The 136,705-nt window shown below is 50.7% G+C and overlaps 3 protein-coding genes, 1 long non-coding RNA gene and 1 pseudogene across 14 annotated transcripts; 2 read left to right on the top strand and 3 right to left on the bottom strand.

The window, feature by feature from the left end:
- Window positions 1-23,084: 23,084 nt before the first annotated feature.
- Window positions 23,085-24,109, bottom strand: LOC117087282 (annotated as a pseudogene).
- Window positions 24,110-47,398: 23,289 nt separating this feature from the next.
- On the bottom strand, window positions 47,399-61,774 carry MRPL14 (mitochondrial ribosomal protein L14). Of its 3 annotated transcripts, none has more exons than XM_033217306.1 (3): window positions 61,633-61,774; window positions 50,261-50,349; window positions 47,399-47,923 (listed from the first exon to the last, which is right to left on the bottom strand). In XM_033217306.1, the coding sequence occupies exons 2-3, from the start codon at window positions 50,329-50,331 to the stop codon at window positions 47,557-47,559; spliced, it is 438 nt and encodes a 145-aa protein (XP_033073197.1). In that variant the 5' UTR covers window positions 50,332-50,349; window positions 61,633-61,774; the 3' UTR covers window positions 47,399-47,556. The 3 variants fall into 3 exon arrangements, with proteins under 3 accessions (XP_033073197.1, XP_033073199.1, XP_033073198.1); XM_033217308.1 differs by having other exon boundaries at window positions 61,546-61,774; XM_033217307.1 differs by having other exon boundaries at window positions 61,672-61,730.
- Window positions 61,141-89,806, top strand: TMEM63B (transmembrane protein 63B). Of its 5 annotated transcripts, none has more exons than XM_033217302.1 (24): window positions 61,141-61,401; window positions 69,121-69,303; window positions 69,574-69,653; window positions 69,876-69,914; window positions 70,951-71,041; window positions 73,083-73,120; window positions 74,091-74,233; window positions 74,332-74,383; window positions 74,875-74,983; window positions 75,646-75,716; window positions 81,123-81,203; window positions 81,658-81,781; window positions 82,534-82,667; window positions 82,795-82,932; window positions 83,073-83,226; window positions 84,138-84,244; window positions 84,489-84,575; window positions 84,829-84,894; window positions 86,092-86,254; window positions 86,840-86,945; window positions 87,922-88,089; window positions 88,339-88,454; window positions 88,628-88,708; window positions 88,955-89,806. In XM_033217302.1, the coding sequence occupies exons 2-24, from the start codon at window positions 69,145-69,147 to the stop codon at window positions 89,144-89,146; spliced, it is 2,499 nt and encodes an 832-aa protein (XP_033073193.1). In that variant the 5' UTR covers window positions 61,141-61,401; window positions 69,121-69,144; the 3' UTR covers window positions 89,147-89,806. The 5 variants fall into 5 exon arrangements, with proteins under 5 accessions (XP_033073193.1, XP_033073195.1, XP_033073196.1 ...); XM_033217305.1 differs by lacking the exon at window positions 61,141-61,401 and adding an exon at window positions 61,830-62,154; XM_033217301.1 differs by lacking the exon at window positions 61,141-61,401 and adding an exon at window positions 61,830-61,965.
- Window positions 89,807-91,017: 1,211 nt separating this feature from the next.
- Window positions 91,018-114,463, bottom strand: LOC117087287. Its single transcript, XR_004438747.1, has 4 exons — window positions 114,346-114,463; window positions 104,675-104,802; window positions 93,040-93,160; window positions 91,018-91,819 (listed from the first exon to the last, which is right to left on the bottom strand). It is a non-coding gene; the product is annotated as an uncharacterized LOC117087287 (long non-coding RNA).
- Window positions 93,266-117,969, top strand: CAPN11 (calpain 11). Of its 5 annotated transcripts, none has more exons than XM_033217309.1 (23): window positions 93,266-93,319; window positions 100,797-100,868; window positions 103,232-103,482; window positions 103,851-103,920; window positions 106,571-106,689; window positions 107,208-107,341; window positions 107,486-107,654; window positions 110,295-110,378; window positions 110,480-110,565; window positions 110,808-110,882; window positions 111,068-111,228; window positions 111,473-111,651; window positions 114,030-114,041; window positions 114,363-114,574; window positions 114,872-114,911; window positions 115,009-115,074; window positions 115,160-115,217; window positions 115,346-115,410; window positions 115,666-115,734; window positions 116,523-116,601; window positions 116,697-116,813; window positions 117,275-117,333; window positions 117,476-117,969. In XM_033217309.1, exons 1-23 carry the CDS (start codon window positions 93,304-93,306, stop codon window positions 117,500-117,502), a joined length of 2,220 nt encoding a protein of 739 aa, XP_033073200.1. In that variant the 5' UTR covers window positions 93,266-93,303; the 3' UTR covers window positions 117,503-117,969. The 5 variants fall into 5 exon arrangements, with proteins under 5 accessions (XP_033073200.1, XP_033073202.1, XP_033073201.1 ...); XM_033217311.1 differs by having other exon boundaries at window positions 116,697-116,739; window positions 117,476-117,966; XM_033217310.1 differs by lacking the exon at window positions 117,275-117,333 and having other exon boundaries at window positions 117,476-117,966.
- The last annotated feature ends 18,736 nt before the right edge of the window (window positions 117,970-136,705 follow it).

A 136,705-nucleotide genomic window follows, 5' to 3' on the forward strand; every position in this document is an offset into this window, starting at 1 on the left:
GGATGGGGGAGACAGAAGTGCCACCACATCTAGGGTGGCTGGGCTCACTGTTCTGAACAGCTGAGCCGCATCTGCCTTCCTCACCTCCAACTCCTGATCCCTGATTCACCCCAGCCTCACATGTCCCCTGAGATGCAGTACATGGTGTCTCCCACATGCATGCGTGGCTCCAACACATGGAATAGGGTGGCTGGGGCTTGGAGCTAGAAGGAGACTCTACTTTTCCTCCCCCCGGCCCTCATGTTGCCCTTTCACGCAGCCACTCTGAGTGATGGGAGCGGAGCGACCAGTTCACCCAGAGTCACTATGACTCAGTCTTCCCACCTGGAACCCTCATACTCGGTTCACAGACTCCATGCAGGGACAGTGAGCAGGCAGGGAGTCAGCGGGAAGGAGGCCCACAACAAACTGGGAGCTCCAATTCACCCACTCAATTCCGTCCTAGGGCAGGAAAACTTCAGGAGAGCAGAGGATGGGGCTGGGAGGGAAAATAATATGCACGGGAGGAAGCAGGGAGCACAGGACATTTCCCCTCAAGTGGGAGTTCCCCAAGGGCAGGGCTGTGTCTCCCCTCAGACTGGGGCTCCCTGAGGACGGGGCTGTGTCTCCCTCAGACTGGGGCTCCCTGAGGATGAGGCCGTGCCTCCCCTCAGACTGCTTCTCCCCTCAGACTGGGGCTCCCTGAGGACGGGGCTGTGTCTCCCTCAGACTGGGGCTCCCTGAGGATGAGGCCGTGCCTCCCCTCAGACTGGGGCTCCCTGAGGACGGGGCTGTCTCTCCCCTCAGACTGGGGCTCCCTGAGGACACAGCTGTGTCTCCCTCAGACTGTGAATTCCATGAAGACAGGCACTGTGTCAATCCCATCAAACTAGGTCAGAACTAGATCTCCTTTAGCATCTAAAACAGGTGACTCTTCCACCATCCCCAACATCATTTGGGGGTTTTCAGACTGGGTGGGGTGGTGTGTATACTTCCCAACAGGCCACTCTCCTGAGGAAGGACAATCATGCCTGAGGAAGGCAGGGGCTTCCTCAGTGAGCAGCCTGTTCCCAGTTCACCCACTCACCCCTCTGGGTGGTCTCTCCCAGTCTAGCCCCAGTCTCTCACGTTAAATCACCATGGGTAGCTGGGCAGGCAAGACCCACAGGATGTGTGTGCAGGGCCTGCCTGGGCCTGGTGGGGGGTGTCTAGCTGAGAGCGCAGGCATTTTGTAGCATTACCTCATGCCCGCTGCCCTCAGCTAGGGGCTCTTCAGGACCATTTGAGCATGGGGAGTGGGCAGACAAGCCTGGGCAGCTATGCCCATGGCCTGAGGAAGCCAAGCTTGGCAGGTTCCTGCTTCCATGAGTCTAAATCAGCACAGGAAGTGGGTCCCAACACCACTAGCTTTCCCTTATCCTATGCTCTAGCCACCTGGATTAGAAGAGGGAGAGGCCTCCTACCCCAGTGTGTCCCTGTGAGGGGACAGCCCTACATTACAGTGTATACATTTTGGTAGTGAAGGAAGCAGGAAACAGCTGGACAGGCCTGGGAATCCCTCTCCACTCCCTAATCACCTTTCAATACGAGGAGCTGGGCTTTCCCAGCCCTCTATCCCCCACTCCTCCCTGCCTCCTCTTGACCTCCTGTACCTTTTTCAGGGAAATAAAACACAGAACCACGCAGAGATTAGGGCTGGACTTCTGTGCTCTCCTTTCTCCATTGACAACCCCATCTCCAGGCTGGCAGGATCAGAGTCGGTGCCTCTCACCTAACACTGAGAATTGGGCATTGCCATGGCTGAGGGCACCCTAAGATATCAACCCCATTACACAGATGGGCAGACTGAAGCCTGCGGGCTGTCACAGAATCAGGACAGATCATGCCTTGGGGGTGACGCAGCCAGGCTTGTGGTCAATACCCACTCTGCCTGAGTCGGGGTAGCTCCTCTCTCGGCCAGACTGTGAGCTCCCTGAGCTCAGGGACTGGTCTCCAGCTTCCTGAGAGGGGTTTGCTGGGTACAATTGAATGGGGGCATGCTAAGTATTGACCTGTGCTGGCCCTGGGGTGGGGTTCTGTGGCCTCATCAGCCTAGCCAGTTTAGCTGCAGGGCCTCCTCACCTCTGGACCCCTCCTTGGCCACAGGTCTCCCTAGTTGGTTCCTGGAACCCAGACTCTCGGTGCCCGGGGAGGGAGGGTCTAGGGTGGCATGGGCAGCTGTGTATCCAGACCAGAATGGGCCTGGAGAAATCCCCAGAGCCTGGTGCAGGAGCCCCCTCCCCCAGCTGGCAGAAGGGCAGGTGGAAGCCAACCTGCTGTCCCCTGCCTCTGGGTCCCAGTGAGTTGGCTGAGCCAGGCCCAGCTTGGGCAGGTTCTCCCACATCCAGTGCCCCCTCATCCTCACCCCACCCTGGCCTGATCCCTTTTTCAAGTACAGTCCTTGCTCCAGCCAGATGTCTTGAGCACAGGCTGATTCCCAAGAAACCCATGCCCTGCCCCACAATCTCTACTCATCCTGCCCTCTCTCCCTCCTGTCCCCACAGGAGCCATCTCCCCAGGGCCACTGGCTCACCACACTTCCTGCAGAGCTTTGACCCTCTAGGAGAGCAAGCCCCTCCCCAGGCCAGGGAAGGGTCTCAGCAGAGGCAGCAGGGAAGGGACAAGGATCCAGCTTCCCCAGTAACCTAGCATGCCTCTGTCTTCCAGCAAGTCACGAAACCACTCTCCTATCTGTCCCTATTGTCAGCCTATCCCGTCCCTCAAGGCAGCAAGTTCTTAGGTTGGCTTCCCATTGTGTGGGAGAACACGTGGCCTCACTCTTATCGGACTGACGCCAAGACTTGCTGCAATTGGGCTCAGCAACAGAGAGTTCGCAAGAAGCCCAACCCTCAAATACATACTCTATAATCCAGATGGAGGCGCTCACAGAACCTGCCAGCTGCCATCACTAACCCTGCTTTACATACCTAAAGGCAGCTTTTTTAAACTTTAAAAAAAAATTGTGATAAAATACACAGAACATAACATTTACCATTTTAACCATATTTAAGTGTCCATTTCAGTGGCATTAAATACATTCACATTACATAGGTTCATATTTCATCCATTCACGTTACATACGTTCACATTACATACATTCACACTGTTGTGCAATCATCACCACCATCCATCTCCAGAATTCTTTTCATCTTGCAAAACAGAAACTCTGCTCATTGAACACTAACTCCCCATCTCTCCAGCCCCTGGCAACCACCATTCTACTTTCTGTCTCTATAAATCTAACCACCTTAGTTACCTCATTAAAGTGGAATTATATAATATTTGTCCTTTTGTGATTTGCTGATTTCATTTAGCACAATGTCCTTAAAGTTCATCCCTCTTATAGCATAAGTCACAATCTTCTTCCTGTTTAAGGCTTAATAATATTCCATTGTATGTATGTACCACATTTTCTTTCTCCATTTGGGTGGCTTTTTAAATTGTTAACTGCTTTTTTTTTTTTTTTTGAGACGGAGTCTCACTCTGTCAGCCAGGCTGGAGTGCAGTGGCTTGCTTCCTCCATCACCCAGGTTCAAGCGATTCTCCTGCCTCAGCCTCCAGAGTTAACTACTTTTTATAAAACCAAAGTAATATATTCTCGTGGCAAACAGTCTGAACAGTTCAGAAACATATAAAGTGAAAAGTGGACTTTTCCATCCCTTCTCACTCTGGTCATGGAAAGCCCTTTTTGGTGACTCTGAAAGTTTAAGGCAGAAGGGCTGACTGGTTTTTATCAATTGTTTACACATATTGTGATATACTCCTCATCAGTACTTCTGAAACATGAGTATGCATCAGAATCATACACAGAACATGTTAAAACCACAGACTGCTGGGCCCCAGCCCTAGAGTTTCTGACCCTGTAGTTCTAGCTCAAGATTCCGGGTTTCTTTTTTGTTTGTTTTTTTGAGACAGGCTCTCTCTCTGTCACCTGGGCTGGAGTGCAGTGGCGTGATCTTGGCTCCCTGAAACCTGCACCTCCCAGGCTCAAGCGATCCTGCTGCCTCAGCATCCCTAGTAGCTGGGACTACAGGCTAATTTTTTGTAGAGAGGTTTTGCCATGCTGCCCAGGCTGGTCTTGAACTCCTGGGCTCAAGCAATCCTTCTGCCTTGGCCTCCCAAAGTGCTGGGATTACAGGCATGAGTCACTGCAACTGGCTGAAAATTCTGGACTTCTAACAGGCTCCATGCCCATGGTGGCAGAGGGCACACCCTTCATTGAGTAGCACCATCCAAGCAATGTCCTGCCACTTGCTTTTCTACTTAGTGAATATCAACACACAACCTCAACCTCACTCTTTTTAACCACTGCATACTAGTCTGGTCTTTGGATGCCTCATAACATATCCAATCAGTGCCCTATTAATGGACTTAATGTTGCTTCCAGTTTTTCAGGTTTGGAAGTGAAACTGCAATGAACACACTTGTATGTATACTTTGAACATTTGTGACATTTATAACAGTGCATCTGATAAATTCCTAGACATGGAACCCTCGAGTTAATGGTTTGTGAATTAATTCTCATGTGTATTGCCAATCCCCTTCACTGGTGCAATTGTCTTCCCCCCCGCGCTGAGGATGTCTGTGTCCATACAGTGAGGGGTTGTTATCAATCAAACTGGCGAAAAGATAATCTTCTCATGTCTTCATTTTGATTTCTTCTATTTTGACTGAGGGTGAGTATTTTCACCTGCTTGTTAACAGTTAGTATCCCCTTACCGGTTTATGTGCTTTGCCCATTTTTCTATTTGTTTTTATTTTCCTTATTGACTTGTAAGAACTCATCTGTCGTCTATGTTAAAAATATTTTTTTCCAGATGGTTGTCTTTAGAATTCAGGATATTACATTAAAAACCTTTTTTTTTTTTTTTCAGAGATGGGGTCTCACTGTGGTGCCCAGGCTGGCCTCAAATTCCTGGGCTCAAGTTATCCTCCCACCTCAGCCTCCCAAGTAGCTGGGACTACAGGCATGTACCACAATACCCTACATCATATTTTAATACAGCCAATTTTTTAAAATTCTTTCCCTTTGTGACTCCTAGGTTTTGTGTCAAACTTTCCCCAATCCAAGAACATACACTTTTAGACTTTCAGATGTTTTCTTCTAGTAATTTTATGGTTTCCTTTTTACATTTAAATCTTTGCTCCATCTGGGATTTATTTCAGAATAAGAGATGAAGTGGGGAGCTGGATTTCTTTTTCTCCCCCCTTAACAGCTAGCCAGTTGTCCAGTTTGATTGAATAATTCATCTTTTCTCCTCTGATCTAAAATGTCACTTTATCATATATTTAATTTCCATTTGTTCACGGGTGTGTATCTGGCCTCTACTCTGCTCCTTTGATCTGCCTGTCTGTTCTTGTGCCAGTACCCAACTATTTTATTACTGGAGCTTTCTACAACATTTTAGTAGCACTAGTCGTCCCTTATAATACTTCTTTTTCAGGGTTTTCCAAGCTCTTTTTGCATGTTTATTTCTCCAGATGAACTTTAATATAATTTGTCAAGTTCAAAAGATCTTGTTGTTTTTCACATCTTCCAACAGATGTGATTTTCGGACGTCTCAGCCCATAGCCAAACAGAAACAAGTTGAGAATAGGGTGGGTTTGGTGGTCTGCCCTGGAGGCAGACAAAGTAACGGTAACAGAAGTGATAGTTTATACGGAGAGAGTTGATGAAGTGATAAAGTACTATAAAAGTAGACACAAGAACTATGAAAATGTAGCCTTCATGGAATGAGCCTCTAGTGTGGGGCCAAAACAGGCCTTGGATTTTCACTGTATTACAACCAGGATAGTGATGGACCCTTGTAACCACAACCCTGAGTCATGAAGACTCACATGTTCTGTAACCTCTGATTAAAAGCCCGGAAAGTGTGTAATATCCACTGGTGATTCCTATCCAAAATATCTCTTTTTAAGGTTTCAGATATTAATGTCTGGAAAACTAGTATGAAATGGTTCATTCTTGGATGGTGACATAAACATGACATGTTACTGGCCTCTCTATAGTTTTCTCAAAGCCCACCTTCAAATTCCAAGGAGCTGCCAGTTCTGGGATTTGAATTCACTCTATTCATGGAAACAAAGCTAAGGGAAATGTCCCCAGACTTTCAGCCAGTTCAAACACAATAATAAAAAGAAGGTTTATCTCATACTGAGCATCTGCCTCCAACATATGAGGCATGTTACAGGCAGATTCGATTTTAATCCTCAACAGCCCCGCTAGGTGAATGCTGTACTCCCATTATACAGAAAAACTGAGGCTCAGAGGGGTCAAACAACTAGGGCAAGTTTAACTTAGTATGTGACAAAGAGCTCTCAGCTACCTTCACCTGCACATTCCACAGACCTGTCGCCTTCAGTTCACTCCCACAGGGAGGTTCGAAACACCACCAACCCTATTCTGACATCCCTTTGCAAGGCCCTGACACCTGCCTTCCCAGTGCCCACCTAGTCAGGAGAGCCAGGATGCACAGCAGGGAGGGTGGAGTGAGGTGCCAACCTGGCCCATCCAGGGAAGGAAGACAGCCCTCCAGCCACCTACTTGCCAGTGGCCCAGGTGGCAGGCCAGCCACCTGCCAGTCCCCTTCCCAATCAGGGATTCAGGAAGTGAAGAGAGCGCCCCTGGAAGTCAGGAGACACCTCCAAGATGAAGGCCCTGCCTGCCATAGCCCGACACAGCCTTCCTGTACTTCCTGTACAGGAGGCAGACTCTGTGCTTACCATAACACACCTTTGTCAGTGGTGTGGGCAGAGCCCAGCAGAGTCCTGGACACCCCAGGGAGTAGGAGCCCTGCAGGTGACATAGGAGGAGGTGAAAGGGAAATGAACTCCCTTGGGAGTTCCCCATCCCAGAGGAAATAAAAGTCAAAGCACTCCTTTGTTTTTCCTTCCCAAGGCCTTATAAGGGGCTTTATGGGGCTTGCCTGGGATTGAGGTACAGCAGAGGTGGGAGGGTGAGGGCCTCCAGGCTGAGAGATCCTGGGGCAAAGGTGGAACTATATGGTCATGAACATGGGCACGTTCTGAACTCTGTGAACCCCTAGCCCAGGACCTGGCTGACTGTACAATCCGTCACCCTGCACCCCGTAGCAGAAGAGCCTACTACGCGCAGAGGACAGTACTATTGGGGTGGCAACTGAAAAGGGGCCTGCGTAGAGGCGGGGTTTGCTGGAGGGGTAACAGAGTGTGCGCGGAGGGGAGAGGGTACGGGGGTCACAGCCCAGCATCCCCAACCCTGGCGCTCAGAGGAGCCGCGCGCTCCGGAGCTCGGCGCGCGCGATCAAAGCCGGCGCCGCACGCGCACGCGCGCCCGCAGCCGCTCCCCCGCCCGCGCGGCTCCGGCTCCCGCGCGCGCGCACTTGAGGCCTCCCTTGTGCTGCTCCTCCATTCGCTACGTGCAGAATGGTCCGTCGGCAGCAGCTGCAGCGCCGGGTGGGAGGGGGAGGAGGAGGGGAGGGGGAGGCGGCGCCCCGGTCTCGGGGAGAGGCCGTGGCGGCCCTGGCGAGAGAGGAGTGGGGGCGAGGGGCTGGGCCCCCGCAGCGGGGAGGACAGAGGGAGAGTCCGGGTGGGCTTGATGCTCAGCCTTCGCCCTCCCCCGCCTCCGATTCTTTCTGCAAGGCCATTACGGCCATCTCCCGGCCTGAGCGTCCTGGAACCAAGCCTACCAAGAGGGGTTTTCTCCGTGTTGTCTCCTCACCAAAACCCAGAATCCAGACCCAAGAAAGAACCACTCCTGCTGACCCCTCCTCCCGCTTCGCGTCCCAACCGCATTCCCAAGCTTTCGTGGAGGTGACCCAACAGCACACATTTCCCTACTCCGCCTTTCATGGGGTGGGGTCCCTAAGAGGTACTGCAGACTCACTCCCCTTTTCATCTCTTACCCCACCTGGAGGAAGAGGCATGGCCAGGATGGACACCAGAGCACATTTCCCAGCATTTCCAAGGGGAAAGGCCAGCATCTCAGCATGCAGACTCCAACACGGCCACAGAAAGGTCGAGTGGCGCTGAGGAGCAGACTGCTGCCCAGGCCCCTAGGGCCACTTCCAAAGGAGTATGATGAGGACTAGGTTGCTTTGGACTCACTCGTATTACGGGGCTGCGCCCTATACACCTGTTTGTAAAGGGTCTTCCTGGAATGTAATGGTGAGGGACCACCAAGCGGTGGACCAAGGATTCCAAACAGACCAGCTCCCTGCCCTGCCAGGAAACCAGATGTGGCCCAGATGTCCATAGCAGTTCCTCCCACAGGGTGGGACACCAGCTATTCTGTGCAACCCCTCCCAACCCTTCTTAGGGAGGAAAGCTGGCGACCTCCGTTGTCCCCTTCCCATTTGGGCTGCTAGAAGGGAGCAACTCACTCATCCTCCTCTTCCTTCCCAGAGCCTCCTGGGCTTATCTCTGCAGCAACCACCTAGGTTCAGCCTGTGGTCTAACCACAAGACCCCTGCTGACAGGTTAAGTCAAGATCGCCGGGAAGACATCCAGTTTCATTACACACACACACGTACACACACACCCGACACCGACCTATGCGCCTGGGCTCTGCACAGTGGCTAGACCCCAAAAAGCAGATTCTCCTGTTCCCTCCCTGGTGGCCTCAGTCTTTTGGCGGCGCCCTCTGCTGGCCACTATGAAGTGCAGGAAAAAACAGTCTGAAGATAGACGCTTGGTGGATCTGGGGAAGGGGACAAGAGGCACAGAAACAAGTGAAAACTGGGAACTGAGAGCAGCGCTGGGCTGGCCATAAACAAGTGAGGCATGATGACGCCTTCCTGGAGGTGGGGAGTTTTGAGTCAGCTTTGCATGGGCCTAGGGGGACAAGCCAAGCTGGCAGATAGGGGCTCAGGACACCATAGGGATGGCCCTTCTTGTGTGCTGAGCCCTACCCCTGTCCTGGATGGCTCACACACCCACCAACTCTGATGGCTGCTGTGCCCTGCTTGGGGGTCCTTCCTGTCAGCCTCTATTGGGATGGTGGATGGGGAGGAGCAGCCATGGAAACCCTGATCCTTCTAGTCATAGCCTGGCTCCTTGGGACCATGAGAGGTGTCCCCAAAGAAAAGCCTCCGATTGACAAATCTCTGCCCCACCCCACATACACACAGGATGGCCCAAGCCCAGGTCCCTGGCATGGTGGGGCAGGGGCCTGAGTCACAGCCTGGTGTGACCCTGCCCAGTCCCAGGAGTGGCCAGCTCGCCCAGAGGTGAGACCCAGGTCAACAATCCATCAGTCTGCCTCCTGCCGCCAGGTATCCTCCCCATCACGTCCTGCACGTGGGGTGGGCCAGGACAGTGCTGGGCAGAGCTAGTGTTGGGCCTGTGCCTGGGGGCCACCAAGGGGGCCTGGAGAAAAGAATGGAGGGGTTTTCACCTCCTGAGCAGCAGGAGGAGCCAGGTGGGGTTAAAGACAGGAGGTTCTGGTTGGACCCACAGGCATTTGGAGTCTCTCCCTGCCTGCTGGGTGAGGGAAGCAGCAGGTGCCAAGAACTGCTGGCTTCTAGGACTTGCCCCTCAACTTGCTTCTCCTGCGGAGGGGCTTCTAGGGTCACCCTCAGGGCCTTGACACCTGCACAGGCCCTTCACCAGGGACTTACCTCCAAAGGCAGCTCCTGCTCCCAGCCTTCACAGGCCCCACTAGGGCCCAAGTCCCCAGACCCAACCCCAGTACGCAAGCTGGCTAAGTCAGAGAGCCTGGCTGTCTGGACCACTCCCAACCAGTAAATGGCACTGTGGGCTTCCTCCATTCTGCCTTCCCTGCCCCACTTCATTGATTAACTGACTTCCAACTTACTGGTCAGGCCCCCTTCCAGACCCTGCCTGAGTAAAGAGGACTCCCAGAAGCAGTGACTGAAGGCCCAGGGGGGCTATAGAGAGCCAGGTGCTTTAATTGGAGGTAATTAGTTAATTTACTCTGAAAGCAATGGGGCAGGGCAGGGACAGGGGGAGGGGAGGGGAGGAGCTAGGGGGCTGTGACCTAACTGGGCTCAAACTCTCAAACTCTGGTCAGCCTCCTTCTGGACCAAAGCTACCCTGAGTGTACACACCCAATTAGGAGACCCTCTCCTGGGCCCCAGGTCAGAGCAAGACCCAAAGCGGACTAGGGTGGCTTTACAGAAAAAGCAGGTGCCCTGGGGTGGTGGGAACAGACCTTTTGAGGTTAGATAGGTGTGGACTGGCATGAGGGGATTGGAGAAGTGCAAGAAGCTCTGGGATGGGAACTGGTCCGTCTCCTGTCACCTATACTTCCATCCCTCCCAAGGTCATTGCTCCCACCAAAGTTAGTGGCCCAGCCCCCTCCTTTGGTCAGTGAAATCCCAGGGCAGCCCATTTTAAATACAATGGGGCCTGAAGGCTAACTTCTGTCATTCCTGCTTTGGGAAATCATTCCAATAACCGGGAAAAAAGGGGGCCCTAGGACAGAGCCCCTGCCGGGCCCCAGGGGGCGTGTCGTCGGCTCCTTTGCGTCGCCGGCCGGCGGCGTGGCGGGGACTCTGGCCGGCAGCCTCCCGCGCCGTCCGGAGCAGCTGACCCGCTGGCGGTGGGCCAGGTCGCGGCGGGGCCTGGAGGCAGCAACGTGCGGCGCGGCATGTCGCGGGCACCGCGGCAGGGAAATGTGGGGGCGGGCCGGCGCGCCCCTTCCCCCGCCCTACGCTGGCCCATTCATAAAACCTGCAGGCGCTGCCCGGCCTGGCAGCCTTGGTCTCCTAATTGCAAACTCATTAAGGAGTTTGCATCTCATTTGCATGGAAATCATTTCCTGGCCCTAAACAGAGAAACTTCCCGCCCCTCCACCAGCCGCTCTCTGCCCTGCTTTACCCATGCACAGTCTGGGAGAGGAGAGGGGGCATATCTCTGACCTGCACCCCTTCCCCGGCCTCACCACCACCCTTCCACTTTAGGAGTTGAGGAGGGGATTGGCAGAACGCCCACCCAGCCAGGAGCCCTGCCTGTGCCCCAGGTGAGCCGGCCCTGCCCTAGTGGGTCCAACTGAGGGGAGGCGCCTGCCAAGTCATTTGCCCCTCGGCCTGACTGTGCCCAGGGAAGGGAGGAGGCGGTCGGCAGTTGGCCCCAGCAGCTGGTTGTACCTGGCAGGAGGTGGGTGAGGCTTTTCGTGCCCAGCCTCACGTACATGCCCTGCCACAGGCCGTGCCCCCACCCCCACACCCCTCACCCCACAGAACAAGCGCCTAGTGACTGCAGAAACAGACACCCAGTCATGGCACACAAAGGCACCCACACCAGGCCAGCCATCATGGCTGCCACCCTGGCAGCCACCCTGGAGGGCAGACAGATGCCTTCACAAGCCATTTTGTCTTTCTCCAGCTTGGTGCCAGGACTGGGGGTGGGGGAAAGTGTTTCTCCTGAGAGTTCTCTGAGTAAGGGGGCCCATAGAGGAGTTTCCTTATGTACCCCAGCTGTGGCCTCTTGCCCCTTCTCTCCTGTAACCCATGTTTATAGAGGCCTCCAAGTGCTCTACCCTGCATGAGGACCTGCCCAGGCGAGGGGGTCTCAGGAGGGGAAGTGGGAGATAAAACCCCTAAGGAAGGGACACCTAAGTGCCTCCCCAACCAGGGTCTGTCCTTCCTGTCCCAAGGGTGTGTGGTGGAGGGAGTGCTCCCCAGTTTCCTGGGGGTTGGTGGGGGGTGGTATTCTAAACCTTTGGAAATGGAATAGAACTGCCTAAAGTATATGAAATTAGATACTACTTGGGACACTATGTCCTGGTTCTGTACGTCCTGGGACAGTGTAAAAAGTGATCACAAAATTTTCAACCTCACAGTCTAAAATAAAAACCTACCTTGTCTTCCTCCCCAGACATATCCCTGCTTACGCTTCCCATCTGCCCACACTCCCACCTGCTGTATCTGAAGTTTCTCCCTTCCGTCACTAGGGCATAAAGGGGTGGGCAAGGACGTTTTGAAACACTGACCACACATCCATCCTGAGCATGGCTGGACCGACCCTACCCTCCCAGCTCATGGAGCAGTTGGGTTTCAGGTGCCATATGTGTGCGTGGTTCAGGGGTGCTGAAAGAAAATTTTAGAATGCCTATTTGTTTTTCATCTAATCCTTTTTTTGTTTAGTGTGAGTGTGTTTTACAAGGTAAACTATATAAAAATACACTCGTATGACAGGTGTGTACTCAACAATCTTTTTTATTGCTAAGGGCACGTGATCAAAAAAACTTCGGAGGTCACTGGCCTAGACTTCAGGTGGGGCACCTGTGGGCAGGGGATGGCTTGTCTTGTCCATCTAAGTATCTAGCCTGACACATGACTAGTTCAGAGCCTGGCAGGGAGCAGAGGTCAGGGACACAGCATTGACTGAACAAAGTCCACCCCAGAACTGACAGATGAGGAAACTGAAATAATTCTGGGGTGGGGAGATTGCTCAGAGGAGGACGTGGGCAGGTTGAGAGAGTCTCCCCTCATTGCTGCTATGTCTGCAGCCTGCCCGTGTCCAACACCCAGCACCCACCCAAATCCTACTTCTACCCACCCCAGGGAGCACAGCTCCCTCCTCTGCCTGCGGGCAGAGTGGCCACCTGTCTTGAGCGTCTTACTGGATCCTGATTAGCAGAGCCAGACAGGGTTGTCACCTGCCACATCCCTCTACCTGGCAGAAATCTGTTGCCAGCTTTGTATCCTAGAACTCTCTGGAAGTCAATCTGGTGTAGGAGAAAGAATTTAGGCTCCAGACAATCCTCATCCAGCCTGGTGACCTTGGGCACAACACATAACTGGTATAAGCCTCAGTTTCCCAATCTGTATATTGGGACCAATGTTTGTACTTACTATACAGGGTTGTTGTGGATGTTGAGTAGCCCACTGTGTGTATAGGGTCTGGCATATACTAGGTTTTCAGTAATATTCCTCTCCCTCTGTGTGCAGCAGGTGCCCCATAAAGAATCTGTTGAATCGTGATTTGACATCAGCATGGGAAGGAGAACTCCAAAGGCAGACAAACGAGCCTTTGCTCCCTCCTCTGCCTGCTGGCACGGTGGCCACCTGAGCTCTGTCCTGTGCCTTCCTGCAGAAATGAAGCAGCCACTCTGGCAGCCTTGGGTCCTCTTCAGGTTCATCCACTCTGTGGTGGGGTGTCCTCTCCCTTTTCTTCCTTACAGCTCCTTTCCCTCTTTCGGGGCTGCTTTCACTTCAAGCATGAGCTGAGGGTGACTCCTGGTGGTCATTAGTATAACTGCAGAATCCTGACCATTGACACCTCCATCTGGAAGTGCATGAAGTCGAGTGTGCAAGGAAGTCATTCTTTACACTTTCCCTACACCTCCCAACTCCCTGTCAGGGCCCTGGGGAGCCTCAGGGGTGAGTACTCCCCAGGGACTCCACCCTCCAAAGTTCCACCTCTAAGGGCTTCACTTGCCTGATGAGTGGGGACAATTAAGGAGGCCTCTGCCCAGATCCTGCAGCACCAGGCCTGGCTCCAGGCAAAAAGCAGAACAGTAGCTACTCTTCCCTCAAGTGCTACTGAACACCTTGCAGGCATCATTTTGTCCAATTCTTACCACTAGAGCCCATTATCACAAAGAAGAAACCAAGGTACAGCAAGGTTAAGCAACTTGCCAAGGATCACACAGCTCCCCAGTGCCCAAATGGTGAAATGAATACAAGTAACACTCAATGGGACACCAGACCAGCCCCTGGGGGACAGAGGAGGCCTTGAGGAAGGAGCCTGCCATGGGGTTAGAAGCCTCAAGTTCTGACCCAGCCTTGCCCCAACTAGTGGGGTGGCCTCCATCAAGGGCCTCTGCTCACTGATCCTCGGTCTCCTCAACAGCACCATAGGATGGAGGACAGGGCAGGATTCTCAGATTGGCTATACATGGAAATCACTGAGAGGATTTTTCAAATACCCATGTTTGCCCAGCCCTGACTAAGGAAATCAAAATTGGTAGGGGTTGGCTAAGACATAGGTAATTTTAAGAAAATCTAGGTGATTCTATAGGCAGCCAGGGTTGAGAATGGGTCCTCTAGGAGTTCCCCATCTTCAGACTTCCCAGCCCTCTAGAGATTGGCTCCCCAGGGCTCGCCGCTGTCCTAAGGGCTCTCCAGAGAAACTATCTTTTTTTTTTTTTTTTTTTTTTTTTTTGAGACAGAGTCTCACTCTGTCACCCAGGCTGGAGTGCAGTGGAGCAATCTCAGCTCACTGCAAACTCTGCCTCCTGGGTTCACACCATTCTCCTGCCTCAGCCTCCCGAGCAGCTGGGACTACAGGTGCTCGCCACCACACCTAGCTAATTTTTTTGTATTTTTTTAGTAGAGATGGGGTTTCACCTTGTTAGCTAGGATAGTCTCGATCTCCTGACCTTGTGATCCACCCTCCTCGGCCTCCCAAAGTGCTGGGATTACAGGCGTGAGCCACCGCACCCGGCCCAGAGAAATTATCTTAATTTGTCTACCCAGACCCACAAGAAGCTGCCTCCCAACCACCCAAGGGGACTGGGCCCATCAACCCTTTCCAGAGGGGGCACAGTACGCTTGAGCCTCTTGAGTGTCTGACCCCAAGCCTGGCCTCTGGGGTGGTAGGAGAGAAAGTCATAGGGAGCTTAACCTCAACAGGATGAAGGCGCCATAATTAGGGTCAGGTGGTTGGCTCAGCCTGCGGAAATCCCCAGCTTAGTAGGGATGGGGAGTGGCACTGCAGCCTGCGGGAGGGGTCAGGGCAGAAGTGAGGGGGCAGGGGAGCCCAAGCACATGGAAACCCAGGACCTAGGCCCCAATTACCTCCTGAGAGGGCGCACTGGGGGCTTCTCAACACAGTTCACTCCCTCCCTGGGGTTGCTGAACCCCAGGGAGGGAAGGAAAGGCTGACCAGCCCCCCAGCCCCAGAGACCCTACTGCTCCCTCCGGCTGGGGTGCATCAAGATCATCCCCCTACCCCAGCCTTTGACCGGAGGAGGAGGGCACCGGTGGGAAAAGCCTACGTGAGTGTTCCCAGGGCAACCCAGGCTTCTCTCCTGATTGTAATCCTCAGTCCTTGAGCAAGGGATCGCTTTCCACTGTGGAATGTGACACCAAGGGGACAAAATGGGGCCGGGGAGGGGGGCAGAAGCCATGGAGGGAAGTTTGCAGGGTGGCACTTTTAGCCCCCAAAAGGCCCTCCAGGAGGCAGCTGCACAGGGAGAATCCCCTTGCCCCCATGACTCCCTGAGCCTGTCATCTGGCTCACCCCAGGGCACAGGGTCTCAGGCTGGACTGTCCAGGTGTCCCCCACCCGCAGACTCCTGTCATGAATCTCAGCGCAGGGGGATTTGGATGATCACCTTTGCCAACCACTCATTTTGCAGGGGAGGAAATGTTCCAAGAGATGAGAACTAGCCAAGACCACGCAGCATCAGAACCACTCCTAGAAGCCCCAGCTTCTCCAGAGACTGCTTCAGTGAGCCAGCAAAAACTGGAGCCTGCAGCCTCAGGAGCTGCCACACACACCTAGGCCAGAATCCCTCTGCCCTGCAGCAGGACACCCTCCCTCTTGCCCTCCAGGGTCATGGGCTGGACATGGCAAGGTAAGCAGAGGGCAGATGCATGCTAGTCCACACAAGCTTGTGACGCCTGGGACTAGGGGCCAACCTAGTGGCTCCCACATTGAGAATCAACGCCAATTCCAGGAAGCCTTTCCAGCTGACCCCCAAAAAGCTGGTAATACTTCCCTCCCACAACACAACCTTGGCCTCTCAAAGGCTGTCCTCTCCCCCAGCCTCACTCTGACTCATTATGTAGGTCCTGTGTGGGCCTCAGTTCTCCTGGCCATGGGCTCTCCCCATACCTTAACCTGGGAACCCTGTGGGCAGGATCATGTGGGACAAAAAGGTCCTGTGCCCAACCCAGCACCAATCACAGGGAGGCTTAGGACTAAGGAGGGGCTCCTGGAAAGAGGGCAGAACTCAGCTCAAGTCACAGAACCTGGGAGGGACCTTCAGTGGGAAGCAGCTTCAAATGTCATCTGGGGTGAGCATGGTGGCTACACCTGTAGTCCCAACATTTTGGTGAAGCAGAGGCTGGAGGATTGCTTAAGGCCAGGAGTTCAAGACCAGCCTGAGCAACATAGCAAAAATTTGTCTCTCCGTATATTTTTTTTAATATTAAAAAAAAAAAATTTAATGTCATCTGGTCCAGTCCCTTGTGCCTCCCAGTTGGGAGGCATGGAACTTCTCAACACTGCAGAAATGGGCATCTCTTCATGTATTTAGTCATTCAGTCATCCATCCAATGAACCTTGCCCAACTGTTTTCTACATCTCTGCAGCCAAGGCAATCCAATCCATTCTCAAGGCACAGGTTAAATCCTTACCAAATAGAGTCAAGGGTCCATCCATTTCCTCTCCCAGGCCTAGCATGGTTCTAAGTGGAAGTAAAAGGTGCTGATCAGCAACTGCCGCCCACCTTTACATTCCATGGTGGTGTTCTCACCTGGCTTGCACATCACGGGTTCATTTCAGACTCAGCCACCAATCCAGACAGATTGGCCCTCACTGCAGATGGGAAGCTGAGGCTGAGCAGGTGAAATAGCCTTGCAGCTGGAAGAAAGGTAGGGCCAGGACTTGGCCCAGGCAGCTGAACTCCCGGCCCTGGATTCATTTTACATACCCACTCCCGGCCCTCCACCAGCTTGGGTTTCATGTGGAAGACAGGATTTCCCCCAGGGGAATGAAAATTTGATTTTGGCCCGCAATTATAAAAATAACAGTGAAGATGGCTCAGAGGCCTGCTGGTCTCAGTGCTGTGCTGATTTTGCTAAATGTACGGGAGTCAAGTGTTGCACACAGAACCCCCCACCCCTCCTCGGGCCAGGCTCACAATGCCCTTGGCTGGCACAGCTGCACATGCAGACACACACGCACGCACACACATGCACGCCTGAGTCCCTGCACGTCCCAGGAGATGTGTCCCACCCCCTTCATTCCCCTCTGATAACCCAGAGGCTTCCAGCAGGACAGACATGTACCCTTCAGGCTGGCCACTTCAGGCACGTGCCAGACCAGCTGCCAGGGCCCAGAACCTCAGGCCTGCTGGGCCCTAGAGGGTGACCTGCTCCATAGCTGACCCTGCTCAACCTCAGAAAGGATGGTAACTCTCCGGGACGTGAGGGATGTGAGACCCACCCAAGCCCTCCATGGAGTCAGTGTCCATGCAGGGTAGGGTTTAATGAGAAGCCTCAGGGAGCCTCCCAGCTTCCTGTGGGCACCCAGCCCCTGCTGGAGTCCTGGGGAGAGTGAGCATACTCCAAGGAGATGCAGAGAAACAAGCAGAGGCTCAGGCAGGGCCAGCAGGGCTCCAGCAGGAAAGGGGGTGAATCTGGGAAGGGTGGAGGTAATAAAGATGCATGGAGAGGGCTTGACCGAGGAGTGCTAACTGGGCAGTTGGAATTTAAGAAAGGGAAGACCCGTGTGACCTGGGAAGAGATTAGGAAATGGGCTCTGGAGCAGGCAGCACTGGGTTTGGATCCTGGCCCTGCCACTTATAAGCTGGGTGATGTTGGGCAGGTGGCTTACCCTCTTTGAGCCCCTCAGTGTCATCTGCAAAATGGGTGTACTAATAGTACCCAGCTCCAGATCGTGAGAAGAAAATGAGGTCCTCAGTAAAATGCTAAGCGTTGTGTCCGGCACACAGGGCCTGCTCAATTCACAGTAGCTGTTCTTTGGAAAGTACAGAGGCTCTGAGAGAAAACCCTGAGAAGCGAGCCACAGCCTACCCTGTGGGCTGTTAGAAAGGGGGTCCACATGGGTGAGAGGCAGCAGAGGGGCTGGGGCCAGAGACCAAGGCAGCCTCTGTCCTCGTCACTCTTGTCTTTGAAGGGTATGACAGAGTTAAGAGGTAAAGACAGCCACTGCTGCCCTACTGGGGTCTTTCCAGGGGATTTGTGAGGGTCCTGGGGAGCTTCTCTCCACCCCACGCCTGCATCATTCAGATGGGGGGGCCAAAGGCCACAGAGGAGAGGAGACTTGCCCGAGGTCACTCAGACAGTGAGGATAGAGGCAGGCCTGCTAAGCCCAAGTCAACTTCCTTTTCCCTGCCCCTGCTCAGAAAGAGAAGCCAGGAGTCAAAGACCTAGAAACCACATTCCCTGTGGATAGAGATGCAAGACTCTGCTCCTGTTCTCACCCAGGACTTCGGCTAAGACCTTGCTGAGGCCTGGAGAACTCTTGTGCTTCCTCTAAAGCCCCGAGCGAAGACACCTCCTCCGGAAAGCCCACCCTGACTGGTGATGGCTGTCCTGCCAGATGGCCAAGCTGTGTTCTGCCAGGACAGGCTTATACCCTTCAGGCTGGCCACGTCAGCATGTGCCAGACCAGCTGCCAGGGCCTAGGGCCTCTTTTGAGGCTTTGACTTGGCCCCCACCCTGGTTCATGGACCTACTATTTCCCCATGCTGAGCTTCAAGGTTCTGAGGCCAGAGACAGGGTCCTAGTCAAGTTTGAGGCCTCAGATCCAACACCATGACCCAGCCCAGTGCTTTCGTGTGTGGAATGAAGGAATCCTGACCATGCTGGGCTGAGACCTGCCAGGGCAAGGGCCCCAGGAGTAGGGACAGGGCCCTGGGGCATAGCCATCCTTCTCTGGCCTATCCCTGCCCCATGCTAAAAGCAAGTTCCTGTTGCAAGCTGTACCCTGTCCCAGACACCTGGCATTTACCAAAAGGGCAGAGACAGTGAGAAGGGCCTCCCCTGTGCCATCCACTCACAAAGGAGCTGGAAAGGCCAGCAGGAAGGAGAGGAGTCATATTTCAAAGGGCTCTGAAGATGTCACAATGACGGTGATGCTCAGCACCTCAAACCACCCAAGGAGCCATATCCAGACTAGACAACATAAGAAACAGCTGCAGAGCAGCAAGAGGACAGCAACCCTACCCCAGAAATGGACATGAGAGGTAAACAATTGAAGAAAACAATTGAGGCCAGGAATTCGAGAGCAGCCTGGGCAACATAGTGAGAATCTGCCTCTTCAAAAAATGTTAAAATTAGCTGGGCAAGGTAGTGTATGCCTGTAGTCCTAACTACTCAGGAGACTGAGGTGGGAGGATCACTTGAGCTGAAGTTGAAGGCTGCAGTGAGCTATGATCACACCATGGCACTCCAGTCTGGGTGACAGAGTGAGATCCTGTCTCAAAAAAAAAAAAAGAAAAAGAAAAGAAAAGATGCTGAAAATCATTATACATCACTTTTACCTCTGGTAGATGGGCAAAAATTCAAAAGCTGGAAAAAGCCCAGCATTGGTGGGGATGTGAGTTACAGCTCCATCCCCACAGGACACGACTTACTAGGGGAATGTGGCAGCTCATTAAGAGGGTGGGTGGGCAGGAAAATGTGTGTCTGCACATCTAGGGTTCCATGTAGCAGTTGGAAGCAACAAGGCTAGATTTTATTTTGATTGATTGATTGATTGAGGGACAGGGTCTCACTCTGTCACCCAGGCTGGAGTGCAGTGGCATAATCATAGCTCACTGCAGCCTCCAACTCCTGGGCTTAAGGGATCCTCCTGCCTCAGCCTCTCAAGTAGCTGGGACTACAGCTGTACATCACCATGCCCAGCTCAAGGCTAGATTTTATAGTCTTGACTCAATGAGATCTGTAACACAATGACATTTATCAGAGTAAAAAGAAAAATACGTGTTTACAAAAGAGTAATGCCTACCTGCAGGAACCATACAAACAAAGGCATCAAAGACAGTAAAATGGGGAAACAAAGGAAGGGTGTGAGGAAGGGAGGAAAGAAATAAACACCAAACGAGAAAAGTCAGTGATGCCAGTGAGCCTGCCGTGGCCTGAGTAACACTAGCCACACCCCCGGTCCACACTGAGGACCACATCTGAGGTCCACAGGGAGGAACAGTCCCCAAGGTCCTCAGCACATGCTCAGGTGGAGCCAGGAGCTGCGTCCATGACAGTCAGATCTGGGCCTGACCTCAGAGCTTGCTCCTCCCTGCACCTTCCACAGCAGAGGAGGGTCTTGGCCAAAGTCAAGCTGCTGTGCACGCAGGGTCGCACCTACCTTGGGCCCCTTTTATGCCCTGGAAGAGGACATAACCTCAAACTAGAGCAGTGATTCTGCCCTGAGCTGGGTGCCAGGAGAAAATGGGAAGCAAGTCCTTGCTCTTACAAAAGTTCCTGGGAGGTCAGGCACAGTGGCTCATGCCTGTAATCCCAGCACTTTTGGGGGCGAAGGCCAAAGGATTGCTTGAGACCAGGAGCTCGAGACCAGCCTGGCCAGCATATTGAGACCCCCATCTCTAAAAACGTTTTTTTTTTTTTTTTTTTAATTAGCCGGATATGGTGGCTGGCAGCTATACTCTCAGTTACTCAGGAGGCTGAGGCAGGAGGATCATTTGAGCCCAGGAGGTCAAGGCTGCGGTGACCTATGATCACACCACTGCACTCCAGCCTGGGTGACAGAGTAAGACCCTCTCTCAACTTTTTTTTTAAAGTTCCTGGAATTCAGGTGATTTTTTTTTTCTTTAAGGAGAGTCTTTATCTTTAGACACACGTTTAGAAAAATCTGCGAAATGATATGCTGTTACAGATGTGCTTCAAGATCTAGGTGTGGGGACACGGGAGAGGGGGCAAGGAGGTGGATGAAACCAGCTTGGTCATAAATTGATAGCTGCTGAGTCTGGGAATGAGTGTGTGGGGTTCATTATACCTTATTCTCTATTTATGCATGTGTTTCAGAGTTTCCATAATAAAAACTTCAAAAACAAAAACTTCCCAGTAAGAAACTATCCCATGTGAGGGGACTAGCCCCTGACCTCAGGGAACCCCACCCAGTCTGCCAGGGGACACGAAACCCCTGCCCTGTATCTTCTTAGCCTGCCTCAGCTGGCCAGGGGCCACATTGTAGGACACAGGCATGGGGGTCTTGACAAATGCTCAGCCTCGGACCTGGCCCTTATCACTGAGGCCAAGTGTTAGGCACTGGAACCACATCTAAGCAGACCTAGTTCTGGTTCCAGCTCCACCTTGCACGTGGCCTGAGGCTCCTCACCTGAACCACACCTGCCTGGATCCGAGGAAATGCCCAGTGAGTCCTGGGTCATTATCAGTGAGAAAGTCCCCCTGCTCTTATTGTGGCTGCTCCTCTCACTGCCTCTGCCTCCACATCTGTATGATGAGGATGGGAATCACCTGGCAAGTTTGCAGCTTAAATGAGGCAATGCTTAGTGTACACTCAGACAGAGCTGCCAGGACCAGGAGAGGGAGTTGGCCAGGGTCATCCAGCCAGCTAATGGCATAACTGGGTTCTTCACAGGAGCAGGGCACTGTGCCAGCTGCCACTCCCATCCCCCACCATGAGGCCTTCAAGCCAGTGGACAGCATGTCTTCGTTCAGAGTTTGAGGCCATGTCCCTGAGACCCTTCCCTCCAGCCCCAACTCCCATTCCAGGAGCCTCTGACTCGAGAGCACCAGGAAGCCTGCATGGGCCAGATGCAAGCCAGGAAGGAGAGGACTAGGAAAGGAGACAGAAGCCTCTATCCTACCCTCCTGGAACACAGAGGTATCCAGGGACATCAGTCTGAGAGAGTGTACCCAGACTCAGGGACTCTACCAGGAGACTGCTGGGTGACTCCTAAGTCAGGAGTGTTAGCCTTGCCTACCCTTTCCTTTAATTAACAATAATAATAGTCAACATTTCTATACCTCCTATTGTATATAAGGCAGTGTTCTGCTTTAGGTATATTATCTCATTTGATTCTCACAACAACCCTAAGAGGCCAATGCTATTATTGTCTTCATTTTACAGATGGGGAAACCTAGGCACAGAGAGGGTAACTTTCTTTCCCAAAGTCACTCAGCTGGGCCTGACCTCTGCACACAGCAGAGTTAGGATTTGGCCCCAGCCAGCCTGCCTTGAGTTTGTGCTCTTACCCACCCCAGTGCACTCTCAGACAGCATTGCCTGGCTTTTCCTGAGCCAGTGCTTCTGATTCCCCCTGGGGTGTAACAGCTGATACCCTGTTTATACCACAACACCTGGGGTGGGAGCTTCACCCAGGGTTGGCAGTGCTGGCACCCGGACAGCACTCCTACCTTGTCTCCTACTCGGGAAAGCAGAGCAGAAGGTAAGTGGTAATAACACTATCAGAGGGATGGGTTTTTAACTCATTATTTGTTCTTCTTTGTTGTTGTTGTTGTTGAGATAGGGTTTCACTCCCATCACCCAGGTGGAGTGCAATGCCACAATCTCAGCTCACTGCAACCTCCAACTCCTGAGCTCAAGTGGTTCTCCTGCCTCAGCCTTCTGAGTAGCTGGGACTACAGGTGCACCCCACGGCACCTGGCTAATTTTTGTATTTTTTGTAGAGATGGGGTTTCTCCATGTTGCTCAGGCTGGTCTCAAACTCCTTGCCTCAAGCAATCCACTCACCTCTGCCTCCCAAAGTGCTGGGATTACAGGCATGAGCCACCGTGCCCAGCCTCCTTCTTAATTTAAATCACTCATAAAAAGTTAACCAAGATCTGGGCCAGGTGCAGTGGCTCAAAAATATATATACAAAAAATTAGCAGGGCATGGTGGCACACCTGTGGTCCCAGCTACTTGGGAGGCTGAGGTGGGAGGATTGCTTGAGCCAGGGAGGCAGAGGTTGCAGTGAACCGAGATTGTGCCACTGTACTCCAGCTACGCCAGCCTAGGCAACAGAGCGAGACCGTCTCAAAAAAAAAGAGAAAGTTATCCAAGATCAGCAACAAAGTAGTCATGAAATGCCCTTACAACCAGTCACAGCAAGGCCCTGGAGAATCTTTCCTCTACTGAATGCAAGCAGCTGGGGCATCCCTCCCAGCTGAAACATGCTGAAAGAGGAGTGGTTAGGAGCCCAGGTCTCAGGGTGGGTGCTGCCACTTCCAAGTTGTAAAACCCTGGATCACAGATTAGTTCACCTCTCTGGGCCTCAGTTTTCCCATCCGCAAAGTGGGGATGATAATAGCATCTCCTCGCAAAATTGTTAGAAGGTTTTTTTTGTTTTTTTTTTTTTTCCGGCTTCAGGTTTATTTGTACAAATAGCAGAGAACACCAGCCCCATGCAGACGGCAGCCCAGGGGGTTCATACTAGTCCTTCCGTCCTCATGTTGGCAGACAGAGATCTTTACTCTGAAACCTTTGTAGGGGCCTGGGCAGCTTTGGGAGCCTGAGCTGGAACTGAAGCTGGAGCTGCAGCCTGGGCCTTAGTTTGGTCCTTGGCCTTTGACCGGCACAGCCTGAGCCCTTTGGTAATGCAGGCATGAACACGCTTCCCAAGCTTGGGGTGGGCAATGCAGGCAAGTCAGTCGAGCTTGCAGCTGATACCCTTTGGGATCTTGGGCTTTATGAGGACCTTGATAGCCTCAGCACGTGCCCTCATGGCCTTGGCATCGTTGGCCTGCATCTTCTTTAGGCTCTTCTTGTTGTGCTTCTCGGCAAGGTGCATGCTCCTCAGGAACTTGGGGTCCACCCCGTTAAGACATTTGTATCTTTGTGATCAGGGTTTCCTGATGCCATTTCTGTGCCACTTTGGGGACTGGTTGTGTGTGTTGTGGTTCTTGGACTTTGCCATGTCTGCACCTTAAGCCGTGGCTGCCGAAGCGCCTAGAACTAGAAGAGCTAGAAAGTTTAAGTGAACTAATCTATGTAAAGCATTCAGCATAGGGTCTGGCACATAGAAGGTGCACAACATGGGCTATTAGCATTACTACTGCGATCAGGACCAGCCCAACCAAATCATGCGCTCCTTTGGGGGAAGGAACTGCATCTTATTTGTCTATTTGAGCATTTGCCATGGGGCTTGGCACACAGTAGGTGCTCCATGTCTTAGATCAGGTTCCCCAGAAGCAGATCCTGAGATGAGGATTCATAGCTAAATGATTTGGGAGTGCTCCCAGGGAAACTGGAGAGGGACTTGGGAGAGCAAGACAAGAAAGTAAGAGGCCAAGAAGGGTGCAGATTCAGGCAAAATTCTGCAGAGGGTGACTTCAGCCTGATCTCGCAGGGGAACTTGGGAGTGTAAGTTATACCTCAGGGTTGTCCTCGCTCCAGGCAAGGGAGCTGGGACTTCACTCCCCTGCACCCCAGTCATTGGCTAAGGTCCACCATGAAGGGGATAGACTTCCAGGCACTTACCATTATGCTCCAGAAGCAGAGGGCAGTGCCGAGAGACCACCCAGAAGGGAAGGCACCCAGGGGCCAGGAGGGTCCATGAAAATGGAAAAGGGGTGGAGGGGACCTGCCACCTTCCATAAATGTCATCCCAGCCTCGGAAGGGTCACAGTTCCCCAGAAAGTCCAGGACAGTGGAGGCAGAGCGGACGGGGGGACTGCCAGGCCGTGGGAGCAGCTCTAACTTACACGTTGGTCAGAGCCGTGAGGGTCCACTGGGTGGCCAGCCTCCCTACCAGCTGACAGTGGCAGGCCTGGGACTGCCTGAGTTGGTCTTAAGGGCCCCTACTATGTGCCTGGCATAGATGCTGAGTTCTTCACATGATTTTCTCATTTAACCTTCACACCACCCCTGGACAGATGACTCTGAGGCATGGAGGCATGGCATGGAGAGGCCTACCTGCGGCCCCCCAAAGAGTGAAGGGCAAAGATGATTGATGTCATTAAGAAATGCAAATAAAAACCACAATGAGCTACCATTTCACACCCACTAGGGAGGTTATAATAAGAAATCTTTAATGAAACATAAGTGTTGGTGAGGATGTGAAGAAATGAGATCCCCACACATTGCTAGTGGGAACGTAACATGGTACAGCTGCCGCGGAAGTTCGGCAGTTCCACCATAAGCTAAACACAGAAGCACCACAGGACCCTGCAATTCCACTCTTAGTATAGACTAAATAAAATTAAATACACTTGTTCAGACAAAAGCTTGCACAAGAATGTTCACAGCAGCACTATTCACAACCCCAACGGTGGAAACAACTCCAATGTCCACCACTGATGAATGGATACACAAAATGTGCTACATCCATACAATGGAATATTATTCAGTCATAAAAAGAAATAAAATACCGATGCATGCTACAACATGGATGAACCTTGAAAACATGATGCTGAGTAAAAGAGGCCAGACACAAAAGGCCATATAGTGTACAATCCCATTTATCGGAAATGTACAGAATGGGGAGATATTTAGAGACAGAATGCAGATTGCTGGCTGCCAGGGGCTGGGAGGCAGGGACTTAGGAGCAGCGTGGAACTGGGGAGTGGTGGCAGTCAAGCAGCATTTTCTTTTTTTCCTTTTCTTTTTTTTTTTTTTCAAGATAGGGTCTCACTCTGTCACCCAGGCTGGAATGCAGTGGCATGATCTCCGCTCACCACAGCCTCAACCTCCTAGGCTCAACCAATCCTCCCACCTTAGCCTCCCAAGTAGCTAACTACATGGGCACACCATCACAACAACTCATTTTTGTATTTTTTTGTAGATACAGGGTCTCCCCATATTGCCCAGGCTGGTTTTGAACCCCTGGGCTCAAGCAATCCACCCACCTCAGCCTCCCAAAGTGCTGGGATTACAGGTGTAAGTCGCCGTGCCCAGCCTGCACAGCATTTTCAACGTACTAAATGCTGGTTCCACCACTGGCTGTGTGACCTTGGGCAAATCACTGAGTCTTTCTGGGCCTCAGTTTTCTCATCTGTAAAATGGAGATAAGCAGCAGCTCTTCGTTAACTCATGAAAAAGCCTTAAGCATATTGCAGGAACACAGTAAGGACCAGCAAGGGTTCGTTTCCTTCCTCCCTCTCCTTTCCCCACACATGCCCTTGACATTTATCCCAGCCAGATTTCACCTATACAGTCACTCTCCCGGGAGGCTGTGCACAGGGCAGTAGTACTTGTCGAGGTTCTCTGATGGGCCCTGCCCATAGGATGTTTACACTTTTTCTTTTTTTTGGAGGCAGAGTCTTATTCTGTCCCCCAGGCTGGAGTGCAGTGGCGTGGTCTCAGCTCACTGCAAACTCCACCTCCCAGGTTCAAGCGATTCTCCTGTCTCGGCCTCCTGAGTAGCTGGGATTACAGGTGTGACCCACCATGCCTGGCTAATTTTTGTATTTTTAGTAGAGACGGAGTTTTGCCATGTTGGTCAGGCTGGTCTCGAACTCCTGACCTCGGGTGATCTGCCTACCTCGGCCTCCCAAAAGTGCTGGGATTACAGGCATGAGCCACTGCGCCCAGCCGGATGTTTACACTTTCAAAGAGAAAACAAGTTAATCCACAGGAAGGCTAAGTGATAGAGGGGACTGAAGAATTTCTGGACTAATCCAGGAAATATTCTGGACTAATCCAGGAAATATTCAGGCCCTTTCCCTCCAGTCATACCACCAGGCCAGCAACCTGCTTCAACACTATCTCCCTTCATACACACACGCTCTCCAAACTCCTAACCCAACAATTCCCAGGAGCTGGTTTCTGACCTTGTTCCTCTCTGTCCACAGCTCAAAATGTCAGCATAAGAATGCTGATTGACCTTTCTAGGGAAGAACTATTCTTTTTTTTTCAATTTTTGGTATTAAAATACTCATTTTTTAGGCCAGGTGCGGTGGCTTACGCCTGTAATCCCAGCACTTTGGGAGGCCGAGGCAGGTGGATCACGAGGTCAAGAGATCAAGACTATCCTGGCCAACATGGTGAAACCCTGTCTCTACTAATACTACAAAAAATTAGCCGGATGTGGTGGCGGGCGCTTGTAGTCCCAGCTACTTGGGAGGCTGAGGCAGAAGAATGGCATGAACCCGGGGGGTGGAGCCTGCAGTGAGCCGAGATTGCGCCACTGCACTCCAGCCTGGGCGACAGAGCAAGACTCCGTCTCAAAATATAAAATAAAATAAAATACTCATTTTTTTAGGATACAATAGTAGGAAACTAATTTTTTACCTATCCTGTGTCCTTACTTGACAAAATAAGATGCCACCAACTTTTATGCCAGTTCCAAAAATGACTTTTTGACATTTTACTGATAAATCTTCAAATCTGAGAGCACAACACTGTGCCCCCTAATCCCAATCTCCTTCTCCCAGCAGGGAGTGTATCCTGCTTCATTTGCTCAGTGAGCACGAGGAGGGCATGGGCCCTCGGGTCCATCCCTGCCAGGCCGCTCCCTCCAGCCCTCTCTGTCATTCCCTCAGTAGCAGACAGGCAACAGCACTCCCTCTTCCCAGCATCACTGATGCCAGGCTAGGTACCACAGCCTCTGCATACCAACAGACTGGTTCCTACGTCTGGTGCCAGAGGAGGTAGGTAACATGGAGCCATCACACTCACCCAATTACCAGACCTCTGGTCAGCTTAAGAAGGGATGGAGGCCGGGCGCAGTGGCTCACACCTATAACCCTAGCACTTTGGGAGGCCAAGGCGGGCGGGATCACCTGAGATCAGGAGTTCAAGACCAGCCTGACCAACATGGTGAAACCCCGTCTCTACTAAAATTTAAAAAATTAGCCGGCCATGGTGGCGCATGCCTGTAATCCCAGCTACTCAGGAGGCTGAGGCAGGAGAATCGCTCGAACCCAGGAGGCAGAGGTTGTGGTGAGCCAAGATCATGTCACTGCACTCCAGCCTGGGCGACGAGAGCGAAACTCCATCTCAAAAAAAAAAAAAAAAAAAGAAAAGAAAGAAAGAAGGGATGGTCTCTGTTCAGAGAGCAATTTTCTTCTAAACTAAATGAAGCTTCATCAGACTGTATGGACCCCACTCCACCTGAACAAGTCACAGCGCAATCTCCCCATTGAGAGAGGCCTATAGGCATCACTGTGTCCTCCTGGCCTTCTCTAAGTCTCTTGGGTTTGACCAGACCATTCTAGGTATTGTCCTACCATGCAGGGTAATGCAAAGGGTATGGCCAAGGTCCCTAATGCTACAGCCAGTAATATACCCCAAACTCTCCACTCAAAATCCTATCTTGGGCTGGAAAGCAAAGTAAGTGGCAGAAACATGAGGCCACCCCTGGGCACTCCCGCTCTGGGAGCTATCAGGCTCAGCCTCACATGTAACCTGCAGCATGTGTTAGAAACCATCAGGAGATCACCAAGGACTGCTAGAAAAGGTCGGGAAGACAATCACAGGCAGGCAGGCAGCAAATACAGGCTAAGGCTCACTATGGACCAGGCACACTGCTCAGGGTCAAGAAAGCAAAAATGAGGAGGACATGATGCCCTGCCCTAACGGGGCTCCCTTATGAGCAGGTGTGGCTTGGGGGAAGAGGAGAGGCCAGGACTAACATGTATCAAGTCTGTTCATCTGAATTCCCAGAGAAAAGAGCCCCATACTCACAGAGCTGACAGCTAAGCCAGAAAGTAGGGAAATTTCAGGTTGGGATAAGCCCTAGAAGAAAATAAACAGAAAGTAAGATGAAGCAGAAGCAGGGGATCTAGAGAAGGTGGTCGCAGAGGGCCTCTCTGAGGAGGTGATATTGGAAATGAGGTGGAGGATGGAATGAGAAGGAAATATTCCAGGTAGAGAAGGGCAGGTGCAAAGGCCAGGAGGCAAGAAAGGACTGAGAATGTTCAAGGAGGGGTGGGGATGTTGATGTGGGTAAGACGTGGAGAGCAACAGGAGACAGGAGGGAGGCAGGGCAGGCAAGGCTTTGCAGGCCTGGTGAGGAATCCGGGTTAAATAAGAGCTTTATCTCCATTTACTAGATGAGAAAACCGAAGTTCAGAGGTTAACTTGCCCAGGGTCGCACAGCTGGTGAGTAGCCAAGCTGAGATTCCATCATACAGTCTGGTGACAAAGTCCACATGTTTTCTTTCCTCTACTCACTGAACAGGAACTTGCTGGCTGTGACAAAATGTGGTAACTGTTAAGTGATTAATGACAAATGGTTTATGACAGGAGCCTGGGGTGGGATGGTGCAGTTTGCCGGGGAAGTCTTCATGGAGGAACTAACTGGTCCCTAAGAATGAGGAGGATTTTGCCAGGTGGAAAAGTGGAGAGGAAGAACGCTCAAAGCAAGGAGAATAACTTGAGCAAGGTCAGGGATGTGGAACATGAGGCCTGGTGGGAGCTGAGAGGCAATGGAGTTGCTGAGAGTAGAACTGGCGGGAGACAAGCATGGAAGGCAGGGTGGGCCACACCAGGAGGGACCCTGAATGCCTACCAAGGATGTCTACATTGAATTTCTGGGCAACGAGGAGCCAAGGCAGTTTCTTCAACAGGCTGAGCTGTACTGTGCTTTAGAAAGATGACTGTGAGGCAGGAGCCTCGAGAGGCTGGTGTGTGGGGAGGGGCAGCTAAAATAAATGGCCAGAGGCTGCCAAGAGAGGTGGGGCAGAACAGGGCCCATCAAGCCCCAGAGGTAACCAAGACTGGTCCCCACTGGACAGGGGCTCATGTATCCTAATTACACACAACCTCCATGACCTGGCTGGGGGGTATTTGGGAACAGATTAAGCAGAAGATAAAAAAGCATTTTTGGTTTGGTGGTGGTGGTGGTTTTTTTTGTTTTGAGACAGAGTTTCACTCTTGTTGCCCTGGCTGGAGCGCAATGGCACGATCTCGGCTCATTGTAACCTCTGCCTCGCAGGTCCAAACAATTCTCCTGCCTCAGCCTCCCGAGTAGCTGAGACTACAGGCGTGTGCCACCACAGTCAGCTAATTTTTGGATTTTTAGTAGAGACAGGTTTTTACTATGTTGGCCAGGCTGGTCTCGAACTCCTGACCTAGGTGACCCACCCTCCTTCACCTCCCAAAGTGCTGGGATTACAGGCATGAGCTACCACACCTGGCCAAGAAAGCATTTTTACAGACCCCAAGAATGGGGTGGCTCATGCCTGTAAAATCCCAGTACTTTGGGAGGCCGAGGTTGGTGTATCACCTGAGGTCAGGAGTTCGAGACCAGCCTAACCAACATGTTGAAACCCCATCTCTACTAAAAATATAAAAACTTAGCTGGGCGTGGTGTCAGGAGCCTGTAATCCCAGCTACTCAGGAGGCTGAGGCAGGATAATCACTTGAATCTGGGAGGCAGAGGTTGCTGTGAGCCGAGATGGTGCCATTGCACTCCAACCTGGGTGACAAGAGCAAAACTCCGCCTCAAAAAAAGAAAGAAAGAATGCAGTGTCCCCAGCCCCAGGCCCCACCCTGCTTCACCTCACCTCCCTCCCCAAAGTTTGGCCTGGGTCACTGGCTGGAGTCCATTCCTAGCCTACAGCCGCAGGCCCTGCTGCAGTGACCCCCATCAGCCCAGGGCATTCTGTTCATGCCCCATGACTCCCATGAAGGACGACAGCAGGGTGCTGGCTTTACAGGAGTTGGGTGAACCTCAGATACTGAGAGTGGACAACACTTACACAGCCCAGACCCGGAAAGGGGACCTGTTTTCAGTGCTTTATTTTGACTCACTTGATTCCTACAAGGTAGGTACTATCATATTCCAAGGAGGGGAAACTGATGCATGGGGGACTTGCCCAAGGGATGTGAACTCTGGCAGTCTGGTGCCAGGGTCTGTCCTCTGTGCTCCGCCTCAAGGTAGTCATTGCTCTCTCTACACTCTGAGTGTCTCTACCCGCTCTCCTCTCTCCTCTTTGCTTTCACAATGATCCTGCCAGATGTTCCATTTCCTGCCAGGAGGGAGGGCTACATGTGAAAATTTGGCATCAGAGCCTCAGCTGCTCCCTCCTCTGGAACCACCTGCCTGCCTGCCACAGCAGGCGGTGAAGAGCCAGCCCTGACATCAGACAGCCCCTGGAGGCAGGCAGGCCTGTCTGAACCCTCCTCCCCGCTGCAACAGAGATGGCTACCAGCCCAATGGCCAGGCCTAACAGCAGGCTGTGCCTAGCCCCCACTTGACAGGCAGCGCTCACCCCTCACCTCTGCTCCAGGGGCCCAGCTGAGGCAGCACCTGCCCAGGATGTCATGGTGCCACAGTTGCACCAGCTCCAGGACCAGGGCAGCTGAAAGCCCCTTTGCCCACTAGATGGCGCAATGTGCACAGAAATGTGGGTTGACCACTTGGCCTCCCCTTCCACCTGCAGAGGAACTGGATTTCACCATACTCTGCATTTATCTCATTTTTATTCTCATTCCTCATCCTAACCCATAGCCAACCATTTGTATGTGTCCTTGCAAAACAAGTGTATGTATTTTTTAGTTTCACAATTAGTACATTTTATACACACACACACACACACAATTATATATATATTTCTTAATTGTTTTCACTCAGCACTGTATTTTTAAACCTCATCCATGTTGCTGGGTGAACATTTAGCTTCTGGTGGGCACCTTCCACATTTATTTACCCACTCAAGTTCCCTCCAACACCCCAGCAACCCTGTCTAACGACCATCCTTAGACAGCAACCGTTACGGCTCGGCCTGAAAACCTAAGAAGTGGAACTGCCAGGTTACCGGGCATGCGGCGACTTCATTTGGCACAGTACTGCCAGCCAGCTCTCAACCCACCCAGTTCTTGGAGGGTTCCTAGGGAAAAGATGCCCCAGCCTCCTAGGACTACTCAGCCTAGCACCCCTTCCTGTGGGGAGAGGCCCCAATCCTCTCTGCTTGGGCGCAGGGGAGATGGAGAGCCACTGGCCTCTGTCAAGAGCATCTTGCAAAGGTAAAACCTTAAGGTCCTACATCTCCCCTGGGACTTTTTTTTTTCTTTAAGTAAAGGGCAATGGCTGGCCAGTTAAATCCCCCACATCCCTCTCTTCAGGAGTCTTTCTGATTACAAAGCCCATTCTTTTTCTCCCTTCTCCCCCTACAGAAGTATCCCAGTTTCCTGCATTTTCCCATTTCTCTTCCTCAACCCATGTCTTCCATGTGAACACTCTACACTTACTAGCTATGTGTCTGTGGGCAAGTTACTTGAACTCGCCGTCTTTGTCTATAATATGGAAATAAGTAATATCATTACTAATAATAGGCACACAGGCATAATCCCTCCCTGGCCTCTGCACACAGCCTTCTCTCTAACTCAATGCTGCCCCGCTTTCCACATATATTTAAATAGCTCAAGCTCCTCCTCCCCCAGGAAGTCATCCCTGATTGAACCAGATACAGTCCCAACGTCCTTAATCCAACTGTCACCTAGTAAGAGCTCAAGTGGTTATTTTTGGCTGAAATTTGAAATAACAATAATGGCTATGATGCACTGAGTGCCTACTATGTGCCAAGAATTCTATGGCCTACTCCATATCCACACAAGAGCCCTGGAAGGCAGACATTGTCATACCCACTTCTCAAATGAGGAGACCGAGACTCAGAGTAAGGTGACTTGCCCTAAGTCATTGGCAGGTAATTGTCAAGGTCAGGACTGGAGTACAGGCTTGATATAAAAGCTCTACCCCACACCACCTCCTTCAGAATCCCTTCCTCTTGCCCTCATTCCCCCATACACATTGTGTGTGCATTGCATTTTAAAATTATTTGTGGTTTTAAGTACACAAGTAATAGAGGGATATAGTCTCTTTATTTAAAAAAAATTAAAAGCACATACAGCTGTGTCACCTTTGACCAGGAACCTTCTATCCTCCCTCCTCCCCAAATGAACTCCCACTATTACCACTGTCTTGGGTATCAATCATTCTAGCGTTTTTTTTTTTTTTTTTTTTGAGACAGGGTATCCTGCTCTGGTGCCCAGGCTGAAGTGCAGAGAATGCAGTGGTGTGACATCACAGCTCACCACAGCCTCTGCCTCCCAGGTTCAGGTGATCTTCATGCTCAGCCTCCCAAGTGGCTGGGATTACAGGTGCACGCCACCAGGCCCAGCTAATTTTTGTATTTTTAGTAGAGATGGGGTTTCACCATGTTGGCCAGGCTGGTCTCGAACTCCTGGTCTCAAGTGATCCACCCACCCCGGCCTCCCAAAGTGCTGGGATTATAGGTGTGAGCCACTGTACCCAGCCCCCAAAATTTTTCTGTATTTGTAGGAAATAATGTTGTTGAGTGATTTTACATAAATAAAATCACTTGCATGCACACACTACTTCAATCAGAACTGCTCCTGCAGAGTCTCTCCAGCCCCAGGGCCTGTCCTGCAGCCTCCTAGTGGCACTGCTGTGGTGTGACCTGGAGAGCTGGGCACAGTGGTTCACGCTTGTAATCTCAGCACTTTGGGTGAATGAGGCAGGTGAATCACTTGAGACCAGGAGTTCAGGACCAGCCTGGCCAACATGTTGAAAACTCATCTCTACTAAAAATACAAGAATTATCTGGGCATGGTGGCCTGTGATCCCAGCTATGCAGGAGGTGGAGACACCTTGAACCTGGGGTGTGGAAGCAGAAGTGAGCCGAGATTGCACCACTGCACTCCAGCCTGGGTGACAGAGTAAGATTCTGTCAAAAACAAAAAACAAAAAAAAAACAAAAACAGAATAAAGTGTGTGTATCACTCTTCAACAGGCTATTTCCCATTCCACAATGTCTTGGAGAGCTACATCTATACCTACACCATCCTTTCTTGGAACAGTTGTGTGCTACTCCATGGCACACATGGACTTGCTTATTTACCCAGGTCCCTACTGATGGCTATTCAGATTGTTTCCAATTCTCACTATTAAAAACAGGCTGAAACGAGTATGTACAGACCTCTCTGGGCACTGTGGTATGTGTTCTGTGCAGGGCAAGGACAGTCATCTCTTCTCATCTGTCACACTGTTAGCAAACACCCCTCACGGGGGTTCTCAACTTGGGAGTCACTGGAGGTTTCAGGGGGACCTCAAATCCCTGAAATTACACCCAAAGTAACCTATGTGTGCCTCTGCATCTATGCACTATCTGGGGAGAGGGTCCACAACCCTTAGCAAGTTTCAGGTTTTTGAAGGGCCCATAAAAGCTAAGAAGTACTGGCCTGTATTAACTTTCATACCTTTATGTTCTGGGTAATACAATGTTATCTGCTCAAAAGGACAAGCCGGGCAACATAAAGCCTCTTCTCCCCCTTGTTCTGCCAACAAGTATTCCACCTAGTGTGGAAAGAAAGGACCTCTGGAGTCAGACTCAGGCCCAAATCCCGGCTCCATCCATTACTGTGCAATTTGGGGCAATGAATTAACAACCGAGTCTCAGTTTCCACATTACAAACTGAGGTAAGTAAAACCTGCTTCATAGAGTTGTAAGGAGTAAACAAAATCCCTTGCACCAAGCATCTAGCATGCACAGTAGGTACTGCTATGTACCTGTGTCCTTGGTTTCCTTTAGTTCTGGCCAAGAGCTTTAGGCAACTGGGACCTTCTCAAGGGCAGGGACAAAGGCTCACCCAGTGTCTGCAATCCCCTTGAGCTCTGAGCCTAAATCTGTCACGGACAAATTAGGAGTGAATACACTGAGAGTCGAGTCCTTGTCCAGGCTCTCCCGGTCACACCACAGCAGTGCCACTAGGAGGCTGCAGGACAGGCCCTGGGGCTGGAGAGACTCTGCAGGAGGAGTTCTGACTGAAATAGTGTGTGCATGCAAGTGTGCATGTGTTGTGTGCTCATATATGTAAGTGTGTGAATAAGTATGCACGTTTGAGTGTGAGCCTGCGTCTGTGAGTGTGTATGTGTTGGCGTGTGTGTGTACACTTGGGAGAGGCAGAAACCAAAGGGGAGGTAAGGTTTCCAGAGAGGCAGCAGCAGCCCCAGCTTCTTCCCTTGAGTGTCCAGGCTGCTGGAACAAATATTCCATTACCTACTGTGCGTTAAGCACCGCTCCTGTCCTTGAACTCAAGGAAGACATAACAAGACAGGTGCCAGCATTGTTCTAGGTACTGGAGATACAAAAAGACACATTCCTTGCCCTCCACCGAGGTCAGACATGACCCATCCCTGGAGTTGGTGGTACTTCAGTGAGTAGAGCCCTGTATGGGGCACCCATGAAGAGCTGTGCTCAGGACCAGAAATCGTGGAGAAAGGCATAGTGACCCTGTCCTGGGCAGCAAACCCTTTGAGAGGGGCCACATCCCCTACCCTGCCCTGCAGACTCAGACCCAAAATATCTGCAGCCACCTTTTCTCCTCCCTCACTTGGCCACCAAATAATGCTGGACAGAACTCTTCTCTGTTGGGGAAGATCATGGGGCGTAGCACCCTCAGTACGCTGATAACCCTTTCTCCATCCTCACCTTCCCTCTGGCAGCTGGCCCCACCTTTCCGCTCCCACCCTTCCCTCATTCCCAGCAGATAACACCCCTCTTCTAACTAACATACAAGCTTACCTCTCTGAGCACCCAGTCCCCCCAGCAGGCTCAGGGAATGAGGGTGCCGTTTCGCTTGCTCACGTTCTCCTGTTTCCTCCTCTGCTGGGGTCTCCTTCCATCAGTCACCACTGCCCCCCACCCCAACTTCCACTCATGAACCACCACCAACTATGGTGCAGTAGCACTGCAGCCAGGTTAGGCAGCCCAGCGCCACCATTTCCCAGGCCTGGGACCTCAGACAAGTTATCCCACCTCTCTGAGCTTTGGTTCCCATGCCTGTAGCACAGGGCGAAACCCAGTGATGCTGACAGAACCTACCTCACGAGGCCACTGGGAAGATAAGATTACACTGGGCACATAAAATGCTTAGGACTGGGCTAGGGAGTGTTTAGTGAATGTGATCACTGCTGCTGTAAGCCTCTGACAGCACCCACGGTATCTCAAGGGTACAAAGCCTCTAGTAGATGGTCAGAAATAGAGTCCAGGGATGGCATCAAATAGTTGTTTACTTTCCCCATCAAATCATCCTTTGTCCAAGTCAGAAAAGCCCCAGACTCGGTCTCCCCAGGGGTCTCCATGCAGAGCCTAGGCTCTCCATCAGGCAGCCTGGTCCCAATTCCCTGGGTCTGGGCATCCCCGTTCAACTTCAGGGTAAAATGCAGACCATACTAGTGGGCCTTTTCTTGCTGATGATACGGGTCTCTTAGTAACTTACTATGCCAACGTCTTCTTACCAAAGACCTCCTCGAAACAAGGGGAGAACCACCTGTCTATAAGAAGAATTGCTCAGGTGTCTCCCATCCTAAAATCCTTATGTTGACCTCCAGCTACAGGCCATCTCTCTCCTTCCCTTCTCAGTCAAGCTTCTTGCAGAAGTCACCTGCACTTCCCCCTTCTCACCTCACCACAGGCTGCCTGACCCCACCACTCCACCAGTGACGGCCTGTGGCCACTCCACCTTTCCCTCCAAAGGCCTCACTTCATCTGCTGAGGCTGACCACTTCCTCTTGGAACATCACCTCCCTGGCTTCCAGGACTTCACTTCCCCAGTCCTCCTCCCATCTCCTTGACTGTCTTCTTGACTCCCTACCCAGCTTCATCCTGCCCACTGGCCTCCTAAACACTGGCTTCTCCAGCGCTCCACCCTGGCTTACCGTGCCTCTCTCCCCAGCCCCTTGTTGGGTGACCTCATGATTAGAAGCACTGTGCATTTCTGAAGCCTCTAAAGTCTCTCTCCCTCTGTTCTCACCCCTGACCTTGTTTGGTGCATCCCACTGTCAACAAAACACTTGCAACTAAACAAGCAGAAAAGAATTCCCTCCCTTCTCCTCTCTCCCCTCCTAAGAACTCCATAAAGAGCCCCATCCACTCCACCAAGTCAGAGCCCTGGAAGGTACCCTCACCTCCATCCACCTCCAAACTTTCACCAGATCCTGCCTATTCCACCTCAGGGGAAGTTGACCAATTAAGCAGCCCAATAGGCTTAAGACCGCAGGTGGAGGGAGGCATGCATGTGCTTTATTTCTTGGACATGGCTCAGAGGAGGGGCAGCTCCTGAGCACAAGGGCAGGGCGAGGGGCAGCACAGGCCAGCAGGAGAGAAAGCCTTGTAGCCCAGATCACACACAGTCTCACCAGATCCCCAGCTGTGCCATGGCTGCTGCAGGCATCTCCCTTCCCTACCTCAGCCCAGGCCTCCACTGGTCAGCAGCTGAGCTGGCCCAGCTCCCCTCCACAGGGACAGCCTGCAGCTTGCCCTGTGCTCACCCCCAACCCCCCACCCCATTCTCCTTCACTATGAAGCTCCTCTGAATACAAAGCCCACCTCTCAATAACCTATCCCAAGATAATTTGGTTGTGCTAACTTGAATTTCTGAACTCCCTGCCCTGTTTCCCAGCATGGTCCTTTCTCCATGCCAAGCTATTTCAACCTACTAAATAGCTATTTTCCCTCAAATCTTTCTAAACTCCTGTCCTTCATCCCTGCCTTGCCCTACCAGAGTATTATGTTGTTTTGTTTTTTTCCTATTTTTTTTTTGAGACAAAGTCTTGCTCTGTCACCCAGGCTGGAGTGCAGTGGCACGATCTCAGCTTACTGCAACCTCCACCTCCCCAGTTTAAGCAATTCTCCTGCCTCAGCCTCCCGAGTAGGTGGGATTACAGGCGCATGCTACCATGCCCAGCTAATTTTTGTATTTTTGGTAGAGACAGGGTTTCGTCATGCTGGCCAGACTGGTCTCAAACTCCTGACCTCAGATGATCCACCCGCCTTGGCCTCCCAAACTGCTGGAATTACAGGCATAAGCCACCGTGCCCGGCTGTCTCTTGAACTTACTGAATTGAACTTACTGCTCCCTTCCTGGCCCCTCACACCATCCCTTTTAGAGGGGTTCTTTGCACAGCAGCTGGGCGATCTTAATAAATGTCCATCTGGGATGGGGAGCCACTGGCCAGTTAAAGCAGGACAGTGACGGGGTTAAAGTCCCAGCACCTAGTGCAACCCATGTAGCCTTCCCTGGCCTGGCCTGTCAGCCGCCTCAGCCCCATTGCAACCCTCTAGGTACCTCAAGTGGCTGGCAGGTCCCGGCACATCCCACCCAGCATCACACCTCTGGTTTTGGCTGGAATGAAAGGGTATTCCCACTTCAGCCTGTCACTTGACTAACTCTGACTGTCCCGTTTCCAGGCTCTGGGCATCTTCTCAGGAAGCCTTTCTGACCCTCCCGGGTCAGTGTTGCCACAGCACAGGGGCTCTTGTCACCTGCTGCAGGAGGCAGAAACTGTTCATGGATCTGTCTCCCTTCTGAGAGCTTCTCCAGGACAAGATCCATATTTTGCCCATCTGGGCACACACAGTAAATGTTTGCATCAGTCAGCGTCCAAGCAGGCAACAGGAGGCCACTTGAATTGGGATAATTTGAGGACAGTTTAACAGGGACTGTTAACAAAGGTGTGGACCAGTAGAGTGGGTGCTGCAGTGCCCTGACACCAAGGCCCCAAGAGTGTGGAGCACTGTCTGAGGGGCTGTGACGTGTGACTGAGGAGTGTGGTCAGCCCTGCAGGAATGGGAGCCTGCTGATGCAGTCCGTGCAGGTCAGCCTCCTGGGGCACAGGGCAGGGTGGAAAAGGGTGAGAGGGACCCTGAGGGACAGATTCAGATGTCCAACCCGGGGCTCAATCAATGTCAATTGAACAGAACTTCACTGATGAGACATCTGAGCAGGGTTCCACAGGATGACCGTCCACCTCTCCAGGGAGAAAATGACATTCCAGGCCAAAAATGTGCCAAGGCTCACCTGTGGGCTCAGCATGGCTTATGCCTGTGTAAAGGCAGCAACAGTACAACACTGACAGGGTTGGAGAAGCAGTGAGCAAAGTCAAGGTCTCCAAGTGGGACGAACCCCCGCCTCCAGGTTGAGAGCACCGAGTGGGCAGAGCTCCTCCGCCAGGCTGCAAGGGACTTCTTTGGCTTGGGTTTTCCAGATGAGAAATTGGCTTTGGAGAAGGTGAGTGGTGGCCCTTTGTGGGGATGGGGAAGAACCCACACTCTTCTTTCACTTGATAACTCACTCAGCAAACATTAGGAACCCACTTGGAAACGGGTGTTAAGAGCTCCAGGGTGAGCCAAGACCCAGGAAGCCCCCAGTCAGCCAAGTGCAGAGAATGAAGACTGGCCCATTTCCTTGGCCAGCATAGATGACCAAGCTGTGGAGTGACAGGAAACAGTGGTGTTAAATAAGGCCAGGAGCCAACCTCCAGCAGGAAGCACTGACCTCAGCTTGGGCCGGAAGGTGCTGACCTAAGAGGCAGCTGGAAGTAACTACAAGTATCCACAGTGGTCATCCAACGGATGCTTCCGGAAAGCTATTTTAATAGCTGAGGGAGGGCACATTACCAAGAAATATTTCCACCACAGGTCAGTGCAGCAGAAACCAGAAATGAGGCCAGGCGGTCCTCACTTCAAATCTCAGCCTGTCACTTGACTACAAGTCCCTTAACTATCCTCAGCCTGGCTTTTCTCACTCATAAATCAGACACAATAATCACACGGCATCATTGTGAAGACTTGGAAGAGAATATGTAAAGTGTCCAGCACAAAACTGGCACAAAGCAAGCCCTCAATAAATTAATTTCCTGTCTGTTCCTACTACCATGTGCTAGAGACCAAGGCTGGAGAGATGTGGCTTCTACCTCCAAGAGCTGCCTCCAGTGGGCAGCTAGATTGTCACAAGAAGTTGGCAGCATGCCAAGACCAGGTCAGAGCCCTGGGATGAAATGTGAAGTTCCAGAAGGAAAAGGAACAGCACTGCTGCTGTAGGAGAATGGATAGCACTTCATAAAAAACAAAAATGAGGCCGGGGGTGGTGGCTCATGCCTATAATCCCAGCACTTTGGGAGGCTGAGGTGGGTGGATCACCTGAGGTCTGAGTCTGAGACCAGCCTGACCAACATGGAAAAACCCCATCTATACTAAAAATACAAAATTAGCCGGGTGTGGTGGCGCATGCCTGTAATCCCAGCTACTCGCGAGGCTGAGGCAGGGGAATCACTTGAACCCCGGAGGCGGAGGTTGTGGTGAGCCGAGATCGCACCACTGCACTCCAGCCTGGGCAACAAGAGCGAAACTCCATCTCCAAAAAAAAAAAAGAAAAGAAAAGGGAAAAGTAGGACAAACCCAAAAGTGACTCCAAAGTTGTAAGATTTGTAAGGCAGGACGATTGCTGGTGCCACTGCTAAGACAGCCCTGAGAGGTAAGGGCAGGGGCAGAAACCAAAGCTCTGAGAAATGTGACCAGCCAAAGTGACCTGACATGCGAGCCAGCGGCTGAGCCCAAGCTAAAGCTTTGGCCTCAACCCCCAACCCAGAGCACTGCACATGCAATCATGATCCTCCGATGGCCTTGACTGCTGGCCTCAATCCTTCAGTAACCTGCAGTCTTTCTAAATTTTCCAACACCTGCTCCAGCTGTAGGGCCCAAATCATGGCAATGGGCAGATAAACAGTGAGCAAGTACGTATCTCCATGGATTGCAATGTGGCTTCATTCCAGAATTCCACACCACTATTTATGAACCATCAGCTCACTATGACTCCCAGATGCTCTCTGTCCTCCTTACACACAACAGGTCCTACCTAACTCACCCTTAAGACTGTCAGCACTTGGGGCCAGGGAATTCTTTGTTGTGGGGCAGTCCTGCACAATGTAGCATGGCCAGCAGCATCCCTGGACTCTACCTACTAGATGCTGCCCCTAGTTGTGACAACTAACACTCTCTCCAAGCACTGCCAAACGTCCTCAGCTGAGAACCACTGCTTTATCTCTTGTACAGCTTTTTTCCCCCTAAACATGAAAAGTAAAAACACACCCCAGCTTAAGGGGTTACAGACATCATAGGATACCTTAAACTGGAGTCATAAACTGGAGTGTAATGGGGAAAGAGGAAACACTGGGCATCTGGCCAGCGTGGGTGAGGCCCTTGAGATAAGGATCTATGTGGCGATAGGCAACTCTGTCCACCACGGGTCCTTGTAGACACTCCATAATGTCTTAATTTTTACCAACCCCTATACTAGATGTCTATATGCGACTCCTAAATTGAGAATACAAATTTTAACTTTTCAGCTCTCATATTTCTGTGCAGCTACTAAGCATCAGTGGCAGAACTATGAACAAGACAGAGACCGCCCCTGAGCCACGGGCTTGCCCAATTTCAAAGTGCTGTAAGAAGTGCTATGCTGAGGAGCAACAGGGCTCAGCCGGGGCCCCACAGAGGAAAGAGAACACTGGCCCAACTCTACCACTTACTTCCTGTTTCCTATCTTTAAAACAGGGACACCAGCCCTACCTACTATTCAGAGTTGTCACCAGGCCTGGAGTCACAGAAGTTCTACGCTGGAAGAAACCTTCTAGGACTAAAAGGTAAAGGCACTCTGCAAACTGGAAAGTGCTACACAGAGGTAGAGGTCTGCCCGGGGGGTTCAGAAATCACGTGGATCCCAGTGAGGAAGCGCCTACTCAGAAGAAAGAAAAAGCAGCAAGGTGGGCTCTGAAGCTCTCAGACCCAGTGAGGAATGCAGGGGTCAGAGAGCTTTCAGACCCCAGCTCACAAGCATCCTGCCTCCCTCCGACCCACCAGCACCACATACTCCAACCACCTGGTCCACATGCCTTGGGAAGTCCTGCTCCTCAGTGCAGCTGAGGTTCTCTCAACTCCTCACAAGCAATGCTGCTTCCTGCCTCTGCAGGCTGGACAGGTATGGCCCCACTCAAAAGAATTTTTCAGGCCCCATTTCAAAAGTATGTGGTGGCTCACGCCTGTAATCCCAGCATTTGGGGAGGTCAGGGTGGGCAGATCACTTGAGGTCTCAGGAGTTCAAGACCAGCCTAACATGTTGAAACCCTCTCTCTACTAATAATACAAAAATTAGCTGGGTGTGGTGGCAGGCGCCTGTAATCCCAGCTACTCGGGAGGCTGAGACAGGAGAATCGCTTGAACCCAGGAGATGGAGGCTGCAGTGAGCCGAGATCACGCCATTGCACTCCAGCCTGGGCAACAGAGTGAAACTGTGTATTATGTCACAGTCAGATGCAGTGAAAAGAGCTGGACTGGGCATGAGAAAACTCGAGTTCTGTCACTCTCATATACGAAATGTGGGTGGCTCCTCAGTCCCCCAAGTCGACATGGTCATCATGAATGGTCCAAACCACAATGGTGGGAATCCACTTCAGCTTTGTTTTGATACAAACTGTTCTGAGGCCATAGGTGAGTTAACTCCAACAAAGCCTCGCCCTCAATTATGGGGACCCCGCCTGGAGAAACAAAATCCAGAGATAACCTTGAAACCTAATTTCAGACAAGGATTTCATCCTTCTCTACCTGCAAACCTTTTACCAGACCTGGCAGCAAACTGGTAAGTTAACGCAGTTGGTTGACAGGACGCCAGTGAGACACATGGACAAATGAAAGCCCTGGCTCCCTGACCCATGTGTGCCTGCCTCTTTGCAGACATTAGCCATGGCCAGCCAGGAAGGGCACTGGGTTAGCCTGTGGGAATGGGGCAGCACAGCCCACTCCCTGCCTGGGAAGCCCACTGGAGGCCAGGTGTAGTATCCCTTGAGAAGGCCAGCACCCAAAGGTCTCTCTTTCTCTCCTCTTCCTGTGCTGGGCAGCCCCCTGAGAACTGGTGCCAATCAACAGGGATCTCAGTGGGGAGCAGGGAGAGCAGCTGTCATCACACACTGGATCATCACCCCAGATTGGCCAAGAACTGTCTCTACTGAGTGTGTAAACACTTGGCCTCAAATCAGTTGCCAATCAAGGTTTCATAATATCCAAAGGTATCACAATTATTCAGGAGTTCTTAAGAAACTCCCAAAATAAAATAAGTTTAATTTTCATTTTAAAAATGCCTGTGGCGTGTCTTATGAAACAGCCTGCCATAATATCAAGCAAATGACAACAGATTATTACTGTTTCCAAATCTAGCTGGGAATCACCATCTTTATACTGAAAGTTGAGAAGCAAACTCATCACCACTTTCAGCCCAGGAAGCCCAAATAATTCAGAAAATTACTAATATTTGGCAAAATAATTCAGCAAGGTGTCCAAAATGCTGGGAAGAACTGAATTGTGATCTGTTATCATCCTCCGGGTGGGAAAGAATAAAACAAAAGTCCCACGATTTTAAGTCTGAATTACAAAATTAGAGGAAGAAAAGAAATGCAGCTGCTGGTACAGATTCGAATTTCAGTTAAGCATTTGAGTACAGTATTAAACAATTTTTGTCAAAAACAAGATTTCTCAGCCACTGAGAAAGAAAATCAAAGACCATGAGAAGAGGCCAAGAAAGGCAATGAGAGGCCTGAGCAAGGACACTGAGGAGGCTGCATCCAGGGAGGTTGGAGCGGAACGGCCTTGGGGTCCCGCCTGCACAGTAGGATCTCACCCCCGGAGAGACCCCAGCCCTGGCCCTCCTCCTCACTCTGACACAGGAGGAGGCACACCTCCAGTGAATTCTGCCTCACAGTGGCCACTGCCCTCCTAAGTGCAAGGCTGGGCTTGAGAATTTCAGGCGAGAAACTCAGTGGTGAGTGGTTCTCCCCAGCTGCAGCAGCTGGTACTTAGTGGCTCTTAATTTCCCAGCTTTCTGTGCTACTTCCCAAAGGCACACAGGAAGTGGACTGGACATCTGTGCCAGAGGTGACTAGCTTCAGGAGTGCTGATGGTGGCAAGGCCTCTCTGCACACGCTTTGGCCAGGTCCCCCCTCACCTCATCAGCAGCCAAGGGCATATCCCTCAATGTGGCTGGTCCTTAGGAGTCACACCCATTGGCCAGAGGTCCTGAGCACCAAGCCCTCGAGCAATAAGCTCCCAACTCGAGAGGCTGTGGCCAGTAAGCAGCAGGGTTCCATCTGGAACCCAGGTCTCTGACTACAATTACTAACCTAGAGCTCTTTTCTCACACTTCTTCAGCAGTGGTCTAGCAGAGGAAGTAGGACCATGAGTGGAGCCAGCCACTTCAGCCAAGAAAGTGTGATGAAGTCCATGAACCCAGAGAATAAAGCCCTTTGGCCTGTCAGGGGCAGATTCTTAAGGGCACAGAAGGGGAAAAACAACAAAAGCAAGTTTATACTCATAGGGAAACATAATCTGTGATTATAAATATTTTATGGGCAAAGAAAGCAGCACTGGCTGAGAGACTGGGGTGGAGAGGGTGGACAGCAAATTAGATCCCAGCCTGCAAAGTGATAGGGCAGCTGGAAAAGCAGCAAAGCCGAGGCTATTCTGGGCTGTGCTGCAAGGGCCTGCGTCACAGGCCCTGGCCACAGACTTTGTTGAAACCACAGCCTTCCAGTGGTCAGCACAGAACACCTTGGGAAGAGGGTTTAAGTCCATGAAGACCAGAGCAGGGGACAGCGAGGACAGAGGAGAGTCATCTGAATGACTCTGGCAAACCTCAACAGCAGGGAGGCGGGTGAGGGGAGGCAGCACCCTGCAAGCACGTGAAAGGAAGACACTTCCTGCTGACTAAGGGCAGAGGAAGAAGTGAGGCTGACCCCAGAAAGCAAACAACCTGAGAAGCCAGAGGGCAGTATGGGTCAAGCTGCCCCAGTGAGAGCAAAGGTCCAGCCCTTGAGCAAGTGGTGCCAGGCTGAGAACAATTCCACCTTCCCTTTGCCTCAGGCCAGGGCTCTCTACCTCCCACAGCCTTTAGGAAGTAGCACAGAAAGCAGGGACATTAAGAACTTGCTGAGCACCAGCTGCTGCCACTGGAGAGAAACACTCAGCACTGGCAAAGCAGGCCCTGGTTTCAATGATTCCTCCTCCTTGACCACATCCAACCACTGCAGCAGAGCATGTCAGCCCTTCCAGAGGGCCAGAAGGAGAGGATATTAGCTCCTAAAATACCCAGAGTACCTTGAATCAGGCTTAGTCAGAGGAGCCCTGGGGAGCGATGTGCTCCTCCAATGGAAGATGTAAAACTAAGAGCCTCTGCCTCATTGCAGTCAAGGCTCAGTGGGCAACAGGCTCCAAGGTGTGCCCACAGAACTCAGGAAAATCAGAACATCAGCCTCTAGGTTCACAGCTAGTAAGAATCGGGTCAAGATGGAGTAGACTCATCAACTACGAAAGGAAGACCCAATGATGTTGTGGGAGGACCCTGGGTTGGAAGTCACAGGATCCAGCTCTGAGACCAGCTTTACCACTTACTAGCTGTAGAACCCTGAGAAATCACCTCTTACCTCTGAAACTCAAGTGTCCTCAGCGTTATTTCAATTTAAGAGATTTATATCCAGCTACCTACTCGACATCTCTTCAATGTCTCAAAGGCACCTCCATTCAGCTTGCCCACAACTGCTCTTCCTCCCTAATCCTCCAGCCTAGCTCCATGTTCAACACGACCAACCATCCAGGCATAGAAGCCAGAAACCTCAGACCCATCTCCGGCCTTTCCCCATTACTATTCCCCATTACTAACCCATTACCAAGTCAACTCCACCTCCTAAAGATGCCCACTGCCCTCCACCACCACCCCGGTCCATATTATCACCGCGCATATAGTCTATTGCAAAGCACACACTCATCCCTTCTGCCTCCCTGAGGATCTCTCTGCAGAGCAAATCTAACCATGTCTCCCCTCCCACCAGCCTTATTCCACTTGCTAAATTACTCTCCAACAGCATCCCAATGCCCTCAGCATGAGGAAAATCTTCCAAGGGCTCATAAAGCCCCACTCCTCTTTTGGCTTCAACCCACACCATGATCCCTCTTGTGGCTCCAGCCACAATGGCTTTTTCTTCTAGACCTGGCATTTATCCCATTCCCTCCTGTCACAGGGTTTGTGCACATGCCCTTCCCTCTACCAGCAATGTTTCCTCCTCTTCTCTCACCTAGCTAATGCTTATTCATGTATTTCACTATGAGTGAAGTGCGCTAAAGTATACAGCTCAATAATTATTTACAGATGTCTATCCTCATGGAACTCCCACACAGATCTAGATTTAGAACATTCCTAAGACCCAGAAGGTTCCCTCTTTCCCCTTTCCAGTCTACACCTTCCCTACTCCCCAGGTAACCACTACTGACTTCTATCACTGTACATATTCGGACTGCAGCTGATGCAGTCCTTCCTCAGGGAAGCTGCCTCTGATCCCACTGAAAAACTCTAGCTCCTTTATCACTGACCCTTGCTACACTTGGGACTTTGCACTTGAGGAATTGATTCATGTTGATTTCCCCTGGGACTCTATAAGCTCCAGGAAGGCAGGGGCCACACCTGCTTTTACTCACCTTTGTTTTCTCAGTGCTGACCCATGCAGTCGTGACAATAGGAAATACCTAATTCCTATTTCTAAAAGTACCTATTGAGTGTTTTGTTTTTTTTTCCATTTTTTTTTTAGCAACATGGTCTTGCCATGTTGCTAAGGCTGGACTCAACTCTTGAGCTCAAGTGCTCCTCCTACCTCAGCTTCCTGAGGAGCTGAGACTACAAGCATGGGCCACCATGCCCAGCCTGAGTGCTTATTATTGCCAGGATATTGTTCTAAGCACTTACGGGTACAAACTCATTTAATCTTCACAACAATTCTATCAAGTAGGTACCATTATTACATCCCCTTTTAGATAAGGAAACTGAGCCACAGAAAAGTAAAATAATTTGCCCATAGTCACTAAGTGGTAGAGTCAGGCTTCAAACCCATACAGTCTGGCTATAAGAGCCTGTGTTCCTAATTATTATCCTACTCTGACTCTCAGAAGCCACTGAGATTAGTTATTCATTTAATGAGTTAACTACCTAAGTTATTCTAAATGAATTAAAAAAAAAAAAAAAAAAAGGGCCGGGCACAGTGGCTCACATCTGTAATCCCAGCACTTTGGGAAGCCCAGGAGGGCAAATCACAAGGTCAGGAGTTCGAGACCAGCCTGACCAACATGGTGAAACCCCGTCTCTACTAAAAATACAAAAATCAGCTAGGTGTGGTGGCGCATGCCTGTAATCCCAGCTACTCATGAGGCTGAGGCAGGAGAATTGCTTAAACCTGGGAGGTGGAGGTTGCAGTGAACCAAGATCATGCCACTGCACTCCAGCCTGGGTGACAGAGCGAGACTCCGTCTCAAAAAAGAAGGAAAAAAAAAAGAATTTATAAATAAGTTGATGAGATTCCACTAAAGAAACTAAGGGAGCCTTTATATCTCCCCAAGCAGACCAACAGATGAAGGAAAGATAACTGTCGCTGAATCACCTGTACAGGCCCAAGACTATGTCATCTGCAAAATGTAAGAATGTATCCATTTCTCCAACAGTCCAGGAAGGAAGCGCTGCTACTGGGCACAGAGGAGTGTTCCGGCAGACTATCCAGAACAAAGAAAGAATTACTGTCTGGACTTTACTACAGCCTAAAGGGAATGTTCACTAGATTAAATCAGCCTCTCTGCTCTTATTCCATGCTAACCCGGTCATCTTTATAACCTTTTAAAGCCTCAAGCCCACTAATACAGGAAGAGGATATTTGGGATGAGAAAAATAAAAACAAGTATCTTTTGGTTAGAAAGTGGCAGACTCCACGGTACATTTATAAATTGGCATTTGGTGTGTACCTGTTTTCCAGGGCCTGACAGTCCTGCATGAACTCACAGGGTCCAAACCAGAAAAGGGCTCAGACCCTGGCACCAAGGCTGCTCCATGTAAAGAATGCTACCCCGTGTGGCCAGACTTGGGTAAGCCACCTTTCAACTGTTTCAGTGTCATTTATTTTCCCACCACATCCCAGAAAGCTCCGGAAGAACACATAAATGAATATATTTATTCTCCCACAGGACATTACACTGTTACCCAGTGTGAAGGGAGCAGCCATGTGGCTCCCAAGCTCCCTTAGCAAAAGTGTGGTTCTCAGAACTGCTCCATTCACGAGCCCTCCTGCAACCAGAGGCCTGGGCTCAACTCACACAAAGTTCTGAGCAATGGCCAGCACCTTGGAATACTCGCCTTCCCGCCTGCGCAGGCTGATGGGGATGGGTGTCTTAATTCGTGTCCCCACAGGGTTCCCGTCGTCCTCAATGAGGACCACGTTGTTGGAGTCGAATCTGGGGGTCATTCGGGGGCCAGGCATGCAATGTCCCACAATGAGCGCCTTTTTCTTCTGTCCCTTGATGGCCAGTAGTATCTGGTCGCCCACCTTGCCCACTCCATTCTTGTTATAGACATGAATGCAGCGAGGAGCCCGATGGTATGGGCTGTTCCCCAGGGCACTGTTGTCCACCACTCGTACCCGCGTCATCTTCTGAATCGCACTCAGGCTCCCAGTGGTGCTAGTGGGAGAAAAAAAAGTCTGCAGTCTGTATCTCTCATGGTGAGGGTGCACAGGCCTCTTTGAGAGGTCAAGGCTAGGGAGAAAGTACATGTCAGCAACACACACACAGCAGAGTGCTGTCCAGGAGCAGCAACAGAAAGTCAGGACTTTGTGAAGACTTATCTGTACCCACAACAGTTTCCTCACAATTGAGAGCTTCTGCTGTTGTGTCAAGATCTCAATTTGGATGAGTTTTAAAGAGAACCCAATGTGACAATGAACTTCACAGCAGCCTACTTTAAAACCTTTGCTTTCCAAAAGGACTCTGAGGACTTAAAGGAATCCCTTATGGGCTAGGCTTCATCCACTGCCTATCCTGAAAAACCTGCTTCCCCAGAATACACCATTCCCTAATTTTCTTATTTACATGTTGCTGGGAACTAGAAGATATGGGTAAGTTTACAAAGGGAAGTCCTTGACACAACATAGCAAAAACTGGAAAAAAGTCAAGGTAACAATCTTTTAATACATTTTTCCTCATTAGAAAAAAAATTTTTTAGAGAGTATTTATTAAAGACAGACAAGGTATTATTAAACAAGACGATTACAGTAGGATTCCTATTTTCCTGATGCTAGCACCTGATGCTGGTGTTTCCACATGGTAATCCTAGGACCTCTTCTCTTGTTTTTTTATGCCTACTCTAGGCAATCTTACCCATTAGCATTGCTGCCAACTAGTAAATTCCATCTCCAGCCCCACCTCTCTTCTATATTCTAGTTCCATACATTTCCACTCTCCTCAACTCCCTACTCTATAGATACTGCAAACTCAGTAGGTCCCAAACTGACCTCACTGCCTCCCCTTGCAAACCTCCTCCTGCTGCTACACTTCTTATCTAGATAATGGCTTCTCCAGCAGCACCAGAACCCAAGCCATAAACCTCTCTCCACCAACATCAACTGGCCACCAAGTCCTGTTAATATCACCCGCTAAGCACCTATGTCCTTTCTCTCCAATCCCACCAACAACTTCCTTCATTGAGCAGCTCACTCTCTTGCACCAAGACTGTGACATTACTGTCCTAGTTGGTTCCCACTGCACTTCACTTTGCCGACAAAGAGCTCTCTTTAGACTATAAAAGTGATGGGCCGGGCGTGGTGGCTCAAGCCTATAATCCCAGCACTTTGGGAGGCCGAGACGGGCGGATCACGAGGTCAGATCGAGATCATCCTGGCTGACCCGGTGAAACCTCATCTCTACTAAAAAAATACAAAAAACTAGCCGGGCGAGGTGGTGGGCGCCTGTAGTCCCAGTTACTGGGGAGGCTGAGGCAGGAGAATGGCGTAAAACCCGGGAGGCGGAGCTTGCAGTGAGCTGAGATCCAGCCACTGCACTCCAGCCTGGGCGACAGAGCGAGACTCCGTCTCAAAAAAAAAAAAAAAAAGAATATAAAAGTGATGCTACTCCCCACCATCTACACTGTCAACAATCTTGTCCCAATTTACCTACCTTCTAAGGCCACACATCCTACCACTCTGGGCAGGAGCAACCAGGAACTACTGGAGTTCCCCAAGCACACCCTTCCTCCCAATTCTTCCTGAAGGCCTAAACAGGATCTGCCCCCACCTCCCTTTTGAGAAGACTGCCTCCACTCTTTCTCCTCCTCTTTCTCCACTAGCAGCTCCTATGAGAGACCATCCAAAGTACAATCCTCTACTAAAATATTCTATCACATTTTCTTAGAGTTACTTATTTTCAAGTTTGCTCCTATGGCTGACAGTGAGAATTCTTTCAGGACAGGAAGCAACTCTCATTCATCTCTGTATGGCCAACCCCAGGCGCGTTGCTCAGCAAACACCTGTGGGATGAGGGCATGACAGGGCCAGGAGGCATGTCTGCCAACGGGCATGCCTCCTGTGCTCTCCTGGCTTAGCATCTACAAGAAGAGGAGGGTGTCACACTTCTATCATGCTCAAGTTCTTGGTAATAAGCATGTATTATTTTTGTAATTCAAAAAATTTCATTTTTAAAAGAGATGATTTTAATGCTCTAGGGGAATGATAGGGTTGAGAGAGGTCAGATTCACTCTAAGAGTCTTGCAAGGACTGAAGAGTAAAAGCTTCCACCATGTGCCATTCCCCGTCGCACTTCTAACAGCATCATCACCTCTTTACCTATCCCCCATCCTGTGACCAGACCAACCAAGCCAGCTCGGCCTGATCCCTTTAGCTTTTCCCAACTCCATGCTTACCTCCCTGAGTTTTTACTCCTGTTCTAGTCACTATAACACCCTGTGTAACCCCTGATAGGAAGCTTACACAAAGACAGTTTTAAGAACTTAATGGGAAAAGTTACCTGAAACAGCGATGGCTCAGTGCTCTGCGTACACAGGTGAAGGGGCCCCAGGGCCCAGTAAAGAAAGCCATGGGATCCCAAGATAGATCCTGCAGGAAAAACGAGAGGGGGAAAAATTGGTTTCTAAGTCACAGCCCTTATAGCCAGTTTTCTTTGGGGACTTGTGTGGGAGATGGCACTTCCAGCACAAGATCATTAGTCACAAAATATAAATCTTAGCGGTTAAAGGATACACAGATGATTAGACAGAGCTCTAGCTCTGATTTTGCTGATTCACGTTCTAACTCTGGGGTTGGAGAGGTGGCATGGCCCACAACAGCTTCTGCTATAAAAAAAATACAGCAGCACAGAGAATGCCTTCCTTATTATATCACTTCCACAGGCAGGAGGAAAATATGAACCCTTGGTTATAAATCCAGCCAGGGACTACTTCTCGAGTCCTCCACAGAGGAAAAACTGCACACTATTGCCCTTGTTGATACTCATGCGCCTTCTGAAACCAGCACTTTAACTCCCTAAAAGAAAGTAAAGTATCTAAGCAGCCACTCAAGTTGTCTGTCACTACATCACCTTTCCCCCAAATGTAAAGGCCAGAACACCTGTATAGCTCAAGGCCAGCAAAGCAAAGCCAAAGGCTGCTCTTGCCAAGTCAAAGACCAAAGTCTCTATTTGGGTCAGTCTCCCAAACAACACTGTAAAATGGAAAACTGACCTACACCATACTACAGCTGAAAGCGGGCTTTGGGAAACCAAGTTGAAGAGTTAGTTGAAAGAGCAAACACCACCCAAGACTTGTGGCTCTAGTTTTCAGAATCTCAACCCTGTTGCTCCCTAGCACTAACAAATATAGAGGCTGCCAGTGCCCTGAAACACCAGAACATCACTTCAGAGAGTGCTTCAGAAAGGTCTGTAGCCAGCTGCAAAACACACCTGTTTTTCCACCCAAATGTCTGGCTGCAGAGGTGTCCATTCAAGGTCTGCCGAGAAAAGCCTCTACACTGTAGTATTTACACACAGCTTTGCTTTGCACAAGTTCAAACCACCTCAGATAAGACTTTATTTAATAAGAATGTTGGGGTGGGGGGAAAAGGAATCCACTCTTCCCCAGGAATACCTAGACACTCCATAAATACTTTTTTTTTTCTTTCCTTGAGACAGAGTCTTGCTCCGTCACCCATGCTGGAATGCAGTGGTACAACTGCAGCTCACTGCAGTCCTGAACTCCCCAAGCTCAGGTGATCCTCCCACCTCAGCCTCCCGAATAGTCAGGACCACAGACACACACCAGGATGCCAGGCTAATTTTTTGGGTTTTTTTCTCAGAGATGATGGTCTCACTTCGTTGCCCAGGTTGGCCTTGAACTCCTGAGTACTCCTGAGTTAATGTAATCCTCCCGCCTCAGCCCCTCAAAGTGCTGGGATTATGGGTGTAAGCCACCCACCACACCTGGCCTTTAAATGCTTATTAACTACAATTTAGCCTCAAATCCCAAACTTACTCCCAAGTGTTTTCCTTAAGACAACCCATGAAGCATTAGCCAAAATGTAATTATGATTAGAAAAATTAAATGCAAATGTATGCAACTACTAACATCTGACACATAGAGAATCACAGACTACCAAATGAGACCAGCTTTACTTTTACTGGTGAGGTGACCCTGGACAAGTAACCAAACTGCTGAGCTTTGGTTTCCCATCTGTAACACAGGGATACTAACAGTATCTTCCCCCAAGGTAGTTATGAGGATTCAATTAGATAAGCCATGCAAAGCACTTAGCATAGTGCCTGGCACTCTTCACCAGCTAATAAGCTATCATCATCATCATGTCGTATATCATTTTAAAGATTAGAAAATTGATATACAGGCAGATTAAGTGACTTGTGTAGAATCCCACAATTAGTCAAGGGCAGAACCAGAACTGGATCCAGGTTCAGTCCAAGGGTGTTCCAATCGCACTCTGCAGCCTTGCTCTGCTATACCAAAGCTCATTTCACACAAGAGCCCTGGGTGTCAAGCAGCTTTAAGGGTCATTTGGCCTCTTTCTGTGTTGTTTGTTTATGAACACTTATCAAATGGTTACAATGTGTCAGGCAGCAGGCTAAGTGTCTTATATTACCATCTCATTTAAACTTCATGGCCAGGCACAGTGGCTCACACCTGTAATCCCAGCCGAGGTGGGCAGATCACCTGAGGTCAGGAGTCTGAGATCAGCCTGATTAACATGGAGAAACCCCATCTCTACTAAAAATACAAAATTAGCCAGGCATGGTGGCACAAGTCTGTAATCCCAGCTACTCAGGAAGCTGAGGCAGGAGAATCGCTTGAACCCTGGCGGTGGAAGTTGGGGTGAGCCGAGATTGCATCATTGCACTCCAGCCTGGGCGACAAGAGCAAAACTCTGTCTCAAATAAATAAATAAATTAAATAAACCTCAAAAAACTCTATGAAATGGGTACAATTATTATTAGCCTCACTGTTATACACAAAGAAATAAAGCCCAGAGAGGTTAAATAACTTGCCCAAGGTCACATGGCTAGGAGTGACCAGGCTGAAATATGAACCCCAGTTGTGGGCTTCCTAAACCCATGCTCTTACTCAACAGAGTAAACATGGCAACTTTAATTTAAATATTAATATTTTACAACTATTGAATCATTCTTGTTCCATCAAGAATACTGACGTCAGCTGGGCGCAGTGGTGCATGCCTATAATCCCAGCACTTTTGGAGGCCAAGGCAGGCGGATTACTTAAGGTCAGGAGTTCGAGACCAGCCTGGCCAACATGGTGAAACCCCTTCTCTATTAAAAATACAAAAAATAAGCCGGGCGTGGTGGCGGGCACCTGTAGTCCCAGCTACTCAGGAGGCTGAGGCAGGAGAATCGCTTGAACCTGGGAGGCGGAGGTTGCAGTGAGCCAAGGTTGGGCCACTGCACTCCAGCCTCGGCAATATAGTGAGTCTCCATCTTAAAAAAAAAAAAAAAAAGAACACTGACATCACATGCACATTTTACTCACAGCCAATTCAGTGTTAGCTGAATCAACTGAAATGGAGACACATACCAGGTGAAAATTATTCCTTTTGGTCTAATTTAAGTTTTGAAGACAATTTGTAGTACAGGAGGCAAGAAGAGATCCATACTCAGAGCAATAGCTAAAAACTGGCAAAAAACAAACAACAAAACAAAACTTCTGAAAAGTAGAGTCCTTCTGGTCCAGGCTGCGTTAGCTCAAATCCCTGCCAAGCTGTTCCCATCTGATGCTGGCAGGCCCTTGGCTCCCTGGGAGAGAAGAGTCTCCTGAACGACTCCACAGAACCCTCAAGATTAACCCAGCACCACCCACATTCCCTCTCCCGAGAAGTGCAACACCCTGCCTCTCAGCACCACACTGCTTCCTCAAGAACGCTGATATTAGTCCAAGAACTGCAGAAGCACTTAAGGGCTTCCCAGAACTTTCCTGACTCAGGTGTCGTCACAAAGCACCTCCCTAAACTCTGTAAGGCTGTCAGTGCACAAACACAAACTCAGGCCTCCTCTCTGCACCTTGCTCTCAAGCCAACTCCACAACCAACACTCATCTCTGCCCAGCCAAATGTGACCCAGCTCCACAAGAATCTCCTCCACAAAGTCTTGTGTCAAACGGCAGCATCACTTGCTACCCCTCCTGAACACTGGGACATCCTCGTGCCAGTGCAACTCTCAGAGTCAATATTCACTATCCAAACACCGACACTGAGTAAATGTGGATACTTTGAGATAAGGCTGATGTCCTTTAACATTCTATTTCTTCCTACTCACTATTCAAAATTCAGAAACCAGATATTCTGACAACATGGCATCTGAACATGCTACAGGAATTCAGGAGCCACACAGACTCTGATGGTAAGGATTACCTGTGCTGCCCTCAAACACAAGAGTGATATATTTATGTCTCTAGGGAGCATTTCCCAATTCAGTGACTTTTCACTAGCTCTTTAGTGGATCTGATATTGACCTCTAGACCTAAACCCAAAGGACTCAGACATCAAATGGCCAGCAGTTAGCATTCCTATGAAGTTGAAAGCACAAAAGAACCAAATACATTCACTTTTTGTAGATACGTCCCGTATCCCTCCAAAAAAACAAACTGTTGTACCCTCCTCTTCCACCCTAGCAAAAGACCCCAGCCAGTCCTGATAGTAACAGTAGGAGTGCAATAAATACTTGTTGAATAAAATAAATGAGGTAGCCAGGAGAAAGACAGATCCCCCATGGATCTGACGGAGGGAAATCCAGACACAGTAGAGCTCTTATCTGTATTTTTGGAATCAGGACATGTCAGGCAAACACGCTGTAAGAGAATGATGGTGCTAATCATGGAGGATTAGCCCGTGCTTTTTTTCCAGGCCCCCTGGACTCACCTCCTGGGCCTGGTGCCTACACTGTCCACTATGGAAAATGCCTCATCCCACCACTAAAATAACTGCTTCAGATCAGGGAAGAGCAATGGAGGCAGCAATTTACTTCAAAGCAACTTTGATGGACCCTGATATTATTTCCTAGCATAAATCTATCCTATGGACACAGACCCTGAATCACTTCAGACCTAGTCTATACACAATGGTTGTTTCACAAGGAATGTCACTCTGAGTCTTGTGCACAGGAGACTGGCTTCAACAATAGTTCCTTCTCTACAACACTCTCACTTAGAGGAGGCCAGGTATTTGGAAAACTTTGGTGCCAGAGACGGCTTTTCATGCCACTTCCTGGTCAGCACTAAGTACTACTCTCCTGTTTTAGAACATGAATCAACTTCTCTTTAAAAAGAGGTGGGGTCGGGGGTGGGAAGAGAGGGTGGGTGGAAGGAAAAGAAAAAAGAAATTAAATTAATACAATCCAAGCCATGCTCATTTTCCATCTTGCTTTAAGATCTCCCTTCACTTGCAGAGGCAAGGGAGGACTAAGGATTTCAATGGAATATGGGGGAATTGGCATCGCCCTACAGGTCCCATTGGATGCATGCTCTGTGAGAGGAGGGACCAGCCCTTGCTCTGCTCTGTGCCAGACATTCAGTGCCCAGAACTGTGCCTAGCACAACTACAGCTGAGTAACTCTCTATTAAGTGGACAGAACTGATTTATGGCTGGGCACGGTGGCTCACGCCTGTAATCCAAACACTTTGGGAGGCCAAGGCGGGCGGATCACCTGAGGTCAGGAGTTTGAGACCAGCCTGGCCAACAATACCAAATTTTTGGTCTCTACCAAAAATACAAAAATTAGCGGGGCATGGTGGTACGTGCCTGTAGTCCCAGCTACAGTCAGTCCCCGGCTGAGGCAAGAGAATCTCTTGAACCGGGGAGGCGGAGGTTGCAGTGAGCTGAGATCACACCACTGCACTCCAGCCTAGGTGACAGAGTAAGACTCTGTCTCAGAAACAAAATAAAAAAAGAACTGATTTATAATTCAACCTCCAGCTCCAGAGAGGCTCCACGTCAGTGGGGTTTGTGGTTTTTCTTGTGCCCTTTACCCAGGCTCCCAGTGACTTGGGAGAGCCTCACAGGCACAGAGAGCTTTTTTTTTTCTTTCTTTTTTTTAGAGAAGGAGTCTTGCTCTGTCGCCCAGGCTGGAGTGCAGTGGCGATCTCCGCTCACTCCAAGCTCCACCTCCTGGGTTCACACCATTCTCCTGCCTCAGCCTCCTGAGTAGCTGGGACTACAGGCGCTAATTTTTTGTATTTTTAGTAGAGATGGGGGTTTCACCATGTTAGCCAGGATGGTCTCGATCTCCTGACTTTGTGATCTGCCCGCCTCAGCCTCTCAAAGTGCTGGGATTACAGGCGTGAGCCACCGCGCTCTGCCAGAGAGCTCATTTTTAGTTACCTGAGTTGGAAGGGCAGACACAAAGAGTCTGTACCTCTGATGCTTTGTGGAAAGCTGGAAAGTACCATTACTTTAAGTTTTGAGGATCAGCAAAATATATTTAGTATCACAGATCTATATGTAATTATACATTGTTTCTACCTAAACAATTTCAATCTTTAGGTACCTGGCAGGTTACATTTTAAAGACCTTTCAAGGGGAATGGCCTCTATAGAAAAAGGAGAAAACAAAAAGTTCAGCACAATCACAAATGAGCCTTAAAAGGAGGTTCTGCTAGTATGTAACGGACAGGAAAAGAGACACTGAGAAATCAAATGGAAAGCCCAGACGCAAAAAAGACAAACTCTGCCAGTGTGAGAGTATAAATGTCCTTCTTAATCAAAACAGGAAAAGCAAAGGCCTGGCAGCTCTGATAAATCAAAAACAAAAAGGAATTCTTGGGACCCTCTGTCCTGTCACGCAGACACAACCCCTCGCATCTCAGGTTTCTCCTCAACCATTCTGGACCAGTAAGTACTTTCATTTGTTGCTTACAGACTCATTACTGTTTTTGCTGCCCAACTATTTCCTTTTAGGAAGTGTGGTGTGTGCGTGGTTTGGTAACCTCACACAATAGCATGTTATAACTCTCAAAGTACTTTCACACAGATCACTTTCTTTGAAGATTTCAGTTTGAGCTCCCAATGGAAACAAAGAAACAGGAAAGACCAACAGTCTGCAAGGGGGCTGAATCTGCTAATGATTCTGAACAGTTCTGCAGGCTCCACAGAGTTGGAGAAATGAAGACAGAAATGCAAAGCTTGTTGGTTGACTCATCCAAGGTTAGAAGGCAATAAGGCCCAGATCAGAGCCCAAGGCTGTTTTTATTAAACACTGCACAATACTTGCACAGTGAAGATGCTGCTTTAGCCACTAATAAGCTTCACGGATACAAATAAATGTTCCACACGCAGGGTAAGTACTCCTTCTCCTTTGGCAAGGCTGCCACATAATCTTTAAACAACTCAGGAAACAAAAAGCCATCCCTTCATTAAATATCTGCACTACACGCAGGACAGCCTCGGACCAAAGCTAAAGCTGATTTTGAGTGATCTGCCAAGGTGTGAGTTTTCACAGCAGCACTATCAATGTAAAGTATCCCTCAATAGCATGATCTGCTGTTTCCACCACAGCTACCACTGAGAAAACCCCATTTCTCAATCCCATTTCACAAAGGGAAAACATGTCTAGGGTTATTGTCCTATATTTGTTTATCTAACTTATGCCCCACCTTGTTGCAAAAGTATTTAAAGTAGGGCGTGGTGGTTCACATCTGTAATTACACCACTTTGGGAGGCTGAGGGAGGAGGATCACTGGAGCTCAGGGGTTGGGGGTTGCAGTGAACCGTAATTTTGACACAACACTCCAGCCTGGGTGACAGAGCGAGACCCTGCCTCAAAAAAAAAAAAAAAAAAAAAAAAGCAGTAGTACTTAGACAGATCTGACAATTTTCAATTATTCAAGGTGGTTTTTCACTGTGGAGACAATTGTATAGTTTATCTAGTTTTGCTTCCCCTCCCATCCCTACCTCACAAGTATACAAACACCTATAATCCAGATATAAATTTGTAATATTCTTCATCTGGTCAAACTCAGGAAAAACTGCACAAGGTAAAGTAAAATTCTACTGAATCATATACATAATTCCCTTCCTATTGGGCCAGATTTAGGTGGGCTCCAGGTTTATGAAGATGTCAGATTGGCAGAAGAGTAGTGCGGAAAAGTTAAAGAATGGGGATGAGGCCGGGCGCGGTGGCTCAAGCCTGTAATCCCAGCACTTTGGGAGGCCGAGACGGGCGGATCACGAGGTCAGGAGATCGAAACCATCCTGGCTAATACGGTGAAATCCCGTCTCTACTAAAAAATACAAAAAACGAGCCGGGCGACGAGGCGGGCGCCTGTAGTCCCAGCTACTCAGGAGGCTGAGACAGGAGAATGGCGGGAACCCGGGAGGCGGAGCTTGCAGTGAGCTGAGAGCCGGCCACTGCACTCCAGCCTGGGCGGCAGAGCAAGACTCCGTCTCAAAAAAAAAAAAAAAAAGAATGGGGATGGGAGGGTGCTGCTGATAGAAAGCATGTATCTCTTTCACTCCATTCTCCCCTTCTCTCACACCAAGTCTGTGACCCTGGAATCACCTGTCCAGGTCTCAACAACTCTCTGCCAAGCAGAGATCATATTGGGAAAAGCAAAGTGGTCTGGAAATGGAAGTGCTTTAGCTTCACTCATATAAGGGATCATTTTAACGTGGACAATCCTTCTCTGAAGTATCCAGTAGGGACTAAATCTGCAGGATAAATTGTTTACCAGATCCTGGCCAGGAAGAGCAAGCTTGTTCCCTGATTCTCAAGGCAGCACCATGGATGCCTCTTTAAGATCACAGCCCTGAAAGTGTTTTCAGTTTAGAGTGGACATGATAAAGTGCTTCCTCTCTTTTCTAAAGACATAAATGATTTTTTGAGTTTTTAACAGAGGGCTTTCCTACTCTGAGTTGTGTTTCACTGGTGAATGGTAAGCTACTTTACTACGACCTTTTTAAATATTCAGCATATTACCTGACCCAGAACATTTCTGAGATCTGAACTGCAGTCTTCTCTTGCATACTAGTTGTCATTGTAAATACACATGTAAAATCATACCAAGGGTAAGCAACAACCCAGACAAACCATGAGCCTATAAAATAGAAGGCTAAACCATAACCTGCTTTTCGAGCCCCTACACAGCCCTAAGAACTAGCCAAGTGCTGGGCGCGGTGGCTCACGCCTGTAATCCCAGCACTTTGAGAGGCCAAGACGGGCGGATCACGAGGTCACGAGATCGAGACCATCCTGGCCAACATGGTGAAACCCCGTCTCTACTAAAAATACAAAAAAAAAAATTAGCCGGGCTTAGTGGCAGGCGCCTGTAGTCCCAGCTAGCAGGAGGCTGAGGCAGGAGAATGGCGTGAACCCAGGAGGCGGAGCTTGCAGTGAGCCGAGATTGCGCCACTGCACTCCAGCCTGGGCGACAGAGCAAGACTCTGTCTCAAAAAAAAAAAAAAGAACTAGCCAAGCAACCTGACAGTAGGAAAATCCATCTTAGGTGGGCCCAGGTATCATAATCCCAAAGACATGAGTGGAGCAAAATAGATTTTAAAGGATTCTTGCAACACTGAAGACTCTAGGAGCTACGGAGAGTCTAAATAACGATGTTCAGTGCCCAACTACCTGAAAAGTGGACTCCGGAGAAATTTTGTTGTTGTTATTTCCCTCCCCTCCCAACCCCGGGAAACATTTTATCTTTAATATTCAGGAGCAATAATAAAATATTTTGGCCACTGTTCCTTCACGGATTCCACAAGGCACTTAATTCTCATGTCAGGCTTTTTGAAATGCTTGCCCTGGAAAGTGTCACTTGATGGCTCACACACTCCTTAAGGATTAGGTGCTGACCCTAATCAGGCACAGGCAGAAATAGCTCAGGAATCCACATGCTCAGACTCATAACTATACTATTTTGTAAAAAAATAAAAACATATAAAAAATGCCTTCTGGCTGGACAAGGAGGCTCATGCCTGTAATCCCAGCACTTTGGGAGGCTGAGTTGGGTAGACTGATTGAGGCCAGGGGTTGGAGACCAGCCTGGGCAACATGTTGAAACCCCATCTCTACTAAAAATACAAAAATTAGCCAGGAGTGGTGGCGCGCACTTGCAGTCCCAGCTACTCGGGAGGCTGAGGCGTAAGAATTGCTAGATCCCAGGAGAGGCTGCAGTGAGCTGAGATTTTACTGCTGCACCCAGATCTCCCCAGCCTGGGCAAGACAGACTGAACCAAAAAAAAAAAAAAAAAAAAAAAGCCTTCTAGTGATCCTCAGAAGTCCAAAAACCAGGTAACTATGGCCTCCACTTCCATTTTTCAGATATCCATTACAATGCTATTTGACCTCAAAGTGAATTTTATTGTTCCACTCATGCAATAGATTACACCAATTTCACAACTCCCAGAATCCAAACCTACACAGACCCTTCCCACCAGGCACTTTACCAAAAACGGGCTTCATCTCCATCTTCCTTTCTGTCACAGTTGAAAAACTGCCCTTCCTAATTAAGCCAACCAACTTCTTACCTCAATAAAATCCTTGTTTTTCAACAGCACATACAGTATTTCCAGTGATGAATAGTGAACTGTCTTTCATCTCACACAGTAACCTCTGTGAAGAAGATCTACTTTGTTCTTTACTATATATTCCTGGCATGCTAACTGCATCCTCGTGGGCAATTTTAAGTGACTGAAAACTCAGGCAAAGAAAGGCAAGAGGGCAAATACAAGGGCACAGGACATCAATGCTTTTCCAATTTTTCTCACTGCGACCTACAGAAACACACTGTAGAACACCTTCTAATACACTCACACGTGTGTGTACACCTGAAGCAAGTGTCAAGAAACAATACCCTTACTAAGTGCAACACTGTCTGATATTTTCTGTTTCATGTGTTAAATGGCCGTGATCTACTAAACTGATTTCCAGTTCACCAATAGGATTCAGTTTGAAAAACACTGCAATAAATCAAACCTTACAGTTGCATTCCACAAGCTACTAATTAACTCTTGAAAAGCCAGCATACAGCAGAGACGCTGACCAACTACAAGATCCAACCCCCAGGTGGGCAGTGTCCTTCTGTTCAGCAGTGGCAGTTCCCCACCACCACCACCAGCCCTGGGAGTTAAGTATCTCCCAAATTCCCAGTGTTTCCCAAGTAGCCCAAGGTGTCTGTCATATGCCCTTTTAACCTCTTTATAAATTCAGTCCCATCCATCTCTTATGGTGGCAAAGTTCATTCATCGTCCGCTGTGGAAAGCAAAACTTCCTTTTTGTCCCCTCCAGGAACCAAAAATTAAAAGACCAGGTTGGTGCCCGTTGTGCCTTTGTGATCTATTTGTGTGGGTGACATATATATACAAGAGTCTCAGTCTCTCCCTTCATCTTTCCAGTCTTAATCACTGATAGATGCAGTCTCTGGTGAAATGAGAAACCAGGGAACCCCCTTGCCTGGGGGAGGGCGCACTCATCAGCGTGACAGAGTGAAAGCAAAAACTCAATCCTCACACCACAGAGGCGTCTGGACAACTCATCTCCAGACCCAAGTTGGGAAAGGGGAGGGCGGCGCGGAGAGCGGAGAAGCCCGAGGACACGCACTGGAGTGACCTGCGACAGCTGAACGCAGCCCGCCCTCCCCAAGTCGGCTCCGCAACCCGGGGAAAGCAGGTGAGAGCCCGCCATGGACTTGGAAGTCGCAGAAGCCGCCCACGGAGAGTTGGAGGGAGGAGGGTCCGGGTCAGGGGCCTCCCCTCCCCGTCGGGACCCCTCCCACTGACCCTCTGCCTCCCTCTCTGGCCTCTCCTCACTCACCCCGGGGAGTGGGCCTCCCCTACTGGAGAGAAAGGAAGAGAAGGAGAGAATTAGGGCCTTGACGCCCACCCCCGCACCCCACCATACCGCTCTCGCCGCCCGGGAAAATCCCGCCGCGGGCCCCAACGGCCAAGCGCCGCCTTCGCCCCACGCGATCTCTCCCCAGCGCCTGCGCGCCAGGCCCAGCCCGGCTGACGCGATCTGAGAGTGCGCGCGCGCCTTGCGTGCGCCGGCGTGGGGGACGGGACATACGGGGCTCCGCCCCCTCCCTCTTCCCTCCTCCCGCTCCCCCTCCCCCATACACTGCCGCGGCCGCCGCAGGAGCCCGGAGCTCGAGCCGCCCGACTCCCCCTCCCCCTCCCCCAGCCCCGCCCCGCCCCAACCCGGGGCTCCGAGCCGGAGCCGAGTCTGCGCCTGGGGGTGAGTACGCGACCCCTCCCCCAGCCCTCGCTCTTTTCTTCGAAGATCCCACCACCACCCAAAGAAAAAACCTGGACTCAGCTGCGCGTCCCCTCCCTTCAACCTCCTGCGGGACCCAGAGGTGCCCGGGCCCGCGGGACCCAGCGGTGGCGCGCGCTGCCCCCAACCCCGCACCATCCCGAGCCAAATGTGAGTCCTCCAACCCCTGCCGGAGGTCCAGATACTCGCCGCCCGCTCTCCCCAGCCCCGGGGAGATCCCAAGGGGTGGGACCCCCGCCCCCGGCCCCCGAGTGCCACTCTTCTCCCACCTGCCCGGTGCAGGTGCGCGTCCCCTGTGCGCCCCTCGGGGGTGCCAGCTGCGCCCCGCCTGTCCGCCGCCGCTGTAGGGAACTAGCCGCCCCCGCCCCCGAGTTTTGGACCCCGGGTCACCAAGTCCGATGCCTTCTGTCCCTTTTATTTTTTCTGCTGCTCCCGGGGGCGAGTACACCCGAAGTCGGCCCAGGGTAAGGGCTCGGGCTTGGGCAGGGGCAGGGTTCGCAGGCGCTGGCATGAGGCCGGCGGCTGCCCCCCACCCTTCTGGGTCCTGACTGATCTGCAGGCTGGGGAGGCGGCCGGCCCCGGGAGCGTGTCCTCTCCTTACGCCCCACACAGTGCAGTTCATTCATGAGCCGCCCGGGCCTGCGTTGGAGGGTGCGGTGGGGAAAAGATTCAGACGCGGAACTGAGAGTCCGGCAAAGGCCCTGTTGCGGGGAGGGGGCGCCGCTTTGTCCCTCCTGGCTGTTTTGAACGCCTAAGGCGGACAGTCCCAAAGCTTGGCTCCTTGTTCCCCAGAAAAGGAAAGGACGCTTTGGAAGTGAGGAGGAGAGGTCAGAGCCTGCCCTTGGGGCTCTATGTTGCCACCTGCCTGGGTATACTGGGCAGAGGTCTGGCTGCTCAGGGCAAGCTTGAGAACTCCACTGCCCTGGGGGGCTGGGGCTTGCCTACCCAATACCGGTCTGCAGCAGCCTGGGAGCAATGAGGCTGTGCCTAACACCTGCTGAAGAGAGGCCCATCCTGCCTCCCAGGCCAGGATGAGGAGGGGAGTGGGAGTGTCAGCCAGGCTTCAAGTGGGGGTGTGCTGGCAGCATGATTGTCCTCCAGGGCACCAGAGGGTCCAGGCCCTGGCATGCCCCAGGTGGCACATGCTGGGGCCTGCTGTTGCTCACTCAGTGCAGTCTTGGCCTGTGGGTGGATGGGAACATGGCAAGGCAGAAGGCAGGCAGTGGGTAACTAAGAACCCCCTTGGGACATCATATAAGTTCCCTCCAAGTATAGCAGAGTCTTAGAGACCTGGGTTCAAATTCTAGCTCTACCATTCTTCAGCTGTGTGACCTTGACAAGTTACTTAACCTGTCTGAACCTCAGTTTTCATTAAAAAGTGTGTTTATGCCTATAATTCCAGCACTTTGGGAGACTGAGGCAGACAGATCACTTGAGGTCAGGAGTTCGAGACCAGCCTGGCCAACATGGTGAAACCCCATCGCTACTAAAAATACAAAAATTAGCCAGGCATGGTGGCACACACTTGTAATCCCAGCTACTCGGGAGGCTGAGGCAGGAGAATGGCTTAAACCTGGGAGGCAGAAGTTGCAGTGAGCTGAGATCATGGCACTTTACTCCAGCCTGGGTGACAGAGCGAGACTGTCTCAAAAAAAAAAAAGTGTTGTTACTACCACCTCCTTACAAGTTTTATCATGGGGATCAAACAAGGTAACAAGTAAAGAGCTTGGCATCCTTCCTGGTAGTTGATCAATAATGGGTTGTCATCTCCGAACTTCTGACCCATTACTCTCCCATGCCCCCACCTCCCAGGCTGCCACAGATGGATGGGGTATGTTCAAAGAGTGAGAATATTCCCTATCACTCACTGGCAGAATCCCTAACACAGTGTAAACCCTTAGGTCTGAATAAGAAGTCCAACCTGGGCTGGGCGCGGTGGCTCAAGCCTGTAATCCCAGCACTTTGGGAGGCCGAGACGGGCGGATCACGAGGTCAGGAGATTGAGACCATCCTGGCTAACACAGTGAAACCCCGTCTCTACTAAAAAATACAAAGAAAAAAAAACTAGCCGGGCGAGGTGGCGGGCGTCTGTAGTCCCAGCTACTCGGGAGGCTGAGGCAGGAGAATGGCGTGAACCCAGGAGGCGGAGCTTGCAGTGAGCTGAGATCCGGCCACTGCACTCCAGCCTGGTGACAGAGCGAGACTCCGTCTCAAAAAAAAAAAAAAAAAAAAAAAAGAAGTCCAACCTGACTGAAGCGCTCTGTTATATTTCTATCATGTTAAATTCTGTGTTTTTTTCTTATTTTGTTTTCACCAATTTTCTTTCTCTAAACCAACCCCTTTTATTCCATACCTTATTAATAACAATAGCTAATTCCTGGAGCCCGTTATATGCCTTGAACTGTATTAAGAGCTTTTAATCCCCAGAACAACGACACAACTGGATTTTTGGCCCATTTTACAAATGAAGAAACTGAGGCCCAGGGTGACTAAGTAATTTTCCCAGGTTAGAAGCCTGGTCTGTCACATCCTAGAGTCTGTGCTTTTAACCACCAGACTACAGTGCCTGTCCCCTACACCTGCCTCAGAACCTGAAATCACAAACCCAAGGCCTGAGTGGAGGGAAGCTACAAGCAAGAGGAAAGGCAAGCAGGTAGAAATAGGGTATGGCATTTCTCCACAGTGGTAACTGGCTGCCTCCAGCTCCCTGGTGGAAGTGGCTCTTGTTTGCAGATATCTCTGCAAAGTGCGGTGATTAAGAGCATACACTTGAGCCAGGCAGCCTGGGTCCTTATCTGGGTCTACCACAAACTGGCTGTGTGACCTTGAGTAGCTCATATACTCTCTCTGTACCTCAGTGTCCTCCTGGGGTTGTGATGGGGAGCCAATGAGTTACATTTGTAAAGTGCTTAGGACAGTGCTTGACACAAAAGAAGAGTTAAATAAACATTTTTAATACATGTGTTATTTTACTACTTCTTTTTCTGTTTTTTCTTTTTTTTAGACAGGGTCTCTGTCTGTCGCCCAGGATGGAGTGCAGTGGCATGATCTTGGCTCACTGCAGCCTGGAACTCCCTGGGCTCAGGTGATCCTCCCACCTCAGCTTCCAGAGTAGCTGGGCCTACAGACGTGCACCACCATGCCCAGCTAAATTTTGGGGGGGTATCTTTTGTAGAGATAGGGTTTTCCTATGTTTTCCAAGCTGGTCTCGGACTCTTGGGCTCAAGCGATTCTCTCACCACAGCCTTCCAAAGTGCTGGGATTACAGGTGTGAGCCACCATGCCTGGCTTTTTCTTTTTTTTTTCCTGAAGACAAGGTCTTGCTCTGTTGCCCAGTTTGGAGTGCAGTGGCATGATCATGGCTGACTGCAGCCTCCAACTCCTAGGCTCAGGGGATCTTCCCAACTTGGCTTCCAAAAGTGCTGAGATTACAGGGGTGAGCCATCCCACCCTGCCTACTACTACTTTTTTTTTGAGGTGGAGTCTCACTCTGTCACCCAGTGGCATGATCTAGGGTCACTGCAACCTCTGCCTCCTGGTTTCAAGCAATTCTCCTGCCTCAGCCTTCCGAGTAGCTGGGACTACAGGCTCGCGCCACCACACCCGGCTAATTTTTGTATTTTTTTAGTAGAGACGGGGTTTCACCATATTGGCCAGGCTGGTCTCGAACTCCTCACCTTGTGATCTGCACACCTCGGCCTCCCAAAATGCTGGGATTACAGGCGTGAGCCACCGCGCCTGGCCCCTACTACTTTTATGCTCACTTATGGATATATTCTTTGCCTATCCCTCTGAAGTGGGTAGGGGGTAGAGTAAGAATATTCATATCTCTTTGTTACAGATTGGAAGACAGACTCAGGTTTCATAGTAACAGAGCTAGCTTCCATCTTCACCTCCTCCCCTCAGACCACATGGCATTGCTTTGATCCCAAGCCCTAACTTAAATCTTGTCCAGTAACTCCATTGAAAAAGTTTGTATCACGCCTGTAATCTCAGCACTTTGGGAGGCTGAGGCGGGCAGATCATGAGATCAAGAGATTGAGACCATCCTGGCCAACATGGTGAAACCCTGTCTCTACTAAAAATACAAAAATTAGCTGGGCATGGTGGCATGCGCCTGTAGTCCCAGCTACTCGGGAGGCTGAGGCAGGAGAATCCCTTGAACCCAAGAGGCGGAGGTTGCAGTGAGCCAAGATTGCGCCAGTGCGCTCCAGCTTGGTGATAGAGCAAGACTCCGTCTCAAAAAAATACATAACAACCAAAAAGGCATATAAGTTATAGCTCTCCAACCCCCACCATGCACACACTCCTTAATGGTAAAATAAAACCTTAAGTTAGCTAGAAATAAAATCCTCCATCACTCTCTGGACATACTTCTAGCTAAAGCCTCAATATCAGACTAGAGAAACTCTGGGATACAGCTGGTGCGGGCACCTTGTGGAGTGGAAGAACTGCCACCTCCCATCCCCGAGGTATTCTGCCTCAGTGTCTTCCCTCTTCTCAGTTGCTCAGCCCAATGCTGGCTTTGAAAGCAGCTGCCCTTGATGAAACTCAGCCCAGCAACCCCGCCCCCACAATTAAAAGCTTGGAGCAGGCCTGTCAACAGGCAGAGCCGCCAGCCCAGGCTCCACCCCTTACCTGTCCTGTCACCATGCAGCTTGCTTCCCCTGCTGGGTTCCTGCTTCCTCCCTGTAAAATGGGGATAGTGATCTGAGTGCACCCTGCCTTCCTCCCATGCAGGTGGGAGAAGTAATGCAGTTGTGGAGGTGAGAGTGCTTTGTGACCCTAAGGAGGCCGACAGCAGAGGAACATGGTGATTTCAGTTACTAAGCATCTAGCCAGACCCTGTCCACCCTGCTGGGGCCAATTCATATAGAAGCTTCCAAAATGCTCTACCTTTCTTTGGTGTGGATAAGACAGGAGGTGATAGGAATGGTACTCTGGGGCTTATTCTCATTTCGTTCTGATCTAGTGGAGCCTTGGAATTCAGAGAAACAGGCAAGGGGTGGGAATGGAGTGTTGAGATTGCTGGAGTACATTGGAGTTGAGAATTGAGAAAGGGGGACTAGTTAGAGCCCCCCCCAGCCCAAGATACCTATACCTACCTTTAACCTCCCATAGTGCGCCAGGGTTCTGTGCATCTTATGTTTACATACCCGGGCTCCCAGACACACCCATGTTCACACCCCCACTTCGAAGCCAACAACTCCCTTCATTTCCGGGGACTGCCATGCAGTCACCTAGCTCCTCCTGGACACATGTCCACACATCAACACACATTTACCTAGACACACATACCTGGACACACACATTTCCACAGCACCCTCAAGTTCTCTGGCCTGAGAACTTTTAATGAGCATTTATAAAGCTTCCATGGTTTGCCGAGTCCTGTTCTAGGTACATCAGAAAAGCATTGTGGTACCCTAAAAAGCATTCTAGCTTTAAAAAGAAGGTGAGCTAGGTTTGGGTCCTAGGTCCCTCATTTTATTAGCAGTGTGACCTTGGGAAAGTTACCTAACCTCTGAGTCCCTGTGCCCCCACCCTAAAATGTCAGTGACACTCAACTCAGGATCGTTGAGGATTGAATGAAATCACGAATATATTATTCTTGAAACTGAGGGCACTGGACAAATGGTACCTGATACAATTACTAAATTGGTGTATTTTTAAAGGCAGCTTGAACTGGAAAAGGGGGAGGCATGATACACCAGCAGTTACTCCTTTAGTCTTCCTAATCCAGGCTTTGCAGAGACTCCCTGGGACCAAGTAAAACACATAAACAACTCCATCCTCCCCTCTATCTGAGGGCTTCTGCCTCTTGCCCTGTGGTTGAAGTGTTAGGAAGAGGCAGGAGAAACACTCTGATTCCCCCTGGGAGCTAAGGGACCCTGCTCCTGAAGTTGCAGTCACTGTTTCTAGTTTTGTTGTTCTCTTTGTCTGGTTTTCCTTTTCCTTCCCTGAGGACCTTCCCCCACCCCCCGCCCCCAAGGCAGAGCTTCAGTGTTGTCAGCAGAAGGGTCCCCCAGGGACCCCCCAGTAAAATGGGTGGGGCAGTGTTGTACTGCTGAGGCCACACTTCTCCGCCATCCTGGGATTCTCCCCAGGGGCCCACTCTATTCTGTCCCCAAGCACTTTGAGAACCCAGGCACTCAGGCTGGCTGTCCCTTTCCTCCTCCTCCTGGCCACCCCATCCACTCTGAGCATCAACGCAGCTGGCCGTAGCAGGGAACCAGACAGCACCCTGGCTGCCCGGGCAGGCTAAGAGGCCCCCACCCACTCTCCCCTCCTTTGCCAGTGGAAAAGCTCGCCGGAGGGCATAGCTTTCCCAGCCTTCCCTGCTTTAGAGGCAGGAGCATGGCACTGTGGGAGTTGTAGTACTCATAACACTCAGGTGATCCTGTGCAAATAACTGAAGAGAGGAGAACGGCATAGGGAAGAGAAATGAGAATAAGCAGGAGTGGCTGGGGCCAGGGAGGTAACTCGAACGCAGAAGTCCGGCTATTTACTTGACTTCCTACTCTGACCCATCGTCGAACCTAAGCCAGTTATATAGAGGTGATTAACAGAGTTCAAAACCCTAATCAAATGAAATCGTGCCATTTTGCTAATAGGCATAGAAAGAAAAGATCAGGATGAGGCAGCTGGCTCCTGACCCATTTTCCCCTGATGCGGAGACCCCTCATCTTACCCTGAGTCCTCAAGTCTAAGACCCCTCCCTGTCTTCCCAGGCTCAGCTCCGCCCCCTGCCCTAAGACAGAAAGAATGAGAGTGTGGGGGTGGCAGGGGCAGGGGGCATTTAGATAGATGTTAGAAAATCACAGACCCTTTCCTGAAAATGAAACCAGCCTCTTAATGAAACCAGCCTCCCCAGTCCAGGCCTGGCATCTAGACTGAGTTCCCCACACCCAGGGTGGGGTGTCATAGCCAGATTGCCAGTGAAGGCAAATCCATGTGACTCAACTCTCCCCTCCCTAGGCCCTTATCTCCAGAGGCCAGAGCTTCCACCTACCCAGGCAGCCTGGTGATCTGCCCTCACTGCCCCCTCCCCACACCCACCCTACTGGGCCATGAAGGGGATGGAGGCAAACCCAGCTGACTGTTCCACCCTCTGCCCAGGAGGACCATGCGGCAGTAGCAGCCATGCTGCCCTTTCTGCTGGCCACACTGGGCACCACGGCCCTCAACAACAGCAACCCCAAGGACTACTGCTACAGCGCCCGCATCCGCAGCACTGTCCTGCAGGGCCTGCCCTTTGGGGGCGTCCCCACCGTGCTGGCTCTCGACTTCATGTGCTTCCTTGTGAGTGCCTACTGCCACCCCCTACCTTGGCATCCATGCCCTGTACACACCTGGCAAACACCTCCAGCTCTAACCACTCTGCCACCTGCCCCTGGCTTCCCAGGCTTAAGCAGGAGGAGTCTCCATCATCCAGCCCAAGCCTCGACTTTGACCATTCACCCGAGCCAGGGTCATCCCCTTCTAAGACAAGATTTTGGACCCTCTGCTTCTGCCCCCTAGTCCAGCAGGTGGACAGCCTCTGCACTTGCCAACTGCCCCCTCTTCCCTCAGGCACTGCTGTTCTTATTCTCTATCCTCCGGAAGGTGGCCTGGGACTATGGGCGGCTGGCCTTGGTGACAGATGCAGACAGGTAAGGGTCTGGGACCCTCCCTCTAGCTCTCCACACACACACCTTGCTCCACACTCCTTAGGAATAGGAAGGAGCCAGCCCTCTCTCATTCCCCTTTGCTGGGGGGATGAAAAGGGACTAGCCCCAATGTGGGCATGGGGGCCCTCAGTTGGGCCTTGTTCCTCACCTGTCCCCAGGTACTCTTCCCCACCTCTGCTAACCCTGTCTGTTCTCTGTCCCCAGGCTTCGGCGGCAGGAGAGGGACCGAGTGGAACAGGAATAGTATGTGGGGCACCAGCCCCCTCATTCCCACTAAACCAGCTTTCCCTTTTCTTCTCTCACGCTTCTCTTCTCTTCCTGCCAAGTTGCTGGTTTCTTTTTGCAGTTTTCTCCTCTGCAGGCTCATGTTTCGGATTAACGCAGGCGGTGTGCTTTGCAGAGCAGGGGGCTCCCCAGCTTGTCTCTGCCTCAGCTCCCCTTCATCTCTCCCTCTGGCTCCCTGCCTGGGAGAAGTCTCTCCCTGTGAGAAGTCCCTCTCTGTGTGCCCCTGCCTATGTGGCCCTTGTTGGCTGGAGGGGAGGGGTTGTCCTTCAGGAAATCCTCAGCACAATCACGTAGAGACAAGATTGGGTGTCACCAGCAGCTTCTTGTCACCTAACAGCTAGTTCTTCATATTCCAGGGTTCTCTGCTCACCTCTTCTGGAGGCCTGGGAGGGGGACTGCCCAAGGAGCCCCCCAGACTGGGCTTTTTTGTCACTTTGTCATCTCTGTCTATAGGATTGGAGTTGCAGTTGTAACAGCTGTTGGAGTCAGGGAAGCGGGAGGGTAGGGAAAGGAGGGGAGGGGAGGGGGGGAGAGGAGGGGAGGGGAGGAGAGGGTCCCACCCAGGAGACCTTCCAGTCTTCCCAGCCCTTCCAGGTTTTCCTGGTCCATCCTTTCCTCCACCTCCTCATTGCTCTTTGCATAATATTGGCTCTGTTGCCTGTCCCCAGCCCCTGTCAGTCAACTCTGGAACTGCAGGGCCCTCTGGCGTTCTTGCTTCAGCCTCCTTAGGGAGATGATGAAGATTACCTCCTCCCTCAAGGCCCCACTACCCAGCATCAGTGCCCACCTCCGCTCCCACCCTGAGTCACCCTGAAAGGAAGAGGCATATTTGAGGAAAGCCGGGTAGAGGGCAGTCATTCCTCTCTGCTTCAGCCTCTGCGCTTCCTGTGCCTTCTGTGCCTTCTATGGCCCTGGAGCTCTGGAGCACTCAGCCCAGCTCCCCGGGGACTCAGACTCAACAGGCTTTCTGATCTCTTATCTCCCTCACCCTCAGTGTGGCTTCAGCGATGCACGGGGACAGTCATGACCGGTATGAGCGTCTCACCTCTGTATCCAGCTCCGTTGACTTTGACCAAAGGGACAATGTGAGTGCCCTCCCCCAAACTTCTTAGTCCCCCACCCCTCCCCCAGGGCATATGGGCTGAGAAGTCCCTCACTTTCAGTGATGTGGAGTCAGGGATGCTGGTTTGGCCTCCTCCTCAGCAAGGAAAGTGATTCATCCAAGGAACCACAGGATGACCCCCCCAGGCCCAGAACTCCTGACTCCTTCCTGTATGTCACAGCCTCCAAACTAGCACAGCCCTAACATTCGTGAATTCCCAACTTTGCCACAAAGAGTTCTGTGCTCACTTCTGCTGATTAATCCTAAGGCCACCTTTTTTCCGTAGTCATGGTTTTAGAAGTAATAATAAGCCCTTGGCTCATGCCTGTAATCCCAGCACTTTGGGAGGCCGAGGCAGGAGGATCACGAGGTCAGGAGATCGAGAGCATCCTGGCCCACATGGTGAAACCCCGTCTTTACTAAAAATACAAAAAATTAGCCAGGCATGGTGGCTGGCGCCTATAATCCTAGCTACTTGGAAGGCTGAGGCAGGAGAATGGAGTGAACTCAGGAGGCAGAGCTTGCAGTGAGCTGAGATCACCCCACTGCACTCCAGCCTGGGCAACAGGGCGAGACTCCGTCTCAAAACAAACAAACAAAAGAAATAATAAGCCCTCCAGCCCTGCCTAGCAAAACCAACAGAATCCGTCATGTTGCTCAGAGGTTGCAGTTGGGTGACCCCTGGCCGTGTGGGCCAGTTGACCTGCTTGTGGATTGGAGCTGAGTGGCAGTGGTCCCTTTCAAAAAGGCGTATGAATGGCAGTTCATAACAGACTCCAGACCCCCTTTCATATCAGACCTAACACACAGGTGTTACCTGCCTGGCTCTCCGTCATTAATTCCATGAGGGTGAGGAGCTTAGTCAGAACTCTAATCCTCAGACATGGGGTGGCCCTGGTCAGTCCCTCTTGGGCTGCAAGTCCTAGGGGTGGCAGCTCTTCCAGCAGTCCCAGCAGAAGATGGCCTTCAGCTTCCTGAGTTGGACTCACACTGGTAGGTGGCAAAGTTGTCACACCTGCTAGCCAGAGGTGTCCAGATGGTCCCCAGACTCAGGTGATGTTGGCAACAGGTAGCATGGTCCTGAATCATGGCTGAAAGGCACCTTTCTACCCCATCCTGTGTTATGTCTGGACCTTCTCCTGGATGGAGTTAGGGGCAGGGTGCCCTCTGCCCAGCCCTCCCCTGAATATCCCCACTCTCTGCCTTTACAGGCCTAGAGGGTGGAGCGGGGAGATCTCTCTTTTTTTTTTTCAATTTTTCCCTGAGATGGAGTGTTGCTCTGTCACCCAGGCTGGAGTGCAGTGGTGTGATCTCGGCTCACTGCAACCTCCACCTCCTGGGTTCAAACAATTCTCCAGCCTCAGCCTCCCAAGTAACTGGGATTACAAGCGCGCATCATCACACCCGGCTAATTTTTGTATTTTTAGTAGAGATGGGGGGTGTCACCATGTTGGCCAGGCTGATCTTGAACTCCTGACCTCAGGTGATCCGCCCACCTTGGCCTCCCAAAGTGCTGGGATTACAGGTGTGAGCCACCACACCTGACCGGAGGTGGGGAGATATCTTGTAGCTCACAGTGACCCTGGGCTTTAGTCCCTCCAGGGTAGACTAGAGGATTAATAGCTGGAATTCAGGCAGCAAGGCCCCCCTCTCTGCTTTTGGCAGCCATGTTGCAAACTCTTATTAGCTGGAGGTCTGGAGGCCCTGCTAACCTTAGAACCCCAAGCCCCACCCATCCCACCCTGGCCCACACAGCCACAGGGTATTTGCAGAAATCTGTAGATCTGGACATGAGGATTCACAGATAACCCTGTTTAGTGTTGGTCTTTTTTCTTTGAGGGCTGAGACCTTCCCTCTCTCCCTTTTTGGGGATAAGCTAGTTCCTAGGATATAAAGATTTTTTTTAGCGAGGGGTGTGGAAGCTGTTCCTGGAGGTAATTATGAGAATGGGTGGGACTTGAGGGAGAAGAGAGGTTCGGGTTGGTGGGCTGGGGACTCCCGCTGACAGCCCTCTGTTCCCCCAGGGTTTCTGTTCCTGGCTGACAGCCATCTTCAGGATAAAGTAAGTGGACCATCTTCAAGCTCTAAAGAAAGAGAGAAACTTCAGAACCTGGCATCTCCCTACAAAATTGAGAAGCCAGCAGTTTTCAGGGCCTTAGCACTCCTTGCCAGCCCAGCACCCTCCTCCCTGCTCTGGAAGGCCAAGCCCTGGGGACCTGAGCCTCTGCTGTTCCCTGAACACTCGCTTGACCCCACAATCTCCTCTGTGACCCCCCTGCCTGGAGGGCCCGCTCTTCCCTCTTCTCTCCCTGCCCCGCCCCACCTAGAGAGAAGGGGTGGAGCCCCTGCCTCAGCCTCTGTGCAGCCAGCGGGTGGGGGCAGCAGTAGGCTGGGAGCAGCCAGCCAGCGGCAGGCAGAGCCTGTGTCCAGCAGGCAGAACTCAGGAGATCCAGCCAGAGTCCAGCAGGCAGGCAGTGAGCACTGAGAAAGGCAGGAAGCCGGGACAGGTCAGCACTGCTGCCACCCACTCCCCCAAGCCTCCTGCATGGGTACCTCACTTCACTACACCAGGCTCAGCCACACCCATGAGGTGCTGCTGCCCCTCCTCCCATCCTTCCTTCACTTCTGCCTCTTTTACCACTCCTCCTCCTGCTGGTCCTCCTCCTTTCTCCTCTTCCTCCCTCCACAGATATTTCTCTTTTTTCTTCCCTTTTCTCTGCATTCCTCATTTTTCTTCTTCCCCTTCCTCTCTCTGCAGTTTCTTTTTTCTTTTACCTCTTTCTTTCCTTCTAGCCCTCTGCCTTAATCCCTCCCCTTCTCCGTGCATTTCTCTTTTTTCTCCCTCCCCCTCTCTTCTGCCTTGCTCCCCTCTCCCCTCACAGAAAATAGGGGACCAAGAAGTCCCATTTCAGCCCTGTACTGCTGCCAGATCAGCTGGAGCTGGGGTGGGGGTGGGTCAGGGCAGGTAAGTTGCAGCCCTTTTCTTGCCCTGGTCCTAACCTAATTCCTCTGTCTACCCCGTACGGCTGCAGGGATGATGAGATCCGGGACAAATGTGGGGGCGACGCCGTGCACTACCTGTCCTTTCAGCGGCACATCATCGGGCTGCTGGTGGTTGTGGGCGTCCTCTCCGTAGGCATCGTGCTGCCTGTCAACTTCTCAGGGGACCTGCTGGGTCAGTGAGGGCCAGGACGGCTAGGGTGGAGAGAGGATGGGGCTGGAGGGGATGTGCCCTGACCCCACCATCATCCTCTCCCTCTTCCCACCCCCTAGAGAACAATGCCTACAGCTTTGGGAGAACCACCATTGCCAACTTGAAATCAGGGTAAGATGTGAAGCTGGTCGGCCAGGCCAAGGTCTACGACCAGAGTCTGGGCCATGATGTGGGACAGAGAGGAAAGGCAGCTGCATTGATGGGAGCAAAGGTTACAGGGATGGCTGAGGGTCCCTGAGGGCTTGGGTTGGAGACAGAAGAGGGGGATGCCTGCTGAGGATCCCCCAAGGATGACCAGATACAGAAGAGGAGGGTGAAATCTCAGGAACCAGGGAGGGCCAACTGGGGCAGTTGGAGACCCTGTAACCAGTGGGTAGGGCGTAGAGAGGTGGCCTATCAGGGACATTTTCATTGGAATGGGAGAATCTTGGGGTCTAGGGGATGTGGGATGTGGGCCTGCCTTGTGAGGAGTCAGTGCCAGAAGGCTGGTGGCAGTAGAGGGCCCTGTCTGTATCAAGGGTTTAACACTGACAGGCTGAGGCATCTCATCTGAGTGTGTCCTAGCCCGAGTGGCTCCTGTGTATCCTCTCTGCTCCTCCCAGGAACAACCTGCTATGGCTGCACACCTCCTTCGCCTTCCTGTATCTGCTGCTCACCGTCTACAGCATGCGTAGACACACCTCCAAGATGCGCTACAAGGAGGACGATCTGGTGCGTGGAGCAGAGCCCAGGTCCTGCCCCGGCCCCAGCCTCTTCCCTTCCCTTCCCTGCAGGCCTCTCTTGTCTCAGCCCTGAGAGGTGTCAGCTGGGTTTGAATGCTGGCTCAGGAGCTCCCATCCTGCAAGTTACATAACCTCCCAAGCCATGATTTTCTCATCTGTAAAATGGGATAACAATAGTACCTCCCCCAAGGTTGTGGGGAATACGCGGAAACAGCCGTGCTGTGCCCAGCACTTGGGGAAGTAGCTGTGGCTGACATTAGGATAGTAATATTCCTTCCCCTTCTACATGCACTTATCAAGCCAGAACCGGACACCTACTCTATGCCAACCACTGTACTGGGTCCTCGGAGTCTAAGGAGCTGAAAGTAGTACCCCCTTCATCTGCCTCTATAACCCCTCAACAGCATAGGGTGGTGTGGCTCTTTCGTTAGGCTCACTGTCTGATTTCTGTTAGAAACACTCCCCTGCTTTCCCTGGGACCTGGTTTATCCATAACTAAGGCCTCCTCTCACCCCATCTGCTCCCCTCTGCTCACCTACTTCTCTACCCCCTCAAAACAAAACCTCCTTCTCTAGTGCCCCCCACCCCCCACATCCTCTGGCTCCGCTGGGGTCAGGCCTCAGAAGGCAAACCCACTCCCCTGTCACCCAGGTGAAGCGGACCCTCTTCATCAATGGAATCTCCAAATATGCAGAGTCAGAAAAGATCAAGAAGCATTTTGAGTGAGTAAGCTACACTTCCCCCTAGACTCAAGCCCTGCTGCAGAGCCTTCTCTGCCTTTGAACTCCAAGAACATCCTTATACGCTAACCTGGAGCTCTCCCATGAGTGGGATAGAGATTAGATCCAGGAAGAAATGTCCGATTCCAGGGTGGTTTAGCACTTGGGCTGGGTGATAGGCCCCTTTAAAACAGGAAAACGAGGACAAAAACTTGAAGAGCGAGTCACTCAAACCCCCTACCCGCAAACCTCCTCCTGGCTCAGACTGGGTCATAAGTCGTTGACCCAGGGTCCATTGGAGTACATACCTTCTTTAAAATTAAAAGCAGCGTTCTGGAGTTTGTGTGCAGATATGACAGGGAGAAGCTCCTTGGTTTTCAGTGGATTCCAAGGAGTCCAGGATAATTTGAACTGTGTATTCTCTGAGACTTTTTCAGCTCTGGAATTATGTCTTGGGGTGGGTAGAGCAGACCTCCTGGACTGTCCGGTGGCCAGAAACTAGAGAAAAGGGAGGTGATGTAATGAATCAAAGTGGGAACTCACCTGGTCACCCCATGGCTACGGATGCATCTTGGGGCGCAGCTCATAGGGTGGGGAATGAGAGTAAAGGGCCCCTCCATGGGGGTGTGTAGGGACAGTCTCTATACCACAGGATTAGGGCTCCTCTCACATATGCATCTGTTCACTCAGCAAACTTTCTCAAGTGCTCTTAGTCATAAGTTACCATAGTGGGCTTTGGGACTGTAAAAAATGAATAAGGCCAGGCATGATAGCTCATGCCTGTAATCCCAGCACTTTGGGAGACCAAGGTGGGCAGATCACTTGAGGCCAGGAGTTCAAGACCAGCCTGGGCAACATAGTGATACCCCATGTCTTAAAAACAATAATAAAAGATCACTGAGGGCCGGGAGTTTGAGACCAGCCTGGCCAATATGGCAAAACCCTGTCTCTACTGAAAATACAAAAATTAGCCAGGCGTGGTGGCGTGCACCAGTAGTCCCAGCTACTCGGGAGGCTGAGGCAGAAGAATCACTTGAACCTGGGAGGCAGAGGTTGCAGTGAGCTGAGATTGTGCCACTGCACTCCAGCCTGGGCGACAGAGTGAGACTCTGTCTCAAACAAAGAAAAACTATTGAGTTCTCAGGGGGTTCATAGTATGGTGATCGGCTTTAGGAGCTAATCCAGGGTCTGATCAGAGATTGCTCTGAGGTCAGTCTGTGGTCAGAATCGGGAGCTGGCCAGTGGTCATGATAAGGGACATTGGTCTGGATCATGACCCAGACTGAGGTTGAGGTTTGGGCTCAGTCTAGCGTCAAAATCAGGGTTTAGGCCAGGTGTGGTGGCTCACACCTGTAATCCCCTTGAGAAGATTGCTTGAGCCCAGGAGTTCAAGACCAGCCTGGACAACATGTTGAAACCCCATCTCTACAGAAAAATATAAAAATTAGCCAGACATGGTAGCATGCACCAATAGTCCCAACTACTCAGGCGACTGAGGTGGGAGGATGGCTTGAGCCCAAGAGGCTGATGCTGTAGTGAACTGTGATTGTGCCACTGTACTGCAGCCTGGGTAATAGGGCAAGACCCTGTCTCAAAAAAGAAAGAAAGTAAAGAATCAAGGTTGAATCCGAGGCCCAGATCTGTCAGTTGGCCAGAATCAGAGTTCACTCACTGTCCTGAGTCAGGCCTGTGTGTGATCCAATCAGAGATCGTGTTTGGACAGGATTGAGAGTGAACATCTATCTGGTCAGGGTCAGATTCCAGAGCCTGTGTTAGAAGATTAAGGACTGGTTTGTGATCAGCATTAGTAGATGGATACTCTTTCACACTACATGCAATTATTGACAACCTTCTATGTGCCAGGCACAAATAAATTAGAAATAAGCCCAGTCCTTATACAGGCTATAAAACAGCAGTCAAAATTAGATCATTCTTGTCAGTATGAGAAAACTGTTTGGGGTCCTGTCTGAGGTTCAAGGTGTCATCAGCATTACAGGGCACTCTGGGTCAGGATTAAGGACAGTGTGTACTCAGAATTAAGTGACATCTTTTTTTTTTTTTTCTCATACCATCTTTGGTAACAATGAATTAGGTGACATCTTAATATTACCATCCAGTTGGAATCAGTTATCAGTTTGTATTGAAATCTGGTGTTGGGTTTTTTTCTTGTTGTTGTTGTTGTTGTTGTTTTGATACAAATATCTAGTGAGCACCTACCATGTGACTGCATGGGGAGGAGCTGGGGGTATAGCAGTTAACAACAGAAGGCCTGCCTTCATTTGCTTACATTTTGGTGGGGAGGGGTGGACAGGGAACAGATGAACTAGTAATAGAGACTGTGTCAAGAAGGGGTAGGTGCTAAGAAAACCACAGCAGGGAAGTGGGCAGGGTAAGAGGGGTTGGGAAGGGTTGCTATTTCTGATGGGGTGGACAGGGCGGGACTCTGACAGGGTGGCATTTGAACAGAGACCTGAGTGAACCCTCCTAGTCAACCGTCTATTCATTCAGCCCACATTTATTGTACACCTACTATGTGCTTCATGCCTGGGAGACAGAGTAGAACCAAACCTGATCAGTACCCTTGGGAAGCTCAAGATCCTAGTTGTGTTTCAGGGGTGGGTCTGTAGTTTTGTTTAGGAGAGGTCAGCCTATAAGCAGGGCTAAGGGAGACTGTAGTCCTAACTGGAGTTTTTTGGATCACTGAGATGAGCATTATGGAGTAGCCATTTCATTGATCTGCTCATTTACCACATGTGTATTGAACACCTACTATATACAAGCTGTTGGGACAGGGCTGGGTATATGGTGAGTAAGAGACAGCCCTTGAGCTCATTGTCAGGATTAGGCAGGGCTTGCGGTCCAAGTCTGTGGTCTGTCTGGATTGAAGGACTGTCTCAGCACAATTAGGGAGTATCTTGTGTGCAAATCAAGGGGCCTGTGTGGTTGGATTTAGAGGATTAGAGATTAGTCTAGTGAGAATGAGAGCAGACCCTTCCAAAGGGGAAACCTAAAATGGTTTGAGGAACAATATCAGAGGAAAGATCTTTAGCCTCCTGGGAAGTCCATTTCAAGGACCCTATCCCAGATTTAAGTTTCTAAATTCTCATGGGTTTATGAGGTCTGTGTTAATACTTTAGAACAGTAACTCATGCATTCAATACTTGGTGGTCCTTCATTAAAAAAAAATTTTTTTTGAGGCCGAGTCTCACTCTGTCTCCCTGGCTGGAGTGCTGCAATACAGGGGTGTGGTCACAGCTCACTGCAGCCTTGACCTCCTGGGCTAAATCGATCCTCCTGCCTCAGACTCCTGAGTAGCTGGGACTATAGGCACTCTCCACCACACCTGGCTAAATTTTTTCTTTCTTTCTTTAGGGATGGGGTCTCATTCTGTTGCCTAGGCTGGTCATGAACTCCTGGCCTCAAGCAGTCCTCCTGTCTCGGCCTCTCAAAGTGTTGGGATTGCAGGCATGAGCCACTGTGTTCAACCTAGAAATTGTAATAAAATATAAAAAGATGGGAACTCAGTCTAGATTAAGGATTAGGATCAAAGAACACTGCGTGATCAGATTTAAAAACAAACTACTGGCCAGGCACGGTGGCTCACACCTGTAATCCCAACACTCTGGGGGGCCGAGGCGGGTGAATCACAAGGTCAGGAATTCAAGACCAGCCTGGCCAAGATGGTGAAGCCCCATCTCTACTAAAAACATAAAAATTAGGCAGGCATGGTGGCACATGCCTATAATCCCAACTACTGAGGAGGCTGAGATAGGAGAATCACTTGAACCCAGGAGGTGGAGGTTACAGTGAGCTGAGATTGTACCACTGCATTCCAGCCTGGGCGACAGAGCAAGACTCCACATCAAAAAAAAAAAAAAAAAAGTCTATTAGGCTGGGTGTGGTGGCTCATGCCTGTAATCCCAGCACTTGGGAGACAAGGGCGGGCCAATCACCTGAGGTTAGGAGTTTGAGACCAGCCTAGCCAACATGGTGAAATCCCATCTCTACTAAAAATACAAAAAAAAAAAAAAAAAAATTAGCTGGGTATAACCTGTAGTCCCAGCTACTCAGAAAGCTGAAGCACGAGAATTGCTTGAACCCGGGAAGCGACGGTTGCAGTGAGCCAAGATCACATCACTGCATCTTAGCCTGGGTGACAGAGTGAGACTCTGTCTCAAAAAGAAAAAGAAAAAAAAAGTAACTATTCCCACCAGCCATGGTGGCTCACTAGTGTAATGCCAGCACTTTGGGAAGCTGAGGCAAGGAGGATCACTTGAACCCAAGAGTTCAAGACCAGCCTGGGCAATACAACGAGACCCCATCTCAAAATATTTCAAACAAACAAAAAAAAAATGAACTATTCCTTCACTCAGCAAGCATTCTTCAAGCCCTGCCCAGTACCAGGTACCAGTGAGTCAGTGACAGTTTCTCTCTGGTCAGTCTTAAGTCAAGGTAGGGATGAATCTGGGGTCAGGGTTAGGAGGTCAGTCTTGGGTCTGGGTAACAAGTCTAGGGTCAGTCTTTGGCCAGGGTGGGCTTAAGATTCAGTCTTTGGCCACTGTTAGAGGTCACCCTCACCCTGGTCAGGGGTCAGGATCAATCTCTTGTCTATCTTGGGCCAAAGTTAGAAATCATTTTGTAGACTGGGTTATGGGTTGGTTGAGGTCAATCTGTGGTCAAGGCTAACTGCTGGGCTGTGACCAGGTCTTCTGGGAATGGAGTTAAGGAAGTATATAGCCTATGACTAGACGCAGTTTCTCTCAACCTAAAGGTCACAGCCCTGGACAAGAATCAGACCATAGCCCAGGCTTTCCCAGCTGCATGCAGCGTGTCCCTACACATCCTGGTTCGTCAGCCCAGCCTGCACTCACACAGTGCTCAGGCCTTCTGCTCCCGCTTCCCCACTCAGATAAGCATGAGGAGGAACTGCAAAGCTTTATTCTTGGGTAACTCTCAGTTTTGTAGACTAAGAAAAAGGCAGCTTGAATTGGAGCTGTGGGTTTTTTTGTCTTTTTTTTTTTTTTTTTTTTTTTGAGACAGTCTCGCTCTGTCACCCAGGCTGGAGTGCAGTGGTGTGAACTTGGCTTACTGCAGCCTTCGCCTCCCGGGTTCAAGCAATTCTCCTGCCTCAGCCTCCTGAGTAGCTGGGACTACGGGCATGTGCCACCACGCCCGGCTAATTTTTGTATTTTTAGTAGAGACAGGGTTTCACCATGTTGGCCAGGCTGGTTTCAAACTCCTGACCTCAGGTGATCCTCCCACCTCGGCCCCTCAAAGTGCTGGGATTACAGACGTGAGCCACCATGTCCAGCCGGAGATGTGTTTCTTGAAGGTGATGGGGTCTTGGATGAAAGTCAGGGGCAGGTGGGTGGGGTCCCTGCACAAGATGATACATGGACTGTGTTTCAGGGAAGCCTATCCCAACTGTACAGTTCTCGAAGCCCGCCCGTGTTACAACGTGGCTCGCCTCATGTTCCTCGATGCAGAGAGGTAAGGGACTACGGGCGGGGAAGGGTAACACCAAGGGCCCCCTGCCATTGTGAAGGACATATTGGCTACCACACAGGCTCCCCTGCTAGATTTTTTCCTAGGGCATTTGATTTTAATTCAACTCTTTGGAAGGCCTGTTAATTCAGCTCTGGAAAGACCAAGGCCTGGAGGTTAGAGTTTGTTGTGAGGGGAAGGGGGCCCATGGTCCCCACTGCATCTGAGGACATGCCCTTCTTTGGCTACAGTATGAGAAATTTAGGTCAGCCTGCAGGAAGAACTTCTGGCCCTCTAGGGATGGGTGGGGAGACCTTAGGGTGTGGCCACATCTGAAGCATGTATCCTAAACAAATTCAAGAACAAGACAGCTCCTGTCCTTGGGGCGTGAGCTAGATGACCCCCAAGCTGAGCCAGCCCCAGCCCCAGATGTAGGTGACCAGACATCTGGGTCCCACAGGAAGAAGGCTGAGCGGGGAAAGCTGTACTTCACAAACCTCCAGAGCAAGGAGAACGTGCCCACCATGATCAACCCCAAGCCCTGCGGCCACCTCTGCTGCTGTGTGGTGCGAGGCTGTGAGCAGGTATGACGCAGGCTGGCTGTTGAGTCTGGGGAGGGGTTGGACTGGTCCTGGGGAGGCAAGGCTGGGGCCCTGCCCTCAGTGAGTCCCCAACTGTCCCTGGAATCCTTGAAGCCTCAGTTCCCACTGTTGGGTTTGTCTGATGTCCCTAGAGCGACCAGGTTTTCAAACCTCAAATTAGAAGATGTCAGCCAAAAGGGCGATGTTGTGCTGTACCCACTGACTCTGGGGACTTGAGCAAGTTGCTTGCTGCTCAGTGCCTCAGTTTCTTCATGGGGTTAATGTACCCACTTTATGAGAGTGTTGTGAGGGTAAAGTGAGTAATACATATAAAAAAGCTTAGAGGTGCTGGGTGCAGTGGCACATGCCTGTAATCCCAGCACTGTGTGAGGCTGAGGTGGGTGGATCACTCGAGCCAGGAGTTGAGACCAGCCTAGGCAACATGGCAAAACCTGATCTCTACAAAAAATACAAAAATTAGCCAGGCATGGTGCTGCACACATGTAGTCCCAGCTACTTGGGAGGCTGAGGTGGGAGGGTCACTTTAGCCTGGGAGGTTGAGGCTCCAGTGAGCTGAGATCCTACCACTACACTCACACCTGGGCATCAGAGCGAGACCCTGTTTCAAAAAAAAAAAAAATGCTTAGTGGAGCAGTGCCTGGCTTATAGAGAGCCCCGAGTCAGTGTGGGCTGGATGCTGCAGGCCCCAGCCTGGCTTTCCAACTAGAGGCCCTGGCCCTAACCCTCCCACAAAGGTGGAGGCCATTGAGTACTACACAAAGCTGGAGCAGAAGCTGAAGGAAGACTACAAGCGGGAGAAGGAGAAGGTGAATGAGAAGCCTCTTGGCATGGCCTTTGTCACCTTCCACAATGAGACCATCACCGCCATGTGAGTCCCCAGCTTGGCCCTCGGCCCTGAGCAGCCCGCCAGGGCTCCCTGACCCCTGTGCTCATGGCCTTCTGCCACCAGTGTGGCCTCCGGGTGGGCCTGTGGTTACCAGTGCCCATCTTTCTAGCATCCTGAAGGACTTCAACGTGTGTAAATGCCAGGGCTGCACCTGCCGTGGGGAGCCACGCCCCTCATCCTGCAGCGAGTCCCTGCACATCTCCAACTGGACCGTGTCCTACGCCCCGGACCCCCAGAACATCTACTGGTGAGCAAACAGGTGGCAGGGCAGGCTTTCCAAGGCCTGGGGTGGGCCCAGTAGGTAGGGGGAGGAGAGGGAGTGTCTTGGTGTCACTGGGGGCCATTCCTGCCCTTGGTCCCTGGAGTGACTGCCCCCCACCTTTCCAGGGAGCACCTCTCCATCCGAGGCTTCATCTGGTGGCTGCGCTGCCTGGTCATCAATGTCGTCCTCTTCATCCTCCTCTTCTTCCTCACCACTCCAGCCATCATCATCACCACCATGGACAAGTTCAACGTCACCAAGCCTGTGGAGTACCTCAATGTGAGGCCCCATGCCCCTTTCACTTTCCATGCTGGGTCACAACACACAGATACCAGGCCCTGAACCCTCTTCCCCCAGCCCAGCCCGTTCTGCTTCTTCCAGCCCCCTGCCACCAGCCAGCTCCCAAAAACCCGTGTGTACTTCCCTTCGGCTCCCTGCCACCTTCCCCCTCAGAGAGGTCACCCTTAGGTTTGCAACACCTGGAGAAACACCCAGGGAAGAGAGAGAGCCTGCGTTTAGTCCTGATCTCAAAAGAAGTCCCCTTCCCTCACCCCTTAGCCTTTCTAACTGAAAAAATGGAAGGGTTCCACTAGATCAGTGGCTTTTAGACTTAGATTCTGATCTCTTTATCAGCGTGAAACCGAATGTGGAAAAGCAGGGCTGCTCCGATGACAGTAGGGTGGCATGCACGTCTGCCTAGCCTCCCCTCACCCCTCCTGCCACGCACAGAGCATACCTCTTTAGAACCTCAGAGTTTGAAGAAGGACAGTTTGCAAATCACAAGCAGTGATAATAGCGTAATAGATAAGACCCAGACTGCATGGATTCAAATCCCTACCTCATGGCTTGCTAGCTAGGGAAGCTATTGAATTTTTTTTTGCCTCAGTTTACTCATCTGTCAAATGGGGTAACAGCATTACTGTGAGGATTAAAACATGGAAAGTACATCAGCAGTGCTTAGCACATAGTAGGTGTTCAGCAAATGCTGACTCTCAGTATTATTCACCCTGGGGTTATACATATGGCCCTGGCCCCCACCGTCACCCCAGACCTCCAGATGTTCTGGAATTCCAACATGGGAGCCTTGAGAGTTGTGAGGCCCAGGGCCCAGCTGGGGAGGAGGCACATAAGCAAAGCCACCTGGGTCCCCTAGACTGCCCTGCCTGACACCCCGCTGTGTCCTGCTGCAGAACCCCATCATCACCCAGTTCTTCCCCACCCTGCTGCTGTGGTGCTTCTCGGCCCTGCTTCCCACCATCGTCTACTACTCAGCCTTCTTTGAAGCCCACTGGACACGGTAAGGTGCCTCTACTCACACCACACCTCGCTGTGGCCTGCCCTCAATGACCCGTCCTCACAGGGCAGCACTTTGCCCTCCTGGCAGTCGCACAGCTGGCAGGGAAGGGGTAGTGCCCAGCACCCTCACCTTGGGTGGCCCACTCTTCCTGGGGGATACTCCTTGGACATTGTCATTGTTGAGGGACCAGGTCTGGGGCCTGGGCTCCCTTGACCTGTACCGTTCCCTGCTCCCCTCCCTCCAGCTCTGGGGAGAACAGGACCACCATGCACAAGTGCTACACTTTCCTCATCTTCATGGTGCTGCTCCTGCCCTCGCTGGGACTGAGCAGGTGAGTTGAGGAGGATGGGAGAGGAGCCAGGGTAGGGGGATTGCAGGACAGGGAGAGGAGAGCAGTTCAGGCTCCCTACCTCCCTTACAAGGCAAGGGGCCCGAGATGGGAAGCCTGGCCACCCCCAGGCTTCCTGAGCTACCCACCCCATGTCCAGGAGTCTCCCCAGTGGCTCACAGAGGAGGGACTCCCCCTCCCCTGGTGTTCTGCACCACTCCAGCCCCCACCCCGTCTCTCCTCTGCTTCCCTCCAGCCTGGACCTCTTCTTCCGCTGGCTCTTTGATAAGAAATTCTTGGCGGAGGCAGCTATTCGGTTTGAGTGAGTGACTGGGGCCCCTGGGGAAAGAGACCAGGCGGCAGGGATGGGTATGCTTGAGAGACATTGCCAGCCCCATGGGGGGGTGCAACAAAGCTTCCAACCCCTGGAGGGGGAAGAAGAGAGAGGATCTGGCGGGGTTACCCCAGAGGTTACCCACAAGGTGTCTCGGGTGTGTATACATGGTACAAGTCCCTGGGGTCTGTGTTGGTGTTCACTCTCTGGTAACTGTCTGGATGCTAAGATCACCCTCAAGGTAGATTTGGGGTCCACATTCTGGTAGTTTCTGTGGGGGTATCTTGTACCCATATTCTGGGACTAACATTGGGCGTCTCTGGAGTTCCACTTCGGAGGTTTGGGGAGCCATCTCTAGTGAGATCTTGGTCATACTTAGGGAGTGACTTGGAGGCTACTAGGGGCATCCCTGAAGGTCTCTAGAGCCCATATTTTTGGGTATCTGTGGAAGGCTGTTGGCCTTATAACTCTGGGGGTGTCTGTGGCAGGGGTGCTAAAGGACTTACACTTCGGGGTGTTTAGTGGTACAAGTTCTGGGAACACCTCTAACATTTCAGGCTTTTATTCAGAGGGGTGCCTATGGAGTTCTGTATGGGCGTCTTCTCTTGGAATCATGTGAGGATATATTGGGGGTCATGCATCATGGCTGCGGGCACAGACTCTAGGGGTTTTGCTCTAGGCCATCTGTGGTGATCTTTGACTCACACTTGGGGCATCTCAGGCACTGACAAAGGTTCCTGGGTTCCCCCAGAGATGTCGGGGGAAGGGTCTCAAAGCTTGTTTGTGGAGGTATCTGAGGTTCATGTCACACTCTGGGGGTAACTGGAGTTATGGTCATAGTGGGGGAATCTTCTGGGTGTTCCTGGGGCTCAGTCTTTGGGTTGAGGGTCTCACTGGGTTGTCTTTGGGGATCCTGGACAGTTCTCTCCTGAATGATCTGGTAGCCTTAGGTGGTCTTGAGCACTCTCTCCATGGCTCTTTATGAGGCACAAGTTCTTGGAGCTGTCTGTTGCCACTCTGTCTCTGGGGGGAACGGGGCACAGGTGCTTGGGGGGCTAAGCTGGGGGTGTCCACATGGAAGAAGCATGTTGGTGGTGGAGGCGTGGGGTGCTGTAGTTCTGGCAGTGGGCGGGCCGCCACCGGGTCACCCCAAGGGTGCAGTGCTGGAGCACCTGGTGCCCGCAGGTGTGTGTTCCTGCCCGACAACGGCGCCTTCTTCGTGAACTACGTCATTGCCTCAGCCTTTATCGGCAACGCCATGGACCTGCTGCGCATCCCAGGCCTGCTCATGTACATGATCCGGCTCTGCCTGGCGCGCTCGGCCGCCGAGAGGCGCAACGTGAAGCGGGTACGGCCGCCTGGGGCAGCAGCGGCCCGCACAGCGCCCCCTGGTGGCCCAACAAGAAACAGTAGTCATCGCGCTAGGGTTGAGGGGCACAGGAGGGCTGAGACGTGGGGAGTCCAGTTGACTCACGGTGGCTCCGGGCCATCCCCTTCCCATATCTGGGGCGTTCGTATTCCGCCATGGGTGGACATAGGTAACCCTGAAGGCCCCTGCCAGTTCTGACAGTAGCATTCTGTGATGGGAGTTGGGGAGATCTGGGTCCCTAGCACTAGGGTCCCTCTGTCTTAATAAGAGGGCTCTGGGCATTCCACTCCTAAGTCCACCCAACTCTTGCCCCCTACCTGCCAGGCCCCGACCCCTTGAAGGCCCCTCTCCATGCCCCATCACTGCAACCGCTGTGACCCTCCTCTCAGCCATAGCCCCTCTCTCCATCTGCTCTGCCCTACCCGACCCTAGACATTAGGTCCTGTTCCCCATGGCTTCTTTTCTGGCCTCAGAGGTCCTGGCTCCCTTCCCTGTCCCTCCTTCCCTGCCCCTCTACTCAGTCCCTGCCTCCCTGAGCCATCCTCCTGCCCATCTCCCCCCCAGCATCAGGCCTACGAGTTCCAGTTTGGCGCAGCCTACGCCTGGATGATGTGCGTCTTCACGGTGGTCATGACCTACAGTATCACCTGCCCCATCATCGTGCCCTTCGGTAGGCACCGCCGCGCCGGGACCTGGGCCCTGCTCGGGGGGACCCAGGACCTCACCCTCTCCACTCTAGGAAGGCAGGCCACCCCGAGTGGACAGGGCCCGGCTGGGAGACCGGCCCCTCGGGGCTCCCGCCCGGTCCCTGGCTCAGTCTGGGGCCTGGCCTGCGGGGAGGAGGGGGAGAGCCATCAGCTCAGGCCAGACCCAGCTGGCATGTGGTCCCCAGGGCAAAGTCACCCCAACATGGCCATACTCACCCACACCTGTGCCTTCCCTCAGTGGGATGTGCTTGGACACAGATCACATATGTGCTGACATGTTCACACACACCCTCCCACACAGGCATCCATGCGCACACTTGTACACCATCCTGTAAACTGAGGAAAGACCTGGATTCCAGGGTGGGACAAGTCCTTGCCACTCATGGAGATAGTCTGCTGTATCTGAACTATGTGACTTGGCCAGGTCTCTCCTCCTTTTTGAAGTTTAGCAAAGTTTCTCTTTAACCATCACCCCCACTGGTAGCCTCTACTTTCCTCCCCAATAACATCCTAACTCCTTAACCAACCCTCCCTGGTTATTGAAGGCTCCAAGTTCCCAAACTAACTTCCTTGTCCTCATTAGAAACTCCCTATCCCTCAACCTCTAGGGAAATAGAACTTGTCCCTTCATTTATACTTACCTGTTTAGGGACAGGGATAGAGAAAAATGATATGGGTTTTAAGAAGATGCTTGTTGACCCAAATGACTACATTTCCAGCAGTAGAATTCCCAGTGAGGAGTGCAGAATGAAGGGGTTGAGGTGGAGGAAGCTGAAGCTCTGTGATCAGGCTGGGGCATGGGGCACTGTCCCGTCCTGGGGCCTGGGCAGGAGGAGGGGCCAACCCTTCGGCCCTCTCAGGACCAGAACAACCTGTGACAGACACACAAAGGTTCGGCGGCACTGGTTCCGAGGTCAGGGCCCATGTGGCTTCCCTTAGGGCTCATGTACATGCTGCTGAAGCACCTGGTAGACAGGTACAATCTCTACTACGCCTACCTGCCGGCCAAGCTGGACAAGAAGATCCACTCGGGGGCTGTGAACCAGGTGGTAGCCGCGCCCATCCTCTGCCTCTTCTGGCTGCTCTTCTTTTCCACCATGCGCACGGGTGAGGGATCCCTACGCAGGGAACGGGGGCACGAACAGAGGGGTTTCCAACCAGAGTCCAGGCAGAGCAGGCCACAGGAGAAGCCGCATGGCTGGGGATGGCAGGCAAGGGGCCTGGGAGAGGCTGGGACCAGGCTGTAGCACCTGGGAGAGTGAGGACTGCATTCAGTGGGTATCAGAAGCTGGGGTGGGGAGGCCCTGGGGGTACCCACAGGAGATAGCAACCCCATTCTTTGCCCCCCAACACCAGGGTTCCTAGCTCCCACATCTATGTTCACATTCGTGGTCCTGGTCATCACCATCGTCATCTGTCTCTGCCACGTCTGCTTTGGACACTTCAAATACCTCAGTGCCCACAACTACAAGGTGTGGGGCGAGGGTGGCAGGGGGGATGGCTGCGGGCAGGAGCTCAAGGGGATACAAAGGGTCCCAGGGCTGGCGAGGGCTGAGGGCAGTACCAACAGGGCCAAGCGGGCATGGGGCCATGATCAGGGATGAGGACATACCCCCACTTCCTGACTCATTCTGGGCCCCTCAAGATTGAGCACACGGAGACAGATACTGTGGACCCCAGAAGCAATGGACGGCCCCCCACTGCTGCTGCTGTCCCCAAATCTGCGGTGAGTGCCCTCAAGAGTTGGGAGGGGCCTCTGACAGACTCAGCCTCAAAGCCCAGTGTTCCCTTAGTCCTGCAGAAAGGGGAACCTGTTCCAGACCCCATGGGGGCAGGGAGAGAGCTGATCTCCCTGGAGGGCTGCCCCTGCCTCCCAGGGTCCTGCCCACTCTGCTGTCCTACAGGCCTTGGTGTTCCCCCCATCCATGAGGGGTAGCTGTTCACCTTGCCTCTATTTCCTCTCCCTCTTCAGAAATACATCGCTCAGGTGCTGCAGGACTCAGAGGTGGACGGGGATGGGGATGGGGCTCCTGGGAGCTCAGGGGATGAGCCCCCATCGTCCTCATCCCAAGATGAGGAGTTGCTGATGCCGCCCGACGGCCTCACGGACACAGACTTCCAGTCTTGCGAGGACAGCCTCATAGAGAATGAGATTCACCAGTAAGGGGAGGGAGGGGCCCTGGAGGCCACATCCTGCCCCACCCCACCCCTACTCCCACGGACACTAAAACGCTAATAATTTATTAGATCTAAAGCCCCTTTCTCCCCAGCCCCTGCTTTCATTAAGGTATTTAAACCTGGGGATATCACTGCTCTCCCCCATGATGGAGGGAGGGAGCCCCCCAACCTCAGTGAGGAGAGCCCCGAGCCGGCCCCGGGGCAAAGAGGGGTGCAGAGGGAGTTCTCCCAGATCAGTACCCCCCACCCCTCCCCAGCTAGTAGCATAACCAGGAAAGGGTTAATGAGAGCCGAGTGGAGTACCTGGTGCACCTGGTGCCGGTGGCTGGAGACCTGGGGGACAGGTGGATCTGGGGCTGTCCCCCCGTCCCACCGCGCCGCCCCAGTTTTTTCCACCCCACAGTTCCTGGGATCCAGCCCTCCAGGGAATTGGAGCCTCCAGCCCCTAGGGGATGCATGAGAGGGGAGGGGGTGCTGAGTGGGAGGAAGAGTCAGGCTCAGAGCTGGGGTGGCCTGGGGGTGGGGGTGGGCAAGGCTGACACTGGAAAATGGGTTTTTGCACTGTTTTTTTTTGTTGTTGTTTTGGGGGTTTTTTTTTGTTTTGTTTTTTTTTCCTTTAAAATAAAAACAAAGAGAAAAGCTCTGAGGCAGGTGTCTGACTTGAGCTGCCCTGGGCACCTGGGCTGGGTCCCCGCCCTCCTATCTGGAGGGTATCTGTGTGACCCTAGGCAAGTTGCATCATACCTCTGGACCTCACTTTCCTCATCTATAAAATGGGAATAGCAATGTCATGGCCTCTAGCTGTTTTAAGGATTAAATAAATAGGAAGTTCTTAGCCCAGTGTTTGGCACATAATAACAAACCATAATTAATATTCTCATAGATGAGGAGATTGAGTCCCAGAAAGAAGAGGTCCCTGCATGACGCTGGGCAAGGGACTTGTTCAGTGTCTCATTTCCGTGTCAGGGAGAGGAGAGAGTGGGGCCAGCGAGAGAATTCAGGGGAATCTCAGAGGCAGGAAGGGCCCCTGTGCCCAGGTGGCCACCACACCAGCCCTGCGCACTCTGATCCTTCCCCTGAGTCCCTGAGCAACACACATGGGACAGAGATTCAGGGAGAAAAGGTCATGCAAAGCCACAGGGTCCATGCTGGACCAGGATGAAGGCCCCTCTGAGCACCTCAAAGTAAGCCTGGTCCCAGCCCATCTCCCTTCCCCAGGAGGGCCTGATCTCCTCAGTGAGAAGCCCCCTCCCATCCTCCAGTCAAATCCTACCCATTCTCCAAGACCCAACTCAAATTCACATTCTCGCCAGGCGTGGTGGTTCATGCCTATAATCCCTGTACTTTGAGAGGCCAAGGTGAGTGGATCACCTGAGTTCAGGAGTTCGAGACCAGCCTGGCCAACATGATGAAACCCCATCTCTACAAAAAATAACAGAAATTAGCTGGACATGGTGGTACAACCCTGTAATCCCAGCTACTTGGGAGGCTGAGGCATGAGAATCACTTGAACCTGGGAGGTGGAGGCTGCAGTGAGCCGAGATCATGCCACTGCACTCCACCCTGGGTGACAGGGCAAGACCCTGTCTCAAACAAACAAAAAAATTCACCTTCTTGAAGAAAGGTCCTGTGACTGCTGTACCCCACGCTGCAAAGGCCCACAGAGCCATGGTCCGCACCCACACACATGCATACACGGCATGTACTGCAGGAGGCCTGCATTCCAGTCCCTATTCTGTCACTAAATGGCTTTGTAACCCTGAAGAAAAGGAAGAAAAAGGAACTCCTAGAGGGAAGAAAAGAGACCTCAGAGGAGGAGGAGAACCAGGTTCCACAAAAGTCAACAAGAAACCACCAACAGCAGGAACAGCAAACACAGCAACCCTGATAAAGATTGCCCAGGCGCCAGCAAGGAGCAGGAGCAAAGAGTGCCCAAGGTCCAGCCCCAGGCTGCAGAGAGCTGTGGCAAACACAGCTTGGAGGGCCAGTGTCTACGGCAGCAGGCCGTGGGTGGAGGGTGGGCCAGTGACAGTGGAGGTGAAAGTTGAGGCCTTGGTCCTGGCCTCAGCCTCCATATGTATATCAGATCTGCAGTGTTGTGAAACATGAACTCCCAAATAGAGTCCCCAAAGTCTTGGGGCCAAGGGAGTGCCTGCTGGTGGTTGGGCAAAAATTGGCATGGCTTTGAAAGGAGCACCTTGGTTTGTGTGAAGGCTTCCCGGTGCTCCCGAAGCCTGTTTTCTGTATGGATGGGCAGGCACGCCACTGCCATTTGCCTGGCAAGCCCCCTTGTCTGCAAAGCATGACCTGGACAGACCTCAGCCCCCACCTCTGGTTAGCTGAGACCCCCTCATTCCTCATCTGCCCAGCATGCCTTCCCTTTCCTGCACGGCCTGAAGTTCAAAACCAGGTTCCAGCATTTCCAGATGTGAAACTCCAGATAATGCCCAAGCAGCACCCACAGCAAGAGTCCTGAGGACAGCCCTTCCCCAGAGTAGAGAGGAACACCCGTGCCTGCCTGCATTCTGCCCCTGGCACCTTGTCACAGAGTTCAAGTCCAGGTAGATCACATTAGAGGCATCCAGGAGGTGCAATAGTGGAATCAGGAGTTGGCAGGGGAGACCACAGGATCCCCAAAGTCCACTTCCTCCTTTCACAGCTGGGGACAGCAGAAGACACGGATAAGAGCTGAAGTTATGGCCGGGTGCAGTGGCTCATGCCTGTACAGAATCCTAGCTCTTTGGGAGGCTGAAGCTGGTGGATCACCTGAGGTCAGGAGTTTGAGACCAGCCTGCCCAACATGGCGAAACCCCATCTCTACTAAAAATATAAAAGTTAGCCGGGTGTGGTGGTGGCCACCTGTAATCCCAGCTACTTGGGAGGCTGAGGCAGGAGAATCGCTTGAACCCAGGGGGCAGAGGTTGCAGTGAGTCGAGAGTACGTCACTTCACTCCAGCCTGGGCAAAAGAGCGAGACTCCATCTCAAAAAAAAAAAAAAAGCTGAAGTTACTGGTTTAAATCCTGGCTCGACCACTTAACAGCTGTGTGACCCTGGGCAAGTTGCATCATACCTCTGGACCTCACTTTCCTCATCTATAAAATGGGAATAGCAATGTCATGGCCTCTAGCTATTTTAAGGATTAAATAAGCAGGAAGTTCTTAGCCCAGTGTTTGGCACATAATAACAGACCATAATTAATATTCTCATAGATGAGGAGATTGAGTCCCAGAAAGGAGAAAGGGGGAGGGCTCGCCCGAGGTCGGCTCCTGTATCGGAGCTTGGAACAAGGTTCTCTGATCCCTTTGGGTGCTCTTGCACCTGTTCTGTGCCTGATTAGTACCAGGCAGGGCTGAGGGGCACTGGGATGACCTGAAAGTCCCTGTCCTCAGCCATCATACATTCTAGAGAAGACTGTACTCCAGAGCGGAGTTCTTAGCTCAAAGCATTCCCCATTTCCGGTGCAAAGGTGGGACATGTGGTCAGACCAGTGGCCTAACCATGCCAGACTGGGGCCAGGCAAGGAGAGTGTTGCAGGTGGAATCATGTCCCCCAAAAAAGCATGTTGAGGTCCTGGCCCCCAGTACTTCCGAATGTGACCTCATGTGGAAACAGGGTGGTTGCAGATATAATTTGTTCAATTAAGATGAGGTCATACTGAAATGCATGGGACCCTGGCCCCATATGACTGGTGTCCTTATAAGAAGAAGAGACACAGAGGAGGGTGCCATGTGAAGACAGCAACACAGGAAAAATGCCGTGTCAGTGAGAAAGGAGGTTTTGGGAATGGGAAGGCTTTCTGGATGTAAAGGTCAGGTTGGTGTGTCAGGGACAACCCCTTCCTGGAAACCTTGGGCTGAAAGAAAGGGACTGGGACCTACCCTGATGGGATGACCATGATACAGTGAGGACAGCCAGGCTGGTGGAGTCTGCATGAGGCGGGGGTGCTGGGTCATCTGTCCCTAAAGCGGGTAGCCCTCAGCCGGGTAAGGGGCTAGGTTACTGAGAAGGAGAAAAGGGAAGGCAGCTGTTAAACGGGCTGCTGACCTAGGAATCCCACTGCAGTGAGAGAGTTCTAGGGGGAGGGTCTCTTCCCCCCCTCCCAGCAGAACCTTCAACTGTCAAGCACCGAGCTAGCCACCAGCATGCTGTCCTCCGCAGGTAGGCACTCATGGGGCCTTACCCCACTCGTGTACCTCCTGCAGGCTAGTCTCCCCCCAGGGAAGGAGTTGTGTCCCCCATCAGACTGGGTGCCCCTTTAGGGTACAGACAGTGACTCTTCCATCAGACTGGATGCTCCCTAAGGACAAGACCTGGGCCTCTTCCTCAGACTGTTTGGGGAAGGATAGGCCACTGGTGGTCAGACTGGGTGGTAGGCCGGACAGGAACTCTTTCTCCTCTCCACTGACAGTTGGAGTTGGGGCGAGGAGACGGACTGGCCATCCCACTGTCATGGCTGCTGCGGAAAAGGGTTTGTGTGAAAAAGCCCAAGTAGAGAAGAAAACTTTAGGGAACAGAGAAAACCTCTCCTAAGCCTAGAAAAGCAGGTCCCTCAGCCCAGGAAGATGAGATCCTCAGGGTGGCAGGGGCAGGACTAGCTGAGGCAAGCTTGGGACCAGACTCCGGGAGATGGGGAAGAGTGGGCTGAGGGGAAGCGGGTGGCTGGGCAGAACTGAGTTGTTCCTATGGGGCTGGGGTGCACAGAGGGCAGCCAGCCTTGGCCAGCAGAAGGTCAGCCCTGTACCTCACCCTCAGCCTAGGGCACCGTGAAACCATAGGCCCCTAGACCCAGCCTCCCAACTTCTCAGGCCCTCCCTGTTTACCTGACCCTAGGAAGTTTAGGTCTAGCAGGTGACCCCAAACTCAGTCCTTGTTCTTCAGAAGTGCCCTGAGCTTAAGCCCAGGAGTTCAAGACCAGCCTGGTCAGCATAGCAAGACCTCATCTCAAAATATAATTAATTAATTAATTATTTTTTTCAAAGTTCGCTGAGACAATATCTTAGTTTTTTCCCAGCACCGGAAATGAAACTGTCCTTAAATCTACAGTCCCCTAATAACAATGTATTGCATTTAGAAAATCACTGAGAGAGGCCAGGCACAGTGGTTCACGCCTGTAATCCTGGCACTTTGGGAGGCCAAGGCAGGTGGATCATCTGAGGTCAGGAGTTCAAGACCAGCCTGGCCCACATGGTGAAACCCTGTCTCTACTAAAATACAAAAATTAGCCAGGTGTGGTGGTGGGCGCCTATAATACCAGCTACTCAGGAGGCTGAGGCAGGAGAATCTCTTGAACCCGGCAAGTGGAGGTTGCAGTGAGCCAAGATTGTGCCACTGCACCCCAGCCTGGACGACAGAGTGAGACTCCATCTCAAAAAAAAAAAAAGAAAATCACTGACAGTAGATTTTAAGTGTTCTCACCACAAACAAATAACAAATGTGTGCAGTAATGCAGATATTAATTAGCTCAACTGAGCCATTCCACAATGAATACATATTTTAAAACACCATGTCGTACACAACAGATGTATACTTTTTTGGTCAGTAAAATAAAATAGATTTAGTTAAAACCGATCTACAGGTTCTCAGTCTGATGGAGGAGACAGGATGTGCAGCTGCAGCAGAAAGCTTCCTGTCCGTTCGTGCCTTATGCGGCAGCCCCTACGTTCCACGCTTCGCAGTTTCAGTTACCCGCTGTCAACTGCAATCTGAAAACATTAAGATATTTTGAGAGAGACCACATTCACATTACTGATATTATATTGTTGTATTTGTTCTATTTTATTACTTGTTATGGTTAACTGCTTATGTTAACTATGCCTAATTTATAAACTAAACTTTATCATAGGTATGAACATAAAGGAAAGACATAGTATTGATATATACAGGCTTTTGGGACCGGGCGCAGTGGCTCACGCCTGTAATCCCAGCACTTTGGGAGGCCAAGGGGGGGCGGATCACGAGGTCAGGAGATCGAGACCATCCTGGATAACACAGTGCAACCCTGTCTCTACTAAAAATACAAAAAAAAAAAAAAAAAATTAGCCAGGCGAGGTGGTGGGCGCCTGTAGTCCCAGCTACTTGGGAGGCTGAGGCAGGAGAATGGCGTGAACCCAGAAGGCGGAGCTTGCAGTGAGCCAAGATCGCACCACTGAACTCCAGCCTGGGCGACAGAGCGAGACTCCATCTCAAAAAATTAAAAAAATAAAAAAAGATATATACAGGGTTTGGTACCACCCATAGTTTCAGGTGTCCACTGGGGGTGTTGGAAGGTACCCCTACGGATAAGGGGAGCTACTGTGTTGCTCTGGCCATCTGTCTGCTTCCCACAGGCAGCCTTGGTCTGTCTGTCTCAGCCTGCTCACGCTCCTAGCCCATGTGACAGCTTGGATCTTTTGCCCTCTCTAAAAAGATGTTTTCTTTTGTTTTTGTTGTTGTTGTTGTTTTGTTTTGTTTTGTTTTTAGATAGAGTCTCACTCTATTGCCCAGGCTGGAGTGCAGTGGCCCAACGTTGGCTCATTGCAACCTCCACCTCCCAGGTTCAAGCGATTCTCCTATCTCAGCCTCCTGAGTAGCTGGGACTACAGGCACGTGCCACCACACCCAGCTGATTTTTATGTTTTTAGTAGAGACGGCGTTTCACCATGTTGGCCAGGCTGGTCTTGAATGCCTGACTTCAGGTGATCCACCCGCCTTGGCCTCCCAAAGTGCTGGGATTACAGGTGTGAGCCACAGTGCCCGGCCTAAAGACATTTTCCATGACAACTGTGGCGGTGTGGATAGGGGTGTCAGTCCTTCCTGCAAGTCAGAGCTGAGTAATGACCTCACACCCTGGGGACTGGGTATGCAGCTTCGAAGCAGGGTTTGGGGGCCAGACAGTGAGAAATGGTTTGTTGGGCTGGGTGGTGACTAGGGGACGGAGGGCTCTGGGGAAATGAGACAAGGGAGGTAAGATGGAACCTGAAGTGCCTTGGCCTGCCCTCTGATGTTCTTTCAGTCTTCTCCAACAACAGCATCTTCCCTGGTCCTTCCAGGCCCCCAGGAGAGCTCAACACCCTCAGTCCTTGGAGCAGCCAGGGTAGAGGCTGCCTGGAGTGACTGCACGGTGGAAGGGCATGGAGTGGTTTGCCTTATCGTGTGAATGGCCTTAGATGATTGGCTCAACCCAGGTTTGTCAACCCCAGCTCTCTTGACATTTTGAACTGGAAATTTCTTTATTGTGGAGGCTTTCCTCTGCACTGAGGGGTGCCCAGCAGCATCCCTGGCCTCTACTTACTAGATGCCAGTAGCTCCCCGAGACCTGCCCCAGTTATGACAACCATCACTGCCTCTAGACATTGCCACCTGTTCCCTGGGGGCCATCATCACCCCGGGTTGAGAACGTCTGACTCAAACTCTCTGGGAGGCCCTGGCTTCCACCCAGGTCAGATGGGAATAGTCATCCTGATCTGCCAGCTTCACAAATAGGGATCAGGGGCTGAAACAGAAGTGTTCAGCTCTCCCCTCTCAGGACTGCTTTCCATTTCCTGCACCTTCTTCTGTCTCTGTGGCCCTTGGAGCTGAACCTGCGGAGGAATCGCATGGGAGGGTCTTCTCCACGCTCCATGTTGGGGGTGCATTCACCTTGACCCCTCAGTGCCAGCCCAGAATAAATGCTTCATAAAACATGCCTAACATGAGTTGGGGTTTGCTTTCAGGAGCTCAAACCAGTGGCAAAGACAGACAAGCACACACATGACTCCAATATTGGAGTAATATCACTAGTATCATTAAATCCGATGATGGAGGGACGCATATGTGACACAGAGCACAGGCCATGTGATCCTAGAAGGAGCTCAACAAATACCAGTTGACCAGCCAGGTCAGTGGGGAGAAGGTGTCTAATGTTTCCTGAGCATCTACTAAACCCCAGTCTTTTTCCACACATGTTGCATTCTTCAACCCTGAAACACCCTCCCATGTGGAATGTAGCAGCCTCTACATAGGTGAGGAAACCAAGGCTCAGGGAGGTCAAACAACTCACCTAAGGTCACACAGCTGACACTCTGGCTCCAGTGCAGCCCAGGGCATTAGCTCTGCTAAAAAGGGACAAGCCATCCCTTTTCCAACACCGTTATCCATCTTCAACACCCCCTGTCAGCTGCTCCACACGGGAGGTGACTTCACAAAGACCACACACAAGTGGCAGTACAGTGGACGAAGGGGACGCACCAAGGCCCGCTAACTTACTCATCCTTCTCCAGCACAGCCGTGGCCCCTCACCATGGCAACCTCCCAGCAAGGCAGCGAGCCCGATGGTTGAGAGCATAGAGCAGCCTGCCCTGACTCTAATGCCCACTGCATCTGAGGAAGTTCAGCCTCTCTCTATCTCAGTTTCTCTGTCTACACCAGGGAAGTCATAATAGTAAGCCTCACCATTGGGGTTGTTGTGAGGATTCAATCAGCTAATGCATGTAGGGTGTTTAGAATAGTGCCGGTCATGTCGCGCTGCTAACTATTACTTTTAGAAATGCTATATAAGGGCTGACTACTCATAACTGAGGCAGGATTCCTAATATCTTCTCATCACAAGCCAAAGGCTCTATTGTAGTGAGCCCTCAAACGCTGCTAGCTATTATTATTTTTAGAAGGTTCTATATAAGTGCTCACTACTCATAACTGAGGCAGGATTCCTAATATCTTCTCATCACAAGTTACAGGCTCTATGGAGAAGCAAAATTCAGGATCCTGAGTCTCCTCAACCTTATTATTTTTTGTTTGTTTATTTTTGAGATGGGGTCTCGCTTTGTCACCCAGGCTGGAGCACAGTGGAAGGATTAGGGCTCACTGCAGCTTCCAACTCCCAGCCTCAAGCGATCCTCCCACCTCGGCCTCCTGAGGAGCTGGGACCACAGGCACATGCTACCATGCCCAGTTAATTTTTTTAAATTTTTATTTTGTAGGCACAGGAGTCTCACTATGTTCCCCTTGCTGGTCTCGTGAGGCTGAGGAGGGAGGATTGCTTGAGCTCAGGAGTTTGAGGTTGCAGTGAGCCGTAACTGCCACTGCCCTGCAGCCTGGGGAACAGAGTGAGGCTCTGTTTCAAAAAAGTATATCTATATTGAACACTTACTATGTACTCAATACAGCAGCAGGGATACAGCAGCAAACAAAACAGACAAAAATCCCTGCCCTCACAGGCTTTCACTCATGAGGGAGGTAAACAATAAACAAAATATATTGTATATTGGGGTTGCTGCAGGATAGGGAGTAGGGGAGGGGTGGGAGAGAGAAAACATCTATGAAAAATTAACCACAATGCTAAGCAAGGCATCCATTCATTCATTGCAAACATTTTTGAGCCAGCATTTTGAAACTCAGTAGTATACAAGGTGGCCTCGCCCTCTCCTCTTGAGAGCTCACAGCCTCACAGAGGAGGCAGACAAGTCAACTCAGGGAAGGCAGGTAGTGATGGGTGTCCTAACAAAAGTGTAGGAAGATAGCGCAGCCCCAAGTTCTGTGTGGACACCACAGGGGAGGCTTCACAGAGGAGGCAGCATCAAGCAGGCACTGGGAGGCTGGACAGGACTTTTTCCCAGTGGACCCATTGTGAGCATGGGATCAGGAATGATTGCAGGCAGAGGCACAAGGACGGCAAGAGGAATGAGGGTAGCCTGTGCAGAAAGGCATGGGGCCAGATGGCAGGTGGCAGCCTGGTTTGGGTTTGTCATGCTAACAAGGGAGACACATCTAAAGTATTGGGGAGGGGGTACAGTATCTATAATCAGGTTTGCATTTTATTTTATTTTTATTTTTTGAGACAGTCTCACTCTGCCACCCAGGCTGGACTGCAGTGGCGCTCCCTCAACTCACTGCAACCTCCACCTCCCAGGTTCAAGCCACCTCCTACCTCAGCCACAGGAGTAGCTGGGACCACAGGTGTGCACCACCACACTGGGCTAATAATTTTGTATTTTTAGTAGACATGAGGTTTCACCATGTTGGCCAGGCTGGTCTTGAACCCCTAGCCTTAAGTGATCCACCTGCCTCGGCCTCCCAAAGTGCTGGGATTACAGGGGTGAGCCACCACACCGCCCCAGGTTCACATTTTCAAAATCTTAGCTAACACTGTGGAGAACTAGTGGGGGAGGAGGATGTTAGAAGAAAAGGGACAGTTAGGGAATCATTCTTCTGGCCTAGATTTTTGCTATTTAAGGTTAATTTCTTGAGTGAGTTTTGTGTCAGAAACAAATGCAAACACTTTAGAATATCATCCATCCCCCAGGTGGAGAAACTGAGGCATGAGGAGATAGTGATGTTTTGGGAGGCCTCCCTGTGAGGGGATGCTTGACTTCCAGTCCTCGCTTACTGCACCGGATGTGGCTCTGCACAGGGGCAGCCCCTATTGTGGGCTGTGTGGGGGAGGACAGGAGAGATGCTAAGAGGGTGCAATAGACAATGTAAAGGACATAGTGATGGGGTCTGGGAAGATCCCCAGGTCTCTGGCTAGGTGGAGGGAAGGGGAGGACTAGGTTGAGAAGACTGCTGGAGAGACTGTCTCTCCTGGGACGCAGAGCTCAGGAGAGCTGCTTGGCCAGGCAGGGTCTCCCCAAGTCTGGAACACTCAAGAGGGGTCAAGGGGATGGGTTTGTACTGGGAGTGGTGGGCCCAGGGTTGGAGAGGGCTCTGGGGGCTGGCCTTATTCTGCTGGCAAAGCGATATCCTGGAAGTTTCCGGAGGAAGTAAAGGGTTCAAAATCTCATTCAAAGGGAGTTGGTGTGGTATGTGGTGGGGGCAACATATGTGATGAATTGGAGAGGGTCTTTAGGAGACAAGAGGCCATTTGAGATCTGGGGGTTGTCTGAAGGCCCTGGCCTCGGCCAGCGATGGTAGCAATGAGAAATTAGGGTCCTAGGAGGGGATTCCTAGTCATTGAAGGACTCAGTGACTGTTTTGATGTGGGATGCAGTGTGTTGAGATCTTGGGGAACCAGAACAGGGGGTCATCATAGGACCTGAGGAAATCCCAAGGAGGTACTCGTGTGGAACAGGAGAAGGGGTTTGCTTGGGGCAGTGGCAAGAGGAAGGGGGATAAGTTCAGCAACAAATCGTCCGTGGATGCCTTTGTAACAGAGATGGGGCAGGTCCTGTCAGCTTTCGACTGAGGAGAAACATTTCCCCTCAGGAGACTCAGCATAGGGTGAAGGTTGCAAGTTCGGTCCAGGGTCTGCAGTACGGACTTCATCCCACACCCAACCCTCACTGTGACCTTGGGCAAGCTGCTTAGCCTCTGGGCCTCTGCTCCCTTTTCCAGTAATCAGGGTATTGCATGTACCCCCTTGTAGGGCTGGCGTGACTGGCACAGAGAAGGTGCTCAGTGCTGTCAGCTCTGCTGTTATAACTAGTCTCCTGGTTCTGTTACTCAGGGGAGGAGGAATAACTGAGACCTCCTGCTCTTGCCTCTGGGGTCTCGCCCTTCTGTGGGTTCAATCAGAGTCTCACCTGTAAACAACCCCAGAATCCTGCTGCCCTCCCTGTAGCAGCACCCCAACCCAGTTCTTTTCCTCATTCTAAAATCTTCCTATACCCCAGCCCCAGCTGGGCTTTGTTTAACTTTAGACCACAGCCTTCCTCCCCTCCTCCCACTCTCTTTCTTATTCTAGGGCCGAGTCTTCCAGAGTCAGCAGAGAACCTGGATGGACCACAGGAGGATAAGCTTCGGGGCTTATATCCGGGTAGGACTGCAGACTCAGTCATGGCTCTGTGGCCTCCCTTTTTCTTCCTCCTCCTTCACTCTCTTCTCTTCCCCTGGGCCTGCTGGTGGGGGAAGTCAGTTGTGTTGTGTGGGGAGGGCAGTGCGGGGAGGAGAGGCTACCCTCAGGAAGGGATGTTGGCAGTTTGCAGTCCCCCTGGGGGAGGAGGTGTGGGCAGGGTGTCCAGAGTCCCAAGCCACCAGCAGGCCTGGGATCCATCAGCCAGCCTGACTCAACTCTTACCCTGACACTCACCCAGTGCCACCCGCTCAGCCATTACCTGACCCAGCCCACCCCCAGCAGCCCCTTCCCTCTGCCCTCCGCTCTCTACACTCCATTATTTCCACTCTCCTTAAAAGAGTGGCGTCTAGGCCAGGCGTGGTGGCTCATGACTGTAATCCCAGCACTTTGGGAGGCTGAGGCGGGTGAATCACCTGAGTTCAGGAGTTCGAGACCAGCCTGGCTAACATGGTGAAACCCTATCTCTACTAAAAATACAAAATTAGCCAGATGTAGCAGTTGGCGCCTGTAATCCCAGCTACTCGGGAAGCTGAGGCAGAAGAATCACTTGAACCTGGGAGGCAGAGGTTGCAGTGAGCCAAGATCGTGCCACTGAACTTCAGCCTGAGCAACAGAGTGAGACTCCGTCTCAAAAAAATTTTTTTTAAAAAGCAGCATCTGTTTAGATGGTCTGGAGACCTTTTTTTTTTTTTTTTTTTAAAAAAAACAGCTTTGGCCGGGCGCGGTGGCTCAAGCCTGTAATCCCAGCACTTTGGGAGGCCGAGACGGGCGGATCACGAGGTCAGGAGATCGAGACCATCCTGGCTAGCATGGTGAAACCCCGTCTCTACTAAAAATACAAAAACTAGCCGGGCGAGGTGGCGGGAGCCTGTAGTCCCAGCTACTTGGGAGGCTGAGGCAGGAGAATGGTGTAAACCCGGGAGGTGGAGCTTGCAGTGAGCTGAGATCCGGCCACTGCACTCCAGTCCGGGCGACAAAGCGAGACTCCGCCTCAAAAAAAAAAAAAAAAAAAAAAAACAGCTTTATTGAGAGACAATTTAAATACCCTACAGTTCACCCATTTAAAGTGTACCATTTGGCTGGGTGCAGTGGCTCATGTTGGTAATCCCAGCACTTTGGGAGGCCAAGACTGGAAGATTGCTTGAGCCCAGGAGTCCAAGACTGGTCTGGGCAACATAGTGAGATCCTGTCTCTACAAAAATTAGAAGTTAAAAAATTAGACAGGCATGGTGGCACACACCTGTGGTCCCAGCTACTCAGGAGGCTGAGATGAGAAGATAATTTGAGCCCGGGAGGTCAAGGCTGCAGTGAGCTGTGATCAAGCCACGGTACTCCAGCCAGGGCTACAGAGTGAGACTCTGTTTCCAAAAAAAAGGATAATTCCAAAGCACAATTCCAGTTGGGTGTGGTGGGAGTACAAGACGAGCCAACATGGCAAGACTCTGCCTCTTAAAAAAAAATGGAAAAAAAAAGCGTATAATTCAGTGGCTTTTAGTGTATTCACAAAGTTATGCATCCAGCACCACAACCAATTTTAGATTGTTTTCATTATCGTCCCAAAGAAATCCCATACCCTTTAGCCATCAACTTCTAATCCCCCATCTCCTTAAGCAACAGGCAACCCCTAATCTACATTCTGTCTCTCTCTATAGACATTTTATATAAATAGAATCACACAATATGGGTTTTTGTTTGTTTGTTTTGTTTTGTTTTGTTTTGTTTTTTGAGATGGAGCCTAACTCTGTAACCCATGCTGGAGTTCAGTGGCACCATCTCGGCTCACTGCAACCTCCACCTCCTGGGTTCAAGCAATTCTCCTGCCTCAGCCTCCCGAGTAGCTGGGATTACAGGCGCCCACCACCATGCCCGGCTAATTCTTGTATTTTTAGTAGACATGGGGTTTCACCATGTTGGCCAGGCTGGTCTCAAACTCCTGACCTCGTGATCCGCCCACCTTGGCCCCAGCCTATTCATTTATTTTTTTTAGAGACAAGGTCTTGCTCTGTCACCCAGACTGGAGCACCATCACGTCTCATTGCAGCCTCAAACTCCCGCAGCCTCGAACTCCAGGGCTCAGGTGATCCTTCCATCTCAGCTTCTTGAGTAGCTGGGACTACAGGCACACACCACCATGCCCAGCTAATTAAAAAACATTTTTTTGTAGAGATGAGATCTTACCATGTTGCTCAGGCTGGTCTCAAACTCCTGGGCTCAAGAGATCCTCCCACCTCAGCCTCCCAAAGTGCTGAGATTACAGGCATGAACCACTGTGCCCAGCTTATTACATTTTTTAATTGCGTTATTTGTCATTTTTTCTTACGCAGAGCCCACTTATACTGATACAGGAATGGTGGCTCACATAAACTACAGCCGGCTCAAGGCCAACGGCGTGGGCCAGCACCACAATGCCCACAACTTTGGTAACCAGAGCTTTGAGAAGCTGCGAGCAGCCTGTCTAAGAAAGGGGGAACTCTTCGAGGACCCCTTATTCCCTGCTGAACCCAGCTCACTGGGCTTCAAGGACCTGGGCCCCAACTCCAAAAATGCGCAAAACATCTGCTGGCAGCGGCCCAAGGTGGGCACTGGAAGGGAGGCGTGGACTCATGGACGGAGGGGAGTTTGTAGTGATCCCTCTATCACTTTTAGAATCTTCAATCCCCCACCACCCTATTTCTGAGCCTGGCACTAGGCCCCACCTTCATCAGAGCTGGGGACAGTTCTGAATATGCTTAAGCCAAACCTCCCAGGTAGCGCTAAGGAAATCAGCCACCAGCCTCTGCTATCACAGGCTGCAGCTATGCCAAGTTGGTCCTGTACCCTCTCCCCTCCCCTCATATCTGCTCCCCTGGAACTTCAAGGTGGGCATCATTCCCCAGCAAAGGTGGGAGAAAGGTGGGGAGGGGGCGTCCTGGGCCCCCTGAAACCTTTATTCCTTCACTGCAGGATATCATAAGCAACCCTCTGTTCATCATGGATGGGATTTCTCCAACAGACATCTGCCAGGGGATCCTTGGTGAGTGGGGCACAGGAAGCTGGTCTCCACTTGGGGAAGGGGATTGAGGGAGGGGTGCCAGGATGTCTTTTGAAGCTGGAAAACAGGGAGCCCTGAGGTTCAGACAGCCTGCTTCTGTTTCCCTGTCCCTCCCCTTCTGAGGAGATGACTGTGAGAACACCATGCATTCTGCCCCTCCCAAGTCTGGATGCCACTCCCTGCCTGCTGCAACCTGGGTCCTGGGGGGATATTAGTTATTTATGGCTACATAATAAATTACCTAGGACTTAGCAACTTAAAAAAACAAACAGCCGGGCGCAGTGGTTCACGCCTGTAATCCCAGCACTTTGGGAGGCCGAGGCGGGCGGATCACGAGGTCAGGAGATTGAGACCATCCTGGCTAACACAGTGAAACCCTGTCTCTACTAAAAATACAAAAAATTAGCCAGGCCTGGTGGCAGGCACCTGTAGTCCCAGCTACTCAGGAGGCGGAGGCAGGAGAATGGCGTGAACCTGGGAGGCGGAGCTTACAGTGAGCCAAGATCGCACCACTGAACTCCAGCCTGGGCGACAGAGCAAGACTCCGTCTCAAAAAAAAAAAAACAACAAATTTTCTTATCTCACGGTTTCTGTGGGTCAGAAATTCAGAAGCAGAATCACTGGATGGGTCTGGTTTAGGGTTTATCAGGAGGTTGCAGTCAAGACATCTGCAACCTGTGATCATCTGAAGGCTCGCCTGGGGCTGGAGGGTCTGCTCCTAGGAGGATGCACTTACATGGCAGGAGCTCTCAGGTCCTTGCTGGCTGTTGGCAGGAGGCCCCAGTTCCTCGCCATATAGGCTTCTCCATAGGGCTGCTTGCGTGTTCACAAAAAGTGGTAGCTTGCTCTTCCAAAGTGAGTTATCTAAGGGAGAGGACAAGGAGGAAGCCATAATGCCTTTTCTGACCTAGTCTTAGGAGTTGCACATCATCACTTCCACCATACTCTATTTGTCAGAAGCAAACACTGAATCTGGTCCACACTCGAGAGGAGAGGAATTAGGCTCTACCTTTGGAAGGGAGGATGGTTGAAGAATTTGTGGAAACCACTACAGGTGCTAGAACCTGATCAATCTGGGGTATCAAATAGGAGGGCAACGGGGTCCACTCAACCCACTCTCACAATGTTCCCATAGAAAGCCCCAGGTTAGATCTTCCTCCCTAAGCCTGGTCCTGTTCAAGGATTTCCTCCAGATCCCTCGTTGCGTCTTTAGGGATAAAGCCAGGGTGGGCTTTCTCTGAGACTGAATTCTGTGCCCTTGGGGCAGAAAAAACTGGCAAGGTATGGGCAGAGCAGAGGCCAAGGAGACCTTAGACCCCAGGGCCACTGCTGTGGCTGCTGTGGCTCAGTAGGCTGGAGGGACAATGTGCTGGAGAAGGAGGGAATTCACTTCTCCCAGGCACTCCAATGGTGAGGGGGATTGGAGCGTCCTTGCTATTCCTCTCTCCAGGCAGCCAGGAGGCCATTGGTAATCATAGAAACTTTCTGGTCCCTCAACCTCAGCCTGGCCTAGGATGCCCAGTACCCTGCCCCTGGACCCCACCCAGCAAGGGCTGAGATGCCCAGGAGACAGGTGGCAATGGAGGTCTGTAGTGCTCATCTCCCATAGGATTCCCTTTAGCTGAACTTCAGGCCAGGGACACTGCCCCATACCCACTTCAATGCCTAGCTCCAGGGATCCTGCTGGGGTACATACTAAGCCCTGGGTCCCCAATATAATGTGGGTGACATGAGGGAGAGACCTCTTGGGACCTTCGTGGCCACACCAGTGTACTCACAGGGTGCAGGAAGGTGACTGGATCTGTTGAAAGAATGTGGAGAGTATTGGCTCTGTCTCAAATAAAGCAGGTTACTGGTCAGGTGCAGTGGCTCGTACCTGTAATCCTAGCACCTTGGGAGGCCAAGGCAGGAGGATTACTTGAGCTCAGGGGTTCAAGACCAGCCTGGGCAGCATAGTGAGACTCTGTCTCTACTTACATATAAAAATTTACTTTAAAAAAATAGGTTCCTAGAGCCTAAGGCCAAAAGTACCTCTTTCCCAAACTCAAGAAAACAAAAGCATGTGGCTCTCACATAATAGAAAAGGTACAGTCAGGCACTGTGGCTCATGCCTGTAATCCCAGCACTTTGGGAGGCCAAGGCTGGCAGACTTGCCGGGAGTTCTTGAGGCCAGGAGTTCTTGAGGCCAGGAGTTCAAGACCAGCCTGGCCAACATGGTGAAACCCCATCCCTACTAAATATGCAAAACTTAGCCAGGTGTGGTGGCAGGCGCCTGTGGTCTCAGCTACTCAGGAGGCTGAGACAGCAGAGTCACTCAAACCCGGGAGGCAGAGGTTGCAGTGAGCTGAGATCATGATACTGCACTCCAGCCTGGGTGACACAGGAAGACACTGTCTCAAAAAAGAAAATGTACAGAAACTCACCTCGCCAGAGTCTCTCTGACTTCAGTTTCTCCCTGTTTGCCTTCTTCCTGAACGCTCTTTAGTGGGAGGGTTGAGGGAGGGTGCGTCTCTGCCAGGGGGTAAGAGTGGGGTACAGGGTCAAGTTCCTGCTCCCCTAGGCCTTGGATTCTGAGGCCCACCCACACATAAGGGGTTGCTCAGGGGTGGCAAAGCCCTGCCTGTCTTTCCAGGGGACTGCTGGCTGCTGGCTGCCATCGGCTCCCTTACCACCTGCCCCAAACTGCTGTACCGCGTGGTGCCCAGGGGGCAGAGCTTCAAGAAAAACTATGCTGGCATCTTCCATTTTCAGGTGAAGGATAGTGTGAGAGCCACCGTGGCTTTGTGGGGAGCGGGGGGAAGAATCATATATGCTTTGAAGTTTATGCTTCTTTCCTTTTGAAAAATAGCATTTATTAGGGTGGGTTTTGGGCTAATCATCAGAGAAATATCTGCCCACCAAAGAAACCATGTAAGCTGATTTTTGAAGTCCCAAAAGAAAATAGTTGTTAGCAATTTGTGGCTCTCTTTCTCCTTCTCCTCTTCCTCTCCATTGTGGGTGTGGGTGTGTGTGACACTGGTAGTCTTTGTCACATAATTTTTGTAATCTGCCCCTTTAACTTAGCTACATGTAGACAAATTCCCCTCCGGAGGCCGTGGCAGAAGCTGGAGAGGAGGCAGAGCCAGGTCCAGGCTTTGGGTTGCCTTTCCCTCACTATTCAGTGATTCTGGAGAGTGGAGCCTGTGACACTGGCGTGTCATCAGGTCTGGCCACTAGGAGGCGCTTGATGATAGGTTTCCCACGCAAGGGGTGTGTGTTGCTACCCGCAGATTTGGCAGTTTGGGCAGTGGATGAACGTGGTAGTGGATGACCGGCTGCCCACAAAGAATGACAAGCTGGTGTTCGTGCACTCAACCGAACGCAGTGAGTTCTGGAGCGCCCTGCTGGAGAAGGCATATGCCAAGTAAGTGCTGGGAGCCGAGGAAGGGGGCTTGCTTTGCCTCTGTCTGGGCAGCTGGAATCAGGGGGAGGGGAGGAGGTGGCAGGACATCCCCCCCTTCCCTCACCTCCATCCTAGAGCCCAACAGTGCCTTCTCTGTGCCCACAGGCTGAGTGGGTCCTATGAAGCACTGTCAGGGGGCAGTACTATGGAGGGCTTTGAGGACTTCACGGGAGGCGTGGCCCAGAGCTTCCAACTCCAGAGGCCCCCTCAGAACCTGCTCAGGCTCCTTAGGAAGGCGGTGGAGCGATCCTCCCTCATGGGTTGCTCCATTGAAGTAAGCAAAGCATGGTCCCACCTCAGGGCCTTTGCACCTGCTGTTGCTGTCACCCAAAAGGCTCTTCCCCCAGTATCTGCATGGCCAGCACCTTCTCATTCAGTTCGGCTGCCTTTTCCCCAGACTAGCCTTCCCTGCCTCCCTGTCTAAAGTCGCTTTCCCCACCCAATTTACTTTCTTTTTCTTTTCTTTTTTTTTTTTTTTTTTTTTTTTTTCCTTTTTTGAGACAGGGTCTCATTCTGTCTCCCAGGCTGGAGTGCAGTGGCAAGATCTTGGCTCACTGCAACCTCCACCTCCTGGGTTCAAGTGATTCTCCTGCCTCAGCCTCCCAAGTAGCTGGGATTACAGGCGTGTGCCACCATGCCTGCCTAATTTTTTGTATTTTTAGTAGAGAAGGGGGTTTCGTCATTTTGGCCAGGCTGGTCTCGAACTCCTGACCTCAAGTGATCCACCCACCTCGGCCTCCCATAGTGCTGGGATTACAGGCGGGAGCCACGGTGCCCGGCCAGCCCTTTTTACTTTCTATCTGGTTTTTACTTTCTCCCCGACATTTATTGTGACCTGAAATTATCTTGCTTATCTATGTTTTCACTCATAGCCCATCTTCTCTGGATAGTACTCACATTCCATGAGGGCAGTGACCTTCTTTGTCTCATTCACTGCTGGACTCTGGAACTTAGGAAGGAGCCCAGCATGCAGTAGGCACCCAACCAACATTTGCTCGACAAAATACATGAACACAAGGTGCAACATATGACCCTGCATTCTTGGCATTTATCCCAGAGAAATGAAGACATGTCTCCAAAAATGTTTGTACACAGATGTTTGCAACAACCTTATTCATCATAGCCCCCAAACAGGAAACAACCTAGATGTCCTTCAATGAGTAAATGGTTAAACAAACTGTGTTGATTACACACCGTGGAATACTACTCCGCAATAAAAAGGAACAAACTACTGATACTCGGAGAAACTAGGACAGATCTCAAGGGAATTATGCTGAATGAAAAAAGCCAGCCCCAGCCAGGTGCAGTGGCTCACGCCTGTAATTCCAACACTTTGGGAGGCTGAGGTGGGAGAATTGCTTGAGCCCAGGAGTTCGAGACCAGCCTAAGGAATATAGTGAGACCTCATCTCTACCAAATAATAATAATAATAATAATTAGCTGAGAAAAAAGAAAAAAAAAAAGACAACCCCCAAAGGTTACACACTGCGTGATTCCATTTAAATGACATTCTTTTTTTTTTTTTTTTTTTTTTTGAGACAGATTCTCACTCTGTTGCCCAGGCTGGAGTGCAGCGGTGCGATCTCATCTCACTGCAACATCCACCTCCTGGGTTCAAGCGATTTTCCTCCCTCACCCTCCCATGTAGCTGGGATTATAGGAGCCTGCCACCACACCTGGCTAATTTTTGTATTTTTAGTAGAGCCAGGGTTTCACCATGTTGGCCAGACTGGTCTTGAACTCCCGACCTCAGGTGATCTGCCCGCCTTGGCCTCCCAAAGTGCTGGGATTATAGGCGTGAGCCACTGCACCTGGCCTTAAAAGACATTCTTGAAATGACAAAATAATAGAAATTAAGAACAGATGAGTGGTTGCCAGGGTTTAGGGAAGGGGAGTTGTGAGAAGAGATGGGTTTGGTTATAAAAGGGCGACTCAAGGGATGCTTGTGGTGATAGAAATGTTCTATATCTTGACTGTGGTGGTAGCTACACAAAACTACACTAATGGAATTGCATAGAGCACACAAAAGTGAGCACTTGTAAAACTGGGGAAATCTGTATAAGGTTTATGGATTCCATCCATATCAGCATTCTGGGCTCGGCACAGTGGCTCACACCTGTAATCCCAGCACTTTGGGAGACTGAGGTTGGCAGATTTCTTGAGCCCAGAACTTTGAGACAAGCCTGGGCAACATGGCAAGACCCAATCTCTACTAAAAATACAAAAATTAGCTGTAGTCTCAGCTACTTCGGAGGCTGAGATGAGAGGCTCGCTCTAGGCTAGGAGGTCAAGGCTTCAGTGAACCGAGATCACACCACTGCACTCCAGCCTGGGTGACACAGTGAGACCCTATCTCAAAAATAATAATAAAGCCGGGTGCAGTGGCTCACGCTTGTAATCCCAGCACTTTGGGAAGCCGAGGTGGGTGGATCACCTGAGGTCAGGAGTTCGAGACAAGCCTGGACAACATGGTGAAACACCATCCGTACTAAAAACTCAAAAAATTAGCCAGGCGTGTTGGCAGGCGCCTGTAATCCCAGCTACTTGGGAGGCTGAGGCAGGAGAATCACTTGAACCTACGAGGCAGACATTGCAGTGAGTCGAGATCTCGCCACTGCACTCCAAGAACAACAAGAGCGAAGCTCTGTCTCAAATAATAATAACAATTTTTAAAACATTCTGGTTTGATATTTCACTGTAGTTTTGCCAGATGTTACCACTGGGGGAACCTGAGTATGGGATACATGGGATTTCTCTGTATTATTTCTTACAATTGCATGTGAATCTACAATTACCTCAAAATAATGATAATAATTTAAAAGTTTAGTTTAAAAAAATTAACCTGGAGAGCTCTCCCTTCCTTTGGGTGCCCAGTCCAGGTCCTCCGTACCTTCCCTTCCTCTCTGTTCTGTAGGTCACCAGCGATAGTGAACTGGAGTCCATGACCGACAAGATGCTGGTGAGAGGACACGCTTACTCAGTGACTGGCCTTCGGGATGTGAGTCCTGAGAAATGTGCCCTACCCCAAGGACCCTGAGAAGGAGGAGAACGTCTCCCTGACCCCATAACTCTGACCTTTAACCACCCCTGCCTACCCAGGTCCACTACAGAGGCAAAATGGAAACACTGATTCGGGTCCGGAATCCCTGGGGCCGGATTGAGTGGAATGGAGCTTGGAGTGACAGGTAGGTGCCCCTAACCCAGGTCAGGGGTGGTCAGAGGATACAGCAGGCAGTGCTAGGTGGACCGACTGGTATCCCGTCTGGGAGAAAAACCTGTACAACAGGGCAAAGCCCCTCCCTCTAGATTCTTCATCTAGCTCTGCACCCCAGCAGGCAGACATTTAGGGAAGAGGGAGTCCCTTGGAGAGGAAGGAGGTGCCACGTGACCTCCACCCCTCTCCTTCCACCGCCCATCTCTGCTCCAGTGCCAGCGAGTGGGAAGAGGTGGCCCCAGACATCCAGATGCAGCTGCTGCACAAGATGGAGGACGGGGAGTTCTGGTCAGTGTGGCTTGGGGTGGGCTTCCTACCACTGCCCTAGGCCCTGCTCCTTCATCTCCCTGCTCTGCTCCTCTCTGTGCCTTGGATGCAGAGGCTCGAGTGGTTGTTGAGGGGTTGTGGTTCAGGGAGAGGGAACTGAGGATGCAAATGTGCTGCTGATGGGCTCCACCCCCACCCCACCACAGGATGTCCTACCAAGATTTCCTGAACAACTTCACGCTCCTGGAGATCTGCAACCTCACGCCTGATGCACTCTCTGGGGACTACAAGAACTACTGGCACACCACGTTCTACGAGGGCAGCTGGCGCAGAGGCAGCTCCGCAGGGGGCTGCAGGAACCACCCTGGTGGGTGAGGGGGTTCAGGGGGAGGGGGTGTGCAGGGAGTGAAGGATGGGCCATGGCTCACCATGAAACCAGACCTGGGGCACAAGTCACCGGAGTCAGGGTCCATGAGGTCAGGGGTTAGTCAGATTTCACAGCCGCTGTGGAGGAGACAACTCCTGTGTGGCTGGGGAACCTCGGTCCACCCTGGAAAGGGCGTAGCCAAGGGAAGCCCCCATATAACCATGCTGACCCGCTTCCACCACAGGCACGTTCTGGACCAACCCCCAGTTTAAGATCTCTCTCCCTGAGGGAGATGACCCAGAGGATGACGCAGAGAACGATGCTGTGGTCTGCACCTGCCTGGTGGCCCTGATGCAGAAGAACTGGCGGCATGCACGGCAGCAGGGAACCCAGCTGCAGACCATTGGCTTTGTCCTGTATTCGGTGGGTGCCTGGCTGGTCCCCCCGGCCACTCACTCTCCCTCACCTGGCCTCACTCCTTTCTTGCTTGCTTGCTTTCTTGCTTTCTTACTTTCTTGCTTTCTTGCTTCCTTGCTTCCTTTCTTTCCTTTCTTTCTTTCCTTCTTTTTTCTTTCTTTCTCTCTCTCTTTCCCTCTCTTTCCCTCTTTCCCTCTTTCTCTTTCTTTCTTTCCTTCTTTTTTTTTTTTTTGACAGAGTCTCACTCTGTTGCCCAGGCTGGAGTGCAGTGGCGCAATCTCCATTCACTGCAAACTCCACCTCCCCAGTTCAAGTGATTCTCGTGCCTCAGCCTTCCCAGTAGCTGGATTACAGGCATGCACCATGCCCAGCTAATTTTTGTTTTTTTAGTAGAGATGGGGTTTCACCATGTTGGCTAGGCTGGTCTGGAACTCATGACCTCAGGTACTCTGCCTGTCTCGGCCTCCCAAAGTGTTGGAATTACAGGTGTGAGCCACCACGCCTGGCCGCCTGGCCTCACTCCTTTCTCCCCAGGGCCACTTCCTGCCTGGGAGAGGAACAGGCTCCAACAGGCTTCACAGCCCTGATTTCTCTTTTTTTTTTTTAGGACAGGGTCTCAATCTGTTGCCCAGGTTGGAATGCAGTGGTGTGATTACAGCTCACAGCAGCCCTGACCTCCCAGGCTCAAGCAATCCTTCTACCTCAGCCTCCTGACTAGCTAGGACTGCAGGCAATTGTCCTGCTAGTTTTTTTTGTTTTGTTTTGTTTTAAATTTTTTTGTAAGATAGGATCTCACTATGTTGCCCAGGCTGAGCCCTGACTCTTGAATGGTGCTTTGTGCTTTCCAAGCCAGAGCCAGCAGGTTTCTCTTCATGGATTTTATCGTTTATGCCAGGCATTGTTCCAAAGGTCTCAGGAGTACTAACTACTAATACCTTTAAGGAAGCAGAAGGAGCCTGTGGACCAGCGATATGAAGTCACTTGCCCAAGCTCACACATCCAAGGGTCAGAGGCCAAGCCTGTGTCCTGATTCCCAGGCACTCTGAGACTTTTCCACACGCTGCCCCCCGCTGACAATCCATCCCCCTTGTCTGCTCCACCAGCAGCACTCATTCCAGGAGCCAAGAGAAAGCCCTGAGAAGCATTTCCCAAGCCAAACCATGCTTTTCAAAATTCTCCAAATCTCCAAAAGAATGTTGTTCATTCACTTGCATTCCCTTCTATAAGCAAGTTTTATGGAGCACCTACTGTATGCCAGGCCCCTGTTCAGTCTCCAGGGGTTCAATAGTGAGCAAAACAGACACAAGCCTTGCCCTACTCTTAGGGCCATTAGTCCACCAGGTTAGCAGACTGGTGCCTCAGGATAACATTTTTGCTGGGGGTGGTGGCTCATGCCTGTTATCCCAGCACTTTGGGAGGCCGAGGTGGGAGGATCACTCGGAGGATGCCCAAGGAATTTAACACCAGCCTGGGCAATACAGCAAGAGCCTGTCTCAACAACAACAACAAAAAATTAGCCGGGCATGGTGGCACACGCCTGTGGTCCCAGCTACTCGAGAAGCTGAGGTGAGAGGATCATTTGAGCCCAGGAGGTCAAAGCTGCGCCGAGCCATGATCGCACCAGTGCACTTCAGCCTGGGCACAGAGTGAGACCCTGTCTCAAAGACATCTTCAAGTTAAAAAAGCTCAGGAAAGACTACTCCAGCCTGAGCTCTCCAGTGCACACAAGCACACTGAGGTGCTGATAAGCCACCTCTGCAATAGAGCGACCTGTTTAACTTGGTTTAACTCACATTTTTACAAACTTATTTGTCCTTGATCCTCAATTTTAGCAATCTTCTATTCACTTCCTGCAGGATATGAGTGTTCCACGGAAAAGCAAAACACTGTCCTAGATTTTGATCCCAGCTCTTTCACTTTTCAGCCGTCTGAGGTTGGACAAATCACCTCACATCTTTGGGATTCTGTTTCCTTCCCTTAACCTGGAATGATAAAAATCTACCTTATATAAACTGTACTTTACTACCCAAAGCTGAAGGATTTTTTCTTTTCTTTTCTTTTCTTTTTTTTTTTTTTTTGAGACAGGGTCTCACTCTATTGCCCAGGCTGGAGGGCAGTGACATGATCATGACTCACTGCAGTCTTGACCTCCAGCTCAAGCAATCCTCCCACCTCTACAGCAGAGGGATCGTTAATGCCAGGACCTTTGAACTGTCAGAGCCCGTGCCCCACTCCACCACCCATGTCCCAGTGCTCTTAATACCCCTCCAAAAACACACGCACACAGACACAGACACACACTATACACATCCCATTTGGCTTCCGAAGGCCTGAGGCCCTTCACCACCCTAGAGATCTGACTCTCCTCTTTCTTCCCTTCCCAGGTCCCAAAGGAGGTACAGAAGATAAAGATGTGGGGCTTGTTCCTGGACATACACCCACCCCACCCCTGGCTGCAAGTGGATTGGCAAAGGGTGGAATTTGGCGAGAGGCTCTGGGGGTCACTGGGTTAGGATTCCAGCCCTCTTGGGGACTGGTAGGGGTCGGGAAAGGAAGAGACCCTATTGGAGTTGCGGGCCACTTAGGTGGTGTCCAGGCCAGGTCAGTTGGTGGTGGCACCTACCTCCAACCCTGCCCGGCCAGGCTGTTCACCTTGGGGGGCCCTCCCTCCCTAACCTCCCGTGCCAGTCCTGTACCCACCTCCAGGGTGCATATAGTTTCAGAACATCCAGGATGTCCACTTGAAGAAGGAATTCTTTGTGAAGTATCAGGACCATGGCTTCTCAGAGATCTTTGCCAACTCACGGGAGGTGAGCAGCCAACTCCGGCTGCCTCCGGGGGAATATATAATTATTCCCTCCACCTTTGAGCCACACAGAGATGCCGACTTCCTACTTCGGGTCTTCACCGAGAAGCACAGCGAGTCATGGTAAGGGACTGCACCTCACTGCTCCGAGGCCTGCCACCCAAGAGCTGCAGGATATCAAGCTCAGGGAGCTGCTGTCGGGTCCTCCCTCACTTTGTCCCTATTTTACAGTCAGGGAAACTGAGGCATGAAAAGGTGAAGTCCCAGTTAGTGGCAGAACCAGACCTAGAACTAGAACCCAGATTTCCATGGAGCTCCCCTATATTGCTTCAAAGACATGACATGACCCCCAGAGCACCCTGCTGAAATCCCCATCTCCCTCCCCCTGGTAACTCTTGAGCTTTCAATGATTTTGCCCAGGGAATTGGATGAAGTCAACTATGCGGAGCAACTCCAAGAGGTGAGGGGAGGCTGTAGGGCTGGGGGTTGGAAGGAAGCTCCCAGGCCTGTGAAGGAAGTTTTCTAACCAGGTCCCTTTCCCGCTTCCTTGCCCCCAGGTAAAGGTCCCTGAGGATGACATGGACCAGGACTTCCTACATTTGTTTAAGATAGTGGCAGGAGAGGTGAGCAGGCCATGGGCGGAGGGCTGACGGGAGGGGGATGAGGGGCTGGAGGGACCCAGGTGGGGTTCACTGTCCCCCTTCCTAGGGCAAGGAGATAGGGGCATACGAGCTCCAGAGGCTGCTCAACAGGATGGCCATCAAATGTGAGTCTTCCACTCCTGCTGCACACGACCCCTCCCCCATATTTTGTGCCCCTCTTGATCACTCCCAGTGCCCCCCACGATACCTCATTTACCCTGTCTCTCCTTTCTACCCCGTCCCTTCCTCACAGTCAAAAGCTTCAAGACCAAGGGCTTTGGCCTGGATGCTTGCCGCTGCATGATCAACCTCATGGATGTATCCTCCTGTCCAGTGCTCTCTTGGCCCTGTCCCCTGCCTACAAGCCTGGCCCAGAGATGGCCACCCTGGGCCAGCCATGCCCTCCTCCCTGGTGGGGATTAGACTCTGGGGTAGCAGAAGATGCCAGTTCTTCTGGCTGCTCCAGTACCGGAACCCCAGGGCTTGTGTGTCTCCTCGGGAAGCCCCGCTGCTTGCCTGTCCCCTGGGATGCCTTCTTCACTCCCTTCTCTGCTGTCCTTGACCACCTTCCAGAAAGATGACTCTGGCAAGCTGGGGCTTCTAGAGTTCAAGATCCTGTGGAAAAAACTCAAGAAATGGACGGTAAAGGGCACTAAAGGGGCAGCCTCCAGGGGTAAGGAAAAGAGGGTCTTAGGAGAGATGGAACTAATGAGGGGAAGCTAGAACCAGAACCCTAACCACACACACACACCCACACCACACTCACACACACATACACACTCACACACAGACACAACACCACACACACACACACACACACACTAGAAAAGGGTCTGTTGGAGTGTGGCATATTACTCAGTCAAAATATTTTATAACAAGTATAGCTCAGGTATCAACTAGTCATGAAGGATGCACACAGAGAGCGCCGGGCAGGGCACCAGTGCCTCCCACAACCCATGCTTGGCATTAACCCTTAGGTCACCAGATGGTAGGAATATCAGGAGTGGGCCAGGGTCGGAGTGGGGCATGGTGTCTTAGGCCACTGCTGTGAGCCAACTGTCCTAAAGTATTTATTTTTCTTTCTTTTTTCTTTTTCTTTTTTTTTTGAGACGGAATCTCACTCTGTCGTCCAGGCAGGAGTGCAGTGGTGCGATCTCTGCTCACTGTAACCTCCACCTCCTGCCTCCTGACTAGCTGGGATTACAGGCACGCACCACCACACCCAGCTAATTTATGTATCTTTAGTAGAGACGGGGTTTCGTCATGTTGGCCAGGCTGGTCTCGACCTCCTGACCTCAGATGATCCACCTGCCTCGGCCTCTCAAAGTGCTGGGATTACAGGCGTGAGCCACTGCACCCGGCCTCAGTATTTCATTATTTCAACCACCATGCCATGCACGTGGCCCTACCACATCTGTCTGTCTATTCAGGACATCTTCAGAGAGTGTGACCAGGACCATTCAGGCACCTTGAACTCCTATGAGATGCGCTTGGCTATTGAGAAAGCAGGTGGCCAAGGGTCAGGTGTGGGCCTTGGGGCAGGGAAGAGGATGGCAGCATCCAGAGGCCTGGACTTTTCCCCTCCCCACTTCTTTCTCTCTCAGGCATCAAGGTGAACAACAAGGTAATGCAGGTCCTGGTGGCCAGGTATGCAGATGATGACTTGATCATAGACTTTGACAGCTTCATCAGCTGTTTCCTGAGGCTAAAGACCATGTTCAGTGAGTTAGGCATCTACCCACACTCCAGCCTAGGCCAGGGGCTGCGGGCCCTCTCCCATACACCCTGATGGGTGCTGCTCCAGAGCCCCTCCCCCTTACAAGGCACAGGTGAAATGGGTTCAAAGCCCAGCTCCGCCACTTGCTGGCAGCTGTGACTTGAGCAAGTCAATCTTTCTGTGCCTCCATTCCCTCCTCTTTAGAATGTGGATAATGATAGTACTGCCCTCAAAGGACTGAGGTGCAGGTTAAACCAGTTAGTCTATGGAAGGCACTCAGAACTGGGCCTGGCTCCTGGTGAGGCTATGTGAGTTGCTCTCATTAATTCCCCACTGGGCTAGGGGATTTATGTGGGGAACAGCCAGGAACAGCTGGTGTTGCCCCTTCCTACCTAGTTGGGAGTGGTTCTTTCAGAACACTGACTTAGCACTCAGCCCCTCTCCCCCGCTTCCTCTGTAACACAGCATTCTTTCTAACCATGGACCCCAAGAATACTGGCCATATTTGCTTGAACCTGGAACAGGTACTTGGAGAGGGGTGGGAAGGAATCTGCAGGATTGCGCCTGCCTGCTTCGCAACCCCACCCCCGCCCAGCTCTGCTGTCCTCTGGCCAGCATCCTGCCCCCACCTCTTCCCACCCTGGGATCTGCTTCCTGTCTCCACAGTGGCTGCAGATGACCATGTGGGGATAGAGGTGTGAAGGAGCCTGGCCATCTCTACCAGGAGCAGCGAGGTTCTAGCCCAGGAGGGTGGGATGCTTCTTGTAGCCCTCAGCTCTCCGGTCTCTGCTGATGAAATGGGCTCCAGGTGGCAGTGCCCAGGTCCCAGGTGCCATGTTTACTGCAGCAGTGGGACCTCCGTGCCCACTCCCCGAGCTCAGAGCCTTTCTCTTTATTCCCAAACCAGGCTTCTGATGGCTGGCTTTCCCCCACCATCGCTCTCTCTCAGAGTATATTTTACTAAAGAGTAGGTGATGCTTCCCCAGGATCCCCCTGGCTGGAGAGGTCAAGAATAGGGAAGGGACTTGTAGCTTATTTCTTACGCTCCATGCTTGCTGTCCTGCTCACACCTCCCTGCTGACCACCCATCCTGGCACAGCCTCTCTCTTTTCCTCCCCACCTGTGGACACTATTCTAATAAATAACACATGCCATTGGCTTCCCTGTCTCTGTGTTTTTATCCCATAAAAAGACTGGCGAGGGTGGAAGTCACTTCCCCAGGACCAAAGGATTGGGTAGCTCTCAGCCAAAGGTGATAGGGAGCACATAGAAATGTGCAGTTGTCACAATAACTAGAGGCCACAGTTGGTGTTTATGGGCAGTGCCGGATGCTAAGCACACAAGTCTCTCCCTGTGAAGAACTGTGCGGTGTGCCCTATGGTGGAGTGCCTCTAGAGGGGCTGAGCCAGTGCTGGCAGGAGTCTCATCGGCTGCTTCAAACTGGGGTCCCCAAAGGTGGCACTGCAGGGGCCTCAGATGTTAAAAATCTGACACCTGCAGCAACCAGCAGGTCACATAAATGAACAAACCTGCCGGGCGCGGTGGCTCACGCCTGTAATCCTAGCACTCTGGGAGGCCAAGGCAGGTGGATCACCTGAGGTCAGGAGGTGGAGACCACCCCGGCCAACATGGCCAATCTCCATCTCTGCTAAAAATACAAAAATTAGCTGGGCTTAGTGACATGCGCCTATAATCCCAGCTACTTGGGAGGCTGAGGCAGGAGAACTGCTTGAACCCGGGGGGTGGAGGTTGCAGTGAGCCAAGATCATACCACTTCACTCCAGCCTAGGCAACAGAGCAAGATTCTGTCTCAGAAACAAATTAAATTAATTAATTAATTAACTAACAAACCCTCCTGGTGTGGGACTGGGAGGGCTGAGGACTGTGGCAATAGGTGAACTCATTCCTGCCTTAAAGGTGTTCAGATTCAGATCGTTATTACTATTGTTAGAAATTTATTGCCTGCTCACTTACTAAAACCTCGCTTAACTATCCTCCACCTTATCCAGAGAAGCTTCTTCTTTTAGAAAATCAAGCAAAACAACTAAGCCAAGACATGTTAAAAAAAAAAAAAAAATTGAAAAGGAACCTATAAGGAAATACAAGGGGAGGGATTGTTAGATATGAGTTCTAAATTTCTTTTCAAAGAATTAATATATCAGTATGTTCAATTATTTGCCTTCTACTTTTAAACGTCTTCATAAAGCAACCTTTTCAATTACTTACTCCACTCTTATTCCAATTGCCTGCTACCTGCTCTGCCCTGACTCCCGCCAAAGTACTCATACCATCATTCTCCTTAAATTAGTCAATCAGAATTAGTTTATCCTGTGCGGTCTAACCCTAGCCAATAGGGGAACGACACAGCATCAGGAATAAGAACCCCTTCCCCTCCCTTGTCCAAATGTGCGCTCCCCATTGTTCCATCTAGGCTCACCCCTCTATATAGAAGTAACTTGCCTTGCTGAGAATTTAGAAGAAAATTTAAAAAAAGAAAGAAATTTGTTGCCTGTCAAGCTACTGCCCTTGCAGGAGGCATGGAAGAAACACTTATTTCTGGGTCCACCTGTTATTGACCTCGGGGTCTCTGCCCCAGGTGCCCACACGCCAACCCCAGCCCCAGCCCCCTGCAGTAGTGAGAAGACCCAGGCCACTCACAGCAGTCTCTAAACTGCACGTCTCCTCCTGTCCTTTGAGAGCTCTCCACGGCATCCCCTGCTGGTTTCTAGCAGGGACACTGGAGCCCAAGCACATGCGCTTCTCAGCCTCTCAGGTAGAGAGAGCGCCGCCAGCTTCCCCTAGATTAGAGATCTGTCATCCCCAACGAAGCTAAACCCTTCCTGTCTCTGTGTACCTGTGCAGCTTCCTGGGGTCGCTAACTTCCTGCCACGTGCTCTAAACCCAGCCCGTGTGTGCTTAGTGGAGCAGGTGGGATTCTGATCTTCCTTAATCTGGTGACTGATTCTCTGCACGAGCCCTGGCCCCTGCCTTCTTTGTGACTTCAAAGACTAAAGCTAGTCTGCCTGGATATAAAGCCGCCTTCCCTCCATTATCGCCACCCCGCACAGCCTTCAGAGGAATCGTTTCCTCTCCTGCCAGCCCTCCCTGCTTCCTCTCCGTCTCCAGTCCACTCTGAAAGAATAGGTCTCACTCTCTTTGGAGCCTCTTGAAAAACTGTTCTCCCACTCGTCATCCTCCTTCTCTAAGAGATGGCACCCACCACCTGCTCTCCACAGAGCTTCTCTGGGTGATGAGCAAAAGTCCCCAGGGAGAGCAGGAGAGGTCAGTGAGCGCCTCAAGCTAACAGGTCCATGATGGGCATGGTGGCACATGCCTGTAATCCCAGCTACTTGGGAGGCTGAGGAGTTTGAGATCAGCCCTGGGCAATACAGGGAGACTCCATCTTTTAAAAACAAAAACCTAGCAGGTCCTTTGAGACTCTGAGAGGTCCTGGGCAGTCCCAGTTGGTTCTGGGGACCCTAGGAAGATGCTAACCCTACCCCTTGTTCCATGGCCTAGGGTGAGATGCTGCCAACTTCAAGCCAGGATGGAGAGGAAGCAGAAAGCTCTCATATCAGGATTATCCCTTCCGGTTTGTAACAAAGCTGGTTACTCATGAACACTCTGTAAACACAAAACGAAGCAAGCTTCATATGAGTAGAGAGTTTGTTTGGGCCAAACTTAAGGACTATAACCCTGGAAAATAGATTCAAATTGTTCTGAATATACATTCTGATTAGCAGCAGTTACAAGTGGATTTTTAGGCTGGGTACAGTGATTCACACCTACAACCCCAGCACTTTGGAAGCCTGAGGTGGGCAGATCACTTGAGGCCAGAAATTCAAGACCAGCCTGGCCATCATGGTGAAACCCCATCTCTACTAAAAATACAAAAAATAGCCAGGCATGGTGGCACATGCCTGTAATCCCAGCTACTCAGGAGGCTTGAGGCATGAGAATCGCTTGAACCCAGGAAGTGGAGGTTGCAGTGAGCCGAGATCGCGCCACTGCACTCCAACCTGGATGACAGAGTGAGACTGTCTCAAAAAAAGAAAAGAAAAAATTAGCCAGGACTGGTGGCACACACCTGTGGTCCCAGCTGCATGGGGAGCTGAAGTGGGAGGATCACTTGAGTCCAGGAGGTCGAGGCTGCAGTGAAATGCCACTGCACTCCCTGCACTGCAGCCTGGGTGACGGAGTGAGGCCTTGTCTCAAAAAAAAAAAAAAGTTTTGTTTTGTTTTGTTTTGTTTTGGGGTGTGTGTGTGTGTGTGTGTGTGTGTGTGTGTGTGTCAGGGTCTCTCTTTGTCACCCGGCTGGAGTGCAGTGGCACAGTTTTGGCTTACGGTAACCTCTGCCTCCTGGGCTCAGGTGATCCTCCTGCCTCAGCCTCCCTAGTAGCTGGGATTACAGACACCCGCCGCCACCACACCTGGCTAATTTTTGTATTTTTAGTAGACACAGGGTTTCACTATGTTGGCCAGACTAGCCTCAAATTACTGACCTCAAGTGATCTGCCCCACCCCGCCCCCCCAGCCTCCCAAAGTGCTGAGATTAAAGGCATGAGCCACTGCCCCCGGCCCAAAATGCATTTTTAAAGGTAAAAAAGGGCCGGGCATAGTGGTTCACGCCTGTGATCCCAGCTCTTTGGGAGGCCAAGGCGGGTGGATCACGAGGTCAGGAGGTCGGGCCTGCCGAACATGGTGAAACCCCGTCTCTAGTAAAAATACAAAAAATTAGCCAGGTGTGGTGGTGGGCACCTATAATCCTAGCTACTTGGGAAGCTGAGGCAGGAGAATTGCTTGAACCCGGGAGGTGGAGGTTGCAGTGAGCCGAGATTGCGCCATTGCATTCCAGCCAGGGCGACAGTGAGAGACTCTGTCTCAAAAAAAAAAAAAAAAAAAAAAAGAAAGACGAAAAAGAAAAGAAAAAAAAGTTAAAAAGGAGGACTGAGTGGAATGGTACAAAGTTGTTTGTCAGGAATTCTGGTTTTCAGAAATAACGTTAATTAGTTATTGGCTATAGTGTCTGGTGTCGCATTATTAGGATAATTTATAGCTACTTGTTGCAATAGCAAACAGTTTCAACAGATGAATACATAGCTTGAAGGGGAGAGCAGGGTATAGGGTGCAACTGTGTGTCATATTAATGTCTCTCTGGGCCTGATAGTTATCTGAGGCCTTGCGTTCCTCAGATAAAAGTTATTTTTATTTTATTTATTTTTATTTTTTATTTTTTATTTTCTTGAGACAGAGTCTTTCTCTGCTGCCCAGGCTGGAGTTCAGTGGCGCGATCTCAGCTCACTGCAACCTCCGCATCCCGGGTTCAAGCGATTCTCAGGCCTCAGTCTCCCAAGAAGCTGGATTACAGGCACCTGCCACCTCACCAAATAAAAGTTATTTTCTTTTCCCAACACTTCGCACAGTGGCTCAAGGTGAGGATTCACGAGATGTGTGTCTTTGGGCAAATGATTTTACCTTTCTAACAGAGTGGCCTTCTGAATCTGTCAATTAGAGGTGACAATTCCTATCTCAGAGGGGTGTTGGATGGACAACTGCGATAATACGATAATGAAAGTGAAGCACTTAGGCACATCATTCTTTAAAAAAAAAAACTTTGATATTATCTATAATAGTAAAAAAATTTAAAAAAACGAATTTTCAGTTGTGAATACATTATAGCCAAGAGTGGCGGGTCATGCTTACAGTCCTAGTTACTCGGGAGGCTGAGGCAGGAAAATCGCTTGAGCCTAGGAGTTCAAGGCTGCAGTGAGCTCTGATCAAACCACTGCATTCCAGCCTGGGCAACAGAGGGAGACTCTGTCTCACAAATAAATAAATAAATAAATACACATTAGATGTTACACAAAATAAAATATCAAGCCATTGAACTAAATAACAAATAGCATGAGGGTTATGACATAGAGTTGAATAAGCAAGATGCATATTAGATTTACAATAGTCCTTGACATTAGTAAGTGTTTACCACTTGCCTGCATTAAATATTATTAGCAATGGCTATTTACAATATTATTTAAAATTTGGAAAATGAGGTACGCCATTCTTCTAGTCCCTTCGGGCTCCATTCCCGTCCAGCTTCACTGGAACTCCATCCCAGCTCAGCCTGAATGCCCTGGGAGGCCATTCCCACTATGTCCTTGCTGTCACTGAGGGACCTGTACCCACAGGCAGGCAGCCCCACATTTTCTATTCCCTTTTAGTCCTCTGCTCATAAAACCAGGTGGCTGGGTTTTGCTGGGAAAGGGCACTAACCATGCTGCCTTCATCCTCCCGATCCATGCTGGTTGACCTCGATGGAGGCCACATGGCAAGCTAGATTTCTTCTCCTGATGACTGACTGCCATTCTCCACACCCACTGCCCTCATTTCCCCCAGACCTCTCACTACAGCCTCCACTTTTACTACAAAGAATGAGGCTACGTCAGAGAAACAGCCTCAACCCCACTCCTCTCCTCCTTCAGAATATCTTCACAGCTTCATCCTCTGGTCTCGAGAAAGCTGGGTCCCAAATGTGCTTGAAAACCACGGAATGCCACACAACAGAAGCAGCACACTAGATGCCACCCAGCCACAGCTGTAGAGCCTGAGAAGATGCTGAGTGAAGAAAATGTAAAGCAGGATGAGCTCATTAGCTTCTTTTGTTTTTTGTGGTTGGTTTTTTTTGTTTGTTGGTTGGTATTTTGCTTATTTTAGGCACAGGGTCTCCCTCTGTCGCCCAGGCTGCAGTGCAGTGGTACAATCATGGCTCACTGCAGCCTCGAACTCCTGTGCTCAGGTGATCTTTCTGCCTCATTCCCATGTAGCTGGGACTATGGGTGCACACCAGCTATTTTTAAAAATTTTTTGTAGAGACAGTCTCACTATGTTGCCCAGGCTGGTCTCAAACCCCTGGGCTCAAGTGATCTTCTTGCCTTGGCCTCCCAAAGTATTGAGATTACAGGCATGAGCAACTGTGCCTAGCCCAATAACTAGCTTATTTTTAAAAGCAATTTTAAAATATATATCTTGGAGATATTTTTCTATTAATATATAGAGAGTTTCCTTTTTTTTTTTTGAGTCGGAGTTTTGCTCTTGTTGCCCAGGCTGGAGTGCAATGGCACCATCTCGGTTCACTGCAACCTCCACCTCCCAGATTCAAGGAATTCTTGTGCCTCAGCCTCCCAAGTAGCTGGGATTACAGGCACCCACCACCATGCCCAGCTAATTTTTTTTTTTTTTTTTTTTGAGATGAGGTTTCACCATGTTGGCCAGGCTGGTTTTGAACTCCTGACCTCAAGTGATCTGCCCGCCTCGGCCTCCCAAAGTGCTAGGATTACAGGCATGAGCCACTGTGCCTGGCTGAGAGCTTCCTTTTTTTTTATATAACTGCACAGTACTGCACTGGATTAAAGTCACTATTTAGCAGTTCTTTGTCGGCAGTTTTTTCCAGTCTTTCATTATAAATAACGCTGCAATAAATAACACTATACATATGTCATTTTATCTCAGTAAAATATTTTTATACAATAAATTTCTAAATGTAGGATTATTGGGCTAAAGAATATGTATACCATATTCTGAAAAAAAGGAAATTCCCCTCTGTAAGGGTAATACTAATTTGCACTCCCACAAGCAAGATAAGAGACTGCCGTTTTCCCCTACAGACTCATAAACACCGTGTGTGGGCAACTTTTTACATATTTCTAATCTGGTAGAAGAAAAATGGTATCTCAGCATAGCCGTAATTTGTGTTTCTCTTATGGCAAATGAGATTGAGCAACTCTTCATTTTTTGCTTTTGCTTGCATTTTATTTTCTATGACCTATCTCTTTATATTCTTTGGGAACATATATAATATATGTTACATATATAATATATCTGTTACATATATATATATGTTACATATATAATATATGTTATATGAGTTATACATGTACATATAACATAGATGTTATACATGAAATATATTATATATAACATATATGTTATATGTAATATACAACATATAAATAACATAACATATAACAAATATATTTTATACTATATATCTTATATATAACATATATAACATATATGTTATATGTTATAATATATAATGTATAGTATATAATATATAACTTTTTAATATAGCATAATATATTTCATATATAACATATATGTAATATATACACATAAAATATATGTAACATATATAACATATGTTATATGTGCATATTATATATTATAATATTTAACATATGTTATATATATGTTCCCAAAGAATATACAGTTATATATTTTTATATATATATATATATATTTTAAGTTCTTACTATGTTGGCCAGGCTGGACTGGCTGCTATTTACAGGTGGGATCATCAAATACTGCAGCCTGGAATGCCTGGGCTCAAGTGATCCTCCTGCCTGAGCCTCTTGTCCTTGCCCATTTTTGTACTGGATTTTTTTTTTCTTTTTCTTTTTCTTTTCTTTCTTTTTTTTTAAGACAAAGTTTTGCTCCTGTTGCCCAGGCTGGAGTGCAATGGTGTGATCTCGGCTCACTGCAACCTCCGCCTCCCATGTTCCAGTGATTCTCCCACCTCAGCCTCCCAAGTAGCTGGGATTACAGGTACTCACCACCACCATCACCAGTACCTGGCTGATTTTTACATTTTTACTAGAGACGAGATTTCACCACCTTTGTCAGCCTGGTCTTGAAGTCCTGACCTCAGGTGATCCGCCCGCCCTGGCCTCCCAAAGTGCTGGTATTACAGGCGTGAGCCACTGTGCCTGGCCCATTTTTGCTTTTCCTTATAAAATTCTTTTTTTTAGGCTGGAGGGTAGTGGCGGGATCTCGGCTCACTGCAGCCTTCGTCTCCCAGGTTCAAGCGATTCTCCTGACTCAGCCTCCCAAGTAGCTGGGATTACAGGTGTGCACCACCAAGCCCAGCTAATTTTTGTAATTTTAGTAGAGACGGGGTTATGCCATGTTGGCCAGGCTGGTCTCCAACCCTTGACCTCCAGTAATCTGCCCACCTCTGCCTCCTCAAAGTGCTGAGATTACAGGCACGAGCTACCACGCGCGGTCACTTTCTTTATTTTTTAAAGGAATAACACATTACTGAAACAGCTATAGTCCCCTCCTCTCCCTGTGGAACATCGCCATCTCTGCCCCTTCTCCCTGAGAAGGAGCCACTCTCCTGAAGTTGTCTTTCCTGTCTATGCTGTAATTTTTTTTTTTTTTTTTTTTTTGAGGTGGAGTCTCGCTCTGTCGCCCGGACTGGAGTGCAGAGGCCAGATCTCAGCTCACTGCAAGCTCTGCCTCCCGGGTTTTCGCCATTCTCCTGCCTCAGCCTCCGGAGTAGCTGGGACTACAGGCGCCCGCCACCTCGCCCGGCTAGTTTTTGTATTTTTAGTAGAGACGGGGTTTCACCGTGTTAGCCAGGATGGTCTTGATCTCCTGACCTCGTGATCCGCCCGTCTCGGCCTCCCAAAGCGCTGGGATTACAGGCTTGAGCCACCGTGCCCGGCCGTTTTTTTTTTTTTTTTAATGTGTGTGAGAGACAGAGTCTCGCTCTGTCACCCAGACTGAAGTGCAATGGCATGACTGTGGCTCACTGCAGCCTCAACTTTCTGGGCTCAAGTGATCCTCAGCCTCACAAAATGCTGGGATTACAGGCGTGAGCTACTACACCTGACTATGTTTCTACTTTTACTAAATGGATATGCACCCACAAAAATAGATATTATTGCTCATGTATCATAAATTCTTACAAATATGATGTAATTTGGCCCATATCCTTTTGCCATTTGGTTTCATTTTACTCACATCATGTATCATGTTTTTGATACTTATCCCCTTTGATACATGAGATAGTACTTTCATTTTATCCGCTGTATAGTATTCTGTTTTATGAATAAATCTAAATTTACTTTTCTGTTCTCCTATTCATGGACATTTAAGTTGTTTCTACTTTTTTTGTTATTATAAAGAACATGAATGGATAACTTCTTTTTTTGTTTGTTTGTTTGTTTTTTGAGACAGAGTCTCACTCTGTTGCCCAGGCTGGAGTGCAGTGGCATGACCTCAGCTCACTGCAACCTCTGCCTCCCAGGTTCAAGCAATTCCCTTATGTCAGCCTCCCGAGTAGCTGGAATTACGGGCGCCTACCACCACATCCAGCTAATTTTAGTATTTTTAGTAGAGACAGGGTTTCACTATGTTGGCCAGGCTAGTCGCAAACTCCTGACCTCAAATGACCCTCCTGCCTTGGCCTCCCAGAGTGCTGACGAGAGCCATCACTCCCAGCCTGGACATCCTTGTTTGTACATGTCTCCGCATCACATCTATGGGAGTTTCTCTGGAGCCACCCCTACAGTTTAGAATTGCTGGGTTCCAGGGAAATAATAAACATGCAATTCCAGGTTTATCAGATATTGCCAAATTGCCCTCTGAAATGATTGTGTTATAAACTCTTTCTCCAGGCCGGGAGCAGTGACTCACACCTGTAATGCTAGCACTTTGGGAGGCAGAGGCTGGCGGATCACCTGAGGTCAGGAGTTTGAGACCAGCCTGGCCAACAGGGTGAAAGCCCATCTCTATTAAAATTACAAAAATTAGCTGGGCCTGGTGGTGCATGCCTGTAATCCCAGTTACTCAGAAGACTGAGGCATGAGAAACATTTGCACCTGGGAGATGGAGTTTGTGTCACTGCACTCCAGCCTGGGCTACAGAGTGAGACTCCGTCTCAAAACAAACAGGACGGGCGCAGTGGTTCATGCCTGTAATCCCAACACTTTGGGAGGCTGAGGTGGATGGATCATTTGAGGTTGGGAGTTCGAGACCAGACTGACCAACATGAAGAAACCCTATCTCTACTAAAAATGCAAAATTAGCCGGATGTGGTGGCATGCCTGTAATCCCAACTGCTCAGGAGGCTGAGGCAGGAGAATCACTTGAACCTGGGAGGCGGAGGTTGCAGTGAGCTGAGATGGCGCCGTTGCACTCCAACCTGGGCAACAACAGCGAAACTCTGTCTCAAAACAAACAAACAAACAGGCTGGGCATGGTGGCTCATGCCTATAACCCCAGCATGTTGGGAGGCCGAGGAGGGCAAATCACCTGAGGTCAGGAGTTCAAGACCAGCCTGGCCAACATGGCAAAACCCCGTCTCTACTAAAAATACAAAATTTAGCCAGTAATCCCAGTTACTCCAGAGGCTGAGGCAGGAGAATCACTTGAACCCAGGAAACAGAGGGTGCAATGAGCCGAGATCGAGCTACTGTACTCCAGCCTGGGAGACAGGGTGAGCCTTCATCTCAAAAACAAATGAACAGGCCAGTCACAGTGGCTCACGTCTGTAATTCCAGCACTTTGGGAGGCCAAGGCAGGCAGATCATTTGAGGTCAGGAGTTCGAGACCAGCCTGACCAACATGGGGGTGGAAACCCCATCTCTACTAAAAATACAAAAATTAGCTGAGTATGGTGGCAGATGCCTGTAGTCCCAGCTACTCCGGAGGCTGAGGCAGAAGAATCGCTTGAACCCAGGAGGTGGAGGTTGCAGTGAGCTGAGATCGTGCCACTGCACTCCAGCCTGGGGGACAGATCGAGACTCCGTCTCAAAAAAACAAACAACAAAACAACACCACCTCTCCTTCCAGTACCCTATGACTTGCCACTTCTCAGGAGCATGATGTGGTAACTCTTTCTGGGTATAGTTTGCAGTTCTCCATTTGCTGGTAGGGATAACTAGCTTTTTACAGTTATGGATTACTTACTCATGTTTCAGGAAATTGCCACCTCTGATCCTTTGTTTCTTTTTCTGTCATTTTCTTATTGATTCTATTATATTTTAATAAAGACAGGGCCTCACTATGTTGCCCATTTTGGCCTTGAACTCTTGGGATCAAGTGATCCTCCTGCATCAGCCTCCCAAAATGCTGGGATTAAGGTGTGAACTACCACTCCTGGCCCTATTGATTATAAAAGCATGTTACTTGTAATTGATACTAAATCTTTTCCAATTATATGGACTGCAGATATCTCCTTCCAGCCTGTGGGGGATCGTCTTTTCACTTTGTAGTATCTCTTGTAGTATCAAAAGTTTTCAACTTACTATTGAAGCTAGGTGGCTCATGCATAGGAGTTTATTATACTATTCTCATAATTTTAAAAATTACCATAACAAAAAGTTTGTAAAATTTGTTTTATACAACACATAATTCTCTACTATCCCAAATTCCCTTTTTTTTTTGAGACGGAGTCTTGCTCTGTCACCCAGGCTCGAGTGCAGTGGCGCGAACTCGGCTCACTGTGGCTCACTGCAACCTCTGCCTCCCAGGTTCACACCATTCTCCTGCCTCAGCCTCCCGAGTAACTGGGACTACAGGCGCCCACCACCACGCCTGGCTAATTTTGTCTGTATTTTTAGTAGAGATGGGGTTTCACTGTGTTAGCCAGGATGGTCTCGATCTCCTGACCTCATGATCCACCCGCCTCGGCCTCCCAAAGTGCTGGGATTACAGGTGTGAGCCGCTGTGCCTGGCCTATCCCAAATTCCTAAAGATCTGTGCCTATATTTAATTTAATCTATTTACTTATTTATTTTTTTGAGAGTCTTGCTCTGTCGCCCAGGCTGGAGCGCAGTGGCGCGATCTCAGCTCACTGCAACCTCCACCTCCCAGGTTCAAGCAATTCTTCCACCTCGGCCTCCCCAGTAGCTAGGATTATAGGCACCAGTGCCTATATTTTATAGTTTGACTTTATACATTTAGATCTCTAATGCCACCAGAATTTTTTTTTTTTTTTTAGACAGAGTTTTAGTCTGTCGCCCAGGTTGGATTACAGGCGTGTACCACCATGCTCAGCTAGTTTTTGTATTTTTAGGAGAGACAGGGTTTCACCATGTTGGTGAAACTGGTCTCAAACTCCTGACCTCAAGTGATACGCCCTCCTCGGCCTCCAGACATACTGGAATTACAGGCATCAGTAATCACGCCTGGCTCAGAATTTATTTTTGTAATTAATGTGCCAGAGGATCAAATCTTATTTTTCCCTTTAGGGATGACCATTTATGTCCCTTCTCCACTGACCAGCAATTCCCCCTCTCCCCCACATGTTCTTGGATCTGTTTCTAATCTCTCTATTCTTTTTTTTTTTTTTTTTTTGAGGCGGAGTCTCGCTTTGTCGTCCGGACTGGAGTGAAGTGGCCGGATCTCAGCTCACTGCAAGCTCCGCCTCCCGGGTTTACGCCATTCTCCTGCCTCAGCCTCCCAAGTAGCTGGGACTACAGGCGCCTGCCCCCTCGCCTGGCTAGTTTTTTTGTATTTTTAGTAGAGACGGGGTTTCACCGTGTTAGCCAGGATGGTCTAATCTCTCTATTCTGTTTCTTAGTCACTGTGTCTATTCTTGCATTTTGCCACACTGTTTTCATTCCCATATTACCAGATTAGCCAGATTGGTATCCGTAGGGCTAGTACCCTCTTATTTTTGTTACCTTTCTTTCATTAGTTTTATATTTTAGAGACAGGATATATTTTATATATATATATAATTTATAATAATAAATATATAAATATATTTTACATATTTATATTTTAGAGACAGGATCTCACTCCTTTTGCCCAAGCTGGAGTACAGTGGTGCTATCATGGTTCCCTAACAGCCTTGACTTCCCAGGCTCAGGTGATCCTCCCACCTCAGCCTCCCGAGTAACTGGGACTACAGGTGTGTGCCACTGTGCCCCCTAATTTTCTTTTGTATTTTTAGTAGAGACAGTTTCATCATGTTGCCCAGGCTGATCTCTAACTCCTCGGCTCAAGTGAACTGCCTGCCTCAGCCTTCCAAAGTGCTGGGATTATAGGTGTGAGGCTGAGACTGTAGGCATGCGACATCATGCCTGGCTAATTTTTGTATTTTTTGGTAGAGACTGGGTTTTGCCATGTTACCCAGGCTGGTCTCAAACTCCTGGGCTCAAGCAATCCAAGCGTCTTGACCTCCTAAAGTGTTGGGATTATAGGCATGAGCCACCGTGCCTGGTCAGAACTAACATCTTTATAACAATTATAGCCAGGCACAGTGGCTCACGGTAGCCTGTTCCTGCAGTCCCGGTTACTCAGGAGCTTGATGTGGGAGGATTGCTTGAACTTAGGAGTTCAGGGCTACAGTGGGCTATGATTGTGCCACTGCACTCCAGGCCTGGGAGACAGAGGAAGAACTTACCTCTTTAAAACAAAAATTATAACATGGTACTTTACCGATCATTACCTTGCCTCATTCATTCAAATATTCAAATATTTAGGTCTTCTTTTTTGGTTTCTCTGTAAAAAATTTGTTTCTCCGCTGGGGTCTTGCCCAGTTTTTTTTTTTTTTTTTTTTTAGACAGAGTCTCGCTCTGTCATCCAGGTTGGAGTGCAGTGGCGCGATCTGGGCTCACTGCAACCTCTGCCTCCCAGGTTCAAGCAATTCTCCTGTCTCAGCCTCCCAGGTAGCTGGGATTACACGCGGCTGCCACCACACCTGGCTAATTTTTATATTTTTAGTAGAGATGGTGTTTCACCTTGTTGGTCAGGCTGGTCTCGAGCTCCTGACCTCAGGTGATCCACCTGCCTCAGCCTCCCGAAGTGCTGGGATTACAGGCGTGAGCTATCCGGCTGCCTAGTCTTTATTAGATTTTTTTCCCTGGGGCTTTGTGGTTTTTTCTGCTCTCCCTCCCCACATCAGATATGCTAGGCATGTCCTTCCCTACCTTCTCCTGAATCTCCTCTGTCCACCCTCATCCCTCTCACTGTCCAGGGAACAGCTGTCTCCTGCCTCAACAGCTGACTGTTCCCTCTGAGGCCTTGCCAGAGAGGGCAGGGCCCCCGCCTCCCACCCTCAGGGTCCTGTCAGCTGAGTGAGGGGTGGAGGGCAGTGGGCAACAGCTGTTTTCAGTGCGGACAATGGTTGCATTCTACACAAGCTCCTCTCCTGGACCACCTCCTCCTCCCTGCCCAGAACAACTGTTCTTGTGGATTGGGAAGTCCCACCTGTCTATGCTATTACTCTCCCTGGCCCATTTTGCTCATGTCTTGCAGGCATACCCAGTGTGTGCCCCACTGCCCGGTCGCCTGTGCATAGGTCTATCATTGCCTGGGATTGGTGGGCAGAGGAATGATGGTCATGGATAAGGGACCATCTCTCCAAAGTGCATCACCTCCTCTTTCAGTGGTCACATTTAGCCCCTAGCTCCTCACTCAGGTAGATGGTTTCTGGTCTGTTGTCCCAGGCAGAAAGGCACTGTGATAATGACAGGGCTGAGCTCCCACTTTCTGGGCTAGAACTCTGCCCTTTCCCCTCCTACACTGCCTATACCTGGCTGGCTGTGGTTCCTGGCCCTAAGGTCTCCCCACCTTCTCCTTGGCAACATCACCCCTTGACACTCCCTGCCCTTGATGAGGCCTCCCTGGCTCCTTGTCAGAACTCGTTGTTTAGGCGTCAGAGCTGTCCTCAACCTCCCACAAACGGGAAGGGCCCCACATCAGTGCTGATTTCCCAGAGAGGAAAATAGGCCAGTGGAACACGACGGAGCGAGGGGCCACAGCCTCCGCAGGCCTCCGTTGATTCTTCAGGCATTAACAGAGCTCCAGCCTCTGATCTAAGTGCTGCCCATGAGCAGCAGGTTGCCTTGCATAAGGCCTCCAAGGAGCAGCCAGTTCTCCACTGGCCTCTGACATAAGGGTGGAAGGAAGGAAACTAATATTTATGAGACACCTTCCTAGTAGCCAAACTCTGAGCCTCACATTCTCCTCATCTCTTTATCTGGTCAGCTGTAGGTATTATTATAATTCCCATTTTAGGGAGGAAGGCCACCCCATAGCACAGCTCCGGAAGGTGCCACTCTCAACCCCTGCTGTGCAATATACAGATTGCTTTGGCATCCAGAGGGGCCCTGAGAGACGGTCCCAGAGCCAGTATGTGGTTCCACAGTGACCAACTCAGAAGCACCTCCAGCCAGCTTCACGAGCTGGGACTCAGACATGTGTTTTTAATGCAAGTCATGCGGAGGCAGTGGCCTTTGGCAGCATGCTCTTGAGCGCCTGGGTGGAGACATGCAGAAAGGGGTGGTAAGAGCAGGACTCTCAGTGCCAGACCCAACTCTAGTGCAACTCTTGCTACCATTCCTGCTTTCCCTGTCTGCTGTCTGTCACTCTGGTGGCTCTTGGTGTGTCTGTCCTCTTCACCACTGTCCCAGAGCCTTGCACGGGCCTTCACACAGTCAGCATGCAATGTATGTTGTCATGTCTGGCTCGATTAACTGAAGCCTGTGTATGGGCATCATCCAGAATATTTCTGGATGGCCCTGGGCATCTGGGGAGTGGACCACGAAGGCAGACCCCAGGGGCCACTTAGTGCCAGCCCACAGTCCTCACCTTCACAAGTTGGTATCCAGATATTCTTTTTTTTTTTTTAATTGACCTTAAGGAAACACGAGATTTGGTCAGTTTCCTCAAAGTTGCCTGCAGAGTATGGGAGACAGAGGTCTGGGAAGTACAGGAAGGATCCATGACACAAGGCTAAACTGGGAACTGGAAGAAACCACTCCCTGGCAGCTTTGTTGCTGACGAGAATGGTTATTTTTCCAGGAATGCTGAGGAAATCCACAACAGATTTAGTGTTCCTGCCTTGGAGAAAATGTCTGGGGCAGGCCAAGGGAGGTGGGGTGGAGCTAATGGAGGTGAGAATGAGAAGGTGGTGGAGAGGGCAGTTAATCCCAGGAGGGGTCAGGGGTTACAGAGTAAACTAAGACTAGATCCAGGCCGGGCGCGGTGGCTCAAGCCTGTAATCCCAGCACTTTGGGAGGCCGAGACGGGCGGATCACGAGGTCAGGAGATCGAGACCATCCTGGCTAACACGGTGAAACCCCATCTCTACTAAAAAAAAAATACAAAAAAACTAGCCGGGCGAGGTGGCGGGCGCCTGTAGTCCCAGCTCCTCGGGAGGCTGAGGCAGGAGAATGGCGTAAACCCGGGAGGCGGAGCTTGCAGTGAGCTGAGATCCGGCCACTGCACTCCAGTCCGGGCGACAGAGCGAGACTCCGCCTCAAGAAAAAAAAAAAAAGACTAGATCCATTCCTTGGAGCCAGCCACTGCACCTCCCCCACCTCACTGCCCAAACCCCTCTGGAGTTCCCCATTGTTCCCAGACACAATAGCCAGTTTCCTTGACCTGCCTCACCATCCCAGGCCCCAGGAATCCCTCATTCTGTTTACAAGAGGCAGCGATGGGGTAGGAGTATTTTTGGGCCTCGCCCCAGGGTCCAAGGATCTCACCGCTGGAAGATCCCACAGCTATTGAAACTGAGGCTGGGAGGAGCGAGATGTGACTTAGCTAAGGTCACAGCAATCACAGATGTGGGCCAGTGCTTTGTGGGGCCTCCACGGTTCCCCGCGGAGTATGCACTTTGGTAGTTGTCAGAGGGAGCCATCAGGGCCTGTCCTTCCTCCCCTCGAGACTCTCTCCAGCTGTCTGTGCAGCCCAGGGGTTCTCACACACATCCTAGGAGTGTGCCCCAGCTGCACAGATTCTGGGGCAAGCAAACCTGGGTTTGGATCCTGCCACAGAACCTTCATTTTTCTGTTCCATAAACCCAAAAAAAGTGTGTGAGACAGATCTCCGTCAACTTAGCGGTTTATTTTGCCAAGGTTGAGGATGAGCCTGGGAAAAAGAGACAAAAATTACAGGAGGCTCTGTGGCCTGTCCTTTTTCCAAAGACAGTTTCAGGATTTCCATACTTAAAGGGGAAAGAGCGGCAGGAGGGAAAACAATCCATTACACCTTCACCTTGGCTCAGTAAATCTGCATTTTATGTAAGATAAAGCGAACACAGAGTAGAGGAAGAAATCAAACATGCGTTGGTCTTGGGGTGGGCAAAGGGATGATTTCTAGTCTTGTCTTTATCCCATACCTGTGAAGACAAGCTGTTAATTTGCACTATTAGGGTGAGATTCAACAGAACTTGGCCTTAGGGTGAGGACTTTGGAGCCCACAAGGAATTCCTCCTGAGCAATTTGTGAGAAAGGTCACCTGGAAAATATGAGGCCTTCCATTGCTGCAGCTGTCTGTTTAGGAACCAAAATAAGGCAGTTTTTGTGTGACTCAGTTCCCAAGCTTAACTTTCCCTTTTGTGAGTTTGGGGTCTCTTTTCCTTTCACATTTCTTACAACATTTTAAACAAGTATTTATTGCCAAGAACTGGGCCACAACAACAGACAAAATAGTTCCTACTCTCGGCCAGGGCGCGGTGGCTCAAGCCTGTAATCCCAGCACTTTGGGAGGCCGAGACGGGCGGATCACGAGGTCAGGAGATCGAGACCATCCTGGCTAATACGGTGAAACCCCGTCTCTACTAAAAAATACAAAAAAACTAGCCGGGCGAGGTGGCGGGCGCCTGTAGTCCCAGCTACTTGGGAGGCTGAGGCAGGAGAATGATGTAAACCCGGGGGGCGGAGCTTGCAGTGAGCTGAGATCTATCTGGCCATTGCACTCCAGCCTGGGCCACAGAGCGAGACTCCGTCTCAAAAAAAAAAAAAAAATAGTTCCTACTCTCAAGTCCCTTCTCTCACAGAACGTACGTTTTATTTATTTGTTTATTTGAGGTGGAGTCTCTCTGTCGCCCAGGCTGGAGTGCAGTGGCATGAGCTCAGCACAATGCAACCTCTGCCTCCCGGGTTCAAGCGATTCTTCTGCCTCAGCCTCCTGAGTAGCTGGGATTACAGGCGCACACCACCACGCCCGGCTAATTTTTTGTATTTTTAGTAGCGACTGGGTTTCCATGTTGGCCCAGCTGGTGTCTCAAACTCCTGATTTCAGGTGATCCACCCGCCTTGGTCTCCCAAAGTGCTGGGATTACAGGAGTGAGTCACTGTGCCTGGTGGATCTTAGGTTTAGTAAGGGAGGCAGATAACCAACAAGATAAGGAAGTAAAATATATAGCATGTCTGACAGTGATTTAGCAGAGAGATAAAGAAAGTAGAGGAAAGGATGGCAGGGCAGCTGCAGGTGGGGTGGAAGGAGTGTACATTTAAATAGGATGGTTGAGTAATATTTGAGCAAATATTTGAAGGAGGTCAGAGATGAAGCCACGTAGATTTCTGGATAAAGACCCTTTTAGTAGGTGCTTTAGGGGCTCAGGACACACCACTCCAAAACAGAACTGCCAGTGACTAGACTATGCCACCCCAAAATATATCTCTTTGGGATATTGATTATTTCAAGCTGGTTATTTTGAGAAACTTCAGACATGGGAGTTGCTCTGAAAAGCTGTTCTTTTATCAAGGAAATCTACATCTAACAAGAAAATTTTCATTAGAGAGGGCATCTATATCAGGAAGAGATTTACTCCAGACAATTGTTATCACCTGAGAGACTTGTATCTGCATAACAATGCACCCTTTATTTTTACCACCCAGTTCCTCCCTTCACCCTCCTATGTCTCCATCACCCCTAGAAGCCCCAATCCCCTATTCTGTAGCTCAGGAGAGTACATAAGCTTCAATTTTCGGGCTGTTTCTTGGAGTCTTATAGTTTTGTGGGACTCCTGTGCATACATATGAAATTAAAAATGTTTTTCTTTCTTTTTTTTTTTTTTTTTTGAGACGGAGTCTTGCTCTGCCACCCAGGCTGGAGTGCAGTGGCCGGATCTCAGCTCACTGCAAGCTCCGCCTCCCGGGTTTACACCATTCTCCTGCCTCAGCCTCCCGAGTAGCTGGGACTACAGGCGCCCGCCTCGTCGCCCGGCTAGTTTTTTGTATTTTTAAGTAGAGACAGGGTTTCACCGTATTAGCCAGGATGGTCTCGATCTCCTGACCTCGTGATCCGCCCGTCTCGGCCTCCCAAAGTGCTGGGATTACAGGCTTGAGCCACCGCGCCCGGCCAAAAATGTTT

Source organism: Trachypithecus francoisi, unplaced genomic scaffold (genome assembly GCF_009764315.1).
Source record: "Trachypithecus francoisi isolate TF-2019V2 unplaced genomic scaffold, Tfra_2.0 Lachesis_group10, whole genome shotgun sequence".
Taxonomy (NCBI): Eukaryota; Metazoa; Chordata; class Mammalia; order Primates; family Cercopithecidae; genus Trachypithecus; species Trachypithecus francoisi.

What these genes read in the sequence shown, in the direction of transcription:
- CAPN11 (XM_033217309.1), top strand. An exon ending in TCTGCTGGCAGCGGCCCAAG is followed by an intron (nt 103,483 to 103,850) that starts GTGGGCACTGGA and finishes CCTTCACTGCAG; the next exon opens with GATATCATAAGCAACCCTCT. An exon ending in GAGGCTAAAGACCATGTTCA is followed by an intron (nt 116,814 to 117,274) that starts GTGAGTTAGGCA and finishes TCTGTAACACAG; the next exon opens with CATTCTTTCTAACCATGGAC.
- TMEM63B (XM_033217302.1), top strand. Translation starts at nt 69,145, where the DNA reads ATGCTGCCCTTTCTGCTGGCCACACTGGGCACCACGGCCCTCAACAAC. An exon ending in AAGATCAAGAAGCATTTTGA is followed by an intron (nt 75,717 to 81,122) that starts GTGAGTAAGCTA and finishes ACTGTGTTTCAG; the next exon opens with GGAAGCCTATCCCAACTGTA. An exon ending in AGCCTGTGGAGTACCTCAAT is followed by an intron (nt 83,227 to 84,137) that starts GTGAGGCCCCAT and finishes GTCCTGCTGCAG; the next exon opens with AACCCCATCATCACCCAGTT.
- MRPL14 (XM_033217306.1), bottom strand. Translation starts at nt 50,331, where the DNA reads ATGGCTTTCTTTACTGGGCCCTGGGGCCCCTTCACCTGTGTACGCAGA. An exon ending in CTGAGCCATCGCTGTTTCAG is followed by an intron (nt 47,924 to 50,260) that starts GTAACTTTTCCC and finishes TTCTCCCACTAG; the next exon opens with CACCACTGGGAGCCTGAGTG.